This window comes from Petaurus breviceps, unplaced genomic scaffold, assembly GCF_028583685.1.
Source record: "Petaurus breviceps papuanus isolate PSGF00001 unplaced genomic scaffold, PetGlider_PUasm1.0 90444, whole genome shotgun sequence".
NCBI classification, from domain to species: domain Eukaryota; kingdom Metazoa; phylum Chordata; class Mammalia; order Diprotodontia; family Petauridae; genus Petaurus; species Petaurus breviceps.
In genome coordinates, this window is record NW_027187256.1 from 3,837,008 (window position 1) to 3,961,650 (window position 124,643).

Here is a 124,643-nt window from a genome sequence, read left to right on the forward strand (position 1 = left end):
GGCCTTTTGTTAAGTACTGAAACATAAGTTGGAGACTTTTGCACATGTGAGATGGATCAGCAGGAACCTGTTTTCATGCTAGAATAAACCTTTATATTGTGTCATCTTGCAGATGCATTTGAAGCTATATTTTTTGGGGGGGAAAGGTTATAACTATCTTTTTTTTGGGGGGGAAGTAACCACTGCCTGGCAGCTTTATCACAAGCAACTAGGTGGCACAGTGGACAGACTTGTAATAAATGAAATTTTTGTGAGACAAATTTTCTGGGTAATTAATAATCAATTTATTAATTATGGCTAGCATATAATTGATAGGTTGAGGTCAGTGACTGTCCTGGAAGCCAAAAGCCTCCCCACCCCTTTAACCCCGCCATGAACATCTAATATTTAAATAACCTTGGGAGACTGGGTGTTCCCGAACAGGTAGAAATCAACTCTGATTGGTTAATAATTAGGGAGAGAATCAATATTATAATGAGTGGTGAGCTTATTCTAATGAGGGGCTGGTGGACATGAATCTGATCTTTCAGTCTTGGATAAAGTGATTCATCTATATCCAGACCACACCCACTTCTGGGAATCTAGAAAAAGAGATCTACCTCTACCCAGAATACTTATGGAGTTGAACAGGGGGCCAGAATTTACCTTTATTAGATTCCCTTTACCCTTTAATCAGAACAAAGTTTCCTAGTTGTGTGGGTTCTTGGCCAAGATTGAGGAGAATGTTAACCCAATTTCAACACCCTTCATAAGCACTGAATTTTGAATAAGTAAATAGAAAGGAAAAAAAAAACCTGCATTCCCCCCATTTCCATATTATTTGGTTATTAATAATCATTTCTCTCTGTTGAGCCAGGGGTCAGGAAGACATGCGTCCAATGGCCTTGTGACCCTGTGGACAAGTCACTTAATACATACCTACAACAGTTTCCTTATCTGTAAAACGAGGATAAAAGCACCTACCTTACACTTTGTAAAGTTCTTTGTGAACCCTAAAGCGCTATATAAATGCTATCTATTTATATTATTATTGTTGTTTGTCCTTCCCTCTGGAAGAGGATCATGATATCAGGAAGATGATGTCATGACTTGCAAATGAATTGGACTGAAGTGAGGAAGGGCTTGTAGAGTCACCAACCTCAGTTTCAGATCTGGAATCATCTGGGTCCAATGGCAAGATATAGATCAGGACAACTGGAGATGGCCCAGATGGGGGACCTTGACCTTTTTAAGCTAAGGTCTTTCCCAGGTCTCACTTTAACTGAAGCAATGACCTTTAGTGATTAAGGCTAGTTAAGAAATGAGGATAAGTAGGCCCTAATAGATATTTTGTCAGTTTCCCAGATAGAGAGGAGAGAGTTGGGGTCGTGAAAGAGGTGAAAACCCAAGAAAGAGATAGTGAGAGATAAATATGACTGTTGGTTCATGTGTGTCTGAGATTTCCACTTCTTCTTTCCCCCAGAGACTGGGCTGGTGGAGCTACCTCCAAAATTAATGAATGAGAGAATCCCACTAGAATCAGAACAGGGAGAATATGATTTCTTTCCTATTTACACAGTCTCCATATAGATGAATCAAGGAAAGTCATGAAACAAGAACTTGAAACCCTGCTGAAGAGAAAGCATCCCAAGTAAGTTCCTTTTGTGTGATATTTGTGTCAGATGGTCATCCCCTAGTAAATACTAATACCTAGTTATTTAGGGTAACACAAGCAAATTTAAATGTATTGACATACATCATATTGAAATACATTCACGGGGTGAACTGCAGTCATAAAGAAGCATTTCCCAGATCCTCAACAGGACCCCCTTTGCTGATCAGTTTAGGGTCACCCTCCAGTCTTACAGCCCAGGGATGCCTGACATTAGTCTCTTAGTGGTGATCCTCCTTGGGGAAGACAGAGCAAGGAATTGGTCAAAAAAAAAGGTAGATTTACAAGCCACCATTGAAGAAATGTAAAAGACAGACTGGGTCACTTGTAAAAACCAGAAAGGGCTAAAGCCCTGAGTGAAGCCTTAATTTAAGCTATCCCAGCAGTCTTTCCCTGACTTGTAGACCTTTCTAAACCTAAGAGTGTCACCCAGGGACCTGAGGAGACTGTGTTCCAGTTTTACAATAGCTTAGCAGAGCTCTTTGATGCTAATTCTGGCCTCATCTAGGATAGGGAAGGATGGGGCCAGACCCAGTTTCTCTTACTTTTGTTAATAATCTCCAGACTTCCCTGTCACAAAATATCAAAGTCAGCCAACCAGAGTGACAGTCTAAACACCCACAGTTTATAGCTGAGCTTGCCTCCCAGTTTGCCCCGATCCTAGCAGCATAGACTGAGGAGGACCTTGAAGCCAGAAGGGAGCTTCAAACTAAAAAAAGATTGCGTTTGTATCATGCAGCTTCAACAACTAACTACATGGGAAATCTGGGAATCAAAAGGTGCTGCTTAAATGAATATTGAGAATGCATTACTGGGATACAAGGAGACTTTATGTTAGTTAAGATTGATGGTAATGATTATATTGCTTTGCATGGTTCATGTTTAATTTTTCTTGGTTACTTTGGTGACATGTAAATCTCCCTTCTCAAAACTAGTCCACTGTGAGTCCTCTACATAGTTTAATCTATACCTGACTCAATGTAATTGTGCAATTGTGGGAATTGTGAGGAAAACTTTGTTGTATTGTTAGAACCTAGCCCTGTGTGGCTGGGAACGGAACCATCTCTCTGTTTCTTTAACCAAGGACCTATGTTATACTGTTTTCTCTCAATTATCAATTCATATGTCTTCTATTAGCCCCTATCAAGTCTTTCTGACTACTCCTACAGATGCCAACTTGTGGATGTGGAGTCCTGGGTCATCTGACAATGCCCGCTCCAAGTGGACCTCTCTTCTTACTCCCTGAGGAAGAGTGAAGCTTTCCAGTCTTTCTTTTTTTCTGCAAGTGGTACCGTTTGGTGCACCCTTCACTAAAAGGAGGAGAATGTGGACCCCTTTCAGAACCATTTTGAACCCCCAAGACCAAAGAAAGGCCTAAAACCTTGAATCAAGGAAAGACATTTTGGCCCACTATGATTTTAATCTACCATAATGCTTTGCATGTTCTGGTATAACAAATGTGCTTTGCTTTGTTCTCTGAGTGAACTCAAAATGCCCCTTCCTGTGTCAGCAACTACAATGCCAGATGAAGCTGACCAGGAGAATTCTTCTGTTTGTGACTACCAAGGACAAGGTACTTTGATCCAGACACTATCTTGAATAATGGAACTTTTCTTATCTCAGTATTTTATGAAAATGTGCTATACCCTGTTATATCATGTCATGTTAATGATAGAAGATACACAGATATCCTCGATCTATTATTTCAGTTCACACTTTAACACTTCTCCTCTCCTATTGTATTTACAACCTGTCCAATTAAGAAAATTCCTTTCTTTTGTAATGGTTAAACATATATGGAGACTATAATTTTAAGTGACATAGAAATCTGAATTTGGGATTGCTCTAAGTGTATAAAAGCTCTTTTTCAACTTGCTTATCTCTGAGTAACAATTATTTTCTGTCTCCTATGTATACATATATTCTGCTAATTTAAGGGAATAAATAATATAAACTTATATATCACCTAGCTTGTTTGCCTCTTTTAACCAAACTTCCAGGTGGACAAAATCAATAAACATCAGAATCACCATTTCTCTGTAAAGCAGTGAAAAATTCACGAAGATATTAAGTAAAAAGTTGTCCCCTGATTTCTTTAGGGTGTCATGTTATAAGGGGGAGGTAGAAACTATAGCAAAGCCTTGTTTCATGATAATAGGAGGATTCTTTATCTCCTGGTTTTTGCAAGAGAGGGTAACATAGGAACTTGATCCTATGATCTCCCCTTTCGCCTACTACACGTCTCAACGTTCTGCCTTTTCAATATTTCAATATAAAATCCTTCCCAGTGGCCTCAGCAATAATAAGCAATCTTCCTAAGTGATTTCCCTCTTAGCACTGTTATTCCATAGTCTCAATTCATCTATTTCAATTCTCTAGGATATCCAGGAAAATTTGACAATTCTAGAAAAAAAAAATACAAAACAGGGAATGATTCCAGGCTTAGAATCCTATACATGAATAAGCCTTTCAAAGATTATGGTCCCTACTTCATCCCACTCAAAGGGATTTTGGATTTAGATTAAACTACTTAGGACAGAAGGCTTGTACTATATCGAATTTTAAATAATCTCTATAACCAAAGATCCTTTGTCTCTGAACCAGTATTTTAAAAAGGAAAATATTCAACAAAAGTTGTTCTTTGTTTAGGGGTAGCTAGGTGACACAGTGGAGAGTGTGCTGGGCCTGAAATCAGGAACACTCATATTGCTGAGTTCAAATCTGGCCTCAGACACTTAGTAACTATGTGACCCTGGGAAAATTACTTAGTCCTGTTTGCCTCAGTTTCCTCATCTGTAAAATGATCTGGAGAAGGAAATGTCAAAATAATCTAGTATCTATGGCCAAAAATAACAAACAAAAAAAAAACCCCAAAAAAATTGCGTCACCAAGAGCTATATAGCACTGAAAGAAACAAGTCCTTGGTTTCTTGGATTTTTTTTTATTATTTTACTTGTTTTTTTGTATTCATCTCTGAATGGATAGAGTGTTCCAAATGCATTGTTTGGTATAATCCTCCTTGTCTCTGCATTTTCTGGGCTACTTGAGAATTATTCTAATGACAAAGACAATATAACAGAAAGGATTTTGACTTGTCATGTCACCCACAGTGACCCAAATTCCTTAGGAATTTGCCAGCAATCAAAAGGACCAGATGAAATTTTGTCAATGTGGCCAAATCACAGTTTTTTTTTTCTCCTCCCTAAGTCTGTGTAGGGGCAAGGTAAGCCCCTCTGTGAGGAATAAGATCATACAAACCAAGACCCCAACTCAATATGACCTTTCTATTACCCTGAGCTGTTTGGGAACAGGGATCCTGAGAACTTGAGGGCTGCTCCTCTCCTGGGAGCCTGGCCAGGTCCTTGAGAAGAGAAGATGACCCTATGGTGTGGGTGTTTGTAATGTAATACCAAGCAAAGGCAACTTCCCAGGTTCAAAATACCAGCATAGGTGCTCTCTATTTTATTCAGTAACAAACCCAGAACAGAGAAGATCAAAACATGACATCATTCAAAATACAGCATTTACTAAGTGTGATTAAATCATCTCCAAGGCCTACCCCACCCCAGGACTTTCCAATCATTCAATCAATTACAAAGTCTCTGTTCCAAATACTTCTCTACCCCTAGGCTATACCTTAATTAAGTCCACCACAAAGCCCCTCTTCTCAAATGGAGATTAGTTTCCAAACATAAGTAAAATACATTCATTTGCTCAACCATAGAACACAAAAAGGTCAAAAGTTCCCCACCCCTGGATCACAATTGAATCTACCCCAGAGTTACATCAAGTTTAAACACAGCACTTAATACCCAAATGGAGGTCTTTTCTTCATCTTGACACGAGGCAAGTTCTCAGCAATCTTAGTTCCTGGAGAGACAAGGCTTAGCAAGGCCATAAGATACATTGCCAGTCCCTTCATGAATTTATCCTCTGTCTGTAGAACAGTCCTAGAACCCCTGAACACATTAGCAAAGCCCTCTCCCAGGATTTCTGTAAACATACAACAAGAAAATCCTTCTTCAGGGCTTCTGAACCAACAGAAAGGCTCCCAGACCCCTGCAACAACAGCACTGTCCTTCACCAGTGGACAGTATTCATTCTGTCTGCCGGACAGTCTCCAGACCCCTGCAACAACAGTACTGTCCCTCACCAGTGGACAGTATTCACTCTCAGTACTGTCCTTCACCAGTGGACAGTATTCACTCTCTGTCTGCAGGACAGTCTCAGGCCTTCTTAACCAAATGCCAGGTTCCAGGACTTCTTCAACAGGACAGTCTTTCACCAGTGGACAAATCTGGCAAAATAACATCAAAACAGACAGACAAAGTACCAGCAAAACAGCCATGTCTCCTCAGTCCTTGGCAGCTCAGGGGGCAGGTCTCAAAAGTCCAGGGCAATTCAAAGCGGCCACCAGCAATCTCTTAGTCTCTCTCCACGAGGTGCTGCTTCCAAAAAGAACTTCCGCCTCTCTCTTGTCTCTCCAAATCTACGTCACCAGCTCCTCCCAGTCAGGACTTTCTTTTCACATCAAAAAGTCCATCCCACAGGTGGGATTAACAAGCTCTGGGTTTTAATACAATCAATTTGAAAACCAAGCCCAATACAGGGGAATCTTTAATTGCCATTACTATCACAGTGTTCAGGGTTGTTACTGAAGCTTCCAGTGTATCTACACCTGCTGCTTCATCACTTGTTCATTGCCACAGGACTTTGAGTAGGAGTAGCAAATTAAAAAATGATAAAATTGTATGTGTGATATCTTTTGACTCACACGTACAATGGATTTAAGTGAAGCAGAGTTGAGTGAAGCTGTTGGCTTCATTCTCTCACCCAAAGTCACTGAATCTTAGTGACAAGAAAAAAATCAAGACAACTGGCCATGGCTCAGGATGCAATGATGGCCCTGGTGTCTTCCATGTCTAACCAAAGTCTAAGCACTCCACAGTGCCTTCTTCAGTCACCTTCCTGGCTCATTGAAACATTGTTCACATCTATCCATTCCATCATAAAAGTCCTCATATGCTTGTGGCCAGCACCTTTCTAACCTATCTATGACTTTGAAGCCTGTCAGTTACCTTCAACTTGATTCAGGCAATGTGAGAATATAGATTACTAAGATTTGGCTGCTGCACATGCTATAGCTTTTTAATGCCACAGCCTTGGATAGCAGTTGGACACCAAAGATGGAAAACAACCCCCAGATTAGGGGTCCTAGTCTTCTTTGATTACCAGGTACATCCCAAGGCATTAAGGTCAGCTACTGCAGTGATGGTAAATTATTTAAATTGAAATGTGTACAGACCAAGAATAAAGTGGAGGAAGAGTTGGTGCTCAATTTTTTGTTTGCAGATAATTGTGTAAACATTGCAATCTCTGAGACTGAAATGCAACAGAATATAGATTGATTCTCTACTGCTTGTGCTACTTTTGGACTTACAATTAGCATAAATAAAATAGAGGTTCTCCACTAGCCAGTACCACACCATCCATATTTGAGGCATTGGTTACATCAAATGGAAAAAAAGTTAAATGCTATGGATAAGTTCATTTATCTTGGTAGTATGCTTTTCAGGGACATAGACATAGATTATGAGGTTGATGCACACATGGCCAGAGCTAGGTCAGTGTTTGGGAGGCTCTGAAGGAAAGTGTGTGAGAGACAAGGTATTAGATTACCTACCAAACTGAATCTGTACAGAGCCACGATGCTGGCCTTACTGTTGTACCATGCACCATGTCAAGAAGCTGAATTGCTTCCATTTGAAGTGTCTTGGGAAGATTCTGAAGATCACCTGGAAGTGTAAGGTGATCAACATTGAGGTTTTTTCTTGAGCTGAACTGCCAGGCATACAAACTCTACTGTAGAGAATGTAACTCCAAATCACATTTTTCAAATACCAAATCAAATTTTGACTAAAAGATTAAAATTTTATGGAGAACTAGCACAAGGTAAGCACTCACATGGAGGTCAGAAGGAGAGACACAAGGAAACTCTCAAGGTCTATCCAAAGAATTTTGGTATCAATTGTGAAACATGGGAGACACAGGCATGTGTGATCAGGATCATCCAGCCTGCATCAAAGAAGGTGCTGTGCTCTATGAGCAAAGCAGAATGGCAGTAGCTCAAAAGAAACTTGAGATATGCAAATTTGTAGAGACATCTCCATCCCAAATGTTCTTATGGACTATCTGTGCCTGGTCTGTGGTGGAATCTTCCAACCTTATATTAGTTTGATCAGTCACAATTGGGATCTCTGTGCTTCAACCCCAACATAGTTATGTAATTTTGTAATCACAGGTTCCCATGAGTTTAACTTTCCTATGCCAATAACTCATAAAGAGAGAGAGACAGAGACAGAGACAGACAGACAGACAGACAGACAGAGACAGAGACACAGAGACAGAGACAGCCAGAGACAGAGAGAGACAGAGAGACAGAAAGAGAGACACACAGAGACAAAGAGACAGAGACAGAGAGACACACACACAGAGACGCACTAATCTATCCTGAATTCTTTTTATGGATCTCCAATTACCAACTGGATATTTCAACATGGATGTCAAACATTTATGTCAAATTTGACATGTTTAAATTTGAACTAATTTATTTTACCACCAAAATTCACCCCCTTCTGAATTTTTCCATTTTTGCCAAGGGAACCACCAGCCTTCCGGTCACTCATATCCATAGCTTTGATGTTACACTCTTCTCCTTATTCTCCATCTCCTCATATATAATCAGTTTCTAAATCTTTCCTTATTTTATTATTTTTTTATTGTTTCAAAAGCTTTCTCATCTATTAACTCCTCTGTACTCACAAGGAAAGTATCCTGGTTCAACCTTTTATCACTCATTGCCTTAAATATTGCAATGACTTCCAAACTGATCAGCCTTCATCAATTTTCTGCTCACTCGATTGCATCCTTTGCACAGCTACTAAAGTGATTTTCCTAAATTACAAGTTGACAATGCCACTACCTTATTCAGTGAATTCCAATGGCTCCCAATTGCTGCTATCATCAGTCAGTCAATAACCATTATGATATAAATTCTTCCATTTAGTTTTTTAAAATATTTCTCAACCTGGTCTGAGTCTACCTTATTATATATGAAACCCCTCCCTACATTTTGCAAAGCAGGCAAAGCAGACTTCTTTCTGTTCATCATGAGGTACTTCCTATCCTGCCTCCATGCCCATAGATTGTTCCCCATGCCTGGATTGCATTTCTACCTCACCTCTGTTTCTTAAAATCCATTCTTTCTTCAAAACTCTACTCAAGCAATACCTATAAAAATCCTTTCATGATCTCTTCAGGTTTCATCACCTCCCTAACCAAAATTTAGCCGTTAGTTTTTTATTCTTTGTACATACATATACATGTACAATATCTTCCTGATGGCATGTAAGTTCCTTGAGGGCAAAAAAATGTCCCCAAATAAATCCATGTGTTACAGAAAGAGTGATAGAGGTAGATAATAATTCAAAGAATTGTGGTTCTTATAAAAATGAAAGTATGTGTTGCTATCCCACCCCAACCACCATAGGATTAAAGAAGCCAACAAAGTATAGTTCTATTACAGGAGAATATCATTCCAAATAAGCAGGATTAATCCCAGAGGCAAAAAAGTTGCACCATTAAGTTCCAAATCTAGGGATAAAATAGAGTGCATCTTGGGGTGGCCACATGGCTCAGTAAGAGCACCAGAACTCCAATACTTAACACCCACATAAAATAACTGGCCATGTAACCTGGGGCAAGTTACTTAACCCCAATTGCTTTAAAAAAAAAATTAGAGTGCATCTGAGGGTTGTATGATAGCCAGCCTGTGCCATCTGCAAACTCAGAGTTACTGTCATATCATATTCACAATCAACTATTTGAAATTTAGAAAATTAGTGTAAGAGTATCAGAACAGCAAAGGATTTGACTTAGATAAGATGATGAATCAGGAAAAATAGGAGAGGTGATCACTCATCTAATCAATGAAAATCCCTTAACACAAAATACTGTATGTAATATGTACCTATATGCAACTATCTTTTGCTCTCTAGTATATACCATTCATTTCTGTTACTTGAAATGGGACTTTTTACTGCTTATAAATTTTAAAAGAGTTGCTGTTTAGTATTTATCATATACTATTGTTATTTGTATAATATATATCATTGCTGTATGTACATATGTAAGATTTCTATATATGCTATATATATATATATACTTTTTGATTGGCCAGTGGGTCCAAAAGGTTGTTACATTCTCTGAGCCAGGAGAAGGCTATATAAGCCCTGATGTGTAGCTTTGTTTTGGGACTCACTTTGAGAAGTGTTCTGTGATTTGATCTGAATTCTGGGAAGCCGTTGTTGAGAGTCCCCGGGCTTTGAAAAAACTCAGATGTTGAAACCCAGATGTTGACTGGGTATGGATGTAATGGTTGGACAGTTTGGAAATCTGTCTGCTTGATCTGTCTCTGTCTTGATAATTCTGCCTGTTTATTTTGAAGTTCGGGATGCTGACCTTTTTCCCCTGAACAAGGTAAATGATATATGGTCTGACTGATTAAAGTAAGCTTGTTAACCCATTTTGAGTTGCTTTCCTTTAACAAAGCAGATCCAAGAACCTGTGGTAGCAGCAAACCCTGAGGACGACGGGGTGCTTGCTGCTACAATAGTTCTGTGTATTCTAGACTTGGCTAAACTGTTTTGCAAATGAAACTAATGCTTCCTCATAACCCACTCAAGAGAATAGTCTTAAATCCTTAATGTTACAGTCTCTGCTTTTGAGAAAACCATTTAACACTTTTTCAATTCTCCTCAGTGGCCACAACGTGGCTCTTCCCTGCAGGAGAGTGAAGGAATCCAAATTCAGAGTAGCTCCATTCAACATGTGGTGTGTGATATATTTCGTTCTTGCAGGGCACTAAGGACTTCAATCCAGAATTGTGAATTACTCCAGGCATGAGGATTTCCCTACTCATGTGCCTCATTGCTAGGCATTTATAATTTTGTAGGCATACACTCTTCTATAAAGAGTTTGTATGGTGCAGAGAATGTGACTCAGGATTATGGAGGAACTGCTATAATTATTCTTGCTTTTGCCTTGTTTAACAAATGTTTCATGATTAAGCATAAATGGTGTTGATTGATTTGTTGAAATGGCAAGGACATCAATAAGGACTTTGGAGCTACAGTACCAAGTAGTGGGTGTATAGTACTCTATAAGAACCTCACCAAGCTAATGAACAAAATCCCTAAGGGGGCTCTAAAACCCTTAGTCACCCTGTCAGAGAAAGACCAGCAGTAATGGTCCAAAGTCTCTTTCCCACCTTTGGGAAATTTGAATATCAACTAGCACTCTGTTTCCCAGGAGTCTTCCACTATCACCACACACACACACACACACACACACACACACACACACACACACACACACACACACAGAGAAAATTGTTAATTCTAAAGTGCTATAGAAATGCTGTTATAATTTTTGTTCTTTTTCGTAAAACCCTCAGATAATCAAGAAACCATATGAATCTTGCCATATGACATTATGTATCACTAAGGCAATATTTATAAGACCTATGGTGACTGAATATGCTGACGTGGTCCTGAATTACAAAATATAACAGGCTCTCCATATAGAAGACAGAAGTGGGGGCAGCTAGGTGGTGTACTGAATAGAGCACCAGCCCTGGTATCAGGAAGACAGAAGGAAAACATTTATTCAGACAACAGAAAACCAAATCCCCAAACCAGAAAGCAAAATCCCAACACCAGAAAACTGAATCCATCATAGCAACAAAGAACTTATAGCACCTTATTACTGCAGGAAGCAACACCATCCTTCTCCTTGATTGGACTTTCCCACAAACACTCACAAGCCTGTCTCCTTACCTGAATCCTCTCTTTCCCTTCACACTAATTGCTCTGACTCCTAGTTTCTTCTCAGCTCTGTGCCACCCTTCCTATTCTACCTGTTCATCAAACTCCTCCTACCACAGGCTCCATGTGACTATATTTGATCTTTTAACAGGCAGAGAACATCTTCAAATTCCCATCACCATTTCGCCTTCCAACAAAGATGATGTGAAAGATTGTAGAGTTGGGTAGGTGGGGAAAACAATGGAATAGGTTACAGGCTAGACAGCATCATAAGGGTGGAGACAACCTGATTAATTACGTAAAGAAAACTGACTAGCACTCACATGGGGCTAGTAATAACCCCTCTCTCCTTTCAACTACCACATTTCTGTCATTAACGAATCCTGATTTATAAGACCCATCTGCATCGTCAGGGTATAGATAGTAGACCAGGAATAGCAGAGTCCCTGGCTTATAGGAGGGAGATAAGATCCTCCTTAATTCTGTAAGGACAAGCAAAGATGGACAGTATTTCTTGTGGAAATTTACCAATCCAGTTTGAAAGCCTTCAAAGATACCAAATAGATATCATGGAATTTCCCAGGAGTTGAAGGTATGAGGTATAACAAGTTTTCTTTTAGCTAACTCAGAGAGGAAACTGAACTCCTGTGACTAAAAAATGTTCATTGTTTGGGGTCCATCTATAAAGTTAGAGATAGTGGACCAGAGTCCCTAATGTTCACCCACATCCCCCAAGGATAAAAGAAATCATTGAGGACAGAACAATATTAGCTGGTGAAGTGAGCTTCTCAACTTAGCCCATGTTCAAAGAGAGAATTATGGTTTCAACAATTGCATAAAATGAGGTGATATGACAGTATAGGGTCAATTGCAGAATAGAATCAGCATAAATACAGCATTTATATCACATTTTGTAGTTTATGAAATGCTTAGCATGACATCTCATTTGTCCTAAGAGCAATGCTATTAGCAAGGTGTTATTATTATTCTCATTTTACAGATGAAGAAACTGAGTCTTAGAGAAGGTGAGTGACTAGCCCAGAATCCCACAGCTACTAAATATTTGAGGCAGGATTTGAACCCAGGTCTTCCTGACTCCATGTTCAGTACTGTATGCATTGAACCTCCTAGCTGTAGTGCTCCTGGAATAATACCAATTATTTAGTTTGAAATAGAAAGTTAGTGGGTTTTCTGATTTTCCAACCATCAAGTAGCAATGAGCCCTAGATTTTGAGATAGAATGAAACTGTAGAACACAGGATTGGTTCAATGAAACACATCTTATTTTGTTTTATTTTGCAAGTAATTCTCTAGGGGAGAGCACAAGCCATAATACCAAAATCATTGTAAAGAATCAGAAAATCAATTCTGCGATAGCTCTACTGGACCACTGATTGAAAGGATAATGTTACTTTTAAGTTGCATTTCCATGAAATTAAATGGACTTGATGCCTGATAGCTCTGTTAGTGCATATGGCCTTGTGGTTACTTTTAGAGGGTTAAGGACTTGTTGGGTTCCCGGTCCCAACTCCGGCTGTGTCTTACCTTATACCCAGTCTTCGGACGTCTCCGACTTCTTGTCTCCAAGAAGAACTTACCCCCACAGAACACCCAGGACACGGAAAGTATGATGCGAAGCTGTTTATTTGATTACATCTTAACTGCACAGCAAGCAAGCAGGAACAGGCACAGGAACTAAGCAGGAACTAACTTCCAGCTGTAACTGGAACTAACTAACTTCCTCTATCTCCCCTATTTATAAACCTTGTGGGGGCACACCTTGCGGGCCAATCATGTTCTTTCCCGAGTACATCATATGAGACAAAGGAGCAAAGTCCTTCCCGAAAGTCCTTTAGGCACTGCCACGCAGAGTATCACTCTCATGTCACTGCACCTGAAACTCCCTTGTCCCTGCTTTGTTAACCCCCAGGCAAAGCTGTCCCAACAACGTCCTTCAGAAAGCTATGTGCACCCCCTCTGGCCGCCACCCTGCCACACGACATGTGGGAGCCAATCACACACTCTCCCAAGTGCAGGGCAAAGAAGTATGGGTTAAGAGGAGTCCATGTTTATGGGGCATGCTCAATGCCACGTCGGCCTTTTCCAACCCAGCAGAGTCGGCCCCCACAGCCCTGCACTCAATGCCATGTTGGCCTTTACGGCCCGGCAGAGTCGGCCTCCACATCTCCAAGCTCCTGCTCCTCAGAGGTCACGTGCACCCCCTCCAACATCTTTTGACTGCCGCAGTGTCTCTCACACTCGCAGCTCTATCAAGGACTGACCAGAGACTCATATATTTTGACCCCTGAATCTTGTCTCTGCTGCATTTTTCTCCATATTAAGGCAGTGTATGAACTCAATTAAGCAACTTGGAATATTGTTATAACAAGTTCTTGAGTTCTTACCATTTTGCTGAATTTGGTGTATTAAAGCCAAACACAGAGAACTTTATATATTGGACCAACTAGAGTAAGGTGTCTTGCTACTTGTATGCAGATAAAAAATTGAGATCCTGGAATATAGATTATAATTCAAATAATGGTGTAAGAAGCACAAATTGAGGGAGCTGTGGAAGCATACTAAAGCCTTTTAGTTCAAATGAAAATATTCAGAAATGATGTTTTCTCTGGCCTAAAATTGTTTCCAGACCTTTCCCATTAGAAAAGCAGATAAGATAAAGCTAATACTTCTTCAGGTTGGTAACCAAACTATCTAAGATCATTGCCTCCTCACCCACCTGAAGTGATTGGCATCATGGCCCACCCATGGGTAGTACCCTCTTTTGTATTCAAGATTAAGATATTGAGGGGTGGTGGAACCAAGGTGACAGAGTAAAAGCAGGAACTTATTAAGCTCCCACAGCATCCACCTCCAATACCTGTAAAATATGACTCTAAACAAATTTTAGAGCTACAGAACCCACAAAGTGACAGAAAGAAACAAATCTCCCTCTGAAGGCAGCCTGGCAGGCCAACAGGAAGGTTCTATTGCACAGGGCTAGGAACCAAGCACAGTCCCACATGAGGCACGCAGGCCCAGACCCAGGGTGACCCCAGACCCAGGATGGCTCCAAGCAGTGGCACAAACCAGCCAGAGTAGACTTTAGGGAAGTGAATCACCAGCATCTGTGGTGGTTTTCAGACTTCTTAACACAAACACCAAAGAGAAAATAAAAGGCCAGTAGGGAACTCTGTTGGAACTGTGTGACATATTAGCATGGTCTGGACCCAGCCCCAGGGGCAAGAGGTGGTGGTAGTAAGGCGGCTGCAGCTGTTGCCACGTGGCTGCCTCTGGAAATCGTGGCTTACATATTGTAGGGGGACAAAGCAACCATTCAGAAGATAATCACTCTTACATAGACCTGCTTGGATGTAGGTCAAAGTTTTGGGTGTTGGTCCTGGAGTGAGGAATGTCAGTGTGCCAGAGTTTGTGGTGGCTGTAGAGAGGGAACCTTCCTCATAGTACTGACAACAGCTCTGGCAGCAGCTTGCAAACCCCAGCAATTTAGGACACAGCTCTCTCAAGTCTTGGAGCAGAGTTCTAATGTGCAAAGAGCTCAAAAGTCAAGTAATTGACAAGATGAACAAACAGAGGAAGTGCAATCAGATTATATAATCCTTTTAGGGGGACAAAGAGTATCAAAATATGAAACTAGAAGAAGAAAACAAAGTCAAAGCTCAAGCATCAAAAACTTCCAAGAAAAATATAAATTGTTTACAGGCCATGGAGGAGTTCAAGAAGGAGTTTCAAAATCAACTAAGAGAAGTAGAGGAAAAATTCAGAATAGAAATGAGAATGATGAAAGAAAAACATGAAAAGAGAGTCAAGAGCAGTACTGAAGAAAACAACACCAAAAAATAGACTAACTTAAATGACAAAAGAGGCTTAAAAAGCAAATGAGGAGAATGCCTTAAAAAACAGAATTTTCCAGATGTAAAAGGAATTTCAAAAACTCACTGAAGAGAATAATTCCTTCAAAATTAAATTGGAGCAAATGGAAGCTAATGACTTTATGAGAAATCAAGATACTATAAAACAGATCCAAACAAATGAAAAAATGGAAGGCAATGTAATATAACTCATTGGAAAAACAACTGACCTGGAAAATAGATTCAATAGAGATCATTTGAAAATTATTGGAGTAACTGAAAATCATAATAAAAAAGAGCATAGAAATTATCCTACGAGAAATTCTTAAGCAAAATTGCCCTGATATTCTAGAACCAGAGGGCAAAATAGAAATGGAAAAAATTCACCAATTGCTTCTTGAAAAACATCCTAAAAGAAAACTCCTAGGAATATTATAACCAAATTCCAGAGTTCCCAGGTCAAGGAGAAAATATTACAAGCATCTAGGAAGAAAAATTTGAGTATTCTGGATACACAATCAGGATAACACAAGACCTAGAAGCTTCTACCTTAAAGGATAGAAGGGCTTGGAATATGATATTCCAGAGGTTAAAGGACTTAAGATTAAAACCAACAATCACCTACCCAGCAAAACTGAGTATAATGCTTCGGGGGGAAATATGGTCATTCAGTGAAATAGAGGCAAGAGAAGCAAGAGAAGCTTGAGAAGGTAAACAGAAAAAAAGAAATAAGGAGCTTATTAAAATTGAACTATTTACATTTCTACATGGAAAAATGGTAATCGTAGCTCATGAGACTTTTCTCAGTATGAAGATAGTTGAAGGGAATGTATATGTAGATATAGATGTATACATATACGTATGTATAGGAGGCTATATGTGTACATAAATACATATATAAGTATTTGTATATGTGTGTACATGTATACATAGACAGAAGGCATAGGATCAGTTGAATATGAAGGGAGGATATCTAAAAAATAAAATTAAGATGTGAGAGGGGAATACACTGGGAGGAGAGAGGGAGAGATAGAATAGGGTAAATTATCTCATGTAGAAGAGGCAAGAGAAAACTGTTACAATGGAGGGGAAGAGCAGGAAGGTGAAAGGGAATGGGAAAACCTTACTCTCATTGAATTTGGCTTAAGGAGGGAATAATACACACACTCAATTGGGTATCTTACCCTACAGGAAAGTAGGGGAAAAGGGGATAAGAGGTGTATGATACAAGGGACAGCAGATTGGGGGAGAGGGTAATTAGAAGCAAACACTTTTGAAAAGGGATAGGGTCAAAGTGGAAAATACAATAAGTAGGGGGTGGGATAGGATAGAGGGAAACATAGTCTTTCACAATATAACTACTGTGGAAACATTTTTCATAACTACACATGTACAACCTATATTGAATTGCTTGTCTTCTCATTGGGGGTGGGTAACAAAGGAAAAAGGGAAAGAATCTGGAAATCAAAATTTTAAAAACAAATGTTAAAAAAATTGTTTTTTACATGCAACTTGGAAAGAAGATATGCAGGCACTGGAGTATAGAAATCTATCTTGCCCTACTAAAAAGTTGGGGGAAATGGGTGAAGATATAAGAGAGAGCAAATTGGGGGAAGGGGTATTCAATAGGCTTGTTACCTTGGGGTCAGGGGTAGGAGAAAGACAGGGAGAAACTTTGTATCTCAAAATCTTGTGTAAATGAATGTTTAAAACTAAAATAATTTAAAAAATAATATATAAAAAGATTAAGATATTAATCACCTTTGTAACACCATTCAAGGCAGTACACCTGAAGCTGCTTTTGTGAATAATTTTAAGGGTCTAATCCTAAAGTATAATGGACATTCTATTCAGAACTAAACCTTATTCAAGAAACTAAAGCATTCACAATTCATAACAACATAACTTTTTACTAAGGTGACCACATGGGCTTAAACAAAACAGCTCATTAAGTATACAACACAACACTCAGTATGTAACATGGCACACAACATATAATATTGCATTCAGTATAACTTATACAACTAGGGAGTCTCAGGTCAGGCTGTTCCCTAGCACAACACATTCCACCCCTGGGACTCAGTAGGTTACAATCCTCTCAATGGAAATAGTGTGTCCAAATAAAGTCTTCTAGGGGGTGTGTCCTTTTCATGCTTCCATTCCAGGCTCCCACCTGGCACTCTCAGGTGCACATGTGGTCTAATGTGCCAAAAAAGTCCAAGTTCCAATATGGCTGCAGTACCTACTTCAAAGTCCTGAGGGATGCCTGGGTGACAAAGTTTTCATACTGACCAAAGGCTGAACTCCAATCCCTGTGGTTACTGGTGGGTGGGCCAACGTCTCTGGCTCCTGCCTGGATCCTGACACTGTCTGCTCTCAGCTCCTGCTACATGTCTGACCCCACAGACACAATTAGGGGCAAGGCTACTCCCTTTAAGCTCTGCCTTTTCCCATAGGCAAGGCTCTGAGAAATTCAAAAGAAACTTCTCCCCTGGATCCTTTGTATTCTTTGTGGGATCTTTAGTTACCAAAAGTAAGGCAATGACTGAAAACCACAGACAACCATTTCAGTGTCACCAAACTCCATTGCTATGCAAGCTCCTGCTTCTTAGCAAGTTCCTGCTGTTGCTGCCAGCTGTCCCAACACTCAATGTTCATTTTCTTCCACACACTCCTTTTTTTTCTTCACACTCCATTCAGTGCTCAAGACTCAATGCCATTTTCATTCACATTCATAGCCGGAGGTGGGGTTGGGGGGAAGTAAGGGCAGTCCTTAACCAAGAGTCTCACGTGTTCTCAGTAAAAATATTCTTCCCTTGAATCAACCCCAAGGCAATATCAATCTTCCAGTGTATGTACTGTTTCACTTGGTGTCTGAATGGCTCAGGGGAAATCCCATATACATAGCCCACTAGCATAACCCATGTGTATATTACCTGATTGGCTCAGCACAGAGTCTACAATCCTCATCACTTAATTGGCTTAGTGCCCAAAGGCATGAAAGCCATGCCTCACAACCTAATGACTTATAGCTATGGATTACCAGGTTTCAAAAGATATTAATTTTTCAGATGTTTACAATTTAGCATAAGCCTGGAAAACTTAAATCCCAAAGAAAAACAGTAAAAATCCCACTTTCAAGCTGCTGGGTGGCACAGTGAATAGAATAACAGGCCTGGAGTCCGGAGGACCTGAGCTCAAATTCGGCCTCAGACACTTAACACTTACTAGTCATGTGACCTTGAGCAAGTCATTTAACCCCAATTGCCCTGCATTACCTCCTCCAAAAAAATCCTACTTTGTACTCAAACCCTGTCAGTATTTCAGGGGAGTAATCCAAGGAGGAGAAGAAGAGTGAATATTTTGGAATGTTAACTCTAAACTGTATTTTAACATATTAAGGTCAGTTCTTTTATCAACATTCCTATAAATGTTGCCTTGAGCATATTATGGTGGAGAAGCATAACTGAAAGCATGGAAGGAGAAAGGAGGAGATTATTATACCAATTCTTCAAGGTTGAGATGACTTGAAAAAACTATTAATTGCTACTATGGGAAAAGAAGAAATAAATTAGGAGGCTATTGTCCATCCAGATGATGCAGAGGATACAAGAGACTTAGGGTGGGGGTTGTAGCATTACAGAGCAGGAGGTAGATGTGAGAACTGGTATGGGGCTAGAAACATCAAGATTTGGCAACTGATTGTGTAAGTGACCCGAGGTGAAAAGATAGTAAGAATTTACTAACTCTGCATCGTTGCTATTGTCAGTTATAATATTCCTAGCCTCCTAACTTTGATCTCATTTTCTTCCAATATAGCCATAACAAAACCAAAACCAAACCAAACAGAAACAAAAACCAGAAACTTTGTTGTCCTCAGGTACAATAAAACTGAGAACAATTACTGTCTTTTTAATTCTGGGTATGGGAAACAATAGGAGGAATTTTGTTTCCACAGGATTAACGTACTCCTATCTTTGTGTGATAGCAGAACGAAAGTCAGAGGTTACTGGTTCCAATCAGAGCTGTGATCTAGCAGAACCAGGATTCTGATCAGGTAGGGAGTTAGAGGCTTGTATGCAAGCTTGATGAGCTGTTTGAGGGTAGCATGACATGGGCAGTTCAGGAAGTTGTACCTAACCAATGGAAAACAAGGTGAGAAATTCAAGTGGAAGCAGCATAAAAGGTATTGCATTTGTCTGATTCCCTGTACTCCATTAAGGGAGTTACCCATTTATTCAGAAGGAATAAATGTAAAATAAATGTAATGAAATCCTCACTGACTTTCCAAGGAATATTGTTTATTCCCAGAATAAGGGTGTTTCTCACAATTTGGGGGCTCATCCAGTATTTCTATAGCATCAGAAAAAGGAAAGCTCACTATGGACAATGGAAGGCACCCCCATTGGTTTCCTGTGGGCCTGAGTGTCCACAAGCTGGAGTTTCCCTTCTTTAGACTGCTGAAGTTTAGGGACAATTTTTGTTATTGTTGTAAACTCAGACATGTAGGTAAATAGATTGAATGAAAACTGAATGACTAGAGACAGCACAAGTCAGGTTCCTGAGCAAAATGGGAAGAATAGGAATCTAAGTACTGTTTTGTCAAGTCTCAGATACTAGGTTGATGAGTAAAGTTTGCCTAGAATGACAAGGAGTGGGGTGGATAGGTGGCGCAGTGAATAGAGCACTGGCCCTGGAGTCAGGAGGACCTGAGTTCAAATCTGGCCTCAGACACTTAACACAAAACTAGCCATGTGACCTTGAGCAAGTGACAACCCCAATTGCAATAAATAAAAATGAAAAAATAGAATGGCAAGGAGCTCTTAAAAAATTTAAGGTACCTAAGGAGGACAGAATTCCTCCAGGCATTGTATCCAAAAAACACCATTGGAATAAGTACTGACTAGCTGAGAAAACAGAGGTTAACCCTGGATAAAGGTAAGAAACATTCCTACCCCCTTCATATTCCTCCCCTGTCTTGTCCCTAGAGAACAGTCTTAAAAGAAGGAAGGACCTTTGGAGGAAGGGAGAAGAGAGGAAGGAGGGTAAAAGGGGATGGGAGAAGAAAAAAAAATCTTAACTTTTTTATTTACTAAAAAGAGAAAACCTATATTGCTTTGTCTGTATTTGTTTTGTGTGTTTCTGTGTGGGGTGAGTGAGCATCTGTGTGTAACCTGACAAGTTGTAATGTCTGAAATGCTGTCAGCCAGCAAGAAGAGCAAGGGCTGGATGTTCCTTGGGATTCTGCTGTCTCTCTCTCCCTCCTCGCAGATTGTAGCAATAAGAATCTTAACCATTGGTGCGGCCAGGTGGCTCAGCGAGTAAGAGCACCGGCTCCAGTGTTGGGATGACCTGGATCAAATCTGGGCTCAGATACTCAGCACCACAACCAGAAATAACTGGCCGTGTAACCTTGAGCAAGTTACTTAACCCCGATTGCTTTAAAAAAAAAAAAAGAATCTTAACCATGCTAAGAATGGGAGGGAATGGGAAAGCTGAAAGTTTGAATTCTGACTTTGGCTGAAGTAAGGAATTGTAAAAAGTTCTCTGCAGAGGTTGGGATAGAGAAATTCATCTCTTTTAGTATGTAAATCATTAGACATTTTTATTTAAGATACAGTTTCTTAGATGTAGAATAGTGAACAGAATTAGGTTAAGGTAAGTGAAAATCTTGTTTTTTTAATTTGAAATGTCTGAGGTAGTTTGAGTAAATATTAGGAAGGAGAGAGACAGAAGCAAGAGTGAAAATCTTTGGAAGGTAGAATAGAAAAAAGAATGGTTTAGATGGAGTGAAGCGGTAGCAAGACATACGCCCTGAAGCCCATGTGCTCTTTAGCTACTTCCTTTGCCATTCTACTTCAGAAGATTTGGAGATGTTGAAAAGAGTACTAGATTGAGTGCTGGAAGTAAAAATCACATTCACCTAAACTGATAAAGGATGAGAAGAAAGTTTTAATATATAGTGATGTTTAGGGTTTTGTACATTTGTAAATTGTGTGATTTGGTAATCAACTATCAGTTCTGTTGTTAAAAGCAATTTTTCATATGTAAATGTTATTAAGAAGCTGTTAAGTAGGGGCGGCCAGGTAGCACAGCAAGTAAGAGCACCAGCTCTAGTGTTGGAATGACCTGGAGATGAATCCTGGGCTCAGACACTTAGCACCCACCCAGAAACTCCTGGCCGTGTAACCTAGAGCAAGTTACTTAACCCCAATTGCTTTAAAAAAAAAAAGAAGCTATTAAGTAACCTAAAAGTTCATATAAAACTCTGCACAAAAGTTTCTGTGTTGCAGAATTCCTATTGAGCAAATGAGAATCCTTGGGGAAAGATAGTGCTGTGATTTTTGTGGCCTGTTTCATCTAACATTATAGTATGGTAATTTGGAAGTATATGGAATCCTAGAATGTAATTAATTTCTAGTGATATATTTAAAGACGAAAGAAAGAGAAAACCTTGAGTAAATTCTTAAAGGTCTAGTAAACTTTGTTGTTGTGATAAGGCCCATTTAATTGGATATGTTCTTCTTGGCTTATAAAAACAGTTTCCTTTTTTGACTAAGGAATTTTTGATATCTCAGGATTCTGTAATAACTAGGAATTTACTTTGTTATAATATTTTGGGAGTTTATATTGCTTAAGGACATTTCATGCCAAATTAGTTTTAATGAATTCCATTATAAATTATGCTTTGTTATTTTTGAATTCCAAATTTTCTCCCCCAAACCCTTTGGCAGTGTCCAATTCAATATAGGTTCCACATATACCTTCATATTAAACATTAGTTGAGTTGTAAAGAAGAATTATAACCAATTGAATGAATAATGAGGAAGAAGAAACAAAACAAAACAAAACAAAAAAGAGAGAGAGCAAGTAGTTTGCTTCAATCTGCATTCAGACTCCATAATTCTTTTTCTGGATGTGGATAGCCTTTTCCATCATGAGTCTTTGCAGTTGTCTTATAAGCTTACATTGCTGAGAGAAACCCAGTCTGTCAAAGTCAGTCCTCACAGATACAATATGTCTGTAATTGTATAAAATATTCTCCTGGTTCTGCTCCCCTCACTCAGCATCAATTTATATAAGTCTCTCCAGGTTATTATAAAGTCCATCTGCTCCTCATTTCTTATAGCACAATAGTATTTCATTACATTCATATACCACAATTTGTTTAGCCATTCCCCAATTTTGGAGCATCCCCTTTATGTCCAATTCTTTGCCACCACAAAAAAAGCCACCATAAATATTTTTGTACATACAGGTCCTCCTCCCACTTGTATGATCTCTTTGGGATACAGTCCCAAAAGTGGTATTGCTGGATCAAAGGGTATGTACATTTTTATAGCACTTTGAGTATAGTTCCAAATTGCCACCCAGAAGGGTTACATCAGTTCACAACTCCACCAACAATGCATTAGTGTTCCAATTTTCCCACATCTCCATGTTAGCCAATCTGATGGGTTTGAAGTGGTACCTAAGAGTTATCTTGATTTGCATTTCTCTAATCAATAGATATTTATAGCATTTTTTCATATGATTATAGATATCTTTAATTTCTTTTCTTTTTTTCTTTTCTTTTTTTCTTTTCTTTTTTTGGAGGGGGAAATTGGGGTTGTGACTTGCACAAGGTCACAAGACTAGTTTTTGTGTTAAGTTTCTGAGGCCAGGTTTGAACTCAGGTCCTTCTGACTCTTAGTGCCAGTCCTCTATTCACTGCACCACCTAGCCACCCCAGATACCTTTAATTTCTTTCTGTGAAAACTGCCTGTCTATATCCTTTGACCATTTATCAATTGAGTAGTAATTTGTATTCTTGTAAATTTGACTCAGCTCTCTGTATATTTTAGAAATGAGGCCTTTATCAGAGTCACTGTTGGTAAAAATAATTTCCCAATTTCCCACATCCCTCCTAATCTTGATTACATTGGCTTTATCTGTACAAAAACATTTCAATTTAATGTAATCAAATTCAATTAATTTCACTTCAAATATTCAAAACAAAACCTGGGTTTGTTTTGGCAGGTCAACTCCCAAATATTTTATAATGTCTAGAGTAACTTTAAATGAAATTTCTCTATTTCTTGCTGTTAGGTTTCATTAGAAATGTATAGGAATGTTGAGGATTTCTGTGGGTTTATTTTATATCCTGCAACTTTGTGATGTCTTCTACTATTTCAAGTACACTTTTACTTGATTCTCTAGGATTCTCTAAGTATACCATTACATCATCTCCAAAGAGTGATAGCTTAGTTTATTCTTTAAATATTCTAATTTCTTCAATTTCTTTTTCTTTTCTTATTGCTACAGCTAACATTTCTAGTACCAAATTGAATAACAGGGCTGATAACAGACATCCTTGCTTCATCGCTGATCTTACTGGAAATGCATCTAACATCCCCATTACATATAATATTTGCTGATGGTTTTAGGTAAATGCTACTTATTATTTCCATTTATTCCTCTGTTTTCTAGTGTTTTTAATAGGAATGGGGGTTGTATTTTGTCAAACAACTTTTTCTGTATCTATTGAGATAATTATATAGTTTCTTCAAGTTTTGTTGTTGATATAATCTATTATACTTATAGTTTTCCTAATATTAAACTAGCCTTGCATTCCTGGAATAAATCCTACTTGTTCAAAGTGTATTATTCTCATGATAATTTTTATAATCTTTTTGTAATATTTTATTTAAAATTTTTGCATTTTATTCATTAGGGAAATTGGTCTATAATTTTCTGTCTCTGTTTGGACTCTTCCTGATTTGGGTATCAGTACTATACTTTTATAAAAAAAAAAAGGATTTCATAGGACTCCTCCCCCAATTTTCCCAAATAGAGTATAAAGCATTGGAATTAATTGTTCTTTAAATGTCTGATAGAATTCACTAGTAAATCCATCTGCCTCTGGAATTTTTTTTTTTCCTACAGAGTTCATTTCTGGTTTGTTCAATTTATTTTCCTGAGATGGGATTATTTAAATATTTTATTTCCTCTTCCATGAAAACTCAGCAATTTATATCTTTTGCAAATATTCATCCATTTCACTGTGTCAAATTTGGGGCATATAATTGGGCAAAATAATTCCCAATTATTGTTTTTATTTCCTCTTCATTGGGGATAAGTTAATCCTTTTTATTTTTGATACTGGTAATATTGTTTTCTTCTTTCTTTTAATGAAATTGATTAAAGGTTTATCAATTTTATTGTTTTTCCCTATTTTAAAACCAGCTGTTAATTTTATTTATTAGTTCAATAGTTTTGATTTCTCCTTTGGTTTTCAGTACTTCCAATTTAGTATTTAATTGGGGATTTTCAATTTGTTCATTTTCTATCTTTTTCAGTTGCATGCCCATTCTTATAAATTTTATAGAACTAAATAGATAAGTGATCAATGAGGGAAAATGCCTCCCATTGATCAAGGAGAAAATTGATAAAAAAAAAAACAAATAGATTCTATTAATTCTGTTTTATAATTAATTTCATTCCATATCTCCTTTTTTTTTGCAGAACTGCATAAGTCAAGTTGCTTTGTCTTTCAAGTTCAGAACTTCAGGCTTCCTTTCTGAGTTAAGTTTAAATATTAATTTTTTATTTAAACAACTATTAATTGAAAGAAACCCATTTTTCTCTGTACTACTAGCTGCCATTGACCAATTAAACTAAATCTCTTATCTCTATACTATTTCTTATATTGCTGGTGAACTATATCAATCATAATTTCCTGTTGACAAGGTGAGAGGAGGGATTGTTAACCCCACATTGCCAATTTCCAACTATATCATATCCCATATCTATGTTGATTCTGACTTTGTAACCAGCCTCATCTATGATGCTTTCTAATTTTTGGATGCTCCTTTTGAGTATAGAAATGATCTGTCAGCCCTCAACCAATGTTCTTTGCCTTGCTGAAGTGCCAAGGTCCCTTTTATTGGTAACTCCTGACCTTATCAATAAACTAAACATGTTCAGACATTTTGCTTCAGTTTACTTGAATTTCAATTGTGACAAATCCTGTCATATATAACATATAAAAAAAGACTATATGTAATGGAGAAAAATTAGAAGTCTTTGCATTAAAATCAGAGATAAAAAAGGAGAAAGGATGTATAGTATCAACACTGATTTCACATTGTTAGAAATACCTATATTCACAAAAGAAAAAAAATTAAAGGATTCAATTAGAACCAAAGAGAAAACAAATGTACTATTTTCTGTAGATGATATGAAAGTATACTTAGAGGACTTTGAAAATTGAAATAAAAATTAATTAATAATATCAGTAAAGTTGCTAGATATAAGATAGAGTCATATAAAATATAAGCATTCCTATTTACAAAAAAAAAACCTAGAAAAAAGAGTTAAACAAATAGAAATTGCATTTACAATAACTACAGAAGCTACAAAACACTTAGGTTTGTATCTTCTAAGATTCAATCAGGGACTATATGAATCAGCCTTTAAAACTCTCTTTGCTGAAATGTAGACAGATGTAATGGCAAGAAAAGAAGTAGTTAACACCTTATTTCAGCTATTTAATTAACACAAAAGTAGTTAAAAACTTGTTTCAGTTCATGATTGTATCAAGTATTAAGAAGCAGAACTTGTTTAGTCCACAACTTGCAAACCCTAGAACCTGTGAAGGGGAGGAGCTAATGATTATATATAAGGAAAGGCCCAGGCAGGAGAGAGCAAAAGTGAGAAGGGAGCTATTGGGGTGGAGGAGAAAAACTCTGATATCCCAGAACTCTATATTTATCTGTTCTGTCTGTGTTGATGTTTGTTTATGATACTATTTTTTTTTGCTTTTTTTTGGAGGGCAATTGGCGTTAAGTAACTTGCCCAAGGTCACAAGGCTAAGTTTGTGATACTTTCTACCAAAGCCCTGGGACCTTACTGGACTCCCTGAAAAAGGATTTTTGCTTATCAGTTTACAGACATCCTGGAGGAGGGTTTTGGAGGTCCTGGGACTGTACTGATGATTTTTGTTGACTTTTCAACACAAATACAAGTGAACTTTTAATAAATTTTATTTTTCGTTGGCTGAGAAGACTTGAGTCAAACTCATTTGGCAGGACCCAGGGTGTTAGTATTTTGGGGTCTCCAGAGCAAACCTAACCCTCCTAGTGTACCTAATTGGTACCCACTTGCATTAGACACAGAGTAAGTCTGTGCTAGAAAATTCTATGGCACTCTCACAGCGCTCTCACTATTCTATGGCATTCTATGGTGCTCTCACACTTCTATGGTGTGAGATGGGGTCTTATATACAGAAGGTTGTGGGCGAAATCTAGGGGTGTTCCAGAGGAGGAGTTTGGGGAGGGTCTTCAGGAGGAGTTAATGAGATCAATGAGTGATTAAGGGTGGGAAGTAGCTGGAGACTACATACAATGGTGGACTAGGCCAGTTCACCATAGGAAGTCTAGCAACAGACCTGCCTCATCAAATGGGAAGATTCAATCAAGAATCTAAGGGAGGTTCCCACAGCCTGTACTTCAAGGACTCAAGGAGAGCTTGAGGGGCCTCCCAGAGCCCATACCTCATCATCATGTGGTAATCATGGGCTCCCATGGGTTTAATTTTCATATCTATGCCACTGACTCATGAATCAATTCAGAAAGAGAAAGAGAGACAGAGATGGAGAGAGACACAGAGAGAGGGAGACAGAGAGAGAGAGAGAATATGTTAGTTCATCCTCAATTTATCATAGATCTCCCACAACTAATTGGATATTTCAAACTGGATTCAGATATTTATGTCAAATTCAACATGGCCAAATTTGAACTTATTTATTTTCTCCACCAAGATCACCTCCATTCTGAATTTTCCTATTTCTGCTAAGGGACCCACTAGCCTTCCAATCACTTTAGTCCATAGCTTCAATGTTATACTTCATTCCTTACTCTCCATCACCTCATATATATAATCAGTTGCTAAACCTTTCCTATTTCAATTATGATTTTTATTGTCACAAAAGTTTTCTCATCTATTCACTTCTCTGTACTCACAAAGACACTATCCTAATTTAGCTCTTTATCACTTGTTGCCTTAAATATTGCAATGGCTTCCAAAATGATCACCTTTCATCAATTCTCTAGTCATTCTAATCCATTTTCCACAGAACTACAAAAGTGATTTTGCTAAAATACAAGTTGACTATGCCTCTATCCTGCTCAGTAAATTCCAATGTCTCCCAATTGCCTCTAGAGTCAGTCAGTCAATAACCATTGTAATGTAAATTCCTACATTTCATTTTGTAAATCTTTCCCAACCTAGCCTGTCTATCTCATTATGCATTAACCCCCTTCCCACATTTTGCAAACCAAGCAAAACAGACATTTTGCTGTTCAGCACATGGCAGTTCCTCTCCTGTCACCATACCCATGGACTGTCCCCCATGCCTGGAATTCATTTCTACTTCACCTGTTTATTAGAATCCATTGTTTCCTTTAAAACTCTCTTCAAGCTATAGGTTTAAAAAAAAACCTCCCTGATCTCTCCAGGTGTCAGTGCTTTCCCCACCAAAATTTAACAATTTGTTTTGTACTTTGTGTACATACATATTTATGTGCACAATGTCCACCCAACAGAATATAAACTCTGTATTCTTAGTGATTAGCACAGTGCCTGGCACACAGTAAATACCCCATGACATCAAGATCCTACCCAAGGAATCAAATCCCTAAATGAAGAAGGACTATCTAAAGTGTTATGTGGATGGAGAATCTTAGCCATACACACATCCTCTGATTTAGTAACCTTTGGGGAATTGAGTAGCTACTTTTAACCCTATGCCATTAGAGATAATCCTGAGAGAATGTCAGGGCATGCAGGTCCTTGGGCTCTGAAAGAGTAATGAAGGTAATATGTGAGACCAGTGGGCCTATCTGATATCCCTCACATCTCACTGAGAAGGAGGCTACTCACACTCCCAATGGATCTTGTCTGAATTATATGTACCTCATAACATGGCTACCTAGGCCAAGCTTTTGTTATGTTATTCACTTTTTTATCGTTAATTTTGTGGGTTTGAGACCTATGATTTCAGTAATGCAGATATTTAATAAAAAGTAAAACCTCTCTGTCAATGAAAATGTGAAACTGTTCTGCTCCTTATGATCTTAGAAAGCTTTCTGGGATAGAGAAGTTGAATTTGCCCAGCTTCACCCAGCCAGCAATTGTCAGAGGCAGGACTGGAACCCAGGTTTTCCTGACTCTGAGGGTTGCCCTTTTCTACCATATCCAACTACCTCTTTCGTACAAATAACATTAATCATAATAATGAAGAGGTTACCCATAAAGAGTGTTACAGTTGCTCTGGAGACCCCAAAATACCAACACACCAGGTCCTGCCGAATGAATTCAACTTAAGTCTTCTCTCAGCCAAAGAAAAGTAAAGTTTATTAAAAGTTCGCTTGTATTAGACACAGAGTAAGTCTGTGCTAGGTCATTCTGTGGCATTTTCACTATTCTATGGCACTCTCTCTATTCTATGGAGCTCTCACAAACATGGAAATAAGATGGGGTCATATACAGAAGGTTGTGGGAAGAATCTAGGGGTGGTCTAGAGGAGAAGTTTAGGGAGGGTTTTCAGGAGGAGTTAATGAGGTCAATGAGTTATTAAGGGTGGGAAGTTGCTGGAGCTACCTGGAGACTACAGACAGTGGTGGGCTAGGCCAGTTCAAGAGTGGATTGATATTTTGATAGGCTCAAGGGTGGGAAGTCTAGTAACAGAGGCTTGGCCTCAGCCACAATGTAAGGCTTATTGCCTCATGCAAATGCCTCATCAAATGGGACAATTTAATCAGAGTTCAAGGGGGGTTCCCAGATCCTGTACCTCGAGGACTCAAGGAGAGGTCAAGGGGGATCCCCAAGCCCATACCTCATCAATAACTCATATGCTTTTGTGGTTTAAAAGTAATGAGGTCTAGGGTTTCTAGAAACCCCAAATGGCAAGGGTACAAGGCAGACCAGCCTCAAAAGAATTTAACTACTCAAGCCTTCTCTCAATTAGAGTAGAGAGGTTTTATTATAATACCAGGTAGGCATGTGAGAATCCTGATGAATCAGCACAATTTAATGGGAGCAAAATTGGTTCTTTTATACAGAAAAAGGGGGAAAAAAGGGTCAGTGAAAGAAGATCTGGATGGAATTAAGGAGTGTCAAGTAGCCTGGGGTGGGCCAGGTGCAGGCAAAGAAAGTATTTAAGCTGGGTCCAGGTCCTCAATGAAAGGACAATTAAAGGGATTTGAGGCATAGGCTGGTTGCATCAGGCAAATGCAGGGATCTGGGCTGCTGAAATGTATGGAAAAGTTCTGGGCTCCAGATCCCCCATCAATAGCACTTTATAAAGCAGGGAGATCCTAAATGAGTGTGGAGGGCAAGGAGAGGCTTTTCACAATTGTTGAGATCCAGAACCCTTTCCTTTATCAAAAGATAAAAACTACACATCCTGAACACCAGGCACTCATAGACAGGGTTTCTGCCTTCCAGGATAAAACACGCTTTATCCTGACAAATGAGTCATACTACTGTGGTCATGCAAAGGGTCTAAGAAGATCAACACAGAGATCCTCTTTATAATCAAAGCAAAATTCTCCTGGGACACTTTAACACAAATAAACACAGCACACAGGAGGGCTGCAAGCACAGGTTCACTCTTGATCTGGTCACACAGGAAAGACACTTAGAGGGGATTATTAACTTATCCTATTTTATTCTTACTTTATCTTACTTTACTTAATCATCTTAATTATTATTTTTATTTTATTATAATTTTTATCTCAATATCTCAGAAGAGGATTGTTGATAATGGGAGGACAAACTCCTACAGCATTCCCTAATCACCGTTCTCATAGGGGCCAGTGAAAGGGGTGGGGGACAACTACCCCATGTCTCATCTCAATTGGGCCAATTGAGAAAGGCACCACTTGTACGCACCCCTAAATCCCCTCAAGCCTCAGTGGGGACCAGTTGAGGCAAACACAGTTTCCCTCCAAGCCTTGATGGGGCTGATCAAGGCATACAGCATCCCAGTTTGTGCATTCAACCCTAAGTTTCCCTCCTAAGACTCAATGAGAGCCAGTTGAGGAAGACAGAGTCACTTGTGCGTTCAAACCTAAGGTTCCCTCTTCACTGACCAATGCCCACCCACTTTATAAGGGCAACAGACAAATAAGACATATTGCCAGCAATAGTCTGACAAGTTTACATCACTGTGATGGGATACAGGCATCGGAAAACTTTTGAACCCCTTGAATATTCCCACTAGATTTGGCATTCTCCAGAGGCCAAAAACCTTTCATTATTAATATGAATGAATCTCTGTTACCCTTAACCTAGACTAACCCTCAATTTTGTTATCTCCAGGTAGCCTTCAGCTACCTCCAACCCTTGATCCCATCAAAATCCCATTCCCTTGTTTCATGGAGTCTGACCCCAATCCCATGAAGATCCCCCTTAGAATCCTTCTCAAGAAGCTCCATAGATCCCTCCTCCAAGACTGCTAGACCACCCCTACATCCTTCAAACAATCTTTCTCTATATAAGATCCATCTTGCCTCCATGAAGGGGCTAAGATTCAATCTAGCTCAGACAAAGTCTGTGTCAGATTGTTCTGGTCCATTTGTTAATACAAGTGTCACAAATGCTTTAGCTCCTTAGGAGTCTACCCAATATAGTGAATCTTTAATAAACTTTGTTTTATTTTGGCTGAGAGAAAACTTGAGTCAAATTCATTTGGCAGGACCCATCCAGTCGGTATTTTGGGTTCTCAAGTACCCCTAAACCTCAAACCTCAACAACCCCATTCCTGCATCTCACTGCACAGCCACTGTGGATGTTTCTATTAATCATAATACGATGCTGCTCAATCATGGTGGAGATGTTTTGAATCATAATTGTAGGAACTCATATCTAATACCTGGGAACAAGAGTTTGTTATGGCTATGGATCATGTGAAACTGAACTCTAAGAAATAATAACAAAAATCCACTTTACACACACTAAAATCCACCTTACTTATAGACAGTAAAGAAAAGTATATTAGACCTGACTACTGGAGTAAATAACCTTTGGTAGATCAATGGGGTTTCAATGAGATGTTGTATTGCATCTCCTCTATCTTTGTAGTACCAAGTGACTGGTCTGATGAGTTAAGTGCTACCTTGTTCCCAATGCCATGCTGTTTCTGAACAAAAATAGTTTGGGGTGGGGTGGGGTTGGGGAGATCTCTTCTGTGGTACTGTCACCTTTACTGATTTCCCAAATTCTTAGCTCCTTCCTGCTCAAATCAGTTTGTCTTTACTCCTTTGTGCACCATTTTATCCCCATAGAGCAGAATGTAAATACTTTGAGGGCAGGGACTATTTCATTTATTCCCAGTGCTTGGTATAGTACTACCAATTTGTAGGCATTTAAGAAATGCTTGTTGAATTTCATTTAATAGAGTTGAGTTAACATTACCCAAAACCTTGCCCATGGCCATAATGCATCCCTCAAGGCTGAATTCCTTCACCACTCCTGTTGTATTTAGTCATTATGTAAGCCCTGTCCCCCAGAATCCATTTAGTGCAGTTTCTTGGATGGGATCCTAGGAGTTTCTCAAAGGATGCAAGAGATATGGTCCTCTCAGACATGGTATGATAATGGGACTAAAAGTAAAGATATGTTTTACACTGTAAAGCAATTTCACCTGAATATTGGTAAAAAATGGAAATACTGTCATCCCTCTTTAATAAGGAAGAAAACTGAATGGTAGAAAATGAGTCAGTTTCCCTGATTAGTTCCAGGACAACTTTTCAAAGAAATAAATATTTTTGATATCTTTTGCTTTATATAACTCACATTTATCAAGGTAATCCCCATGTCCCTTCCAAAGAGCCAACCTCCATGAAAAAGAAGGAAGAGGAAGAAACATTCAGCAAAACTAACAAATATTGAAAAAGTTTGCCATTATTTTCATTGTTCTACATCTGTAGTTCTACTGCAAAGGAGAAATGGAGGGGCAAGAGATGCCTTTCCATACCTCTCCTTTCAGACCCAACTTTGGTCATTATACTTTTGTAGCATTCAGTTGTGATTTTTTACTCTTATTTCCATTGATACAGTTGTGTCAGTATGTATCTTATTTTTCCATGCTCTGCTTACTTTATTTTTAATTTCTTCTTCCATTCCTTCCTACCATGCCTTCTTTCCTCTCTTCATTCCTTCCTCCTCTCCTTCTCCCTTCCCTCCTTCCTTTCTTTCCTTCCTTCTCTCCTCCTTTCTTCCTTTTTTTCTTCCCTTTCCTTCCTTTCTTCCTTCTTAAGGATCATCAAAAGGGAGTAAGATTTAAGAATAGAGAATATAGTTGTTCTACTTTTACCTAAATTATTAAAACTGAGTGAATTGAATTTGGGATCTAGCACAAGGGGGTTAAGACCACTGCTAGGCATGTGGAAAAGAGGAAAAAAAAGCTACCAGGAATATGGGAATTTCAAGCTAAGCATATTGAAGCAATATGTGAACAGAGAATGGAAAGATTTGGGACTATAGGGGGGATATATATATATTTACTAAACCTCCCTGAGACTCACTTTCATTGAGTATGTAGTACTTAAGTTGATATATTTATTGTCAAGATCAAATGAAAAAATGCATGTAAAGACCTTGATAAACCTCAATGCACTATGTATTCTGTGTGCTAGATTGCTGTGAAGATCATATAAAGAATTTATTTAAAGGACCTTGTCAACCTCAGTGCACTATATGAATTCACCAATTTTATATTGTATTTGAGGAAGTTGAGGTCCAAAATAATTATGTCATTGCCCAAGGTCACAAACCTGGTAATTTCCAGTAGAATTCAAACCCAGGCCTCTCGTAATTCCCAGCTCTTTCTTCTTTGAAAATACTCTCAAAACTGTCTCCCAGTTTCAAGCCTTCTTTACCTATCTAGCAGTCCCAAATGGCCCCAGTTCTGCAACCTCTCACTGAGTGGTTTGAAGGGCCCTTTAAGAACTAATGATGGGGAAGTGAAACTGTGTGTTAAGAAACACTGCCTGTCGTTACTGTCTTGATTAGGTAAGAGAGAAAAGGAAATCCGAATCATAGCCTGAACTCTTGCTCATTGGGACGGATCTCTTGGTCTGTAGGATACCTCCATTCTTGCTACTTTATATTTCTATCCTGCACTGAGACCTGCAGGATTGTGGGCATGTTTGAGATTGAGTGATTTAGGAAATTCCAGAAAGAGCGATGAGTAAATTGACAGAAATGAGTAAGGATTAGAATATGAAAAGGGGGTATTAGAGTAGAAGACCAGAGAGGAGGAGCCATGGGGTATGATTTCACTGAAGGAACACTAAAATTTGGGGCTTGCCTAGTAGGCTCCTTTCTTAATAAGCAGGTCCCTATCTGACCTAAAGCAGAAGATATTGAGTAAAGATTAACCAGAAAATAAAGAAGCAATTAAATAGTCAACAAAAAGACAATAAGGTGATCCTGTCTTGCTGACCCTGCTTTCCTTGCAAGATAAGAATTTTTTCTCCCATATAGAATTGAGTCCGGCCCTGTGCAGATATGACTGAGAGTCTCCGCTGTAGATTAGTGCGATACTTAGAAGAGTTGACAGATGAGGAGTTTAAGAAATTCAAGTTATATGTGGAGGATTTTTCCCCTAGAGAAGGATTTCTCAGGGTCCCCAGGGGTCAGATAAAAAAGGCTGATAACACTGACATGGCTGAACTCATGGTTCATCATTATGGGGAATGGGAGGCATGGGAAGTGGCCCTAATGATATGGGAGAAGATGGGCCTGAGAGAGCTGTGGGAACAAGCAAAGAGAGAGGCCCCACAAATAGGTAAGTGTGGCAAGTCTTTGCCTACTGGATATATTATATTTCAACCTTTCCTTCCTACTGTACTACCTCACCATGCTCTCTTATTTTCTCCATATGTTTTCTATAACCCAACTTCTCTCTCATCTCTTCTAACTAGCTTTTGCTGATCTTCTCCTCAGTCTTCTTCTCCCATCACATTTTTCTTACCTTCCTCCCTCCCCCTCCCTCTCTCCCATCTCCTTCCCTTTGATATCTCTGACTAATTCCCTCCATTTTTCCTTCATTCTCTGCCCTCTTGCCTTTTCCATTCCTACTTCCATTCCTGGAAGACTCACTAGAAAGAATACTAGGCCTGGAGAATGGATTACTGGGTAGAAACATTGGGATTGTTTTTGCTCTTAGGGTCATTGGCCTGTCAATGACCTCTTACTTTAGGAAATGATGAGACATTGCCTTGTATTGTCTCCACCATTGGACTAAAAGCCTCTTGAAGGCAAAGAATGCTTTTTATGCCTCTTTTTGCATCCCTAGTACTTAGCACAGTGCCTGATTCAAGTAAGCATTTAATAAATGCTTATTGACTGACTGATATATTGATGATCTCCAGAGATAAGAAGAGATCCCCTTCCCCAGGCTTGGTTGAAGCTTAAGTACAAGTTGAGACAAAAGATAGAGAGGAAAGGCTGAGCCATAGAGGAAATTAGTCAGTCTTATAGGGACTGAGAGAGGGGAAAGCATTAGAAAAATAGAGTGGAAATCAGTGGATAGGATGAGTTGAGCCCCACCTCTGAGCAGAGAAGGGACTTGGGCTCATGAAAACAGTCCCAGGAGTAGAGTAGTCAGAACAATGGCCTTGGAGTGAACTTATCAGATCCTATGTCTAATATCTGTCGTGATTAAAGTGTCATGCTTCCTTATACCCAATTTAATAAATAAAATCATGGTTAATTAGATATTGTGGTAAGGATTTCAGATGAATTGGGCTTGGTGTTTCTGCCACGTGCCATTGAATTAGGAAATGGAGTCAGTGGCAATAGTAAGAGGAATGACATTCTAATGGAACCCATGACAGTGGATGAGAAGTTGTGTCATTTAAAATCTTGGAGCAAAAGTGACAACTTTATTCATGTGCATTCAAATCCCATCTGACATTTGGACTTCTGGTCTGACTTAGACATAGCCATGTCCATTCTTGACAAAATAGGAAAAGTTTCTTTCACCTTTCCAAAGAGAGAAAGTATCCCTATCATTTAGAGAAACTGTAAATGAAACTGTATTTAGAAGGGGAAGAGAATATCTTTGTTCATATGAGTTAATAACATAATGTAAGTCTAAGGCTGATGCTAAAAATGAATGGGAAAATACTTCTCTGAAATCAGTGTGAGGGATATTTCCTGGAATCTTTCATTGACCATGAATGGTCACAGCTTAGGCTTCCTTTCTACATTCCACACAGATACTTTGCTGTTACAATGTGAGCTCTTTGAGGGCAGGGACTGTTTGAATTTTTGTTCTTTGTATCCTCAGCAATTAGCGAAGTGTCAGACACATAGTAATAGATAGCTGTTGATTAACTGATCATTGTCAATTCCCCAGGCAGAGCCCAAGCCCTGTTTAATATTTATGCTATTTACTTTACTTTATGTCCCAGCATATAGATTTGCTTCTATATGTCCATCTTCTAAGCCAAATAGGTAAGCTCATCCCTTTGAGGTCGGTGGGAGTTTGACATTAGGATGAGTCTTTTACAGGGCTCTTATGAGAATGATTCCCATGATCCTTTTGGAATAGTCTCTCTCTCTCTCTCCCCCCCTCCCATGTTTTTCAGATAAACTCAGCTGGAACAGCAGGATCCTGAGAGGGAAGAACAGGAAGTCAGAGGGAAGAAAGTCTATATTTTGGGGACATGTTGGCAGACTAAGGAAAATGTGGTCAGGCCTGGACCACATAGATCAATGGAATGAAGGTATGGGGCAGGATTTAAACATATATAAATACATACACGCATACATACATGAAGACATATATATTTATAGGTATATACACACATGTGTATATGTTATGTATATATACATGTATATTTGCATGTATATAAACACACCCGTATATATGTACACACGACACACATATACAAAATTTCCACAAGAACTTGAAATATGCCTTATTGATTAGCTTTAAAAATGACTCCTGTCAGGGAAATGTTAAATAGATTAATCTGGATAAAGAGGATTCAACTTAATTTTTAAAATGTTAGGTAGTCCTACGTTCGGGGTGTGATCCTAGGTTCTAGGATCTAGGGATTGAAAGATTGTTATATGATATAATTATATTTTATAATATAATTTCATAATAATAATTATTAACTAAAATATATAGGCAATCTGCTTTCAAAGAACCATAAAATGAGTAAATATATTTAAAGTTCTTTATGAACCTTAAAGCAATATGTGAATATTAACCATTGTTGCAGTTATGATTGTTATTGTTATAAGATTATAGTACAACATTTATAGTATTGAACATAGTAGACCTGTGTTCTCTTCATTACCCCCTCACAACCATAAAGGGGCAGTCAAAATTCTTGCAGTCTGAGCACTTACTGAGCCTGGATCTTATGGCAGAACTTTGCAAAACTTGTACTTTCAGGTTGCTGTCACCGGCAGACTTGTGTTCCTGAAAGGTTATAGCCAAGATAGTTAGTGATGGATGAGCAAACTTCTGAAGCCTAGAGCCAGGGTCTACACAGCACTGCAAAGATAGACAGGGAAACAGGGTGCAAAGGTGGGTTTTGATGTAAGCCTGGTTGTATCTTAGGATCTGCTAGTGCAACTGTGCTACCAGTAGTGTGGGAAATAAATGAGGGGTGCTGTGTGAACTCAGAATCAGTGAGTATCAGTTCCTGTTTTTTAAATTTATTTTGGATTCTTGGTGTCTTAGACAATGTAAACAGTTGAAATGCCTTTAACTTTGGCATATAATTTCTGTTTTGGAAAGGTCTGAGAGGGGTAGGGAACCTGTGGCCTCAAGAACACGCATGGCCTTCTAGGTCCTTGGATATAGTCTTTTGACTGAGTCCAAGCTTTACAGAAAAAAACCTTTTTTGAGGGGATTTGTTCTGTGAAGCTTGGATTAAGTCAAAGGGTTTCACTTGAGGACCTAGAGGGCCACATGTATCTTCAAGGCCTCAGTTTCCTCACCCCTGGCCATGAGTATCAGAGAAAATGTCTAGTTTGCCATCTTGTTGATCACATGGGCTGAATATTGATTCTCCCATTTCCATCTTAGAAGGTTTCCTCCTACTCTGCCTCTTTTGTTCTTATTCCTCATTCCCTTTCCTTCCCTCCCCCTTGCCTAGGAGGCAAATTTCCAAAAGTCATAAAAATTGAGACACTGGTCAGAGTCAGAATCAAATGTCAAAACAAGCACATTTTCCAATGACAGCCCAGAATTGAATGTTTCTGAGAAACACAGTTTTTCTATAGTGCCTCTGTTACCTTTCCTGGAAGATTACTAAACAGACTATACTATCAACATTCTCCTTTCAAATTCATGTACCTCTCTTGCCTGGGTAGAACAAATTAATTTCATCAGCTTAATCCAATGTATGTGGAGTCTATTGGGAATCAGGTTTGTGAATGAAGTTCAGAAATTGATTTACTAGTAACAGGTGATAAAATTATCCTGCAAGATTTTTTTTTAAATAAAAGTTTTAGAGGTGGTTTAGTTGGAAGGGGGGAGGAGAGACTCAGTGAAGAGAAAAGCAGAAGTCTAGGAGATGGAATGGATGAAGCAATACCAGGGGTCATGATCAGGTTGAGTGCTTTATATAAGAAAATGGATGAAAATAACAAGACAGTTTTTAAAGATATATGCTTGATGAAGGCAGTGGTCACTAAGGAGATTAACAGGATGAAAAGTACTGAAAGGGTCAGTTGGATATGATTTTCATGCTATATTTAATTACAGATTAACATTGTAGATGTTATTGTTAATTTTGTCATTGTAGCACCAATGTGACAAATCACCTACAGTGGCTCTGAATGTGCCAGTGTAATACTGAATCACAAAATACAGCAGACTCTTCACATGGAATACAGAAGCAAAACATATTTCAAACCCTAGAAAGCTGAATGTCAACACGAACAGGCCAAATCCATTACAGCAACAAAGAAATCCATGCACAATAACTGTGTGGCAGTTAGAAGCCCATGGGCCCCTTTTTAGAACAGTGGTTATAAAAGAATAAAATAAAATTAATTACAAAGGAATCCAATTATCCAGAAATAGTGTTTTTTTTTCAGATTTCAAAGAACCCAGGTTTAGAACTCTTGTTTCTTAAAGCACAAGTCTGACCATCTCCCCCTTTGGTCAATAAACTTTAGTGCTTCCCTGTTACCTCTAGAATCAAATATAAAACCCTCACATTTACTTTTTTTTTTTTTGCTTTTTGGAGGGCAATTGGGATTAAGTGACTTGCCCATGGTTACATAGCTAGTTTTTGTGTTAAGTTTCTGAGATTTGAACTCAGGTCCTCCTGATTCCAGGGCTGGTGCTCTACTCACTCTGCCACCTAGCTGCCCCTGTCACATTGGCTTTCAAAATCCTTTTTAACATGCCCCTAACCTTTCCAGTCCTCTTATATTTTATTCCCATCCTGACCCATATATCCTCTTCAATTCAGTGGCAGTGGCCTCCTTGCTATTCCTCAAACAAGATACTCTCTCTGTAGAATTTGAGCACTTTCACTGACTGTCCCTTGTGCCTGAAATGCTCCCCCTCCTCATTTCTCACTCTAGGTTTCCTTGGCTTCTTTAAAGTCCCATTAAAAATCTCACTTTCTAAAAGAAGTTTTTCCTCATCCTCCTTAATCCTCCTTACCTTCCCTTTGTTAACCATCTCCAATTTAGCCTGTATATATCTTGTACATAATTGTTTGCATGTTGTCTTCCTCATTAGACTGAAGGCTCTTTGAGACCAAGGCTGTCTTTTGCCTTTGTATCTCCAGTGCTTAGCACAGTGCCTGGCATATGCTAGGTGCTTAATAAATGTTTTTTAACTTGACTTTTTGATGAAATGAAAATTATACTTAGCATTTACTACTGAGGGGATTAAATTGGGGCAGTCTTAAAATCATAGTATCATGGTATCCTAGACTGGAAAGAACCTCAGAGGTCATTTAGTCAAGCTCCCTATCACAGCCAGTTGGGTAATGTAGTAAACCTCACAATAAGCTCTAACTATTCACTCAGAGCTAGTCAATGCCTAAATTGGAGTCAGTTGCGTGTAATAGTAATGGAATATATCCATTACTATTACATTGTGTAACAATTATAAGTGGGTCTAGTGGGAATATTCTGGGTAAGCTAGCTTCTAGCACTATACCTTTAAGAGAGGGGAATTTCCTCTCAAGATAACAATATAACTATTACCAGGACAGAACATCTTGAGGAAACTATTATCTAAAGAAGATAAAAGCTAACTACTAAGATTCTGTCTGGGACTTGTTCTGGGCCTTTGCCTGTGTGCCTGGAGAATACACGTCCAGCAATAAGGAGTAGAATCAATGCTGTGTGTCTTTCCTGGGAATGTGTGTGTGTGTGTGTGTGTGTGTGTGAGAGAGAGAGAGAGAGAGAGAGAGAGAGAGAGAGAGAGAGAGAGAGAGAGAGAGAGAGAGAGAGAGAGAGAGAGAGAGTGTGTGTGTGTTTGAATTTGAGCCATAATTCTAGCTCCTCTTTTCTCAAAGGATCATCATTACAAAGTTGGAAGAAAACTTTACATTTTGGTACAACCAGTGGAGAACTGATTGAGAACAGGTTTCAGGTTTGAAAGAAAGGGGGGGGGCACTTTATAACAATTAGAGTTATCTAAAATGGAATAGACTTCCTCATTTGATAGTAATATCCCCGTCAATGGAGGTCTCACATAGATCCTAGATGAGAATTAGTCAGATATGTGTACATGGGAATTGTGACTTTAGGTTGATATCTGATAATATGACTCTTAAGATTTGTTGAAACTCAATTCATTCTTGCTTTCTGATTCTGTTCTCCAGTTGTCTCTCTGAGGAACTTACCACAGAAAAGAAGTTGATCTGGGAACTTGCTAAAACATTCATCATGATCTCATGAACTGGTTGCAGAGAATTCACTGATCTCTAAAGTTTCTTCTTAACATCTGTTTTTTTTTTTAATCTTTCATCTCACTGAAATAGGTAACAGAAGAACATACAGAAAAAGAATTATTGAGAAATTCCGTGTCATGAGGGATAGGAACTCTTGTCCTGGGGAGTATGAAAATTTACACCACCGATTCACACAATTATTACTTCTGCAAGAATATCGTTATAGAGAGCAAAAAGAACATGAGCTCCTGGCCAGCGGAAGGGAACATGCTGAGATCCTGGAAAATCAAGGACAGCTTATAGAGGTAGCAGCTTTATTTGATCCTGATGAGAAGAGAGGAGCCTGTCCACGGATTGTTGTACTTCAGGGGGCTGCTGGAATTGGGAAAACAACACTGGCCAGAAAGATGATGTTGGACTGGGCAGAAGGAAATCTATATCAAGACAAGTTCTACTATGTTTTCTATCTCAATTGCCGAGAAATGAACCATCTGAGAGAGAAAAAAACAAGGTTTGCTGATTTGATTACTAATGATTGGCCTTCTCTGGAGGATCCTATGACAAAAATCCTATCCCAGCCAGAAAAACTCCTTTTTGTTATTGATGGCTTGGATGAACTGAAATTCCCATGTGATGAGCACAGCTTTGATCTGTGTAAAGACTGGAATCAACAGCAGCCAGTGCCCATCCTCCTGAGCAGTTTATTGAGGAAAACTATGTTGCCTGAGTCTTCTCTCTTGATCACTACAAGACTTACTGCTCTGGGGAAATGTGATTTTTTATTTGAAAACCCACGTCATGTAGAGATCCTAGGGTTCTCTGAAGAGGACAGATGGAAGTATTTCTGTAATTTTTTTGGAGATGAAAATCAAGCTCAACAAGCCTTCAGTTTGATAGTTAACAATGAAATTTTGTTCACCATGTGCTTTATCCCACTGATGTGTTGGATAATCTGCACTTGTCTGAAACAGCAAATGAGGAGAAAAAAAGATCTTAAACATGCCTCCAAAACCACCACAACCTTATACATGTGTTATCTTTCTAGTTTAGTCACCCCTGGTGGCAGGAGCTGCTCAGTTCAGCACTACAGGGGCCTCTGTCGCATGGCTGCTGAGGGAATCTGGGAGGGGAAAATTCTGTTTGATGGAGATGACCTGAGAAGGCATGGTTTAGAGGCATCTGATGTCTCTGCTTTCCTGGATATGCACATTTTTCAGAGAGATAGTGACTCAGAAAATTGCTATACCTTCATTCACTTGAGTTTCCAAGAATTTTTTGCTGCCATGTTCTATGCTCTTGGGGAAGAAGATATTAGTGACAGCCCAAATCCTCCTATCCCGGGGGTCAAAGACCTTCTATTAAAGTGCAGAGACTCTTCCACCAGCTTTATGGCTTTAACAGTGCATTTTTTGTTTGGTTTCCTAAATTCTGACAACAGAAAGAAACTGGAGATGATATTCAGCTGCAAAATATCACAAGAAATAAAGTTGGACTTATTGCAATGGATACAAGCAGGGATTGAACAGCAACATAAATATTCCTCTTTGAGGAATGTTCTACTGGAAATGTTTTCTCATTTATATGAAACTCAAAATGAGGAGTTTGTGACATCTGCAATAGCTCACTTCCCTGAAATCAGTTTGAAGATTTATTCCAAATTACATTTCTTGGTTTCTGTTTTCTGCATTGAATTCTGCCATAATTTGGAGAGAATTCACCTCAACATAGGGTAAGTACCCTTATGTTTCTTCTATGCCTCATCCAGTTCCTTGAGCTTCTGTTTTTCATTTGTCCCCAGGAAGAAGTGAATGTCAGTCTGAAGTTGGGGAGATGTTGCCAATATTCAACCTTAAATCTTAGAAAAATGTGCATCCTTAATACATTCCATCTTATCCTTTCTTTGACTAAGGGCAGAAGTTTCAGTGAACTAGAGATTTCTGACTATGTTACATTATGCAGCTATACTTTGGTGTTGCCATCCATTGTTGCCCTGGACTTCTTCAAGTATTTTTCAGGAAAGAGACAAGTTCTTGAGAGTAAGCTCCCACGTCCATAAAAACTAACCAAGTACCTTGGGTATAATTGTCTTCTGGATACTTGCTAATGCCCATTGAAATGACTGTTCTTCTGGTTTCCTTCTTCTACATTATTATAAATGTTTTGTTCTTAGAATCCTATTTCACCCCAGGACCTGTATGGAGTAAGAAGAAATGAAAGAAGTATGCATTTACTAAGTGACTGCTATGTGTCAGGAACTATGCTAAGCAGTTTATAAATATTATCTCATTTGATCCTCACAACAACCTTAGGAGGCAGGTGCTTGTCCAGGGTCATGCGACTAGTAAATATTTTAGCCTGGAATTGAACTCAGATTTTCTTGACTCCAGTTTGGAACTCTATCCATTGTGCCACCTAGCAATAGAAAGAATATTAAAATAGGAGAGGAGAGGGGTGGCCAGGTGGCACAGTGAGTAAGAGCACTGGCCCCAGTGTCAGGTTAACCTGGGATCGAATCCAGGCTCAGATACTTAGCACCCACCCAGAAATAACTGGTAGTGTAACCTTGAGCAAGTTACTTAACCCCAATTGCTTCGGGGCAGCCAGGTGGCTCAGCAAGTAAGAGCACTGGCCCCAGTGTTGGGATGACCTGGGGATCGAATCCAGGCTCAGATACTTAGCACCACACCCAAAAATAACTGGCCGTATAACCTTGAGCAAGTTACTTAACCCCAATTGCTTTAAAAAAAAAAATAGGAAGGGAGAAATGTGGCTTCTAATTCCGTGATCACCAACTATTTGATCTTGGGCAATTCACTTAACCACTTGATCTCATCTCTAAAATGAAAATACTAAACTAGATGGACTCTGAGGTATCTTCAAGATAGTCTAGTCTAGAATAGTCTAGAATTCTATGACCCAAGTAGTCAGGATGGGTTTCAGAAAGTCACCATTGTTTGGTGAGGGATATTAAGTATGCCATTACTCTGAGTAACTAGCTTCACAAGATGGGAAACTTAGAAGTCCTTGGAAAATTTAAAAATAAATCATGACAATGATGATATTAGAAAGCTTAATTCTATACCATTTTAATTTCTAGTTTCTAAAGGCCTTTACCTTTAATTCCTGCATTCTTGATGTTATCATGCAGGAACAAATTACATGTGTGTGTGTATACATATATATATAAAAAGATTTCTAAAACTTAAAATGCTACATAAATGTTAGCTTAATCTTAGTATTTTTGTCAGATTATCAGGCTTGGCATGATATTCTAACACTAAGAATATGTGCAAATTACCTTACTTTTTTCAGCATCAGTTTCCTGATCTGTAAATCTTAGAGTACCACAGAAACGATAACTGTCTATTACTATTATGGATATTATTATCGTGCCTTACACTTGCATTTAGTTTCAAAGTTTTTTGCATACTTGGTATTTGATCTACAAAACAATTATTTAATCCAGAAATGGGAGATAATATAATTTTACTAAAAAAATGAGAGTTGGAAAGCACTTCAGTGTCCATCTACTCCAAATCATATCTTAAAGGAGCCATCCTGTAACACATTAAGCAAGTGATCATACTATCACTGCCTGAAGAGCTCTAAGGAAGGGAAACACAAAACTGCTCAAAATAGCACTTTCTGATTTAGGAGAGGTTGAATTATTAGAAATTTTGTCCTGATATTTAGCCTAAATTTGCCTCTTCACATTTTCTCCCTGTCATTCCAGTTTTTGCCCTCAGAAGCAAGTCTTTTCACTCTTTCACTTAACATTCATTGAAATTCTTGAAGGTAGTTATCAGGTCCCCTGAATCTTCTCTTATCCAAAGTAAACATTCCTTTTTTCTTCAACCAACCCTCATATGTAATATACTCATTATAATATACACATAATATACATGATAAATATACTTGCATGATAATGGTTTTTACCCTTTCAATGTCCTCATCAATTACCTTATTAATCTGTTCAGCCCAGAACTTAATATAGTATTATAGAATACCAGCTAAGAATTATCACCCCTATTTTATAGCCAAAAATTAGTAAATGGAGTGACATGGAGAAAATGAAGGATCAGCAAAAGAAAGTGTGGCCATTATGTAATGAATATGAAGTGCAGTGGTGGTGATAGGGGAGACTCTTAAGTAATGATGAAATGTGAAAAGATCAAGAGGAAAGGTCTGAAAGAAGTTGGGAAACTCTTCTATGAAGGATATATGAAGAAAATATATAAGAATCATATACAACAAGAAGGCATGGATGGATTAAAATCTGCTTATTCAAACAAACTTAGCACTATGAATTTGTTTTCCTATTCTGCTTCATATTTCTATTATGTTTCTCAAAAACTGTGATACTTGTTCTTTTCTAACTTTGTCTCTTAATTTTTAATTTCTCTTTTGAATCATTCTGGATCATTGTGCTGTTGTACCACAATCTCTTGGGAATCCACATGGTTCTGTATTTCATTGGACATCAGTTACATTTCCTCTGTCTTGAAATGTTTAGTCCTTGAGAAATTCTAGCACTCATCCTCCCTTCTAATTTCAGTATACTCTTGGTTGATTTATCTTCATGGACTCTTCTTTGTTGTTCAGTTGTTTCAGTCTTGTCTGACTTTTTGTGACCTCTTTTGGAGTTTTCTTGGCAAAAATACTAGAATAGCTTCCCATTTCCCTCTTTAGCTCATTTTATAGATGAGGGAACCAAGGCAAACAGGGTTAAGTGACTTGCCCAGAGTCATATACAGCTAGTAAGTGAGGCCAGATTTGAACTCAGGAAGACGAGTCTTCATGGTTTCAAGCCCAGTGCTCTATCCACTGTACCATCTGGGTGCCCACTACTTCCCCATCATTTTTTATATCACAATCATATTCTATTTATTCATATATCATGATGTATTTAGTCATTCTTCAGGTCTTCAGTAAGAGAATTGTTACTTAATTTCCAGTTTTGAACTACTACAAAAAGAGCTACAATAAATATTTTTTGTACACATTAATTCTTTTCTTCTTTCTTTGATCCCTTTGGGCTATAGGCCTACCAGGCTCAAAGGGTATATATACAATTGAATAACTTTTGGCCTGTTGCAAATTAAATTATATAGTTATCCAACATATAGAAATATATGCATCTCAATGAGTCCTTGAAAAGGAATTATTAATAGTAATGTCATTAATAATATCACGGTTTGTGACACTTTAAATTAAAAAACAAAGCTACTTCCTCTATGAATATTATATTAATAATTTGACATTGTATATTGTATAATTTTATTATATTATAAATAACATTATTATGGTCTTATTTTATATTATAATATGAAAAATATTGAAATAAATTCTTCATTAAATGAGCATGTTATATTCTTTTTATTGCATTTTTAGATCTCTTTATTAGAAAATCATAATGGATTCTTGCTTTTATTTGAACAGAGTATAGCATAAGAGCATGAATTATATAAATTATCTTATGAAAAGAAAAGGCAAAGGGCCTAAGAGTATTTTGTAAAAATAAAAAGTGGCATTATTACTAGAGAAAAGTTTGAAAAACATCAAGCTGTCTGAAAGATCACCTCTGTCCCCTGAATCCTTTGGTGTGACTTAACTCCATGGGCCTCTGATTGCCCCTGGAAAAATAGGATTGCCACAGAGACTAAACATTGGACAGGCAGGAGATAAAATTAAGGACCTAGCAACTGATGGAAGGGACTAAAGAGGTCAAAGGTGTGGAGTTGGCAGGAAAGTAGAATCTCACATGATCAACTAGATGACACAGTGGATGGAGTACTGGGTCTAAAATCAGGACGATTCATCTTCCTGTTTTCAAATTTAGCCTAAGCCCTTTACCAGTCATAGGACCCTGGGCAAGTCATTTAAACTGTTTGCCTTAGTTTATTTATCTGTAAAAATGAGTGTGGGAAGGAAATGGCAAATCACTCCAGTATCTTTGCCAAGAAATTTCTTAATAGATGCTTTTGAATGAATTGGATAAAGAATTTTTTTTTCTTTTTGTCTCTCTCTCCAGTAGGTTCCAACTGAAGTCACTGCAATCCACAGATTCCCACCTTGCTGTAGTTGACTGGCAGCATCTATTTTCAGTGCTTGCCAAGAATCAAAACCTAAGGGACCTGGACCTAAGTGGCACTGAACTTGACAATTCAGCTATGAATGCCCTTTGTTCAGAAATAAGTCAATCTAGCTTTAAATTACAGAAATTGAGGTGAGTTTGAGATATTTCCCTGAAGGGGATATATATATATAAATGTGGGGGCAAGGAAGGTAACACAAAGGACAGAGATAGGGTAGAGAATAAGAGAGAAGAGGAGATACAGAAGAAATGTGGGAGACAGGAATGGAACTTTTTAAAGGAAAAAAAGGAAATGAGTGGCAAGGAAAAAGAATCATTTTATTTGGAAGGAACTTTAAGGGTTATCTAGTCTAATTCCCTCATTTTACAGATAAGGAAGCTGAGGCCTGAAGAATATGTAATTGCCTAAGATTACATAGGTAGCAAGTGACATATGTGGGATTTGGTCCAAGGCCCTCTGAGAAGACAGAGGGGAAGAAGACCATCAGAACAGTGACTCGTAAGAAAAAGGACACTGGGGGGTGCAGCCAAGATGGCAGAGTAAGAGCAGGGACTTGCTTGAACTCTTCCGCAAACCCCTCCAAATACCTGTAAAAATGACTCTAGACAAATTCTAGGGCTGCAAAACCCACAAAATGACAGAGTGAAGCAAATCTCCAGCCTAAGACAACCCAGAAGGATGACAGGAGGGGTATATCACACTGGACTAGCACAGTCCAGCATGGAACACACCAGCACAGATGGGACTAGAGCATATCTCAGGAGTGAATCACTGTAGCTGTGGTGGTTTCCAGGCTTCTCAACCCACAGATGCCAAAGACAACATAGAAGGTCAGTGGGAAAACTCTGTGGGACCTTGTTGAAAGAGGAGTGTGATCTGACCCCAGAACCAGGGTTATGGAAATGGTGGTGGTGGCAGCTGCAGCAGCAGCTGCAGCAGCAGCTTCCATAACTCTGGACACACAGATGATGGGGAAATGAGTAGCTGATACAAAATCCCTGAAGCCCAGGACAGTACACTCACTTCCCACTCCCACCCCCACTGGAAAGAGTCCTACCCTGTCAAAGAATGAGAACGTTAAGGATTTTACTGGGAAGATGATCAAATAGCATAAAAAAAGTCAGACTACAGAATCTTACTTTGGTGACAAAGAAGATCAAAACATACAACCAGAAGAAGACAACAAAGTCAAAGTTCCTGCATCAAAAGCCTCCAAGAAAAATATAATTTGGTTGCAGATCATGGAAGAATTCAAAAAGGATTTTGAAGATCAAATAAGAGAAGTAGAAGAAAAATTGGGAAGAGAAATTAGAGTGATACAAGAATATCACAGAAAATGAGTCAACAGTTTGCTAAAGGTAACCTGCCAAAAATATTGAAGAAAATAAGACCTTAAAATATATACTAACCCCAATGGAAAAAGATGTCCAGAAAACCAGTGAGGAGAAGAATGCTTTAAAAAGCAGAAGTGGCCAAATGTAAAAGTAGGTCCAAAAGCTCACTGAAGAAAATCATTCCTTCAAAATTAGAATGGAGCAAATGGAAGCTAATGACTTTTTGAGAAATCAAGAAATTATAAAACAGAACCAAAACAATGAAAAAATAGAAGACACTGTGAAATATCTCATTGGAAAAAAAAACCTGACCTTGAATATACATGGAGGGATAACTTAAAAATTATTGGACTACCTGAAAGCCATGATCAAAAAAAGAGCCTAAAAATGATCTTTCAAGACATTATCAAGGAATGCTACCCTGATAGTCTAGAACCAGAGGGTAAAATAGAAATTAAAAGAATGCACTGATCACTTCTTGTAAGGTATACCAAAAGGAAAACTCATAAGAATATTATAGTCAAATTCCAGAGTCCTCAGATTAAGGAGAAAATATTGCAAACAGTAGAAAGAAACAATTTGAATATTGTGGAAATACAATAAGGATAACATAAGGTCAAGCATCTACTACATTAAGGGACTGAAGGGCTTGGAATATGATATTATGGAGGTCAAAGGAGCTAGGATTAAAACCGAGAATCAGCTGCCTAGCAAAATTGAGTATAATACATCAGAGGAAATATGGACATTCAGTGAAGTAGAGGACTTTCAAGTATTCTTGCTAAAAAGACCAGAATTCAATAGAAAATTTGACTTTCAAATGCAAGACTCAAGAAAAGCATGAAAAGGTATACAGAAAGAGAAATCACAGGGGACTTATTGAAGTTGAACTGCTTACATTCCAACATAGAAAGATGACATTAGTAACTCATGAGACCTTTCTCAATATTAGACTAGTTGGCGGAAATATACATATATACACACATACAAATAGACATAAATATGCATATCTATGTACATAGATAGATCTAGATAGATAGATAGATAGATAGATAGATAGATAGATAGATAGATAGATAGATAGATAGATAGAAAGCACAGGGTGAGTTGAATATGAAGGGATGATATTTTAAAAAGTAAAATTAGGGGGTGAGAGAGGAATATATTGGGGAAAGCAGAAAGGGAGAGATAGAATGGGGTAAATTATCTCACATAAAAGAGGCAAGAAAAAGGTTTCACAATGGAGGAGAAGAGGGAAGATGTGATAAGGAATGAGGGAACCTTACTCTCATTGGATTTGGCTTAAGGAGGGAATAACATACACACTCAATTGGGTATCTTATCCTACAGGAAAGTAAGTGGGAAGGGCATAAAGGGGGAAGGAACGACAGAAGAGAGAACATTTTGAAGGAGGGTGTAGCCAGAAGCAAAAACTTTTGAAAAGGGAGAGGGTCAAAGAAGAAAATAGAATAAGTGGGAGGCTGGATAGGATGGAGGGAAATATAGTTAGTCTTTCACAGCATGACTATTATGAAAGTTTTGCATAACTACACATGATTAACTTATATTGAATTACTTGCCTTCTCAATGAGGATGAGTGGGGAGAGAAGGGAGAGAATTTGTAACTCAAAGTTTTAATGTCAAAAATTGTCTTTTACATGCAACTGGGAAATAAGATATATTTTATCAATAGGGTATAGAAATAGGGCAATAGGGTATAGAAATCTGTCTTGCATAACTGGCTGTGTAATCTTGAGCAAGTTACTTAACCCCAATTGCTTAAAAACAAAAAAAGAAAAGAAATCTATTTTGCCCTACAAGAAAATAAGGGGGAAATGAATAGGGGTGGGGGGTGATGGAAGGGAGGGAAGACAGGGTGAAGAGGTAATCAGAATAGATATATCATCTTGGGGTAGGGGGAGGAGAGAGATGGGGATAAAAGTTTGAACTAAAAATCTTGTGTAAATGAACATTGAAAACTTAAAATTAATTAATTAATTAAAAAAGGAAGAAAATATATAGGACAACTAGCATGTCCCAAAATGAGTTTTGTTATTGGATATTGTTGTGTAGATAACTGATGGCTGTTTATCAGGGATATTGTAAAGGAGATTATTGTTGCTTTCAGGTCTAGGTTACCTCTCAGGTAGATGCTTGAAATACTAAAATTCTGTGATCTCTGATGATAAAGCTCTTCACAAGTTAACCACTTTTTATCTTTCTATCCTTCCTATACTTTATTTTTCCTTTCTATGCTATATTATTCAGTTAAACTGGACTTCTTGTTATTTTCCTTTCACAAAACTCTATCTCCCAACCCTTGCCTTTTATTGGTTGTCTTTCAGGACCAGAATGTTCTCCCTCTTCATCGCTACTTTAAGGCTTCCTAGTTATCCTTCAAGATTCAGATCAAATTCTACCTTTTTTTTAGAAGGCCCTTTCCATTCCCAAGAGCTATTGGTGCTTTTCCTTTGTGATTACCTCTCATATATACTTGTATATACCATATATGAACATAGTTATTTACATATTGTCTCTCTTCTTAGAATGAGCAACCTGAGAGCAGAGACAATTTTTTTCCCTTTTGTATCTCTGGACCTTAGCATAACTCCTCACAAATAGCAAGCATTAATAAGTACTTGCTGACTGACTGATTATGCTATGTTTGAGGCCCAAGAATCATGATGGTAGGTCTTTTCTTTGGAAGAACTAGTGGTGGGGGTGTGGGGAGGGGAGTTGAACCGTAGGGAAAGGAATTCATTTCCACTCTTAACTTTGTCTTTTTTGTAGTTTGTCCAAATGCCAGCTCACTATGTCTTGTTGTCACCTCCTCTCATCACTCCTTATGAACAACAGAAGTCTGATATGTCTGGACCTGAGCATGAATTTCCTTGGGGATGAAGGAATGAAAATACTATGTGAAGTCTTAAGAAATAAGAACTGTAATATACAGGATCTAAGGTAAGTCCACATAGATTCTCTTTGGGAAGAATGCTCTGTGCATTTGGGAGTAGAATGAGAGAGCAGAACAAGGAATGGTAGAAGATTAGTGTCTCCACACTCATCTTAGTATTAGAAGGGACCTCAGAGATCCCTCTTACGGTAGGAGGGGTTGAACCCCTCAACCTCCAGGAATTTACATCATCCCAAGCAAGAGATCATATGACTTTTGCCTGACTACCTCATGTAAGGGAAAACCCAGTAAATGCCAAGGTAATTTTGGATTCTTTTAATTGTTAAGGTCCTTCTGTTGCCATTGAGTTCTATGGGTAGGAACAATGAGGATTTCTCCTTCTTCCAACCTCCATAATTTATGGGGTGATTGTTATGTCAGAGAACATGGACATTTTTGGGGGGAAGATCAATAGGCCTCTATAAACAATTATTCTAATCAGGTCTGGTTCTTAGTTCTCACTGACCAACATTCACTGTCCTGGAATAATGGCACCATTCTAGGAATTTATCCAAGGCGCTCCTTCATACTTCATATTTCTTTCTTTACTAAAACTTCATGAACAGACACTTACTAATGGCATCAAATCTTCTAACTTTGTTGGACTCCTAAATTGTCCTTGATTTTTAGGTTCAGTGATATTCCATACTTTCTCCAAATAACTACTTTCCCTCTGTTGTTATTCACTGCAAGCCTTTGAGTACCCATTCCCTGCATACCTCCCTCTTTCCATATTCCTTCCCTTTTGCACATACTTCAAATGACAACAGAATGTTTTCTATAATGTAGTATTTTTTTGGTTTTGCTTTGTTTTGTTTATACAAGCAAAAGGAAAATGTGGATTCAGAATAAATATGACAACATTGCATTGATGGGGCTTCAAAGTCAGTCAGGAGATGGGATTTTGGAGAGCAATCCTTTGAATAGATAGTCATCAATGAATTGAATCATTGAATGATAGTCATCATCACTCACACTCACCCACCCATCTAATCTATTGTCTAATCTTGTCCTTTTTACTGTCATATCACTTCTTGAATGTATCCTGTTCTCTCCATTGTATCCAATAATTGCATCAGCCTATTCCAGGTCTTCATCTCTTCTTACCTTCACTGTATTGCAATAACTGGTATTCCTGCCTCCAGTCTTTCCATACTCCAACCAATTCTGTACTTATCTACTGAAGTTATTTTCCCAAAGTAAATGTCTGACCATGTTATCCCACTATATAATAAACTCCAGTGACTCCTTATTACCTCCAAAGTTTAAATATAAAGTCTTCTATTTCATAATTAAAGTTATTCACAATCTGGCCCCTTCCTATATTTTCTTTTTTTTTCTTTTAATATTGTATTCTCCTCTGCACATCCTATGATATGGAGCCACTGGTCTACTTGGTATTTTTGGTATAGGACACTCTATATCCATAATACATGCCTTTCTACTGCTTTTCCCTCATGCCAGCTATGCTCCCCCTCATCTATTCCACCTCGTAACTTTATTTTTTTAGGTGCTCTGTTATGACTCAACCTAGATGCCACCTTCTAAAGGAGACCTTTATTGATCCCACTAAAACCTCCTTCCTTTCCCTCACCCCCCCAGTTCTTTCTCTCTAAGATTACCTTCCATCTATTCTGTGTATATCTAGTATGCAGGTAATTGATTATAAGCTATTTTTCCCATTAGTCTGTGAGCTCCTTAAGAGCAGGGAACAGTGTTTTTTTTTTCCTTGTTGGTTTTTTTTTTCCATTCTTTGTACCTCCAACACTTAGAATAGTACCCAGAAGCAAATTCTTCAGAAATGCTTATAGACTGTTTGACTACTTGACTAACTGATGACCATGGCAAGAGATAAATGTCACTAATGCTCTATGTATTTCTAAAGAAATCATGGGCACAAGCCCTTTCCAAAATAGAATAGACCCAGTGGGCTGATGGAACTATTTCTCACAGGGGCTATCTCTCCTGCAGGCTGTCCAGATGCCACTTTTCTAATGCCTGCTGCAAGAATCTTTCCTCTGCTCTCAAGGCCCATGGAAGAATTAAATATTTAGATCTAAGTGAAAATAACCTTCAGGATATTGGAATGAAACTGCTTTGTGAAGCCTTGGGGAACCCAGATTGTAACCTTCAGGAATTGAGGTAAGTCTTTCAGCAAAGAAGACTACTTTAGATTTTCCAGTGAGCAGGGAAGAAGGGTAGATACCAAAAGAGAATTAAGTCAATTTGCAAAGAATTTTTCAATCAATTCAGGATTTTTTTGTAAACAATTTGACATAGGTAATGCATGTGTAGTCAGGCAAAATATATTTCCATATTACTCATGTTGTGAATTAAACCATTGACAAAAAACACAAGAAAAATAAAGTAAAAAAAAGTATGTATATATATATATATGCATTCAGATTCTATCAGATCTTTCTCTAGATATGGATAGCATGTTTCTTCATAAATTCTTCCAAATCATCTTGGATAATTGTATTGCTAAGAATAGAAAAATCATAGCTGATCATCATACAATGTTGCTATAACTACATACAAAGTTCTCATGGTTTAGTTCATTTCACATTGCATCAGTTCATGTAAGTCTTTCCAGATTTTGGGGGGGAGCATCCTGCTCATCATTTCTTATAGTACAACAGTTTTCCATCACAATCATATACCACAACTTGTTCAGCCATTCAATTCTTTGCCCCCATAAAAAAGAGCTGCTAAAAATATTTTTTTGTAATATTTTTTCCTCTTTTTAAATCTCTTTGGAATACAAACCTTGTAGTAGTGTTATTTGTTTGTTTCTTTTTTACCAAAGGGCATGCTCAGTTTTATAGCCCTTTGGGCATAATTCCAAACTGCTCTCCTGTATTGTAGAATCAGTTCGCAATTTCACCAACAGTGCATGAGTGTTTCAATTTTCCCACATTCTCTTTGACATTTGTCCTTTTTGTTTTATGTCATATTAGTCAATTTGTTAGGTATGGGGTGGTACCTCAGAGTTCTTTTAATTTGAATAGCTCCTATCAATAGTGATTGAGAACATTTTTTTCATGCGTTTATAGATAGCTTTGAAAACTGCATGTTCATATCCTTTGACTATTTTTTCAATTGGAGAATGTTTATTATTTTTATGAATTTGACTCAGTTCTCTCTATATTTTTGAAATGAGGCCTTTAGCAAAGAAACTTGCTTTAAAATGTTTTTCAAAGTTGTGATTACTGCTCATTTCCCTCCATCTTTTTATCTGTTTATCCTGTCTTCTCTCTACTTTCAGTCTTCTCATTCTCAAGTGTTTTGCTTCTGACTACCTCCTCCCTTCATCTGCCCTCCCTTCTTACAGCCCCTTCCCCCTTTTTATCCTCTTTTCCTCCTACTTCCCTGTGTGGTGAGTTACATTTTTATGCTGAACTGAGTGTGAATATTATTTCCTCTTTGAGTCAGTTCTGATAAGAGTAAGGTTCAAGAGTTCCTCACTCCCAACTTCTTCCATCTTTCCTTTTCTCTTTCTTGCCTCTTTGATGCAAGATAATGTACACCATTCTACCTCTCCCTTTTCCCATCTTGCACTGCATTCCTTTTCTAATCCTTTAGTTTTTTTTTGTTTTTATATATCATTCCATCATATTCCCTCTGTCTGTATATGCCTCTTCTATCTGCCTTAATAATGAAAAAGTTCTTAAGCATTACAAATATTATCTTCTGATGTCAGAATATGAACAATTGAACCTTATTGAATTTCTTAAGATTTCTCTTTCCTGTTTATCTTTTTATGCTTCTCTCGAGTCTTATATTTAAAAGTCATATTTTCTATTCAGCTCTGGTTTTTTCTTGAAAAATACTTGAAATTATTTTATTTCATTAAATCTCCATTTTTTCCCTTTAAGAATTATGCTCTATTTTGCTGAGAAGGACCTTCTTGGTTGTAAACCTAGCTGTTTGCCTTCCAGAATATCACTTACAATTTCTCAGATCCTTTAAAGTTGAAGCTGTTGAATCTTGTATTATCCTGATTGTGGCTCCATATTTGAATTGTTTATTGCTGGCTCTTTGTGATATTTTCTCCTTGACCTAAGAACTCTAGAATTTGACTATTGTATTCCTAGGAATTTTCTTTTGTGGGATATTTTCCAGGAAGTGATCAGTGGATTCCTTCAATTTCTATTTTACCTTCTGTTTCTAGAATATCAGTGCTGTTTTCCTTGGTAATTTCTCAAAAAAGATGTCTAGTCTCTTTTTTTTAATCATGACTGTCATGAAGTCCAATAATTCTTAAATTATCTCTCCTAGATCTATTTTACAGATCAATTGCTTTTCCAATGAGGTATTTCACATTTTCTGATTGTTTTGATTTTGTTTCATTGTTTGTTGATGTTTCATGGAGTCATTAGCTAGCACTTTCCCAATTCAAAGTCTTAAACAACTATTTTCTTTAGTGAGCTTCTGTAGCTCCTTTTCCATTTGGCTAGTTCTACTTTTTAAGGAGTGATTTTTTTGGGGGGGGGAAATTTTGTAGCTTTTGTCATGTGGCCAAATTCTAATTTTTAAGGCATTCTTCTCTGCAGTGCATTTTTTTTGCTTCCTTTACCCTTTGACATCTGTTTTTTAAGCTGTCATTTTCTTCAGTAATTTTTTGCCTGCTAATAAAGGGACAGAGAATTGGCCTAATCTGAATGGAATTAGGATTCCATCCCACAGAGGTTAGGATAGATGGGGTTAAAATACATTAATAGCTGGTATTGGCAAGAAGGTTGTGAGAGAAGGGCATTCTGTTATATTTACTTCACCAAGCCCTCCATAGCTTGACTGCATTCTTTTCGACCTGAGTCACAGAATAAGAAAGGGACAGCTCACTGGAGGTCTGTTTCTGCCTGGCAGTCAAATGAATTGTGGGCAACCAGGGGCAAGGGAAAAAGAAGGAAGGGTACTTCTAGTAGGTTGCCCTCACCACCATAGATTTCTCTTATGAAAAGCACAAGGTAGAACCAATCAACTATTATTTTGCTTTGGTTTTCTCTAGCAAGATGGTAAAAAAAGAAGCTAATAGGGAGGTACAATCTAGGCTAATAAGTAACTGACATTTATATAATATTTTAAAGTTAATAAACTTTTCTTCATATTTTAACTTTTTTGAACCTTATAACACTCCTACAAGATAAGCTTTATGAATAATAATATCTCCATTTTACAGTTGAGGAGTTAAGTGACTAGACCATGATCACACAGATACTAAGTACCAGAAACAAGATTCCAAATCCAGGTATTTCCTTACTCTAGATCCAACACCTGGTTTGAAGGAGATTGGAGTCAACAACTCCATCCTTTCAGTGGAAATGAACACTGCTAGGCATTTTTATCTTCTTGCTACTGTAGTCTAAGACCTTCTAGGCTTTACCACATACCCTGCATCAGCTGGCTAGGTCATCTGATATATATATCCCAAGGATCTCTGGGTGGTGGAGGGTATGAAAAGGCCCAGGATCTGGAACTCTCCCTCTAGAGATGCATTTCCTCTATGACTCTGATTGATTTGTGAGTACCTGTCATTAATGCCCCTGGTCCACATCTTCACTGTTGCCTCTATAAGATTTTCACCTTCACCTCTACCTTTTTCTATACATTTAGAAAGAATTGGTCTCTCTGTTGATGTTGCCTTCCTTGGGCATTTATTCACTTCTCCTATATATCTGTTATTTAGAGTATTTGAAAAGGAAATAATCTCATCAGTTCTGGTTTTCTTTCTTTAAAAATGTTACAAATTCTTCTTTATTGTAGAACATTCATATTTTATCCTCTATGGTTAAGATAAGATTTGCAGGATAGGTCATGGTGGGCTGCATTTTGAATTTCAATGTTCTTCATAACACATTATTCAATTGTTTCCTCCTTTTTCTGGGGGGTGGAGAATAGTCTTGTGTTAGTTAATTGTCTTTTATTTGGTATTTGAAAGTCTTTCTCCTAATGGCTTTCAGAATTTGTCATTCCTTAATTTAACTGCTATATATGTATATTTCAGTTTGCAATCTTTTCCTCCCTTCAGGTTGTCTGTGTATTATTTCATTTGGAATTTAATTTTCTATGTTTAGAAGTTCTGAGTAATTCTTCCAATTATTATGATCATAAGATATTTTTTGTGTTCACATGTTCTTTTGGGAGACCTATGATTTTTAGGTTGTTTCTCTGCATACTTTCTTGGAGTTCGGTATGTATTATTTGTATGGTAAACTTATTTTCTGTTTTTTTCTTCTTCTTCTATATTGTCCTTCACTTCTTTGTATTTGCATTTCTAATCTATTGTTCCCTCCCTTGCTTCTTTGGTGAGGCTTGCCTTTGCAGATTCATTTTTTCTAATTTCTCTATTATTTTTGCTATCTAGGACATAAATTCTGCTCCCATAATTCTAATTTCTATTTTAAACCACTCAGGAATAGCATGCCATGGTTTCATAATCTCCCAAAATTTCACAGGGCTCTTTGTCTTGTCAAGATTTGGATAATTTTCCTTCATTTTGCAGTATTCATTCATAAATGCACAAACTCATTTACCAGATCTGGAGATAATATTTGTTTTTGTTGTTGCTGTTTTTCTGTTGAATTATCTATTCATGTTCTTTGTTTTTTTGAGTTTTGTTCCTACTGAAATTTTCTATACTTTCAGTCCTTTCCTACATAGTTTTTCCTTATTACTTATTTCTTGACTCCCTCCCCTCTGATTTTGTCTTCCTTAAGGAATGGAATTCAAAGTATGTCAACCTCCCCTCACACTGAGTGATCCATGGTTCACATTATAGCTTTTGAGTAGTAAGAATTGCCCCAACCTGATGCTGAGGTCTTTTCATCAGGTTTGGTGGAGTGCTACACAGTCTTCCACATACACAGTGTCCTTTTCTGATGACCTGTCCCACTTCCACATTTCATGAGCTTGGCTGGATGGGGAGAGGGCCATTTGGCTGTTGCCTCACATAGGGCCGAATGAGACAGGGCAGTGAGCTACTGCATGGATAAAGATAGCAATGTAAAGAGTATTAAAGAAACCATTTATCTTCTGGGGTTCTCTTCCCTGAAGGGTATCTCAGTGCCATCTTACTGCTGCCTGTTGTCAGGATCTCTCTACTTGCATCAAGAATCAAAGCCTGACGCATCTGGATGTGAGTGGCAATTTTCTTCGTGATAGTGGCATGAGACTGCTGTGTGAAGCCTTAATACATCCTGCCTGTAATCTACAGAAATTGATGTAAGATTTCTCAAATTTCCATTTTGTTTTATCCTTTGAAAGTTTGGAATCAAGAAGAGAGTGCTTGAGAAATTAGTGTGAATTCTATATTTTTAAAAATCAAGAATGGGAATTAAGGACAGATAATGTGTGCCTTTGCACAGAGTTGAAGGTCCTCCCCATCTCTGCAAGAGAAGTTGAGGGTGAGGCCGATCCTCACTTATAGTGTCCCATCTCCTGTCTCCACCTTTGAGGTAGGCTGTCCCACCTGCCTGAATCAATTCCCTTCTGACCTGAATCTGTTAAAATCCTAGCAACATTTAAGGTTCAATCTAAGCACCTATGTGAGGTCTTTCCTGAAACCCTCATGCAGTAGAGTTAGGCTGACCCCCCCACACCAAATTATCTCATGTTTACTTTGGATATATCTTATATCCTTTTATAAGACTACATGTCTCCACACCCTTGGATTATACAGTGTAAGATCCTTGTTTTGTTTTGTTTGGTTTGGTTTTGTTTTTGTTTTTCTCATCCTGGCTAGGATAGCACTGTGCCCAGTATATGACAGCAGCTTATTCAATCCATGTTTAATGATTTGACTGACTACCGGTCCTATCCCATTTCTTATATTTTTTACTATTAACAAAATTTTGGTGATTGGGTGGGAGGTATACCTTATTCTTCTGATGTCATTCCTGATCTTATCTAGAGTCATTTAAGTGGAATGAGAAATCTCTGCCTCTCCCACCATCCACCTATTGGAGGCAGTTTCCATTTGTTCAAGGTGAGCAGGAACAGAAAGAAGGCAGTGAAAGGATTCTGGGTAGTCATTCTACATATCATCAATAAATGTCACTGAAGAGAAGAAAGTCCTTGGTCCTGAAGCTAAGGCTAAGGGGAAAATCATTACCAAGAGTCATTGTTACCTTGTAAGGTTCATGGTAATCCCTATTTGCAATTAAACAATCAAACCCTGAATTCAGCCTAGTAATCAGTCAGTCAATATATCTTTATTAAATGCTTACTATTTGCCTAGTTCTATTTTAAGTGATGGAGATAGTAAAGAAAACAAAAATGCTCTTGATTTCAAGGATTGCATATATTATTTATTTGTTTGTTTGTTTGTTTGTTTGTTTGTTTTGCTTTTTGGAGGGCAATTGGGGTTAAGTGACTTGCCCAAGGTCATACTGTTAGTATTTGTTTTAAGTTTCTGAGGTCGGATTTGAACTCAGGTCCTCCTGAATCCAGGACCAGTGTTCTATTCACTGCACTACCTAGTTGCCCCTGGACTGCATATTCTAACAGAGTAGAGGGGAGCAACATATAAATAACTGGGTAATGCATAACATATACAGAGTATATGAGAAAGAAAGGCACTGGAATTTGGAAGGAATAGGAAAGGTCTCTTGTAACAGACAGGACTTTAGCTGAGTCTTGAAGGAAGCATGATAAATGAAGGTGGGATAAAGTGGGTCCAGTCCCTTAAGCCTTCAGGAACTATCTGTATTTTTTTTTAGTTTCAGATCTTTAACCTGATGCTCAGGGACATACCCACCATGTGCCTCTGATTTGAACTAGATCTGCTTCCTTCTCTTCAGTGGATACAATCCCTTGAAAATTCCTTGGTGTAATTTGTCATACTTGTTGCTTGTAAAGCAAAGCACAAGCAGTTATCCTGAGAACTTTAAGGTTCTGATTGCAATAGTATTGTGACTTCTCTATTTACTCAGCAATAAATGAAAGCAAAATATTCATAGAAACCAAAGTACAACAGTATAACATAACAACTTATTACTAAAATAGCCACAAAGTCTTAAACAAAAGATATCATTCAGTAAGTCACAATCTCATTCAATCAATATAAAGTACCCATCTAAAGTCTTCTTTCTTCTTGATTGGAGACTGACTTCCAATCATCCTTAACTCAATCATCCTTAAGAAGCAATCATCCTTATGGAGTACAAAGTGCAAAGGCCTCCCACCCCTAGGTCACACAGTCTTAATCTTGTCAGTCAGCACTAAATGCCCAAGTAAAGGTACTTTCATATTGACCCCAGGCTAACTTCCAAACTCCATGGCTCCTCTTCCATGCTCCCAGCTCTTGCCTGAATTCACCCAACTCTCACCTGGATTGACAGGTAGGCAGCTCTCAGCTCCTGTTCCAGATCCTGTTCCAACTCCTGTTCCAGCTTCTGTTCCAGCTTTAAGCTCACAGTGACTAGTCCACTTCAAGCCCTTTGAAGTTTCTATTTCTGGGAAGACAAAGCTTAACAGAGCCACAACAATATTTACATTAAGCTTAGCAGAGTTACAACAATATTCACATACATTGCCAGGGCTATCATCTCGATTCACTTTCTGCCTGTGAAATCAACAGAAGTCAACATTCAGAGTGCTTCTGTCTGATAAAGTAACACAATTTAACACATAGAATTTTCTGTCTGACAATGTAACACAATCAACAGAGAGCATGCTTCTGTCTGACAAAGTAACATGAACACAAATCAATGCAGAAAGAATAGACAGAGTGACAACACCACATTTTTCTCACTCTCAGTTCTGCTTGGTTCCAGCTCATGCTTGTGCTTTTATATTCGCTTTTGATAAGTTCTTCCCACTGTAGGCTCCATGTGATGATGTCAGTTTGCAACAAAGACAACACAATAACAGGCTGAAAGACACTGGAATACCTTAAAGCAGGAGCTAAGTACTTGAGTAGCTGAAAAAAGGAGCAAAGTACCATTTTGCTTGCCATTACATTGTTCTACTTGGCCTCCCTGGGGTCATCTCTGCTCGGATAAGGCTGGATATACCCAACTCTTTTCTTTTTTAATGGCTGCTATCTAGATTACATTAGAATATTTTCCATCCTCATCTACCTCCTAGCTTGCTAGTTTTCTTCAAAACTCAGTCAAACTCCTGCTTCCTACAGGCAGGAAGTTTCCCCATTACTAGTGCTTTCTTTTTGTGCTTATCTTCCAATTACACTACCTTATATAAAAATAGTTGTTTTAACTCTGTCTCTTGTAATAGCCTGTGAGGGTCTTGAGGGAAGGGTCATTGTTTTTGCCTTTCTTTGTATTTCTAGTGCTTAGAACGATGCCTGGCACATAGCAAGCACTTAATAAATGTTCGTCAATTGCTTAGAAAACTAGAAGACCAATTCAAAGGCAACTTCTAAGCCTGAAGCTAGGAAAAAATTGATATTTGAGCTAAAAATTGAAGATCTCAAAGTGATAAGGGAAGGGAGAAGAGCTAAAAGGAATTACTATATCTTAGGAGGATGCAAGGGCAGGGCCAGGGGCATGTTTTGTATAGGGCTAATGACATGTGGAATGCCAGCTCCTTCCAAGATGAACATAAGGAAAAGATCATTTCCCTCATGAAAGCCTTTCTCTTGCAGATTATCTGTGTGCCATCTTACAGATTCCTGTTGTCAGGATATTTCCTCTGTTCTTAAGAGCAACCAGAGCCTTATTCATTTGGATCTGGGATGTAACAACCTGTTCAACCATGGGGTGAAGCTGTTGTGTGAAGCCTTAGAAAATAAGGACTGTAACTTACAGACCCTAGAGTAAGTTATATGTTTCCCTTTAACAGAGAATCCTATGTATGTGGTAGATAGAAGTTTGGGAGATGAAATGACAACATATGTTAGAGAAGTGAGGCTGGGAATTGAGTCTCTGTTGGAGCAAAGGGACAGGGTGTCATACATTTCTGGAGCAGGCTCACAGTAATAATCCTTGCTTGTGACAGACAATATGCTAACCTCTTTATAAACATTTCATTTGATCGTCATAACTGCTCTGTGATGTAGATGCTATTATTATCTCTATTTTAGAATTGAGGAAACTGAGGCAAATAGAGGTTAACTGACTTGCCTGGGAGGATGTAGCTGGTAAATATCTGAGGCTGAATTTAAATTTACATCTTGTGAATCCAGACCCAGTACTATACTTAGCTGCCTCTAATGAGAGATCTATGGACCTAACCAGACTGACAAAAGAGTCCATGAAATACTAAAAGGTCAAGATCTCTTGTTCTAGAGAGACTGGACAGAGAAGTATAAAAGAAAGGATCATTGTTCTAGGAGCAGGTATGGATAATGCCAAAGTAAGGCTGTGCATGGGGCCAAAGGGCCATGGATATAAGCCTATGCTGAAGGATAAATAGGATAATAATAAACATTAAAGACAGAAGAAGTCATTTTGTTCCCCCACCCTGCATCTCCTCCTTAACCATGAATGCTTCCAACAGGTTATGGAACTGCCAGCTCTCTGCTGATTGTTGTTTTGCTCTCTCCTCTGTTCTCAAGAAAAACCAAAGTCTGACACATCTGAATTTGGGTGCTAACCCCCTGCGAAATAATGGGGTGAAAGTGCTATGTGAGGTTCTGGGAAACCAGGATTGTAAATTACAAGAACTGAAGTAAGTTCTCTTAAACTTTCTTCATATAAGATCCAATATTCATTTGGGGTAAGAGACAAGAATGTCAGAGTGTGAGACTGGGATTAAGAAGAGGGTTTTACAGAAGAATGGGCAAGGAAGTCAATGTTGAAGGCAACAGATACTTTTATTAAGGGAAGACTCCAAAAGGAAGTTCAGATTGTTGCAGTAGGGGCACTGCCCACCAAAAAACTGTTGGGGTTTCATAATGTTTTGTGGTGGAACCATCTGAAAGAATTCAGAGTCAGACAACTTGTGATCCAAGTATAGGCATTTATTGAGATTGATGCCTCTCATGGAGTGGGCTAAGTTCTAAGAGGAACCAGCAACTTCAGAGAAAGTAAGATGGATTTTTATAGTGTAAAGAAGCAATTACATAACAGAAATCATGAATATTAAAAAGGCAAGAGGGGTTTGTTAAGGGATTAGCTAGTGGAGTAGGGGTCCCTTCTATGGTCCAGTGGTTAAATATTCTGATCATGCTGCCATAGATAGATAGATAGATAGATAGATAGATAGATAGATAGATAGATAGATTGATAGATTTATAGGTATTGTTGTCTTGTCTTGGGATGGATGATGTGATTGTGATTGAAGACAAGAACACACCTGTTCAAATATGTGGTATGGATCTGGGGGCAATTGCTAGGTAGAGGCAGCCATCACATGGACATGCCTGCTGTTTCTGTGGGAACTAAGAGATCAGGGACACACCTGCTGTTCTAGTGATCAATGAGGCATATGTGAAGAAGTTAGGACACTAGTGGGGGAGAGGGGTGACTAGGTAGGTACAGTGGATCTGCTGTTCATTGGGGCCTATAATGAAGTTATAATATTGGGACTGGGGGTAGTTTTATTAGGATTTCATCAACATGGCTTAATTGGAAATATACAAGGGACTATGGGACAGGGACAATAATCCATAGGCCCTAGGGGAATGCAATGGTTCTCTGAAAATAAAGTCAGATCTCTAGACTAAAGCAGCCTTCCTAAGCCTCTCACATTTAAGTTGGGACCAATATCTTCAAACTAGAGCATTTTCCATTCTTCTGTTCTAATAGAATTCTGACTGATACCTTCAAAGATTACTGGGAAAAGTCATGTATGTCACTAGAGTGGACATAATGATCTTCTGAGCTAGTTCTATTCTATTTCATAACCACTTGCTATTTCCCTTCCAGTGGCCTAAGTGGTAAAATCTAATAAAACTCACCTGAACTGTAGTCTGGCCCTCCCTAGAAAAATCTGAGTGACTGTTTTCTGCAGCTTTCATGACTCCCAGACTGAGGAAACAACCAAGATCGATAATTTAAATTAGCTGCCCTGAATCAAAGAACCGGGAATCTTAGAAAGTGCTTGCTGTGGCCATGGATGCGTCCATAGGGTAGACTCTTGCTAGACTACTTGGAGACTTTCTTCCTCATACCATACCCTGAAGATTTAGCATGCCCATTCTGGGAATATCCCTGGTTGTGTTCCTTATCTGACTTATACATTCAGGAGAGGTTACATGTAATTTATTTTGGTCATGCAGTAAACATTTATGAAACACCTCATATGTGCCATGCACTGTGTCAAATTCTAGGGGTACAAAAAGTTCCTGCCCTCAAGGAGCTTATAGTTTAATGAGAGACAACATGCGAACAAAGGCATATAAAGCCATCTACATACAAGATAAATAGGAAATAATTAACAAAGAGAAAGCACTAGAATTAAGAGGGATTGGAAAAAGCTTCCAATAAATTATGGAATTTTAGTTAGGAATTAAAAGAAGTCAAGGAGGAAAGTAGGTAGGGCTGAGTAGGAAGAGTATTCCAGGCATAGGGGACAGCCTGAGAAAATGTCTGGAGCCAATTGATTCACGTTTAGTTTGTGGAATAGCCAGGAGGCCAATGCCAGCAGATCAAAGAGTATGTGCACAGAGAATAAGGTAAAGGAGGATGAAAAAGCAAGAGTGGGCTAAATCACCAGATTCTAGAAAAAGGTAGCACTGCTCAGAGAAAGTTTTCCTGTCTCTGATATACCCATATAACACATCCCTGACACATTCTATGGCTGTTCTCATGGAATAATAAATTATTCACCCTCCTAATCTGGTCATTAAGTGAGACAACACCTTAGAAAAAGAAGAAAAGACTTAATTGTTTGGGAGTATCATGAAGTCTAGAAGAGAGAAAAAATTTAGGCAAAATGAACAAACTTTCATATCAGTTATTAAGTAACTTGAAGATAGTATAGGGACCCTCTTATGTTTTCTCAGTAATTTTGTCCCACTCTAACATGTTTTTTTTCTCAAAGATAGTCTCTGCTTGCAGGTAAAACAGCTTCTGACATCAGTACTGGCACAGGTGGAAGAATTTGATGGGGCACTTGCATGATAATAGATCAATATGAGAAACAAATATTGAGATTGGAAAATAGTCAAGGGTTATGCCATTGGTTAGGATATAAACATTTTATCAAAAGAAGAAGAAGATAATGTTAATGATGGAGCCTTGGCTCTTGGGTTGGTAGGGAAAAAGGAAAATCAAAATAGGAGAATTATTAGACTGAAACTGTATATATATTCAAAGGGACTGTAAAAATGCATATCTTCCCAGGGGAAAGCACAAAATGAATAAATTCTTGGCAAGAAAGTTGTCCTTTGACATCTGTGCTGTCTCTTCTATAGGTTGTCTAAGTGTCTACTCTCTGCGGCAGGATGTCGGTATCTCTCCTCTGCACTCAAGAGAAATCAAAGTCTGATAGACCTAAAACTTACAGGCAATGGCCTGGGTGATGATGGAGTGAAACTTCTGTTTGAGACCTTGCGAAACCAGAATTGTAAGCTGCAAAAACTAACGTGAGTCCCAAGTATTATTTATGGAAAGTTTGTGGGTTTGAGAGAACAGAGGAGTCCAGGTGAGAAGCATGAATAGTGGAAAACTGACTTGATACAAAGCATTTGAACAAGGATTAGAAATCAGTCTGGGGGGCAGCTAGGTGGCACAGTGAATAGAGCACTGGCCCTGGAGTCAGGAGGACCTGAGTTCAAATTTGACCTTGGACATTATTTAACACTTACTGACTGTGTGACCTTGGACAAGTCATTTAATCCCAATTGCTCTGCCTTCCCCCCTCCAAAAAGAAAAGTAAAAAAGAAATCAATCTGATTCCTGATGAGTGAGGGGAAAGGATTGGAGATTCTAGTCAGAATATTTTCTTGTGAAACTTTCATTCCTCTCTCTATGATACTGTCTGTAGAGCATGCCTCCACTAGGTAGAAAGTATTACTCTTTGTGATTAAGGATTAGATTTAAAAAATTTTAATAATAGTGATACCCTTTCCAAGAATTTGATTTTTCTTCTTCTAGAACAGTTTTCAGCTTCTTACTATGGGAAATGTAAATAAATGCATATTTTTTCTCTATTTTGTATATAAGAATCTATATAGATATGCCATTGCACATATCTGATTTAATATAACACAGATTTTCAATACATAAGGCAATGGGAAGGCAATTACAAAGCACAGAAAAAAATGATAGCCTTTGACTTCAAAAAACTTATGAGTTAATAGTTGTAAAACTTTTTGCAAACCTTTAATCATTTGTAAATTTGTAAAGGAGGAAACATTCTTAGATCTCTTCTTCAGGGTAAAATTTGCTGAATATCATTACATAGCTATGTTGTCAACACAGAGAGACACACACTTTCTGACAAAGGGGAAAAAATCATTAACATGTATATACCACATGTAATATCCCTGACCCATAGTTTTCCAAGATCTGAAACAAAGTAAGGATGAAGAATGTTTTTTTTAGTCCTTTTCCAGGGACAAGCATGGTGATTATAATTAATAAGTCAAAAAGCATTTACAAACCACTTACAAAGCATTGATTAACCAGTCAATAAGCACGTACAAAGCATTTGTCAGGTACTTTGCTATGTGCTGCAGATACAAAGACAAGAACCAAAAATAGCCCTACCCTTAAGAAACTTACATTCTATTGGAGGAAAAAAAACAGGTACATGTAGAAGTGTTCAAAAATACACAAAAGAGAAACACAAGATGATGAGGGCATGTTAGAAACTGGGGCAATTAGAAAGGAGTTGGGAGTACTAGGGTTGAACTTTGAAGGAAATTAGGTTTCTGAGAAGTGGAAAAGAGTAGACATAGTTTTAGAGCCAAAGGGATCTTAGAGTCCAACTGGTCTAACTTTCTCATTTTACAGATGAGGAAACTGAGGCCTAGCTAGACAGCTGAGGTGACTTGCCCATGACTACCTCAAAATGAATGGATTTGAACCCAATTCCTTTGACATCTGACTCAGTTGTTGTTTCAACTATACCACCAGTAAAGAAAGCATTCTAGGCATGATTGACATTCTTCACAAAAACAAAGAAAGAAGATATGGAGAATTCTGTGTAAAACAGTCAGAAGGCCAGGTAGACTTAAATGAAGATCATGTGAAGAGTAATAGTGTATAATAAGGCTGGAAAGGTAGGTTGCAGCTAGGTTATGAAGGACTTTAAATGTCCAACAGAGGAATGCACATTCGGTTGCAAGTGTGTGAGAAATCCATTAGAGTTTACATAGTTAGCAGTGATGTGGTCAAACCTATACTTTAAAAAAAGTCACTTTGGCATCTGTGTGTAGGATGAATTTGGATGGGATAGATGAAGAACAAAACCAATCAGGGGGCTATTGTAAAAAATTATGTTACAATAACATAGCAATTATAAAATAATCATTATGCTTTATTATAAAATAATCATTATCATTGTTATAAATAATTATAAAACTATTATATTAGGTAATAATAGCAAAAGCGAGAATCAGGCACCTGAACCAGTGTGGTGTTTATTTCAGCAGACAGAAGGGGACCCATGTGAGAGATAAGGAGACAGAGGAAGGGTGCTACTACAGTCCTGAAGCTGGAATCAAGAAGAACTTAAGTCAAATATGGCCACAGACACTAGCCATGTGATGTAGGATAAATCATTTCACTTTCTTCAGCCTCAACCTCCGTTTACCCATTTGTAAAATTAGGATAATAATAGTGCCTACTCCCTAGGGTGGTTATGAGGATCAAATGAGATAACATGTAAAGTGTTTTGCAAACATTAAAGTGATATATGAATGCTAGCTACTACTTCTTGGTATTGAGATAAAATCCACAGGACATCATTTATTTGGATCTGTGGGTAAGAGAGAGTGAGTAATAATTGAGTATGACAGCAGGTCTGTAAACCTGAATAACTAGGTAGATGGTAGTACTCTGAAAAGAAATAGGAAAGTTGGAAAGAGGGAGGGTTTAGGGGAAAAGATAAGAAGCTCTGTTTTGAACGTGTTGAGTTTAAAATTTTTAGGGGCTATCCTGTTTAAAATGTCCAAGAAACATATGTGGGACTGGTACACAGCAAAGAGACAAAGGCTAAGTATGTGGATTTGGGAGTCATTTGCAGAAAGATGATGGAGTCATTGAGAGAGCAGACAAAGAGACAAGAGAAAAGGTGCAGTGCAGAGGCTTGGGGAACAGCCATGGTAAGAGGGGCACTATTCAGCAAACTAGAATGAGAAGAGGTAGATATTTGGGAAGAGAACCAAGAAAGAGCAATGTCAAAGGGTTCGGTTTGACTTAGTGATTCTTCCTCTTTGTACCAGCAAACAGCCATTTATGTACATACTTACATATGCACACATACATATATACGCTTGTGCAAACAAAGTATAGAGGAAGTGAAAGAAATCTGAGCTGCTTGTGCAATGTCTAATTTCCCTTTTCCTTCCTACATTGTGCTTATTTGATCCTTGATCGAAAGGGGGAAAAGTACTCTCAGTTCCCAACCCTCCCTTTAGGTGTTCATATGAATCTTCTTTTAACTGAGTTAGATGGAATAATAGAGCATTGGGGATGGGAATATGAATGATAATTACATATTGTGTTTTCACAGGCTGGATAAATGGAAATTAAGTGCAGACACTCAAAGAATCCAGGATGAACTGAGGCAGAATAAACCTCATCTGATCATTGAGAATTCAAGTCTGTGTTGATTGTCTCTGAGATTTGGTAGAGATATAAAGTGTTGATGGGGTGGCACAGAAGTGTTTTTGTTGAATTAACTGAAAATATTTTTCTTTTATGATAATCTAGAGATAGTTTGAATGATTGAAAATCCTGTATGATGAACACAATGTTCGAAATAAGTTATTCATATGGTTTTGTCCTAGGTTTACTTTTGAATGTGATTTCAAGTGATTTCAACTGTGCAAAAGTTAGATTTGCAAAGTTTAGATGGCATCAGACTGTGTGAGACCTGAGGAAAGAAATCCAGTTTCCTTCTGGGCTCAAAAACTACAAGAACTAGATATAGTCCTGACTCTAGAAGGAAGGCTCACACTTCTTTGAGTTTAATAGGAATCTTGGTTGATGTGCTCTCAGTCTATTGATCAGTACCCATAGAATTACAACCAGCTTTTGACACTTTCAATTGTCCTCTTCTCCCTGAAACTCTCTACTCTCAGTTTTTGTGGCACTGCTTTCTCTTGGTTCTCCTATTTGTCTGATCATTCCTTCTTAGTTGCTTTTGTTGGATCTTCATTCATGTCACACCTACTAACCGTGGTTGTCTCCCAAGGCATTTCTTAGGACCAATTCAATTTTGTGTTTCCCTCAGTGATCTCATCATTTCCCATGAAGTCAATTATCATCCTTATGCAGATGATTCTGTTTTATCCAGTCCAAGATCTCTTCTAACTTCTAGTTTTGCATCTGCAACTGTTTATTGGACACCTTTAACTGGATATTCCATAGACATCCTAAACTCAACAAAATTGAACTCATTATCTTTTCCCCAAAACCTTTTCTACTTCTTAATTTCCTTATTACTCTGGAAGATACCACCATTGTTTCAGTCATGAAGGGTTTAAATGTGAGTGTTATCCTTAACTCCTCACTCTCATCCCCTCATATGAATCTGTTGTCAACTCCTATAAATTTTACCTTCATAGTATCTCTCATAAATATACCTTCTCTCCTTCTCCACCCTGAAGTAAGGCCCCTTCCCTTCAAACCTGGATTATTATAATAGCCTTCTGATGGAACTCCCTGCTTCAAATCTCTTCTCACAGCAATCCATCCTCTCCACTCAGCTCCCAAAGTGACATTCTTAACTGTAGGTGTAACCAGGTCACTTTCCTACTCATTAAACTCTTAGTGGCTACATATTACTTCTAGAATCAATTATAAAATCCTCTGTTTGGATTTTAAAGAACTTCTCAAACTGAATCTTACCTACTGTTTTATTATTCTTAACAATTTTACTCCTCTCCACATTCTCTACAGTTCAGTGACAACCACTTTTCTTCTCCTTGCAAAAGACCCTCTCTATCTACCGTGATTTTGACTGTCTATTAACCCAGGTTTTGAATGCTTCTCCTCTTTGTTTCCACCTTCTGGTTTTCCTGGCCTATTTATTATAATCTAAAATCCCGTCTTTTTAAAGAAACCTCCTGTTCCCTTTCATGGGAGGATCTTTCCTCTGAAATTGTCTCTAATTTATCTTTTTCATATCTTGAATGTACATGGTTGTTTGCATATTATGCACCCCATTAAATTCAGGTCCTTGAGAGCAATGATTGTTTTTTGCCTTTGTTTGTATCCTTAGGGTTTAACATAATGCCTGGTACATACTAAGTGAGAAATAAATGCTTGTTTACTTGAACACTAAATTGAGGCTTATTGAATTAATTTGCTACATAATACCTTCATGATTCCATAGATTTTACAAGTCATTTTATGACCCCACTTATAATCATCAATGACTTCATTTCTTTTCATGTATTATTCTTACTTATCACCCAGTTAGATTTGAAAAGACATTTTCTCCTTTTTTCTTCAAGAGTCAAATTGGGGAAGAGAAGGCCTGTGAAAACAAGTGTGAAGGCTCTTTGAAGAGAAAAGGGGTTTCAGTCACTTCATTGTCTGTGGTATATGCTATATGTATACTTCACTTGCATTGTATTCTAATTTTGGGCATACTCTTTAAATGAATTTTGTGTGGTTGTGAGTCCCATCCAGCTCTCAATCAATTATACTATTAGACAACCTCCAAGGAAAGCTATTCTATGTTTTTGATAGTTCTAGTTTTTAGATGCAAGTTCTATATTAGGAAACACTTCCTGTTTTAAAATTGCTTCACACTGGTTCCCATTTTGTCTTCTGGGGCCAAACTAAAGAGACAAATGCCTCTTCTACATAATAGACATAAAATGTTTAAAGATAATAGATGTCCTTTCTTCTCCAGAAGTTTGCTGGAATCAGCCCTGATCTTGTGAGAGCTGGGTATTAAATTTTTACTGTGAACATTTACCACTTCAGAAACTGACAGACTAAAATATGGGCTTGACTTATTCTTTGTTGATTGTCTATACTTAAGAAAGTGAGGGAAGGAGAAATTTGTAGTAATATACATTGAACTGAACGGTATCATACATTTTGTTTTCAAAGAGCTATTATTAAACATTTCCCAGAACACTCCTGTATCCCCCCACCCCCACCAAGGCTTTTTTCCCCTTATCCGTGTTAAACATTCCCTAGTTTCTTCACTTGATGCTCCAGTGCCATGTCATCACCTCTCCTCGCCATCCTAATTGTCTTCCCCTGCATACTGACTGTCAGTTCCCATTCTAAAACCTTAGCACATAGAACCGGACACATATCCATGATACTCTACTCTTGTCAAAGACAGTCATATTTATCACAACCTTTGCTCTGGGCATTATATTTTTATGAATCTTGGGTAAGATTATGTTAAATCTTTTGCCCACCATATCACACTAAATAATATGGAAGAAGAAATTCATTAGAACCTCAACATCTTTTTTTCCACAAATGCTTATCTAAATATACCTTTCCTAACTTATGTGTTTACTGATTTTTTTGTAAACCAAGTGCAGGACCTGAAATTTCACAGAGGTAAATGTAACCTTGGTAATTAGAATTCACTCTTCTAGCCTTTTGAGATCTATTTGGATCCTGATTCGTGATCTAATATTTTGCATTTCCTCCCAGTTCAGGGGATCATTTGAGAGCTGAGTCTTTAAACAAGGAAGGCATTTCAATAGATGGAGATATAGAGGAGTTCATCAAACTTTCATTAAGGACATGGATTGGTGGGTTTTGAGTTTAGTACAAAGAAGGGGAACTTTTCATGAAGAAAACAACATGCCCAAAGTCACAGGCATAAAAACAATCATACCTCTGCTAGTCTAATGAAGGCACTGGACCATGAGCTACTTTCTCTATTGAATTATATGCTGCTGATGTCCTTAGGTTTGTTACCTCTGTTGCCTTGCCCAGTGCTCCAATCTCCACTAAGCCCCTTTACTGGTTCTCTACTATTGCTCTACTACTACCATCTGCTGGATAAGAGTTGTCAAACATTTTTTTCCATAAAAGGAAAATAATTTTAAAAGCATATAGTCTCAAGAGCTATCTCACCTCCATTGTGTTAAACTCCAAACTCACTTGACCAGTTAGCCAGTCAGTAAGGGAAAAGGGTCTTAGGGTTCTGTGTTCAGTCATAGTTTAGTTATGTCTGACTTTTTGTGACCACATTTAGGGTTTTATTGGCAAAGATACTGAAATGGTTTACCATTTCCCTCTCCAGCTCATTTTACAGATGAGAAAACTGTGGCAACAGGGTTAAGTAATTTTCCCAGGGTCACAAAGCTAGTAAGTTTCTGAGGCCAGATTTAAATGCAGGAAGAAGAGTCTTCTTGACCCCAGGCCAGCAAAATATTCACTGCAAAACTGGTTAGGTCCATCCATTCAAGCATTTTGCTTCTACGGCAACTGTCCCTCCTTGAAAGCAACCTGCTATTTGAGATAGTATGGCAAAATTGCATTCAGTTCCCACGATATCCATGGTTGCAACCTTGGGGCCATGAAAATCATCCTCAGGAATTTATCAAGGCTAGAGGGATTGGAAGAAGCTCATCAATTTTGTCTTGCTTTCCTGATTGCAAAGAAATCTCTATTCTCTCTACAAAGACATATTTTGGTATATAATTTAAAAAACACATATTTATATGAATACACCTATGAAATATGAAATGCATGATTATTCACTTGTCAGGTTAAGGAACATTTCTTAAACAACAAATTGTCAAAATAAATGAACAGGCAATTTTCTAGAGAAGATGTGAATTGTCAACAATACTCTGAAAAAAACGTTCAAGATCATTAATTGTAGTACAAACAGATTAAAACAACTCTAATTTATCACTCTTTGAGATGAGGTTGAGACCCCTGATTTTAATGGTGAAAGAGATTCTCAGTAAGGGATCAATGGATATAAAAATGCACATCAGCAACTTTTCTATAAGTATTCTACAGTTGTCTTGGGCACTGAAAGATTATGTGATTTGTAAAGGATCACAAAGCCATATATCAGGGATAGAACTTGAATTCATATCTTTCTGACACCAAGGCCAAGTTTATTATCCAAATATAAAAATTCAATATTGATGGGACTGTGAAGGAACAGGAATAATAATTCATTGTTGAGGCTATGAATTGGTTTGATCATTCTAAAAGGCAAAGTAGAATTATATATATTACAAAATTATTCATATTCAACAGTCCTACTACATCAAAGAGGTCATTTGATTGAGGAAGAGGAGAAGGACCATGTGTACAAAAATCATTATTTGTAATAGAAAAAGTTAGAAGTAAACCATATGCCCATAGAAAAAGTAAGAAGCAAACCATAGTGAAATGGCTGAAGAAGTTGTGGCAGAACCATTGATCAACAAATACAAAACACCTACTAGCTTCATGACTTTGCACTAGTATGTACAAGAGAATAAGGAAACATTTATTAAATACCTACTCTATGCTGAGCACTATGCTAAGTGCTTTACAAATATTATCTTATTTGATCCCCATAACAACCCTGTGAGGTGGCTATTATTATCTCCATTTTACAGTTGAAGAAACTGAGGCAAACAGAGGTTAATTGACTTGCCTAAGATTGTACAACTAGTAAGTGTCTGAGGCTGGATTTGAACTCAGGTCTTTCTGGTTCCAAATCCAACACTCTTAGCCACCTAGCTGTCTTTATGTAAGTGTATACAAATGGATATCATTGTATCGTAAGAATAACCCCAAAAGGAAGAATTAAAAAAAATATGGAAAGATGCATGAACAACACAAAATAAAGGAGAGATTCAAAGAAAATATATGCTAACTATACTCTTAAATAGCAATGAAACTAAATTTATATAAAAGAACCATCATCAATATTACCTTGTCAAAGTTAAAGCATATAGCTTTTTTTCAATAGGCAATAAGGTGCAAGAGTGTATGTTTGCATATACCATAATTAGTCACAATCACATTTTTAAACATTTTGCTTAAATGTTTGCATAAGGATATTTGATTTCTATGTGTTATGTTTCATCAATTATTTTAAAACAATTTATCAGTAAAATTTCGAAGAGGATGCTAGGTACTATCCCACCTCTATGTCCTTTGTTAACACTGTTGTCTATTCCTAGGATGCCATACTCTTCCTCTTCATTTCCTGTACATCCTTCAAATATTAATTCAAATACCACCTACTCCATGAAGCTTTCTCTAATCCTCTCCCACTCAGAGTATGAATAGCACTTTGTAAGATGGCGAGAACTACATTTCAACTTATTTATGTATTTAAAAGGAAACTTTTTCAGTGTCTTGGGTGAGAGACAGAGAACAGTCCAAGACAAAATGGAGTTCATTAGTATTGGTTAATAGAAGTATTCTAGTGCATTCAAAAGAATAAGGAAGTTAGAGAGGGGAAGAGGTTTTGAGGGGAAATTGAGGACTCCTATTAAGAACATCTTGAGTTTGGGGAAATTCAGAAGTTTGTGTATGGTCTATATTTTGTATTATGCTGCTAGAAATAGAGGATGGAGTCCTAGGGAGAGGTTTGGGGGTAAAGATATGGTTATGGGAGACATTTGTGTGAGAGTGATAACTGAAGTTATGGGAGTAGATGGGATAATGAATAGAGAGAGAAGAGAACCAGGAAGAACACTTTAGAGGATACCTACATTTAATAGTACATAGTATAGGCACCTAACAAATATTTGTCAAATAAAAGAATGTTTTGTAGCGCCTTAAATTCAACATTTTGGAAAGTGAGTATCTTCCCCCCCCCCCTCCCCCAAGCATACCCTTCCTCCTAACTTCCTCTTTTCTTTTGTACCATTTTCCTTCCAGTTAACTCTACTTGAAACCTTAAGCATTGTTTGATGTGGGAGATGAAAAAAAGAAGACTCAATTAATTGCAAGTTCCATTGATAACTAACTCTTAAATATTTCTATCATCAGTCTATTCTTTCTACCAAAATAGAAACTGCCTATCATCACCTTGGGCCTTCATCACCTCTCATCTACTCTCTCATAATGGAATGCTGGCTGCTTTTGCCACATCTAGTCTCTCCCCTCTCCAATTTATACTCCATCCAGTAGCCATATAACATTCCCCAAACACAAGTCTGAAAAGCATTCTTTTTCTCAAGAACAAAATAATTTTTAACATGGTATTAACATTAATTTACACAGTCTTTGAAATAACTGCGTTTAATAGTGAGGTATATATAATAATGGCACTGCCTGGCTCACTCTCATGCTTTCTGAAGTTATGATGGAGCCAGTCAATTATAGTGACCAAGAGATGGTGCCACAACTACCAAGGAAGAGCCTATTCCCTTTCATCAGTGTACGTGATCTCTCCTAAGCCAAGGAAGAAAATAAGTTGGCACCTAGGTACAATAGAGCATTAGATCTATGATCTGGAATATACTCTCAATTAACAAAATTACAAAGTCTGTCTCATTTGTACTCAGTTTCAACCTTAGTACCAGGATGATTCTCTTGTTGGTTCTGACCTTCCTCACAGAATACCTCTTTGTTTATAGCCATGTGATTCATTAGTATAATCAGTCAGGATAACTTAAAAATCAACTTCACTAGTATGGGATATCTCAACATGAGTCAACAGAATAAGAGCAGATAAAAAAAGTAAACAACCTAAGACCACACTGAGAGACACATAGTGTCTGCAAGGAAGGAGGTGAGAGTCTTGGTATTTTGCCCTGATCATACCATAGCCAAGAGAATTGTTTTCAGCTATCCATAGTTCCTGAAGCAAAATTAAGTTCTCCTCTCCCTTCACCATTCTGGACAAATTTTCTGGAAGGACTTGAGCTTATCAAATCAGGAATGCTTCACAAATCAAATGATGATTACCAAAGAGAAAAAAAAACATTGAGAAGGTAGGGTGCAAATCTCTCTTCAGTCATCTAAAGGGGCTGCCATGTGGAAAAAGGTTTCAATTTTTTCTCCTTTTGTCTCAAAGGATTAAACTAGGAGTGATGATAGGGTGATATAGAAAGATATATACATATATACATACACATATGCATACACACACTCACTTTGATGTAAGGAGAAACTTCCTAAAAATTACAGTTGGCTTCAAAGTGAAATAGCCCTGAGAGATGGAGCGCTCCCCTCCCCTCACCAGAGGTTTTCAAGGAAAGGGTGGATAACTATGTACAGTTGATGGCATAGAATATGGGGTTTCAAAATAGGTTCCATAAACTTAGATGGGGAAAAATTCTATCTTTATTTTACTCACTCCTGACTGAAATTTGGCAATTCCTTCAATAATAACTTTAAAAAATAATGAGGCGATCCATAGGCCCATCAGACTGCCAATAGCCCCATCACACATACACATCCACACTTATAATTCTTGTTGCAGAAATTGTAATTGGTTAGGAATAAATCAAGACTGGGAATTGCTAAGATTCCTTCCAGCTCAAATATATTATGTTTTGATGATTCTGTTTTTGCTGAGGATATCTAGAGGCCCTCTATAGTTTTATAGTCTTGATTTTTAATGTATTGTAAATGTATTATGACTCAAAAGCTATCCCACATGTATTCAAACAGAGGTACTTTATCATCAGTACTCAATGAAGCTTGATGCATGACTTCGAGGAAGATGTCTTAATCCTGGTGAACACTTTTGTTCCTTGGCAAATTGCAAAATGATTGTCTTCCATTTCCACCTACGATCTCCCTTTAGGGACCCTATCTGTCCGTGGTGTAACATATAAGATGTAAAGCCCAATATAATTGAGAAAATGGACAGTGATTAGCTAAAACAAACCCCTCTCGGGCAGATTGGTATTTTAATGTTTTATATCAGTGGGTATGGGAAAACTGAAAAGCCTTCAAGACCTGGCTTCCTTTAAATCTAAGCTCAAATTCTGCCATCTGTAGGAGGCTTCTTCAAATACCCTGTTACTAGTATTTTCCCCTATGAGTCTTGTTAGGATCTATTCTGTATATAATTTTTGCGTGCCTATATATTTACATATTGGCTCAGCTATTAGAACATAAGCTTTCAAAGGTCTCAGTTTTAAGTTTTGTCCTTTTTTTTGTATCCTTAAAGCCATAGCATAGTGTCTGCCATATAGAAATTGCAATGTTTCTTGACTCATTCATCAGCAGACATAAATAATAAATATGTTTTGATTACTAAAGTCTCAAGAAAAGAAACATAAATACCGTAGTGTCTGAGATGTCATTATTAATATGGAAGCAATTTGACTAAGATAACCAATAGTATCATTTGAGAAGTGTTACAAACTCCCCAGTACATAAGATAAACCTTGCAAGGAATGAATGATAGATCTTAAGAAAACATTTCAATATGCCCACTTACTTCTGGTCCTGTGCCCCCCATCTGGATTCACTGTGTTCCATTACAAACACTTGAGTAAGTCTTTTCTCTTTTGTTGAGTTTTGGCAGATGTGGCAAGGGAGGCTGGTAGTTACTGCATTCCATACTCACTCCAGGATACACTTTGTTTTCAGACCATAAATAAGAGGGTTCAGCATAGGAGGGGTGACTAGGTAGAAATCAGCAAGCAACACCTGGGCATGCAAGGGCACCATCTCCTGACCCAGCCATGCCATATAGATAGACACCATGGCTGGCAAGTAGTAGAGGATCATGACCCTCACATGTGAGCCACACATACTGAGTGCCTTGACACGTGCATCTCGAGACGGGAGACTGAACACAGCCTGGAGGATCAGGCTCTAGGAGGTAGCAATAAAGGTTACATCAATCCCCACTATTATGAAGGAAACAATCAAGCTATAAAGACTGCTGGGCATGTGATCAGCACATGCCAACTTGGCCACAGCCATGTGTTCACAGTAGGAATGGGGGACAACATGGGAGGTACAGTATGGCAGATGGACAACCATCCAGGTCATTGGAGTCATAGCTGCGATAGCTCTTGCTATGATGGCCATGCCCATCCCTACCATGGTTCGTGGTGTGAGGATGGTTTGGTAGTGCAGAGGTTTACAGATGGCTATATAGCGGTCAAAGGCCATGGCCACAAGCAACCCTGTTTCTATGGCTGTGGTAGCATGGACTATGTACATCTGGGTGAAACAGGCAGCAAAGCCAACGATACCATTACCTGACCAGAAGATGTGCAACATTTTGGGGGTCACAGAGGTTGACATTACAATGTCCACTGCAGCCAGGACACATAGGAAGTGATACATGGACTCATGCAGGGCACTGTCTGTCCAGATTACAATCACAATGATAACGTTTCCTAATAGAGCTACAGAGTACATGGCACTTAGTGGGACTGCTAGCCAAAGGTGGGCTGCTTCTAGCCCTGGGACACCCAGAAGGATGAAAGTAGCTCTGTTCACTAATGTGTGGCTGGAGGGAGAGCCCAGCATCACAGAGGAGACTTCTTCCCTGAAGACAAAGCCAAAAAAAGTAATCAGAGACTAGAGACTAGACAACCTAGAATTTTTTTTTATCTTTATAGGTGGCCAAACATATTTCTCTTACATATCCAGGAGACAGTGACCTATTTCTGTTTGGTTGTTCTGGTTTCTCATCTTCAAGCTGGGAAAGTAGATGACCATTAACTCATAGCAACAATATAGAAACATCATCCCCTACATGGTGGACCTGAAGACTATAAACTGGACATATATATTTGAGCAGGGTTCATTCAGTTGTGTTCTCTGTCACAGTCTTTGTGTCTCTGTCTTTTTATGTGTCTCTGTCTCCCTCCAATTTTCTGTCTCTGTCTTTGTGTCTTTTTGCCTCCCTGTCTTGACTTCTTTTTTCTCTGCATGTCTATCTATATTACTATTTAGCAAGTTGAGCTGAAATCTATTATCTTGTGAAAGTGGTCCACACTATATAATTGTTAGTTTTTATTATTTCATAAATTATTTTAGTTATTACAAACTCAAGAATTTGAATTTCATAACAGAATCTCAAAACAAGCATCTTGTTAGGACCCACAAAACCAGAATCTTGGCAGATGGAAACATGAACCTGTTGGAGATATGTTTCTAGTTTTAAGAGAAGGTACTGACTCCAAAAATAGAGAACTTCCTACATAAAATTAAGTGTAAATGATTCACATTAACTGAGTGTTTACTGTATATCAGGCAGGCAAAATGGGAAATAGTAGGGATACAAAAACCCAAACAAGACAAGTCCCTCCCCTGTAGACGTGTACATGGTGGCAGGAACATTTCAATGGATGGTTTTTTCTGACTTAACTATGTCCTAATGCTCCCCCTCAGGGTCCTGTCTGCCATTAGTATGCCTAGTTCAGGAAGCTGCAAACAGTATGGAATTGGGCCTCAGAGCAGGACAGAATGCTTCTGTGAGAGGGCTTTCTAAATTTGAAGAGAAGATGCATGGAAGAAAGGGAGAGTGGCACATAGCATGGACTAGTATATAGAACCCGAGGCCAGAAAAGCAGGAGGCAGCAAGCTTTTAATCTTGATTCTGCTACTTGGAAAGAAACTGAGTGACCCTGGGCAAGTCACTTCACTTGTCTAGGTTTTCTGTTTCTTCATATGCAGCATGAAGAAGTTAGAGCTGCAATAACTCTTTGATATCACCCATTCCAACATTTTATGCTATGATTTTCTCCTCAGTCACTTTTCTAAGTCCTTATTGCACCATGAATGAGTTCAGAAGCAGTTATTTCAATAAATTTCACTCACTCCATCCCAAGCTTATCTTCTATCTTCTTGCAAGTATTAATTTGAACAAAAAGTCCATTTATGTGAGTACAGTAGCTAATATGTAGAAAGAAAGAATGAAGAGAAAGAGAGAGTTTGGAAAGGGGGAAGGGAAACAGAGAAAGAAGGGAGGAAGAAAGAGAGAGAAATAAGAAAGGAAGAAACCTTTATTAAGCACCTAGTATGTACCAGAAAATGTACTAAGTGCTTTATAAATATAATTTCATCGATCCTCACAATAGCACTATGAAATTGGTGCTATTCTTATATACATTTTACAATTGAGGAAACTCAAGGAAACAGAAGTTAAAAAATTCAACCAGGGGAGACAGGCTAGTAAGTTTCTGAGACTTGACTGAAAACCTTGGTCTTTCTGACTTCAGGCCCAGTGCTCTATCCACTGTGCCACCTAACTGCCATTATAATGGCATTATTATGTTAGAGCTGTGAAGACAGACCCAAGGCATGAAGGGATGGAATATGAACTGAGTCTCTCCTTCTTAAAGGAAATTCAGGTTTAAAAGGACAATAATTGTCCGCTCAAAGTCAATTCCTCAATCCATATGACATGTTTCGACTTCTATAAAGTTTTATAACCAAAACCCCTATACTAACATAGTGGCCATTAACAGATCCAGGGGTCTCAATCTAGTCTCTCCATGCTATGGCATCAAGGAGAAGAGATAAACTGATAAGAGAAAAAGCTGTTATGCCCCCTGCCCCATGTATCTCCAGAGACAAAAGCTAGGTTATCAGTGGTTTGAACCTATTTGAAGGCAATTTAAATTCAAGAATAGAAATAATTTTAAAGTAGCTGCATTTTCCAACACTGAAACTGTATGTCATTATCAAGAGTAAGCTCCCAGTTTGTGGAAGTGTTTGAGAAATTCAGGCTGTCAGGTGTCACCTAGTCTAAAACAGCAGACTTGGAATGAGAAAAGTTGAACTCTTGTCTCCAAAACTTAAAAATCCTGTGATTCTGTGAAAAATCACTTAACTTCTTTCAGCCTCAGTTTCCTCATCTGTAAAATAGAAGTAATAATAGCACCCATTTTACAAAGTTGTTGTGAGGCTCAAATGAGATGAAATATATAAAGTGCTTTGCCAATCTTAAAGTTTGCCAGTCATATTTCTACCTATTACATCATATTATTAGTCTGAGACCCTGGGAAGCCATTTAACCTCTTTTTGTCTCAGTTTCCTCATCTGTAAAAGAGATAATAGAATGTACCTCACAGGGAAGTTGTGAGGGTCAAATAACAGAATAAATTTTGAGCACCTTAAAGTACTACATAAATGTGAGTTAATGTCATCATTGCCTTAATCAGGGTGTTAGTCCTCCCCATGGTACCACAAAGGCTCCTTCCAAAACTAAAATCCTATAATTCTTTACCTACTATGAATATGTCATGGTTTACCTATTTCCTCTTTACATAAAGTCAGTTGTAAGAAATCACTGCTGAGAGCTCCTTGAGTCCAGAGAATCTATGATTTAATGACCAAAATCAATTTTACCTTTTTTTCCCCTCTATCATGGCATGGTACCATTAATGTAGAGTTACATCTGTGGAAGGATCCTTGTAGGGCTTCTAACCAGAGCTCTAGACAGGTAAAGGGAATTGCACATGGTCACATAGGTAATAAGTCAATAAGCAAAGGTGGGACTTGAAGTCAGGCCCCTTTATTCCAGATGCAGAACTCTATCTTTCCACTGCATTCCCACTGACTCTTCCTTCACCTTGACCTTTAGCCTCCCTGTGGGAGAATCAATGAGAGACCTCATCTTCTTCTCTGAGGAGATACAACACCATGTCTCCATTAGCCCCATCCACCAAATCAATGACCCTCTTCCCTGACTGACCTTTGCCAGTTTTCTTAGAAGTGGCACTCACTACCACTCCATGATGCAAGGGGACAAGAACTTCAATGAAGCACATTAAGGCTAAAGTTTGTGGTGACAAAAGGAGCAGCAAATGGATAAGAGATAGAATAGACCTTTATATGGAAAAGGCAACTTCTAGATTTGATCCACTTTCCATCCTGTCCTCCTCCTCCTCCTGAGACATCCAGAACACCCACCCATCCCCAATTAAGCCCCAATATCACCCTCACTTCCAAATACAGGGATCCCTCAGAGGTCTGGTTACACTTTTTTCCATAATGACCAAAAAAAAATGAATGACAATATGAAGGATGGGTAAACCTCACCTTATTTCTTAATCCAGCTCTTTTAATGACTCAGTGAGTGATACTTTGTAAGTACCTTCGCCTACCTGGGCCTAGTTCATCATCTGTAAATGACAAGCCTTGGACTAGGTTCTCTCTAAAGTCCTTTCCTCTTCCAAGTTACTATGATATTCTGAACTTTAGCCATATGTATGTACATGTGTACATAGACAGAGGGCAAAGGATGAGTTGAATAGGAAAGGGTGATATTTAAAAAATAAAATTAAGATGTGAGAGAAAAATTTATTGAGAGAAGGGGAAAGGGAGAGATAGATTAGGCTAAACTATCTCATATAAAAGAGGCAAGAGAAAACTATTACAATGGAGGGGAAGAGCATGAAATTGAAAGGGAATGGGACAACCTCACTCTCATTGAATTTATCTTAAGGAGGAAGTAACATACACACTCAATTGGGTATCTTACCCTATAGGAAAATAGGGGGGAAGTGGATAAGTGGGGGGAGGGTGATAGAAGAGAGGGCAGATTGGGGGAGAGGGTAGTTTAGAAGCAAACACTTTTGAAAAGAACAATTGGGGGTCAGGATAGGATGGAGAGAAATATAGTTAGTCTTTCACAATATAACTACTATGGAAATGTTATATAGTCAAATCAAAACTTGCTCTAAATCATTATTGATTGGAGAAATGCAAATTGAAATAGCCCTGAGCTATCATTTTACACTTATCAGAATGGCTAAAATGGTAGAAGGGCAAAGGGAAAAAATGTTATGGAGGATGTGGAAAAATTGAGACACATTCATTGTTGGTAGAATTGTAAACTGATCCAACTATTTTGGATAGCAATCTGAAATTATGCCCCAAAAGTCATTAAACTGTCTCTTTTTGACCTAGCAATATCGCTATAAAGTATATTTCCAAAGATCAGTAGTGATAAAGGGAAAAAACCTATATGTTCTAAATTATATGTAGCAACTCTCTTTGCAGTGGCAACGAACTAGAAATTGCTAGGATGCCCATATGTATTTGAGCAAGATTTGTTCAATTGTGTTCTTAGTCCCTGTCTTCATGTCTGTCTCTCTATGTCTCTCTCTGTGTCTGTCTGTATCTCCCTCTTTGTCATCTCTCCTTCTTTACCTCTTTTTCATCTTCCTCTCACATAATCAAGATAGAAAAGAAAAATTCTGTATTTTCAAGAAGTTAGTGGGAAGAAACAATGTCAATCTAACCTGAACTGGCTCATGAGAAGAAAGGACAGACACACACACACACATAAAGTTGAGTAAAAAATACATTTTCTTCAATAGGAAGATAGAAGGAAAAGGGGGTAAAAGGGAAAATTGGAAAAAATTTACAGTAAAGGAGGAAATTCTCCTAAGCAAAACAAGCTGAGAATACACAAATAGTGTTTTAGGATTTTTGAGGTCTCATAGGCTATTACTTTTAGGGTGTACTTAACAACTGGAGAATAGCTGAACAAATTATAATACATTAATGTGAAGGACTACATTGTAATTTAAAAAATGGCAAATATAGTGTTTTAGGGTAAACTTGGGGAGACTTATATGAATTGATGCACAGTGAAGTAAACAAAACCAGGAGAATAGGGGGAGGCTAGGTGGTGCAGTGAGTAAAGCGCTGGCCCCAGAGTCAGGAGGACCCAAGTTCGTTTCTGGCCTCAGACACTTAACACCCACACATTAAAAAAAAAAAACTAGCTGTGTAATCTTGGGCAAATTACTTAACTCCAATTGCCCTCCAAAAGGCAAAAAAAAAAAAACAAACCAGGAGAGTAATTGATACAATGACAATATATTAGGTACAAACAACTTTCAAAGGAGCAGGATGATAACCAATCACAATTCCAGATGAATTTCATCCATGGTGAAATCAGCTACCCACCTCCTGATAGAAATGTGAAGGGCTCAACGTGTACAAAAGTGATTACTTTTAAACAGACAAAAGTAAATTATCTTTTTCTAGATTATACATGTTTTAGCAGGTGTTTTGTTTTTCCTTCACTCTCAATTGACACTAGTGGATGTAGGATTGGGAAGGAGAGAAAATGGATTTTTTCTGATTAAAATATAAATTAAAACTAAATAGAATAGAGCACAGATTTTTCTGCATTTACTGAAGGAAATAATTATGATAAAAAATTAAATTATAGTGAAACCAGTTTATCAAAATAAAAGGAATTTGGATTAGTTCCTAACAATGGCATTTACACATGATTGAAAAAGGCTGCCTCAGGACAGAGTTGATTTCCAGGAATTCAAAGCTCCTATGCACAGACTAAATAATATTTGCAAAGATTGTTATAGAGAAAATTTCCCTTTAGGTAAAGCTCTGAAAAGATTCAGTGATTATGTTGATCCCAACTTGAACCAGAACCAAATAGGAAAACACACACACACACACACACACACACACACACACACACACAACTTGTGATTCAATAAGACCAAACTGTTTACACCCCTATATGAGAAGCGGATACCTGTTAATATTGAAATTCATATAATTATTGTGACATTAAAAAAGGGATGTACATAGATAGAGGATGTGGGTATAAATGAACTAATCTGATGATAAAAAACTTTATTATGGGGTACAAAGGGACTATAATGAGAGAAAGAGAAAGGATGAGGCAGAAAAGGATAAGTTATGCCACACAAAGAGTCACAAAAACATACTGTAATAGAGGGAAAGAAGGGAGGGAGATGAACATCATATGAACTTTATTCTCATTGGCTCTGGTTCAAGGAGGGATCAACATAATCAGGTAAGTTTAGGTTTGTAACATGAAAAGACACAAAGACTCATTATAATAAAGGGAAAGGAGTGAGGGAGAGGAACAAGGTATGAAATCTATTCTCATCAATTCCGGTTCAGAGAGGAAATAACTTACTCCATTAAGTATAAATGTCTATTGGGCCCTACAGACAGTAGGAGGGCTGAGGGGGAAAAAGAGGGGGTTGCTTAGAAGGGAGGGAAATAGCAGTAAGGGGAAAGGGTATGTAAGAGAGATGGGGAACAGGGAGGGAATACTGAGGGAGGTGGTGGTCAAAAGGAAAACTCTTAAGGAGGGGAAGTGATAAGGAAGAAGATATTTTAACAATGCAGGGAATAGAATGGAGGGAAAGACACAGATAGTAATCATAACTGTGAAGGTGAATGGGATGAACTCTCCCATAAAATGGAGGTGGATAGCAGAAGGGATTAAAAACCACAATCCTACAATATGCTGTCTACAAGAAACACATTTGAATTATGGGGATACTCACAGGGTAAAGGTAAAATGCTGGAGGTGAATACATTATGCTTCAGCTAAAATAAAAAACAAACAGCAGGGGTAGCAATCCTTATTTCACTTAAAGCAAAAGCAAAAATTGATCTAATTAAAAGAGATAAGAAAGGAAACTATGTTCTGTTAAAAGGCACCATTGAGAATGAAACAATATCATTACTTCACATATATGCATCAAGTGGTATAGCATCCAAATGCCTAGGGGAGATGTTAAGGGAATTAGAGGAAGAAATAGATAGGAAAACTACACTAGTAGGGGATCTTAATCTCCCCCTCTCTGATATTGATAAATCTAAACTAAAAATAAACAAGAAAGAAGTTAAGGAGGTGAATAGAATTTTAGAGAGACTAGATATGGTAGATCTCTGGAGAAAATTGAATGGGGATAAAAAGGAATATACCTTCTTCTCAGCAGTACATGGCACATACACAAAAACTAACCATGCACTAAAAAACCTCACAACTGAGTGGAGAAAGGCACAAATATTAAATGGATCCTTCTCAAATCATGATGCAATAAAAATCACATTCAATAAAGGGCCATGGAAAGAAAAACTAAAAACTAATTGGAAGCTAAATAATTTAATCCTCAAGAATGAGAGGGTTAAACAAGAAATTACAGAAACAAACAGTAACTTCATTCAAGAGAATTATGATAATGTGACACCATACCAAAACTTGTGGGATGCAGCAAAAACAGTTATTAGGGGAAGTTTTATATCTCTGAATGCATACATGAATAAAATAGAGAAAATAGAGGTCAATTAATTGTACATGCAATTGTAAAAGCTAGAAAAAGAACAAATTGAAAATCTCCATTTAAATACTAAATTAGAAATATTGAAAACCAAAGGAGAGATTAATAAAATTGAAATTGAGGAAACTATTGAATTAAAAAATGAAACTAAGAGCTAGTTTTATGAAAAAAACAATAAAATTGATAGACTTTTACTCAATATTATAAAGAAAGCAAATTATGAATATCAAAAATGAAAAGGATGAATTTATCTCCAATGAAGAGGAAATTAAAACAATAATTAGGAATTATTTTGCCCAGTTGTATGTATATAAATTTAACAATCTTAATGAAATGGATGAAATTTACTAAAAATGTGAGTTGCCCAGATTAACTGAAGAGGAAGTAAATTAGTTAAATAGCACCATCTCAGAAAAAGAAATTGAACAAGCCATTGATGAAATCCCTAGGAAAAAATCTCCCAGCCAGATGTATTTAATAGTGAATTCTATCAAATATTTAAAGAACAATTGATTCCAATACTTTACAAACTATGTGGGAAAATTGGTGAAGAAGGAGTCCTACCAAATTCTTTTTATGACACAAATATGGTACTGGTACCCATATCGGGAAGAGAAAAAATGGAGAAAGAAAATCATAGACTAATTTCCCTTATGAATATAGATGCCAAAATTTCAATAAAATGTTAACAAAAAGACTACAGCAACTTACCACAAGAATAATACACTTTGATCAGTAGGATATATTCAAGAAATACAAGGATGGCTCAATATTAGGAAAATTATCAGTATTTTTGATCATGTCAACAACAAAACTATCAGAAACCATATGATTGTCTCAATAGAGGCAGAAAAGATTTATGGCAAAATAAAACACCCATTCCTATTTAAAAAAAACAAACTAGAAAGTACAGGAATAAATGGTGTCTTCCTTAAAATGATAAGTAGCATCTATCTAAAACCATCAGCAATATTACATGTAATGTGGATAAGGTAGAAGAGCTTCCAATAAGATCAGGGGTTTAACAAGGGTGTCCACTGTCACTCCTCTTATTCAATCTGGTGCTAGAAATGTTAGCACTAGCAATAAGAGAAGAAAAGGAAAGTGAAGGAACCGAATTCGGCAAAGAAGAGACTAAGCTATCACTCTTTGCAAATGATATGATGATAAATACTTAGAGAATCAAGTAAAAAGCTACTTGAGAGGATAAGTAAATTTAGCAAAGTTGCTGGATATAAAGTAAACCCACATAAATCCTCAGCATTCTTATATATTTCTAACAAAATACAACACCAAGAGATAGAAAGAGAAATCCCATTTAAAGTTACTGTAGACATTATAAAATATTTGGGAATTTACCTGCCAAAACAAACCCAGGACCTATACGAACACAACAATAAAACACTTTTCACACAAAAAAAGTCAGGTCTAACTAAATGGAAAAAACACCAGTTGCTTGTGGCTGGGTCAAGCTAATATAACAAAAAATGACAATTTTGCTTAAATTAAATTACATATTTAGTGCCATACCAATCAATCTACCAAAAAATTACTTTATAGAGCTAGAAAAAAAATAGTAACAAAATTCATTTGGAAGAAAAAAAGGTCCAGAATATCAAGGGAATTAATGAAAAGAAATGCTAGGGAAGGTGACCTTGCCATACCAGATTTTGATCTGTATTATAAAGCAGCAGTCATCAAAGCTAGTTGGTCCTGGATGAGGAATAGATTAATGGATCAATGGAATAGATTGGGTACCAGAGACTCAGCAGCCAGTGACTATAGTAATCTACTCTTTGATAAACACAAAACCCCAGTTTTGAGGATAACAACTCACTAGTTGACAAAAACTGCTTGGAAAACTAGAATACAGTATGGCAGAAACTGGGCATAGACCAATATATAACACTGTATACCAAAATCAATTCTAAATGGGTGCATGATGGGTATAAAGACTGATACTGTAAGCAATCTGGGAATAGTTTACCTATCAGATTTATGGAGAAAGGAAGATTTTATGACTAAAAAAGAGTTAGAGAGCATGATGAATTACAAAATGGATAATTTTGATTACATTAAATTGAAAAGCTTCTGTATGAATAAAACCTATGTAATCAAGATTAAGAGGGAAGTGGAAAATTTGGAAAGGATTTTTACAACCATTGTCTCTGATAAAGGTCTCGTTTCTAAAATACATAGAGAACTGAGCCAAGACTATAAGAATGCATTATAGTATTCTTATTCCCCAATTGATAAATGGTCAAAGGATATGATCAGGCAGTTTTCAGAGGAATAAATAAAAGATATCTATAAGGATTTGAAAAATGTTCTAAATCACTACTGATTAGAAAAATGAAAATCAAAACAACTCTGAGGTCCCACATCTCACCAGTCAGATTGATTAAGATGACAAATCAGGAAAGTGATAATGGAGAGGATGTGGAAAAATTGGAACACTAATGCATTGTTGGTGGAGTTGTGAATTGATTCAAGAATTCTGGAGAGGAATTTGGAACTATGCTCAAAGGGCTATAAATATTTGCATACCCTTTGACCCACTAGTGCCAGTTCTAGGGCTGTGTCCCAAAGATATAATAGAAGTGGGAAGAGGTACCATATGTACAAAAAAATATTTATAGCACCTCTTTTTGTGTAGGCAAAGAACTGAAAATTAAGGGGATGCCTATCAATTGGAGAATGGCTAAACAAGTTGTGGTATATGAATGTAATGGAATACTATTGTGCTATCAGAAATGAGGAGCAGATGAACTTCATAATAACCTGGAAAGGCGTATATAAATTAATGCTGAGTGAGGAGAACAAAACCAGGAGAACTTTGTACATAATTACAGACACATCTTATGTGTGATGGATAATTTTGATAGACTGAACTATTCTCAGCAATTTAAGGTTATAAGACAACTCAAAAAGACTCATGATGGAAAGGGATAGCCACATCCAGAGAAAGAACTACAGAGTCTGAATGCAGATTGAAGCAAACTACTTTCTCTCTCTCTCTTTTTTTTTGTTTCTTCTTTCTCATTGTTCACTCCATTCATTATAATCCTTCTCTACACCTTGACTAATGTTTTATGTGAAGGTATTTGTAGTTCCTATATTTGATTACTTGGTCCCATGGCAGGGAGGGGGAAAAATTGAAAATTTAAGGGATTATGAAACTTAATGTTGCAAGCTAAAAGTAAATAAATAAAAATTTAAAAAGTATTATTAAGAGCAATATACACAGTTAGTTTGTTTTGCTTAGGACGAATCCCTTCCTTATTCCCTCTTCCTAATATATCTTCTTCTTCTTTCTCTCCTTTACTTCTTATTTCTTATGAACAACTTGCTATTCCTTTTAAATATACAATAACACCATATTGTAATGTTTTTTTTTCCACTGTTTCTTCTTTCCCCAAAACTGTGGTAGAGATGGTTACCATTATGTATCTATATGTATATCAATATCTATATCAATATTGATATTGATATATATACACAAACACGTGTGTGTGTATAAAACCATTCTATACATACTTCTATTCATCTGTTCTTTCTCTGGATGAAGATGGTGTCTTCCTTTATATGTCCTTTTTAGTTAATTTGAGTATTTATAATAGTCAAAATGACTTATTCACTAAAAGTTGCTCTTAAAAATATTGCTGTTATCATACACAATATTCCTTTGGTTCTATTCCTTTCACTTTTCATTATTTCTTGCATGTCAATCCATGTTTTTCTAATTTCATCGAGGTCATCATTTCTTAAAGCAAGGAGTATTCCATAACAATCATGTATCACACTTTGTTCAGCCATTTGCAAATTGATGGGCATCCTTTCTTTTTGACTTTGTTCTTTGCCTGCCCCCCCAAAATGCTAAAAATATTGAATAACATATAGGATCTTTCCCTTTTCCCTAATAATTTTTGGAAATTAATCATGTACTTATACTGCTAGGTCAAAAGATAAAGACAGTTTAATACCTCTTTGAGAAAAATTTCATATTGCTCTCCAGAATTGTTACATTAGTTTACAATGCCAGCAACAGTGAATGTGTCCCAAGATTTCTCTATCTCCTTTGACATTTGTCACTTTTCCTATTAGTTTAGTCACTCTCATAGGTGTAAAATAATAGTTCAAGGTTGTTTCAATTTGCATTTCTCTAATCAATAATGATAGAGCATTTTTTACATATTTATAAATTATTTTTCTTTAATCTTTTCATTGGAAAGCTGTTGATTCATATCTTCGACCAGTTATCAGTTGGGGAGTGACATATTCTTGTAGGTTTTACAAAGTTCTTATTTGAGATATGAGATTCTTTCCTGGAAAATTTTCTATAACCTCCCCCCCCCCCCAATTTCCTACTTTCCTTCTTATCTTGGCTACATTTTTTTTATTTGTACAAAAACTTCTTAAATTAATGTAATCTAAATTATCCTTTTTACATTTCACTCTGTTCTCTATATCTTGTTTATTCACAAATTCTTCACCCACCATTAGCCTGATAAGTAGCAAGTTCCATGTTCTTCAACTTTTCTTTCAATGTTTTTCTTTATATCTGGGCCATGAATCTATTGTGACCTTATCTTGCTAAATGGTGTAAGATATTAGTAAAATATCAGAATGTTGATGATTTATGTGGATTTGTTCTTTCAACTAACTTTTTAGTTGGACTCTTTGGGATTTTCTAAGAATATCATCACATGATCCCCCGAAAGCAATAGCTTTATCACCTCACTCCCTCTTTCAATTCCTTTTAATTATTTTCTTCCTGTTATTACTATTTCTAAGATTTTCAATACAATACGGAATAATATTGGTGACAGTGGGTGTAATGGCAAGCAAAGAAGTAGTTAACACCTTGTTCTGGCTACTTAATTATTTAGCACTTTGTTTCAAGTTTAGGCTTGTCTTTGATTATATCAAGCCTTCATTAAAGAATAGAACTTGTGAATCCCACAGTGGGAGGAATTTGCTGATGCAACAGGAAGAAATGGAACAGGGAGGAGTTAATGATCATATATAAGAAGAGTCTCAGGCTGGAGAGGGCAAAATTGAGAACAGAACTTTTGGTGGCAGAACTGAGAATGGAGAACTGGGAACTAAGAACTGGGAACTGAGAACTGAACTGAGAACTGAGAATAAATGAGAAGAGAATTGAGAAGAACTGAGAAAAGAGAAGAGATGAGAACTGGGAGGAAGCATTGCTGTGGTGCTGGTACTTTGCTGTTTTTATGTTGTTTTTTCAGATTCATCTGCTGATGCACCTTACTGCTGGTTCAGAAGCCCTGAAAGAGTATTTTCGTGTTGTATGTTTATAGAAATTCTGGAGGAGGGCCTTACTGATGTTTTCAGAGGTCCCGAGACTAAAATGATAATTTGTGTTGATTTCTCAGACCTTGTTGTTGGGTCTTTTTGATTTCACAGGCAGAAAGTGAATTGATGATGGTGCTGATCAAATGTTATTGTGACTTTGACAAGTTTTGCCTTCCCAGGAAAAGAAACTGTGAAGGACTTGAGGTGGACTAGACACTCTGACCTTCAATATGGAACAGGAACTGCACAAGGAGTTGGACAAGGAACTGAGAGCTTCCTGCCCTTTAATCCAGGTGACAGTTGGATAGATTTGGGCAGGAGCTGGAACCATGGAAAAGTAACCATGGAAGCTGAGAGCCTGTCTTGAGTCAGGATGAAAAGACCTCTCCTTGGGTCTTTAATGCAAACTGAGAAAATTATGATTTACTGTGGCCTAGGGGTGGAGAATTTTCTACTTTGTATCCTGTACCTTTTCAGGATGATTGAATTAAGGATGATTGGAAACTAATTTCCAATTAAGAAGAAAGAAGACTTTTTGATTGAGGGATTAAGACAATGTGACCTAAGGTTGGAGAACTTTGTTGTACTTTGTGTCTATTAAGGGGGCTTGCCTCCTTAAGGATGATTAAGTTAAGTTCTTACTGAATGATATCTTTTGCTTAAAATTATGTGACCACTTTGGTAAAAACTATGCGACAATTTTAGTGACAAGTTGTTATGCCATAACATTGTGAATGCTGTACTTTGATTTCTGTCAATGTTTTGTCTTAGTTTGTTACTGAATAAATGGGTCACTATACTGTGTAATCAGAACCTTGAAGCTGTTCACAGCATCAGTCCTCTGGTAAGCTGCTCTTGCTTGGCTTTACAGTGGGCACCTGATCTTACTGGGAAAGCCTCTAGTTTATCACCATTGCAAATAATGCTTATTGATGATTTTAAAAGATTTGTTTTCATAAATTTGAAGTAAAAATATACCTGTACTTTTTATTGTTGTTGTTAGGGTTTTTTTGCAGGGCAATTGGGGTTAAGTGACTTGCCCAAGGTCACATAGCTTGATTTTTTTGTCAAGTATCTGAGGTCAGATTTGAACTCAGGTCCTTCTGACATCAGGGCCAGTGTGCCACCTAACTGCCCTTTCAATAGTTTTCATTAGAAATGAGAGTTGTTCTTTTTCAAAAGCTTTCTCTGCATCTATTGAAATGATCATATTTTTAAACTTTTTTAATCATATGATCAATTAAATTAATAGTTTTCCTTATGCTAAACCAACCCTGCCTTTCTGTTATAAAACCCACTTTTTTATAATTTGCAAACATTGTTATATATGGTTGAAATCTTTTAGCTAGTATTTTTTAAAATGAATTTTACATCCCTTTTCATTGATGAAATTGATTTGTAATTTTCATTCTCTGTTTTTTGCTCTTCCTGGTTTAGGAATCAGCATCATATTAGTTTTATAAAAGGAGTTTTATGACATTTCTTCTTTGCCTATTATTCCAAATAATTTATTTAATATTGGAAATAGTTTATCTTAAAATGTTTTCTAGAATTTACTTGTAAATCTTTGTGGTCTTGGTGCTCTTTTCTTGGCATGATACTTGATGTCTTGTTCAAATTATTTATTTATTTTTGGAGGGCAATTGGGCTTAAGTGACTTGCCCAAGATCACACAGCTCGTTTTTGTGTTAAGTGTCTGAGGTCAGATTTGAACTCAGGTCCTCCTGAATCCAGGGCCAGTGCTCTATTCACTGCATCACCTAGCCACCCCTCAATTTATTTTTGAAACTAGGTCTTTTTAGGTATTCTATTTCCTCTTCTGCTAATCTAAGCAATTTATGTTTTTGTAAATACTCTCCCATTTCACTTAAATTGTTAAATTTATTTGCATATAATTAGGTAAAATAACTCCTTATAATTGCTTTAATTAACTTCATTAGTGGTATATTCACACTTCATTTTTTGACACTAATGATGTGGTTTTCTTTCTTTTGTTTAATCAAAATAACCAATGTTTTCTCTATTTTATTGTTTTGTTAATAAAAAGCAACTCTTAATTTTATTTATTAAGTCGATGTCTTTTTTTAAAAGATTTTTCTTTTTGCTTTTTGAAGGTAGGAATGTAGGGCAATTGGGGATAAGTGATTTGCCCAAGGTCACATGGTTAGTTTTGTGTTAAGTTTCTGAGGCCAGATTTGAACTCAGGTGCTCCTGACTCCAGGGCCAGTGCACTATTCACTGTGCCACCTAGCTGCCCCAATTCAATGCCTTTTTACACTCAATTTTACAAACCTTACCTTACTTTTTTAGGATTTCTTATGTAGGTTTTAATGGGACATTTTTAGTTAATTCTTTTTTTCTAAATTTAAAAAATTATATACGCAATTAATTGGTCTGCTCTTTCTGTTTTACTAATGTATGCATTTAAAGCTATATTTTTTTTTATGAAATCACATTCTAGACATAGTCACATAATAGATTTGATCTGGTTCTCTTCTATTTTTTATGATATGGTTTTATAAAACCAATCAAGAGCATCTCTCCTGAGGACTGCTACTGTGAATAACTTTAAATATCTAATCACATAGTAAATGAACTCTTTATATATTTAGTAATAAAGTAAAACATAACATTCAAGAAATTCAGGCACAAGATTCACAACAACATAATGAAATAACTTATTACTAAGGTGGCCACATAGTCTGAAAGAAAACATATCAGTCAGTAAGTTACAATCTCATCAGTCAATACAGAATACCCAAGTAAAGTTCTCTTTCATCTTGTCTAGAGGCTGGCTTCCAAACCCCAGGGCTCCTCTTCCATGGGTTGACTGCTCCAACCTCTTCCCTGGATTCGCCCAATTCTTGCTTGGATGCACACATAAACAGCTCTTTCAGCTCTTGCCTTGATTCACATGGAGGCAGCTCTATATCAGGTTCTATATCAGCCCAAGGGGACTACTCCACTCCAAGCCCTTGCCATTTCTGTTTCTAGGAAGACAAAGCTTAACAGAGCTACAACAAAATTTACACACATTAAACTTAACAGAGCTACAGCAATATTTACACACATCAAGCTTAACCAAGTTACAAGAATATTTGCACACATTGCCAGCACTATCATTTCAATTTCCTTTCTGTCTGACAAAGTAGCACAAATCTACAGACAAGACTTCTGTCTGAGAAATCAAACACAAATCAACTGTAAAACCCTAGGACTTCCATATAGCAGTAAAGTCCTCTTTTAGGACTTCTGTCCCAAAACAGGGTCCTTTTGTCTGAGAGAACAACAGAGTGACAACATCACGAACATTCTCTCTCTCTTCCCAGAAAGAAAGATTAAGAGTGTTGAAATCACAACGCTTTCAGTTCTGTTTGGTCCCAGTTCTGCTGGAGCTTTTTTCTGCTCTACTCCTTCCTGTTCCACTCTTCCTGTTCTCCTCATTTGGGAAGCTCCTCCCACCATGGGTTACAGGTGTCGACATTAGGTCTGTTAAGGGCAGGGAAGGTCTCCAAACTCCCTTGGGCCTATTAAGTGCTGCATGATGTACATTGTTTACAAAAAAGACTTTTGATACCATCAAAGGCAAATGCCCAAGGCACCTGAATAGCTGAAATAAGCAGCAAAGTACTACTTTTCTTGTCATTATGTGTCTTTAACTTTTGTCTATCTTGAGTTTATTGTGTTATATAATATAATGTGGTAGTTTCAATTCCATTTCTGTTATACAGCTTTCTAGTTTTCTTACTTATTGTGAAAAAAGGAGTTATTTCCCCTTTATTTTCAAGTTTATTGTGCATTGGTTTATCAATTCGATCATTTTTCAAAATTCTTCCTTAACTAGTTTGTCCCACTGATGTTATTTTCAATTTTTCAAAATCCAGATCAAACCAGTTTTAATAATATTTTCTAACATAGTTTGAGGGTGAGAACTATTACCCCTTTGTTTTTTTTTTCTGAATTGTTTTCCTTTCTGTTCCAGAGCTTTTATTCCTCCAGATAAATGTTGCTATAATTTCATCTAAATATGTAAAATATCTTCCTGGGAGTTTGGTTGGGATCTTAACAAATTTGTAAGTTATTTTTGGTAGAAATGTCATTTTCGTCATCAATGTATCCATTGGTATGGATAAAATATGAGTATTAAGTGTCTCTCCATTAGTTTGATTTTCTTTAATTCTGTAATAATTTGCAATTTTATCTCTTCAACTATTGGATATGCCTTATTTGAATAACTTAGATATTATCTGTGTTTCATTTCATAATGCTCAATATAGATTTTTAACACTTTAAATTCCATGTCATATAATACTGGAAAAATGGAGCATTCTTGTTTTATTCCTGTTTTTATGAGGAAAGCATCACATATTTTTCTACTGCATATAATTTTAGCTTTTGGTTTTCAATAGATGCTTTTATTGTAGTACAATCCCTGTATGTTTAAATTTTGTAGACTTTTAAAAATATAAGTTAGTGTTAAACTTTTGTTTGAATCTACTTACATGACAATGTGATTTTAAATTCTTTGAATTTTTCATGTTTGGTTAAACTAATTGTTTTCCTCATGTTGAAACCATCTTTGCATTTCACATATAAATCCAACTTAATCATAGTGCATGGTTTAGGAGCAGATAGATTACTATATTTTGTGTAGAATTACATTTATATTTAAATATCCATTAGTGACATTTTTCTATATTTTAATTTGTTTGCTTCATCCTTCCCTGGTTTAGGTATTGGAATTATGCATCTCCACATCTTCATGTTCTAACTCTGTTCTTTGTACAAAGCAAACTTTTGGGCTTTAATTGTTCAAATACTTTGCAAATACTTAATATAGTTGTCATTACAGTAAACGGCACTTCACTTTTCATCAACTTCAACTTTTTGCTTTTTTAATGGTAAAAAACCCACAAAATCATCAGAATTTTAATTTGCCTTTCATAATACTCGTTTACTAACAATGCTATGTTATCTAATAGCTTCTATGTTGTGAATATAGTGCTGTCATTTGTAGTAAGTCAGATTTGTTAGTCTTACTGATCATGCCATCGTGGAATCACTTTGGCACTTTCAGAGCTAATATTAAGGAACATTGTGGTTACCAAGAATTCTGCACAATGATGACTCACTCAGTAGCTCCCCCTTGAATCTCTCTTGGTTGACAGGATCCAAGTGAGTAATGGACAATCCTTCTGATTCATTATAAATGTACTTCCACCCAAGAAAAACCATATAACTTCACCCATTAGGAATGCTACATTTGGTCACTTTCCAAATTTGGGGACCATGCTGCTCTCTAATATGGGTGTGATTTCTCTCTGTAATGAACACACATATACAGACACAGATATGCACACATATACACACTTCCATCAAATAACAAGAATAGCATTGATGTCCTTCCAGGAATCCCTCTAGACATGAGTGTTAACCAGGTCTATGACTAAGCTCCTAGAGAAGATGCTTCTGAGGTTACTGGGCCAAATCAGGACTCAAAGCAAAACTATGATTTCCATATCAGACTTCTTTGGAGAGCAAAGTGCAAGTTTCTTTATGTCTGAAAGTTCTAGACCCAAATCACCATCTTACACTGAATCACTGAGTGGTCATAAAAAAATCACAACTTTTCAGAACCTCAGGAAATTCTCTAAGACAATCTCCTAATAATTTATGGATAACTTTTGATTTTCTTAGGAGGAAGCTCCCAACTAATAGAATAATGATTTGATTCACCAGAACTGTATTCAGAGATATGGCCCTGAAGTTCTGAAAGCTATTTTGCTGGAGCTCAAGGACTAACTTGTTTTTCCAAGCTGAAAAAGTTTCAAGTATAGACCTAGTAATGAATTGTGTACTTGATATTGAAAGACTGGACTGGGTACCTTAAGGGAAAATCATCAATCACATGATAGATTATGAATAATTTTTTCTTTACTCATAGCAACAACTCCTAGTAATTAAAATATCAGGGTATAACCTGCTTTGACAGAGCCAAAATTTACACCCATCTAATTATAGATCTTTAAAGTATTGACATAATAAGATCTTGATAGATTTTTAGTGAGTCTTTTGGATTTTCTAAAAAACATCTTCAAATAAAGCTTTTATTCACCCCTCTGCCTATATTACAGAATTTACAAATTTAAAGCTATTAAATTTGAGCTAAACAATTTCTGATCATAAAGCCTGAAAAAGGTAAGGAATATGTTTGCCTTTGTGTGACTTGCTATCTAACAGAAAGTAGTTTTAAGTTGCTTCTCCACAGCTTCTATGATTCTCCTTTCTGAGCATCCTGAAGGAAATAAAACTGAGGCTTCAGGAAGCCTGAATGAAGGTGCCAAACGCTGCTATTATTCATTGACTATTGTCACCTGGATGTCAGCCATGATTCAGTCCTCACTTCCCAATGAGACACAGGCAATGGAAGTGCTAATGACATCTCTGTGAGGAAAATCTCCTCACTGGTGCCTAGGGAGACTCTGGGGGCCAAGGACAGTCAACCTCATTAGCGCTGACATTCCATTATAGAATCCAAGTACCCCTTTACTCTCCTTGGAATGCTCAAGGATCATTTTTCTCTGCTTAATCAGTCCCAAGGAGCTCAGTTAAGGCTCATGACATCATAGGACTTGGAATGGAAAAGGACCATAGAGAAAGCCTAGTCCAAGGCCTTTCATTCACAGAGAATAAAAACTGGGTTCAAAGAAGAAAGGAGATTTGAAGCATATTATTCATTGAGTCAGTGAAGCAGCTGGGAGGAGAAAATAAGACATTCTTCATATTTGTTTTCCTATCATTAGGGAGAAAATCAGGCTTCTGAGGAATCATTGTATTTGGAAACAAGGGAGATATTGGGGTTTAATTGGGTGATTGGTGGGGGTAGGTTTTCTGGATGCCTCAGGGGCAGAAGCTAAAGTTGGGTCAATTCTAGAGGCTGTTTTTTTCCATATAAATGTCCAATTTCATCCCTCATCCATTTAATGCCCCTTCTGTCACCATACATTTTACCCCTAAGGCACTTCAGTGAGGTTCTTGTTCGCTTGGAACAGACCAAGCATGGAGTGGAAATAGGAGAAGCCACTTCTTTTTTTTTTTTTTGGAGGGCAGTTAGGGTTAAGTAACTTGCCCAAGGTTACACGGCTAGTTTTGTGTGTGTGTGTGTGTGTGTGTGTGTGTGTGTGTGTGTGTGTTAAGTGTCTGAGGCCAGATCTGAACTCAGGTCCTACTGACTACAGGGCCGGTGCTCTACTCACTGCACCACCTAGCCACCCCGAGAGGCCACTTCTGAGGAAGCTGGCAAATGTAAGCCAGGGAAGTGGGTCATTGAATTGGTGGATGGGCTAATGGAGACATGGGGTTGGGTTCTCCTCAGAGAGGAGCATCAGGTTTCTCATTAATTCTTTCAGAGGGAGGTCAAGAGTCAAGGTGAAGGAACAGGCAATGGGGATGCAGTGGAAAGAAAGAGTTTTGCATCTTGAGTAAAGAAACCTGACTTCAAGTCCCACCACCTTTTGTTATTGACTTAATACTTTTGTGACCATGTGCAAGTCCCTTTACCTTTCTAAATCTCAGGTTAGAAACCCTGCAAGGGTCCTTCCAGGTGAGTCTCTACTTCAATGGCAACATATCATGATGGAAGGAGAGAAGTGTCAAAAGGGATTTTGGTCATTAAATGATTTAATCTCTGAATTGGCAGAGCTTTTGGGAGTGCTTTCATCCACCTGACACAATGTAAATAGGAAATGGGTTTATTTTGCAGTGTGACATATTCACAATAGAAAGGAATTACAGGATTTTAGTTTTGGAAGAGATTTTTATGGCACTGTTCTGATAAAGACAATGATGACATTAACTCACATTTATGTAGGATTTTAAGGTGTTCAAAATTATACCCATTTCTTTTGCCATTTGATCCTCACAACTTCTCTGTGAGGTAAGTTTTATTTCCTCTTTTACATATGAGGAAATTGAGACTAGGAGAGGTTAAATGATTTTCCAGGGTCTCAGACTAAAAACAATGTAAGAAATGGAAATGTAAGATTGGCAAACTTTAAGATTGGCAAAGCACTTTATATGTTTCATCTCATTTGAACCTCACAGCAATTTTGTGAAGTGGGTGCTATCATTATTCCCTTTTTACAGATGAGGAAACTGAGACTTAGAGAAGTTAAGTGAGTTTTCCCAGAATCACAGAGCTAGTATGTCTTTGAAGCTGGAGTTAAGGCTTTTTTCATTCCAAGTCTTGTGGTCCAGACTAGGTGACACAAGACAGGTATCCTGTTATTTCTTGAATACTATCAAGGATTGGGAACTCCTTCCCTCTAACACCATCCAGTTCTATAGTTGGAAAATGTAGCTCTTTCAAAATTATTTCTCTTATTGAATTTAAATTGTCCCTCAAATAAATTCAAACCATTGATGATTTCCCTCTTTTCTCAGGAACTACATGGGCAAGGGGCATAACATCTTAATCATAGCATAGCATAGAAAAATTATATTGAATCCCTTCTGTCCTACTAAGAGGCTCTATGTTAGGATAGGGGTTTGTTTTAGCTATAAAGCTTTATAGACCTTGAACATGTTGTATGAGGGAATGAGGGAGTTGACTGTGAAGGAACAATTACTATGCCTGAAAGTCTAAATTTCCTTTAAGAGGGAGGGGGCCAAAAAAAGAAGAAGAGGAAAGGGGTCAGTTCATATTCCATCCTTACATGACTTAATGGTAGTTTGGTGGCACAGCAAATAGCACTCTGGACCTCAAGCAAGGGAGAATCAAGTTCTAATCTAACTTCAGTCACTTACTAGCATGTGACCTTGGACAGGTCACTTTATGTCTGTTTGCCTCGATTTCCTCAATTATAAAATGCTCATATAAACACCTATTTCAAAATGCTATTGTGAGGATTAATGAGACAATATTTATAAAGCACTCACCACAGTTCCTGGTATATAGTAGGTGTTTACTAATGCTTCTTCCTTTCTCCCTTCTTCCCTTCCCCTCTTTCTCTTTACCTCCCTCCTTCCATTTCTTCTTTCCTTTCTTCCTTCTTTCATCCTTTCCTCCCTTGTTTCCTTTCTTCTTTTTATCTACATATTGACTACTGTATTTATCTAAATGGATGTTTTTGAAGTAATCCTTCCAGGAGAAGTCAAGGTCAGGATGCGGTGAGTAAAATTTATTGAAACAACTACTTTTGAATTCATTCATGGAGAAACAAGGGCTCAGAAAAGTTACTGGGGAATATATAGCCTAAAATGTTAGACTGGATGATTTCTAATAGCCATTCCAGTTCTAATTTGCTCATGCTGTATATGAAAAAAGAGAAAATTTATATAATAAAATGGCTTGCCCAGGGTCACTCATTTTCTCTCTAAAGTGGCAGAGCCAAGATTATAAACTGGGTTCCTCCTGCTCTTCTGACCTTGGGTTCTACCTACTGGCCCATGCTTTCTGCCACCCTCCCCTTCCACAATGCCTCCCCTCTTCAAGTTTAGAAAGCGCTCCCACAGAAGCATTCTGTCCTATTCTGAGACCCAGTTGTGCACTATCTTTCTGCAGCTTGCTAAGCCAGGTTCACACTCACACTCACAACAGGCAGGGAGGGCCCAAGTGAGAGCATTAGATTACTATTAAATCAAAGAAAGCCCCCCAGTTGAAATTTTTCTTACTTCTCAAATACTTCTCCAGAGCTGAGCTTCATGGTCTTTGTGTTTTTGTGTCCCTACTACATCACACTTTCCCTGCCTGACTTTTAGTAAGTCCTAAGTTAATATTTGTTAAATTATTTACACTATATATTGTGGGCTGGTTCTCTATTTTTGGATTCAGCACCTTCTCTTATGACTAGAAACATATGTCTCTAAAAGGTCATGTTTCCATCAGCCCAGGTTCTGATCTTGTGGGTCCTAAGGAGATTCTTGTTTTGAGATTCTTTAATGAATTATTAATAAAGTGATATTGATTATTATTATATTCATATATATTGATGGTAATGACATATATTGATATGATTATATATCATTATAAAATGACACATATAATCACATTAAAAATTCAAATTTTATAAGTGTGAGGCTTCCAAAGGATCATATACTTCATAGTATCATATACTTAGAGCTAAAGTGTTCTTAGAAGTCATTGAGTCCAGTTCCTTCATTTTACAGATGAAGAAACAGAGACCAGGCAGGTGGAGTGATTTGCCCAAAGTCACACAGGAAATAAGTAGCGAAATTAGCATTTAAACCTTGGTCCTCTGTGACTACAAATTCTTTGCCTTTTCTGCCTTATCACACTCCATCTTATAACTTTTGCATGTTAAAAATCAAATTGGAAGGACCCTGTCCAGATCTATACCTAAAGGGAAATTTTCTCTATAACAATCTTTGCAAAAATTATTCAATCTGTGCATAAGAGCCTTGAATTCTGGGAAATCAACTCTGTCCTGAGGCAGCCTTTTTCAATCTTTTTCAAATAATTGCTTTTGTTGGGAACTGAATAATCCTCTTTATATTTTGATAAACTTGCTTAACAATAACTCAATTTTTATCTTAGTTCTGCCCTTCAGTAAATGCAGAAAAATCTGTGTTCTACTCTATTTTTAATTTATATTTTAATCAGAAACAATCCATTTTCTCTTCTTTCCAATCCTAAATCCACTAGTCTCAATTGAGAATGAAGGAAAAATGAAACTCCTGATAAAATATGTATAATCAAGAAAAAGAAATTTTACTTTTGTCCATTTAAATTCACTTTTCTACACTTTTAGCCCTTCACATTTCTATCAGGAGGTGCTTAGCTGATTTCATCATGAATCCTCTGGAACTGTGGTTGGTTAGAGTTCTTACTTCTTTCAAAGTTGTTTGTCCTTAATATATTGTCATTGTATCAATTATTCTCCTGGTTTTGTTTAATTCACTATGCATCAATTCATACTAATACTCCCAAGTTTACCTTAAAACCCTCTCTTTGCCATTTCTTATATTAATTACATTGTAGACTTTCACATTAATGTATTATAATTTATTCAGCTATTCTACAATTGTTAAGTACACCCCAAAATTAATACCCTTTGAGACCTCAAAAACCCTAAAACTCTTTTTGTATATTCTCAGAGTTGGTTTTTCTTAGGACAATTCCTTTCTTTACTGTACATTCTTTCCACTTCCCCTTTCCCACTCTTTTTCCTTCTATCTTCCTGTTGAATGAAATGCATTTCTTTACTCAATTTTGTGAGTGTGTGTGTGTGTATCCTTTCTTTCCATGAGCCAGTTCAGGTTAGAATGAGGTTGTCTCTTCCCACTGACTTCTCCTTGATTGTATAAAGGTCTTCTTTCCTTACTTGATTATGTGAGAGGAAGATGACAAAGAGGTAAAGAGATAGACAGACAGAGACAGTGAGACAGAGATAGACAGAAAGACAGGGATAGAGACAGAGACAGAAAGAGACAAAGAGACAGAGAAACAAAGACAGAGACTAAGAACACAAGTGAATAAAACCTGGCCAAATACATATGTCCATAAAAAGCTGAGGATTAATTGATTCTACCTGTGGGGTGGTGTTCCTCTATTGCCTTTATTAATGGTCATTTATATCTCCTACTTGAATAAGAGAGGTGAGAACAATCAAATAGAAATAGGTGAGTGTCACCTGGATATGTAAGAATGTATATTCCTTGTGAAAAAACTACATTTAGACTACAGTCACTCATTAAAATTAGTAGTCTAGGGCCCCTGACTTCTGGTCTCTAATTATTTTTGTGGCTTTATCTCCAGGAAAGAAGTTTCCCCTTTTATGCTGGGCTACCCATCCAACCACACGTTACTGAACACAGCTACTTTCATCCTTCTGGGTGTCCCAGGGCTGGAGGTAGCCCACCTTTGGCTGGCAGTCCCACTGAGTGCCATGTACTCTGTAGCTCTCTTAGGAAATATGATCATCGTGACTGTGATCTGGACAGATAGTGCCCTGCATGAGCCCATGTATCACTTCCTATGTGTCCTGGCTGCTGTAGACATTGTCATGTCAACTTCTGTCACCCCCAAGATGTTGCACATCTTCTGGTCAGGCAATGGCATCATTGGCTTTGCTGCCTGTTTCACCCAGATGTTCATTGTTCATGCCACCACAGCAGTAGAAACAGGATTGCTTGTGGCTATGGCCTTTGACCGCTATATAGCCATTTGTAAACCTCTGCACTACCAAACCATCCTCACACCACGGATTATGATAGGGATGGGCATGGCCATCATAGCAAGAGCCGTCGCATCTATGACTCCAATTACCTGGATGGTGGTCCATCTGCCATACTGTGGCTCCCATGTGATCCCCCATTCCTACTGTGAACACATGGCTGTGGCCAAGTTGGCATGTGCTGATCACATGCCAAGCAGTCTTTTTAGCTTGATTATGTCCTTCATCAATGTAGGGACTGATGTGATCTTCATTGCTACCTCCTACAGTTTAATCCTCCAGGCTGTGTTCAGTCTTCCATCTCGAGAGGCACGGGTCAAGGCACTCAGCACCTGTGGTTCACATGTGAGTGTTATGGTCCTCTTTTACTTGCCAGGTATATTGTCCATCTATGTAGCCTTGTTAGGACAGCATGTAGTGCCCTTGCACACCCAGGTGCTGTTGGCGGATTTCTATCTTGTCATCCCTCCTTTGCTGAACCCTCTTACTTATGGCCTGAAGACGAAGCGCATCCGGGAGCGAGTGTGGAATGTAATGACTGCCACACTCCCTGGCTATGTCTGCCTAGACTTAGCAAAAGAGAAAAGACCTACTCAAGTGTTTGTAATGGAACACAGTGAATCCAGATGAGGGGCACAGGCTCAGAAGTAAGTGGACATATTGAAATTCTGTCTTTATGTGTATCATTCACTTCTGGCAGGGTCTGTCTCACATTGGGGATTTTGTAGAAGTCCTCAAGCGATAGTGAGAGTCAATCTACCTAAATTCTTTCCAAACTAAAGATGACATTTCAGACACGTTAGTATTTATATTTCTTATCTTGGGTCTTCAATCAAAATGTATTTATTGAGTTTGATGGCCAGTCAATAAGTTGGAAAGTAATTATTTCAACTTCCTTGTGCCAGGCTGCTTGGTTGGTTGTTGTTCTTTCTCAAAGAAGACCAAAATGACATCATTATGTTAGAATCACGTTACAGCATGTCTGACTGTAGTTGATTAGACCAGTACAAGCTTAGAATGTTCTACCATTGCTTGGGCACAAATAATCCATGAAGACATTTTGGGTGAGTTCTGTAATCCTTTATATTTCATTTTTTTCCCATTATTTCAATTCTGCTTTGTTCATAGAGCACAGCAACTTCCTCTGCCAGTGTCTCCCACATCACACAATCAATTTCAAAGTTCTTAAGAGAGACCTTGAGAGTGTTTATGTAATGCTCCTTCTGAGCACCAAATGAGTGCTTGCCCTGTGAGATTTATCCATAAAATAGCCATTTTGGCAAGCATATGTTTTGCACTCAAACCACATGACTAGCCCTTAAGAGTTGTGCTCTCTGAAGAAGAATTTGAATGCTTGACAGTTTAGTTCAAGAAGGGACCTCAGTGTCTGGTAACTTATCCTACCAGGTGCTCTTCAGAATCTACCTATGGCAATTCAAATGGAAGTGATTCAGTTTTTTGGTATAGCATTGGCATACACTGCAGTATATCATAGGCATGAAACAATGAGTTCAGCACAACTCTGTAGACCTTCAGTTTGGTAGGTAGTCTAATTATTCTTCTCTCCCACACTTTCTTTCAGAGCCTTCCAAACACTGAGCTAAATCTGGCAGTGTATGTTTCAACCTCATTATCAATGTTTATATGTCTAGAAAGTATACTGCCAAGGAAAGTGAACTTGTCCACAGCATGGAAAATGTCTTAATTTGTTGTAACCAATGATTCCACATATGAATGATGTAGTGATGGCTGATGGAGCACCTTTATTTTCTTGGTGTTAATAGTTAGGTCAAAATTAGCAAAAGTAGCAGAGAATCAATCTCTACTTTGTTGCATGTCAGCTTCAGAGCCTGCATTGAGTTCACAAGCATCTGCAGACAAAAATTATGTACCAAAACTCCTTCCACTTTAGTCTAGACTCTTCAAGTTGAAGAATTCACCATCAGTGTGATAGCTGACCTTGAAGCTGTGATTGTTCTCACTGAAGGTGTTTGATAACATGGTTGAAAACATCAAGCCAAAAAGCATGGGGGCAAGCACTCAGCCTCCATTGGTGTCTGGGAAAACACACTATCAAGAAACTGGGCAAGCATGCTGTCATTAAATTGGCCTAAAATGATAATGAACTTCTGAAAGCAACCAAATTTTGACACAATTTTCCATAAGCCTTCATGACTGACAGTATCAAAGGCCTTGGTCAGATCTATAGGTGCTATATACAGACCTCTGTTCTACTCTTGGCATTTCTTCTGGAGTTATCAGGCAGCAAACACCATATTAACTCCTCCTAAGTCCTTTTGAAATCCACACCAACTCTCACGTAGATGACCATCTGCTAGATGAAGGATTAGTCTATTAAGGAAAATACTTGCAAGAATCTTGTCAGCAATGAAAGATTTAGAGAGAGACACCCCCAACCCTGATGGAGCACTTGGTTTCCTGTGCTTGAACCCCAGTTCCAAAATGACATTCAGTTCCATAATCACATTTCTCCCTATCCTCAAATCTCCCTTGCCTCAAAACACTGTCTCAGGCACTTTCTCTTCAGCTCAAGGGCAGCATGCCCTAGAAAAATACTTATCTTTCTTTATGATACAGTAGTCAGTTGCACCTACAGAAGTTAGTAGTTTGACCCAGCTGTGTAGTGGCTGAACTGACTGCGTACTAGGTCATAAAGATATTTACTGCTCACTGACCTATCATATTTATCCTAGACCTCATCATATGCATACTCCCTTAAGTTGTCTTGTCTAACAAGACATTGATGGGGGCAGCCTGGGTATTTCTCAGTCAGCCCTGACCATAAGTCCACTGAGTGACTTTTCATCTAAAATCACACCTCCCTGTAGACCCTTTGGACCATTTCTCAGTGAACTCTGGCTAAAATACCTGCACAGTAAATATTGAATGTGCATGTTCCTTTAAGAATTGTCTCCTCCTTAACCACTCCCTAATCCCTCCCTGATTCACCTAGTTAGCATATTTGGCACATGTTTTACCATTATTTATCCTATATAAAATTTAACTGTAACCCTCTAAGTTTGCAGGTTGCCCAAGAACTCTTGCCAGCTATATAGAGTAGCAATAAATCTTTGCCACCTTGACTTAAAGAATGCATGAGTTTGTGAATTCATTCCGGGCAACCTTGCCTTGGAAACTCTGGTCTCAGGATCCCTGTATCCTTGGGGGTTTCTCCTAAAAATTTCTGACCCCTCATCATTTCTGGCATCCAGCATGGGGCAACAGTCTGAGGTCTGAAGACTCAAGGTAAGCCTCCTCTCTTCTCACCTTGTAGTCAGGTTTCTCTGCTAAAGCACTCTAGGTAATGCTTGCAGGGATGTTGGACTGAGCCTTCCACAAGGGATGCCTTGTTTTGGAGAACACTTGCTGGTCTCTCACTCTGTTTTCCAGGATGCTGATTGGTGTGAGTTAGACTACAGGAGCTCTATAAGCTTACAGGAAAAAAGGATGGGCCAGTTTCCCCCTACACCTGGGGACCTGCCCCTATGTTATTTTAAAGTAAGTCTTACCTGGCCTCAGTTAATATTTGGAAGGCTAAGCAAATATCTGATTTTCACAGAGGATTTCTGAAAATTCTCTGTGAGCTTTTGAATCCTTCCTCTCATATTCTGTATCTGTCTGTTCTGTGTTCATGTCTCTGTGTGAAGTAAGTTAGTTTGACTGTGTAATCCTACACCCTATAAGGTTTAAAATGCAGCCAAACTTTCCTTGGAATGCAGCTATCTCTTTTTCTCCCTCTCTCCCTCCCTCCTTCAGAGGAGTGACTGCAGAAGAAGGAGAAAAATACTTTATTGTTTAGGTTATATGATGGTGTAGTAACCCCCCATTTTGTGAACATCCCCCATCTCTCCCCATCATAGGATAGCTGCCTAGGAAACCTTCCAACAAAGTCCAGGCAGCAAACCTGACAAGTAAAAACCTGCCCAAGCCTGCTACCTAAAGCCCATAGCTCACCCCGCTTCTGTTCAGTTCTTGAAATAGATTTGGGAACAATCCAGTTGGCAACAAACCGATCCCTAGATAACAATCATTAAGCAATTCAATCCTTTGGCTTCTGTATTTTCCCTGCTTGCTCCCCTTGGTGACATTTATGTTATGGGTTTTGTCTATATAAACCCCAAGATGTATATGTTCAGGGCTTCCTGATTTGGGTATATGACCCCTGGAAGGCCCCAGGGTTAATTATGCTCCACAAATAAATTCCATTTAAATGATTAATGGTCTCTCTCGAAGTCATTCATGTTACAACATTTGGAGGCCCCAGCAAGAGAGCAGTGTTCTGTGTTGCTGCAGAGACCTTGGAACTTCAGACTCGGAAGGGGAAAGAGCTGGACCTGCCCTAACCCTGAAGGGATCCAGTGCCTGAGGAAAAAGATATTTTCCCAGGGTCCCCAGGCTTAGGCAGAGTTAGCCAAGTCCCTTCTTGACTCTGATTTGTTCCTACATTTAGCCATATGGAGCTACATATGTGTCATGTTCTCTAGATGTGAGTGTCCTGTCTCTAGAGGTGAGTGTCCTGTCTCTAGAGGTGAGTGTCTGTTTTTGAGAGTATTCATATAGGCAGGGATTGAGTAGCACATGGACACAGCAAAATTCCCTCATCCCTCCTACTCTCTTGAGATGTCAAAGAGAGAGCCCATGGGGTAAAACCATCCTGTCTGGACTAACGTACAGGTCTGTTGTGGTTTGCCCCCTGGGATAAGTCATACTGCTTGGACCCAAGTTGGTTTGTTTTGGCTTGTCATCAGGGTAAAGCCACCCTGCTTAGACCTGTATCAGTCTGTTTTAGTTTACCATTAGGTTATGTGTCCATCTGTCTTTCTGTGTGTTGTTTTGTGTCATCTAGGTACCTTGAGCATTCTGTGTCTGCCTGTCATATCATGCCTGTGTGATTGTGTAAAGAAATCCTTGATGTCTTCCACCTTGTAAGATTCAAAAGCAGCCAGGAAGTAGGAAACACTGTACCTGGGCTAGGAAGATTGATATTCTTTTAAAGAAAGGTTGTTGACAAAAAAACAAAAATATCTTTCTACCTCTTTGGACTCTGGCCAAAGCTCAGAGAGGTAGAAAGACAAATGGACAAAGGGAGAAAAGGTAAATTTCTCCCCTAAGATCTATTTAAGAGAAAAGGGGTCACTTCACTGATCAAAGAGAAGTAGATTTCAAAGCTGCATTTTAGAATAGGACTAGCACTTAGCCCTTTCCTGGAACACAGAAAGAGAACTGTGCAATACCATTGGGAATAAAAGGAAAAAATCAACTAAGATTTTCTTCCCTGTAGTCCTACCTCTGACAAGGCTATAGTTATGGTGTCTTCTCACTATGATGCCAGCTAGGGCTACTGTACCCTCCTCCTGTCATCTTGGCTCAGACTGAGCTAGAGGATACAGTGAGAGGTTACAACCATTAAGATCCTTCACCCTGTTGTCCTGGCTCTTACGAAGCTATGGTCGCAGTGAAAAGTTAGAAGAATAATAGGGGATTTGAGTTAACTTCCCCCACCTGGTAAAAAGCTACATTGGAGCCACACTAGCAACATCCCTAGATCCCCAGGTACCCTGAAGCCCACCCTTCTAGGTAAGCAAATGAACCTCTCCTCTAACCTGGAGTTTCTGCTTCAAGTTCTCCAAAACCCCTCTTCAATGCCCCCGGCTACAACCTCCCAGCACACCCCAGTTCTTAGTCCCTCCCACACAAGGAGCAGTGCCCTCTTTCTCCTTCCTTCCCAAATCAACCACCCCCACAACCAGAGTCTACTACTGTGGGGAGATGAGAAAAAGAGAGGATAAAATGGGGTCAGAAGTCAACCAACTTCTACAATTGGTAAGATCAATAATTTTTATATGTAATATGGAAATGCAATTAATGTCATCTATCAATATTTTATATGTGATTTGGAAATGCAATTAATGTCATATCACTGTATTATTGTTGTATTTCTACACTGCATACTGCAAAACCTGAGTGATCATTGTGAGTCAGAAATGGTGTTAGATAAAGCAATTTTTAATCTCGATTTTGCTGAAACTAAAAGATGGAGAAAAATTATGTAAATCTGTAATGTTTCTTTATCGATTCTGCTAACCCTGTCTTATAAAATGTATATCTGCTATTTAGAAAACCAGGTATTTACACCTTTACCTGTAATTACAGAGAAGGTTGCAGCAAGTTTTAGTCTGGATTTTGTTGCATGTGAATTGGATTTTTATGCTATAAAATCTGATAATTTAAAGCTGTTATATTTAGGTTACAAACAGTTAGTAATAATACCGCTGTATTTAACATTTTGGCCACTATCAAAATATATAGTGATTTAAAGTTATAGTTTCCACCTTTTTAATGATGAGATGAATGATTATCTACAAGGTGAATTGGAAATGACAAAGCAACTTTTGGTCTGTATTTATTTGAAACTAAGACAGTGGAAAAATTTGTTTAAAGCTAGTTATGTTATTTTGTTAAATCTTGCTAATCCTGTCTTAAAACTAAAACAAGGTCTCTCTCACTTATAAATTTATAAGATTGTTAAATAAGTTATTTGGGATTGTTGCAATGTTAAAACCTAAAGCTGATTCCCCCAGTAGCTCACACATAAAGTATGTGGTTTTCATCAGCCAGAAGAAGAATATAATATGGTGGACAAGCAGATCAGGCCCCTTTTTAGGGTCCCTATTGATTTCTCCTTATTTGTAAACTTGCCAAATCCCCTAGAAACCATCTGGTGGGTAAGGTCATCAGCCCCAGGAAACAAAAAGAAAACTAAAAGCTTGTTTGAGTTATAGAGTTCCTAAGCAACGAACTTGGCTTACTGAAAACTGAAATCTCTTATGTGTACAAGTCATGGTAAAAATAAAAGCAATTGTATCAAGCCCCATGCTGTGATTGGTGAGACTTCCCATTTGAGGTAAAAGCTATTGGGACTGCAACTAGTTTTATTTTGAGTTTGAATAAAGATATGGTTGTCTGCATTAAATCTGTATAAATGCCACAAGCTACTCAGAGGGAATCCCGCTAAAGGTGAAGGTTTGCTTTTGGGAAAACCAAGAAGAAAATTTTAGCCTCCACCTAAAATGAGAATCTCCTGACTCAGTTTCCCCATTGTCTTCCTTTGATAAGGAATGTTTTCTATTCCTGGCTATTCCTGAGTCTGACTATGAGATGAATTCAAACAGAGCTAATGATGTTTTAACCTGTCATATCTAGCATATTCCTGCTTTTTCCTTTCGTGACAGATTTCTCTAATTAGAGCATGTGGTCAGTGAAACAGAGTAGTAATACAATGCAGGTATGTGAAATTTGCTGTTCTCAGTCTGAATGTGTAGCTATTCCATATCCCAAACAACTGGCTAAATTAATATACAGGCTTGTCGATAGTCAAGTAAAAGTTTAAATTTCTGGAATAGAACACTTTTTTCTGAATGACATGGGAACAGTTAGTCAAAGGGAAAAGAAGTTTGTGAGACAAAGGTACAAACACAAGTTAATCATTATCCCATATACTAAGGCTGGGATACATCTGAGCTACTAAAGCATGTGTTAGATATGAGCTACTCAGCCTAAAATTATATTCCTTTCTGAATAGTTTAGTAAAAAGGTATTTGGGCTAGTCAACTGCCTGTCACTAGATATAGCTGTCTTTCTCCTTATATCCTGAACCCTGCACATTGAACTTCCCTGTTAGATTTGTGTCTCTCATATTGCAGGCCAATTCACCTACAGTTAGCAGCAAACAGTGGATACCAGTCTATACTCACCCATCATCTCCTGAATGTGATCCCTCAGGACCCACTGAAACTGAGACAGCTCTACTTTCCCTTTCAGCCTGAAGAGACTACAGAAGCTGAGACCTCCATCCCTTCTCCCAAATGACCCCAGCCCCAATATTTAAACATCCATTTAGCCAAGCAGCCTCATTCCCCTGTCTGGACCTTTTCCTAGCACCTCCTTCCACCCAACCCATTCACACTCAGATGATTCCTTTATTAAACAAATTATAAAAAGAAGTAGGGAGGGAGTGGGTTAAGCATCTCCATTAAATCATCTTGGAGCAAGAAATATTTACCTACACCTCAGAGACAGGTAATTCTCTCCCCCAATATTCTGTTAAGTACTGTCACAAGGTGCTAGTGGTAGTTAAGAGAATTCTGAACAAACTCCTTCTCCAGTTTGGTCTTCTGATTGGCTTGGGCTCTGATAATGGGCCAGCTTCTGTACTTAACCAAATGCAGAGCTCAGGCCAAGTAGAGTGGCTCAATTGGACCCTGAAGGAGTTCCTCGCCAAATTAGTCCTAGAACTGTGTCACACTTTTTCGTTGGTCCTAATCAGGTGCACCCCAACTGAAATGGGCATTTCACAGTGATTAGAGAAGAGTTCTGAGCTGAGGCTACTAGCTCTTCCTTAATTAAGTTCCTACAGGGATTGCAGGCAATTTGAGTCACCTTGCCCACATCAGATCCTGTATCCTTCTCTTCAACTCCCACTACAGTCAAAGTGAACTCTATCCCTACCTGGCTCCACCACTCTTGCATGAAATTATCTGCCCTTGACAAATGGAAGGTGGATCCAAGACCAGATTTTCTCAAGAAAAGATTTTCTCTCATTTCCTCATAATATTATCATGCCCTCTCTCCATGTCAAAACCCCATGCTGCTAAGGGTAAACACCTGGATTTTATTTTATTTTTTAAATGCTTTATTAACTTCTGATTTACATCATTCATTTCCGCCACATTTTGAGTTAGAAATTTTCTCCCCGTTTTTCCCCTACCCACTGCCCCAAAATAGCAGTCCCACAGGATATCCCCTCCAATCTGCTCTCTCCCATATTTTCTCCCATACCACTTTCGACTTGTCCAGTGGATCTCTATGCCTCAGTGCCTGTATATCTTATTTCCCAATTACATGTAAAATAGTATTAATAATAGTATATACATATATACACACATATATATATACATATATATTTGAATATTTGATTTTAAAACTTTGAATTCCAGATTCATTCCCTTCCTTCCTTGTCACCCACCCTTACTGGGAAGATAAGCAGTTCAGTATAGGTTGTACATGTGTGGCTAATGCAAAACAATAATGTAGTAGATATATTGTACAAGACTGACTATATTCCCCTCCCTCCTATCCCACCTCCCACTTGTTATATTCTCTACTTTGATCCTGTCCCTTTTCAAAAGTGGGTGCTTCCAACTTCCCTCCCCCCCCCAGCCTGCCCTCCCTTCCATCATCCCCCTCTCATCCCCTTCCTCCTCTACTCTCCTGGAGGGTGAGATACCCTATTTAGTGTGTATTTAATTCCCTCCTCAAGCCAAATTCAATGGGAATAAGGTTGATCTATTCCCTTTTGCCTTCCTATTCTTCACCTCCATTGTAACCATTTTCTCTTGCCTCTTCTGTATGAGACAGTTTACCCCAATCTGTCTCTCCCCATCTCCTCTCATTATATTCTTCCCTCATCTCTTAATTGCACTTTTTCAGTATCATCCCTTCCTGTTAAATTGGTCCTGTGCCCTCTATGTATACCTGTAAACATATATACACACATTCACATATGTATTCATATGCCCATATACCCTCATATATAGCCATATATATAAGTATATGTATATATGTATATATTCCCTTCAACTACTGAGAAAAGTTTCATCAGTTACAATTATTGTTTTTCCATGTAGGAATGTTAATAGGTCAACTTTGATAAGTTCCTTATTATTTCTTTTCCCTGTTTACCTTCTCATGCTTCTCTTGCTTCTTGTATCTGAATGTCAAATTTTCTATTCAACTCTGTTTTTTTTCATCAAGAATGCTTGAAAGTCCTCTATTTCACTGAATAACCATATTTTCCCCTGAAACATGATACTCAGTTTTGCTGGATAGGTGAATCTTGGTTTTAATCCCAGCTCCTTTGACATCCGGAATATCATATTCCAAACCCTTTGATCCCTAAGTGTAGAAGCTGCCAGATCCTGGGTTATCCTGATTGTGTTTCCACAATATTCAAATTGTTTCTTCCTGGCTGCTTGTAATATTCTCTCCTTAATCTGGGAATTCCGGAAGCTGGCTATAATATTCCTAGGAGTTTTCTTTTTGGAATCTTTTTCAGGAGGTGATCGGTGGATTCTTTCAACCTCTATTTTGCCCTCTGGTACTAAAACATCAGGGCAGCTTTCTTTGAGAACTTCCTGGAGGATGATTTCTAGGTTCTTACTTTGATCATGGCTTTCAGGTAGTCCAATAATTTTTAAATTATCTCTCCTGGATCTATTTTCCAAGTCAGTGGTTTTTCTCATGAGATATTTCACATTGCCTTCTATTCTTTCATTTGTTTGGATCTGTTTAACAGCATCTTGATTTCTCATAAAGTCATTAACTTCCATTTGCTCCAATCTAATTCTGAAGCAATAATTCTCCTCAGTGAGATTTTGAGATTGTTTTTCCATCAGGCAAATTCTACTTTTTAAGGCATTCTTCTCCTCATTGCCTTTTTGAGCCCCTTTTGCCAGTTGAGTTAGTCTATTTTTTAAGGTGTGATCATCCTCAGTCAGGCTGTTGACTCTCATTTCATAATCTTCTTGCATTGTTCTCATTTCTCTTCCCAATTTTTCCTCCACTTCTCTTATCTGCTTCTTAAGGTCCTCTATGGCCTATAACCAGCTTGTATTTTCCTTAGAAGCTTTTGGCGCAGGAGTTCTGACTTCACTGTCTTCCTCCTGTTCCGTTTTGTCCCCTAAATAGGAGTCTAATGTTGGAATCTTCTGTCTGCTTTGTTTCCTTTGCCTGGTCATGTTGCCCCTCAGTCACTTGACCCCTGGGCTTTTTGCCACAGTAGGAGTCTGCCACCAGACAGGGAGCTTTCGTCCCAAATGCTGGGGTTTTCTCATCTGCCAGAGGTATTAGTTGGGTGACCTCTCTGAAGTCTCCACACACTCTGGGAAGCTGGACACTCACCCCAAGACCTCAACCCTAGACTGCAATCCAGATCCAAGCAGGTTAATATAAGTGCCATTATCCCTCAGACTGGTGCTTGGTCCCCCTACACTCTGAAGGCCAGGAGCTGAAGCTACCACGTCGTGCTGGCTGGCTGTGCCAGGTGTCTCAGCAGCTTCTTGCCTCAGGGGCAAAAGCCACGCACTCCCACTTACTGGGTCCCAAAGTCCAGACTGCACTGACCTCTCACTTTGTCTCTTGCATCTATGTGTTGATAAATCTGGAAACGGCCACAGCTGCTGCTGATCTGGGTTCCCTCAGCCATTGGGGGCCGGCAGCTGGTCAGGCCTACCCTGGGGCTAAAGCCTGGAGTGGGGCTGGGCTCGGCTCTCAGAGCGCTGTGCTGGCCTATTCCTGCCAGCCTGCCAGGCTGTCCTCAGCAGGAGGTTAGCTTCTCTGTGTCATTTTGTGGGTTCTGTAGCTCCGAAGTTTGTTTAGAGTCCCCCTTTATTTGGATTGGGGAAGGTGGAAGCCAGAGCCCAGGGGAGGTCCTGCTTCTACTCCACCATAGACTCCACCTCCAATACCTCCTTTTTCACATCATCATTATTATTTTTGATTTTTAGAGGGGAGAGGGAATGGCAATTTGTGTTAAGTGACTTGCCCAATGTCACACATCTAGTACATGCTAAGTGTCTGAGGCCGAATTTGAATTCAGGTCCTCTTGACTCCAGGGCTGGTATTCTATTCACTGTGCCACCATCTATACCTCCTTTTGAAGAAAGTGAAATGCAGCTGAGTGAAACAAAGAGACTCTCTCTGTCTCTCTCTCTGTCTCTCTGTCTCTCTGTCTCTCTCTCTCTCTCTCTCTGTCTCTCTCTCTCTCTCTCTCTCTCTCTCCTGTATATGTTATATTTATTTCAACATTGTTGTTAATTTTCTTCTGTCTTTGATAAATTAGATTGACCCAGAGAAAGAATAGTAGCATTTGGTGCCATGCCCTAAGTTCAACTCCAAGCAAATTATGACCAAGATCTAGCATCCATAGGAGGGCAGGAATTGTCTTGCTATAGTCAGGACCTAGGAGTATTTGAACAATGAAAAGTACACAGGTGTCAAAGGCACTTATTCCTTTTCTATTATCCAAGCATACTAACTCAAGATTTCATTTCCTAATGCCCAAAAATCCTGAAATTTGCTTTTTATCCTAAGAGCAAAGTTCATGAAGCCTGATTCACACATACTCTCTTTCCCATTAATCCCCAACCCACTTTTCTCTCACTCATTCATTCAACATTTGTCCCAAGACGAATCAGAAGGGTTGGAATGCTGATAAGATGCCTCCAGATCCAGGTATCCAAATGCTAAATATGACATCTCTTTTCAATTATCTTGATCTCCAATTCCTCTCCTTGAATCCAAGCATTCTGCTCTCTCAATTTCTTTCCATGAATTTGGCACCATGAACTTTGATCTTAAGAGAAGAAGCAAATTTCAGGATCTTTGAGTTTCAAGAAAAGAAATCTTGGATGATAGAAGAGGAACATAGTGCCTTCAACACCTCCCTGCTTCTTCTTGATCTTATACACCTAGGTCCAGACAGGGGCAAGAAAATCCCTGCCTTCCCCTAGATATTGCATCTTGGTTAAAATTTTCTTGGTGATGAACTTACATCATGGCATCAAATACTGCTATTCTTCCTCTGGGTCAACCTCATCTGTCAAAGACATAAGAAATCTACCAATAATGATGCAATAAATATAGTAGATATTGGACTCTCCTAAATATGTAAAAGTAGGAGGTACCAATGCTTTCAAATGTGTGAAAGACAGATATAAGACAGAAGTTCTCAAAGAAATTCACTTTATCAACATGCACTGAAGGTAATGAAATTCAATGTCATATCAATTTGTGCATGTATGTGGGTGTGTTTGTGTGTGAGAACAGTAACAAGAGAACAAAATAAGGACTCCATATCTAGTAAATAAGTTCATAATTGCATTATAGCAGCAAGCACCCTAGCATACTGAGGATGGCTACTAGCACAGGTTCCTTGAACTGCTTTTCTTCTTTTTTTTAAAAGCAATTGGGGTTAAGTAACTTGCTCAAGGTTACACAGCCAGTTATTTCTGGGTGTGGTACTAAGTATCAGAGCCCAGATTTGATCCCAGGTCATCCCAACTCTGGGGCCAGTGCTCTTACTCACTGTGCTACCTGGCTGCCCCTTGAACTGCTCTTCTAAAGGAAAGCAACTCAAAAGTAGTTAACAACTTTATGTTAATCAAACATAGATATCATTCACTTAGTTTAACTGAAAAAGACAGCACCTTTAATTTCAGAATATACAAAGAGAAATTATAAGCAGACAAAAGATACAGTTGGAGAAAATAACACATTTCAACAGACCAGGGCTTCTAGCTGTCTGACCATTACATATATACAGTGTTAGAGAAGCACCGACATCTGGGTTTTCAAAGATGGGGTCTCAATGGCTCTTCCCATAAGTGAGTCCCAAGGCAAAACCTCACCTCAGGGATTATATATATATAGCCTTCTCCAGGATCACAGAACATCACAACCTTCATGATCCATTGCCCAATTAAAAAGTAACATAAAGTGTCACCTTCCTGAAAAACAAGCCTCCCCTAAGAAAGCTTCTCTTCTTTGGCTCCAAGTGAGGCCAATGCAGGGGCAGGGGAGATCTTCAAATTCCCTTACCAGGCATCTATGAATGAATAATACAAAACAAAGGATGATGATCCAATGTTTAATGAGAGAGAGGACCTTCTGAAATTTAAGAAGAACATGGCACCAAACACACTTCCTAAGTGATTCAAAAGAGAACTTAGAATTATGAGAGAAGACTATATGGCCTGTTTGGCAAAAGTTATGGGCAGAATAGAAAAATTGGAATCTTCAATGACAAACCTTACCAAAAAAAACCAACAAAATTGAGAACAATCTAGAAGGAGGGATAAAAAAATAATATTCAGTAGAAATTTGTTAATTAAGCAACAAAATATACTGAACTCAAAGCAGGATGTATAGGGACAACCTAGCATCTTTTACAAGAACAGGATGTGATAAAATTTTAATAACATAATGAGAGAAATAATAGAAGAAAATGGCCTAGAATTTCTAAGCAAAGAATCTGGAATAACAATTGAAAGAATTCACAGATAACCTTCAAGAAAAGAGAAAAAAATCAAGGCTCCAAATTTGAAGACATATTGGTTAAATCTCAGAATTCAATTTAGGTACAACACATTCTGCAAGTGATCTAGATAATGAACTTCATATACAAAAGAAAGTACATTTTAATAATGAAAGTCTATTTTGCTTCCACTAGAAAATTTATGGAATTGAACACATTTCTGGAGAAAGCATAATTAAAATATGCATGATGTCTTCTAAATGAGGCAACAAAAGACTTTAAATATTTCCCTGCATGGTTTGAAAAAAGAGAATATTGATAAACTGAGTATACATTTTAGAAAATTAGGAAAGCAACAAATCACCAAACTTAAAATAAGCACTCACCAATTTTATACACATATACACACATATAAATGTGCGTATGTGTGTGTGTGTATGACGTTAGGGGTGGAGTAGGAAAAATACAAAGATAAATCATCTAAAGGACTAATGAAATCAAGATGGTAGTATAAAAGGTACCAAATTTCCCTCCAAACCTCTCAGGCAACATGAACACAGAAAATGCCAAACATCATTCTGATTAGGAAAGTAAAAATAATAATAATAATAATAAGTCACTGTGAATCATTTTATCCAGCTTTGGGTATCTTATGAAAATAGAAAGATCTATAAACATCGGGTTGGGAGCTCTCTGAGAGAGGTGACAACAGGTAGCAGCAGTGGGGAGAAGCCATGGCAACTGCAGTAGCATCAGTACTCAGGGATTGTATAGGGACTGAACATCTAATCAGAAGAAAATTCCAGGGAAGCTTTTTCTGGTGTTGGGCACAGGATCATGGGACATTTGGTAGTTCTTTGGCCTGTTACAGATCAGAGTTTGAGGATGGAGAGAAGAAATTGTAAATACATGAGAGCAGGGGCCTACCTAGTTAAGGAAATGAACAATGACCAAGAGGGCAGTGAAACAGGCTTCTCTCTGGATCACACAAACTTGGAAGCACCAAAGACCTACAGGTCCCCAGATCAATCTGTGAAAGCAGAAAGATAGAAATATACAAACTCTCCAGCCAGTTATCCCCCTCCCCAGAAGTGATCAGAGTCCAACTCTAACATATACTCCAAAGTCAAGAAGTAGATTGGAAAAATGAGCAAAAAAATTAAAAAAGAATCTGACCATAAAACATTGATGTGATGATAGGGAAACTCAAGACACAAACTCAGAAGAAGACAAGAACTTGAAAATAAGTTCAAGCAAAGCCTCAAAGGAAAAAAAGTGAATTGGACCAAAAACCAGTGATAATTCTCAGAACAGTTAAAGGAAGATTTTTTTTAAAGATTAAAAATTATTTTAAAAATCGAAAGGAGCTGCAGAATAAAAATTGGGCAAAATTTGAGATGTAAAAAGATTATGAAAAAAAGAATTCCCTTATACCAAAGGGGAAAAAGGAAAATTATTAAAGAGGAATTAACAGCTTAATAGAAGAGGCAGAAAGAATACTGAAAAAATAACTCCTTAAAAAATCAGAAATGGTAAAAGAGTTACCAAACTTCACTGAAGAAAATAACTCTTTAAAAATTAGAAGTGATTGAGTGGGAGCTAATGACTCTATGAGACATCAAGCAAAAATCAAAGCCAAAAGACTGGGGGAAAAAAGTGTAAGAAAATGTGAACTATCTCATTGGAAAAACAATTGACCTAGAAAATAAAGTGAAGAAAGAAAATTTAAGAATTGCTGGACTATGGGTAGAACAAAGATGGCAGAGTAGAAGCACAAACTTGGCAAGGGCTCCCACTCCAATCACTTCCAATAGATATAAAAAATGACTATAAACAAACTTTAGAGCTAAAGAGCCCACAAAGTGACAGAGAGAAACAAATTTTCCACTGAAGGAAGCCTGGCAGTTGGACAGGAAGGGTCTGTCACACCAGGCTGGGAGCCAAGCAAAGTCCAGCATGAGCCCTGCAATTTTAGCCGCAGGGCATCCCTGAATAGTGGCCACCAGAGCAAACTACAGGAGGGTTAATCATCAGTAGCTGTGGCAAGTTTCACACTTCTCAACCAATAAACAGCAAAGAAAAAGTAAAAGGTCAGTGTGGAACTCTGTTGGAACAGGAGGTAAACTGAAGAGGGCAGTCTGGCCCATGCCCCTGGGGAGAGAAGCAGCCAGAGGCACAGCTGCTCTAGAGGTTACAGCCTGGCTGCCTCAGGAGCTCCTGGCCTACAGATCACAGAGGGAACAAGTGAACCATTCAGAGAGTAATTGCTCTTGCTTTAACCTGCTTGGATCTGGATCACTGTCTTGGGTTGTCATCCTGGGTTGTGACCAGTGAGCCAGAGCTTGGAGGGGCTGTAGAGAGGTTGCCCAACTAATAGCTTCTGCAGCTACAAAACCCCCAACGATTTGGGACATATCTCTCTCTTTTCTGGAAGCAGTGTTCTACCATGGCAAAGAGCTCAAAAGTCAAGTCATCAGCTGGCAATATGAGAAAGCAAAGAAAGCACAAACAGACCATAGAATTCTTTGTGGGGGACAAAAACAACCAAGGCATAGAGCAGGAGGAAGACAGAAAAGCCAGAACTCCTGCACCAAAAGCCTATGAGAAAAATATGAACCAGTTACAGGCTATGGTGAAGCTCAGGGAGGATTTAGAAAATCAAGTAAGAGAAGTGGAAGAAAAATTGGGGAAAGAAATAAGCATAATGCAAGAAAATCATGAAAAGCAAGTCAACTTCCTGACTGAGAAAATAACACCTTAAAAATGGACTAACTCAAATGGCAAAAGAGGCCTTTAAAAAGCTGAATTTGCCAGATGTAAAAAAAAAAAATTTCAAATGCTCACTGAAGAGAATAATTCTTTCAGAATTAGACTGGAACAAATAGAAGATGAAAACTTTGTGAGAAATCAAGATACTATTAAAAAGATCCAAAGGAATGAGAAAATATATATATATATATATATATATATATATATATATATATATATATATATATATATATATATATATATAAGGTAATGTGAAATGTGTCATTGGAAAAACCACTGACGTGGAAAATAGATCCGGGAGACTTAATTTAAATATTATTGGACTACCTGAAAAACATGATGAAAAAAAGAACCTAGAAATCATCCTTCAAGAAATTCTCAAGGAAAATTGCCCTGATATTTTAGAACCCAGGGCAAAATAAGAAATTGAAAGAATTCACTGATCATCTCTTGAAAAGGATCCCAAAAAGAAAACTCCTGGAAAAATTATAGCTAGGCTCCAGAGTTCCCAGATCTTGGAAAAAAATATTACAAGCAGCCAAGAAGAAACAATTTGAATATTGTGGAAACACAATCAGGATAACCCAGGATCTGGCAGTTTCTACACTGAGATATCGAAGGGCTTGGGATATGATATTCCAGAGGTCAAAGGAGTTGGGATTAAAACCAAGAATCACCTACCCAGCAAAACTTAGTGTCATGTTTCAAGGGAATATATAGTCATTCAATAGAATAGAGGACTTTCAAACATTCTTGATGAAAAAAACAGAGTTGAATAGAAAATTTGACATTCAGATAAAAGAAGCAAGAGAAGCATGAAAAAGAAATCATAAGGAACTTATCAAAGTTGAACTATTTACATGCCTACATGGAAAAACGATAATTGTAATTTATGAAACTTTTTTCAGTATGAGAATAGTTGAAGGGAATAGAAACATACACACACACATACACACATATATAAACTGTGAAAATCTTTGCTAGTCTGAATAATACAGTGATTTACAATATTCTCAAGGGGCTCATGATGAAAAATGCCATCCATGTCCAGAACAAGAATTAATTAATTATGAGTGCACATTGAAGCACACTTTTAAAAATTCTATTTTCTTTTCTTGCCTATATATCTTATTTCTCAGTTGCCTGTACAAAACAAATTTTTAAAAGTATTTTTTTTGAAATTTGATTTCCAGATTCTTTGCTTTCTTCTCTCCTCACACACCCCACTGGAAGGACATGAAAATCAATATAGGTTGTACATGTGTAGTTATGCAAAATGATTCCGTAGTAGTTACATTGTGAATAACTATCTATATTTCCCTCCATTCTATCCCACTTCCCATTTATTGTATTTTCTAATTTGACCGTGTCCCTTTTCATAAGGCTGAAACTGTGTGGTGCATGTGGAACTGCTCTTGGCTCCTAGCCTGGTGCAATAGACCCGTCCTGTTGGCCTGCTTGGCTGCCTTCAGTAGATTTGTTTCTCTCTGTCACTTTGTGGGTTCTGTAGCTCTAAAATTTGTTTAGAGTCATATTTTACAGGTATTGGAAGTGGTTGGAGTGGAAGCTGAAGCAAGTTCCTGCTTTTACTCTGCCATTTTAGTTCCACTCCCTGTTGTCTTTATCTTTAATGAAGTATTGGATTGCTTCTCTGATTTGTTCTTTAATTCACTCATTATTTTATTGTGGTTTGGTCATTTAGTCATGTCCAACTCTTTATCAACCCATAGACCAGACCATGTGTAGGGTTTTCTTGGCAAAGTTACAATAATGGTTTGTCATTTCCTTCTCCAGTGGAATAAGGGAAACAGGTTAAGTGAATTGCTGAGGCTCAGAGAGCTAGTAAGTTTCTGAAGCTAGATTTGAAGTCTTTCTGACTTCAGACCCAGAACTCCATCTACTACTGAGCCACCTAGTTCTTTCCACTCATTCTTTAGGATTACTTTAGTTTCCCATTAATTTTTAATCTATGCTTCAAAGGTCCTTTATCGAATGTTATTTTTATTGCATTATGGTCCCCCAAAGGTGTATTTAATTTTTTTTCTTTTCTAAATTTGTTTGTAAGCTTTTTATGCTTTAATGTATGGTCAAATTTTGTGAAAGTGCCATGTACAGCTCAGATAAAGATATGCTTCTTTCTGTTCAGATTTAATATTCTTCAGAGGTCTACTGTATCTAGCTTTTCTGAAATCCTCAACCTCTTTCTTATTTACTTTATGGTTAGAAGTATCTATTTCTTAGTGAGCTAAACTGAGATCCCCTCTTAGGAGAGTTTTATTATCTATTTCTTCCTGTAGCATTTAACTTTACATTCAAGAGTTTAGATGCTATGCCATTTGGTGCACAGTACTGATATAACTCCATTGTCTTTGATAATCAGTATTTTCAGTTGTGTCCAACTCTTCATGATGCTGTTTGGGGTTTTCTAGGCAGAGCAATTAGTGTGGTATGGCATTTCCTTCTCCAGTTCATTATACAGATGAAGAAACTGAGGCAACCAAGGTAAAATCACTTGCCTAGGGTCACAGAGCTAGTGTCTGAAGCCAGATTTGACCTCAGGTACATTAACCTCCCTGACTCCAGACCTAACACTCTGCTCTGAATTACCGTTGTCCATATTGCCTTTTACCATAATGTGGTTTCCCTGAATATACCTTTTAATTAGTTCCATTTTCCCTTTTGCTTTAAGGTCATGATTGCTTTCCCTACCTTTTTTTTACTTTATTTGAAGAAAAATAGATTCTGTTCTTGTACCCTATGTTAACTCTCTGTGTCTTTTTGCTTCAAGTCAGTCTCTTCTGACAACATATTGTTGGATTCTGGTTTCTAATCCATTCTGATATCCTCTTCTGCTATATGGGTGAGTTCACCCTATTAACATCCACACTTTGAATGGCTGTCTATTTTCCTGTGTTCTATTCTTTACTTTTGTCTTTCTCCTTAAAAAACAAACAAACATGTTGTCTCCTCAAGTCTGTTCTGCTTCTAACTAGATTTCTTGGTACCTTTTATTCCACCATCTTGATTTTATTAGATTTTTAATGAACATCCTTTTAGTTTTATTATTCATTTCTATGTATTATTTTTCTATTTAGTGTACTGCACCCCTAATTTCATACACAAATATATACATATATGAATGTATGTATACAGATACACACATACACATATATACATGTGTGTATAATATTTGTGAATTCTTATTTTATGTTTGTTGATTTGTTGCTTTTCTAATTTTCTAAAATACATACTCAGTTCATCAATATTCTCTTTTTCTTTATAGTGCAGGGAAATATTTGGTTTTTTGTTGCCTCATTTAGAAGACATCATGAATATTTTAATTATGATTTCTCTGGAAATATGTTCAGTTCCATACTTTCTAATGGAAGTAAAATAGTTTTTAATAATAATAATAATTTTATTATTAAAATTTACTTTCTTTTGTATATGAAGTTCTTTATCTTGATCATGTGTAGAACATTGTATTTCTAAGTTGAATTCTCAAATTTTACCACTGTGTCTTAAAATTTGGAGCCCTGGTTTTTTCTCTTGTCCTAAAGGCTATCTATGAAATTTTGAATTGTTATTTCAGATTTCATGCTCAGAAAATCTAGTTCATTTTCTTCTATTTCCCCCATTATGACATTAAATTTTTTTGTCATGTCATGTTCTTGTATAAGATGTTATGTTGTCCCCACACATCCTGCTCTGAGTTCAGTACATTTTGTTCCATAATGAACATATTTCCTCTTAATGTTATTGGTTTTTCTCTCCTTCTAAATGCTCTTTCATTTCTGCTCTTTATTTTGGGGGGTGAGGTTTGACATTGCAGATTCCAATTTTTCTTTTTTTACTCATAACTTTTGCCAAGCAGGTCATAATTTCTACTCTCATAATTCTAAGTTCTCTTTTGAGTCACTTAGGACCAGGGTGTTGTGGTGCTATGTAATCCTCAAATTTCAGAAGTACCTCTGTCTTATCAAACATTGGATCATCTTACTTTGTTTTGTATCATTTATTCATAGATGCCTGAACTAATTTACTAGATATATAGACCATATTTTTTCTCATGTTATTGTTATCACACTCAGAAACACCCACATATACACATATTCCATATGACATTGAATTTCATTACCTTCAGTAAATGTTGATAAAGAAAATTTCTTTGAGAAATTATTTCTTATACCTTTCCTCCACACATTTGAATTCATTAGTATCCCCCCTTCTACATTGTAAGGACAGTCCTATATTTACTGTATTTATGTTATAATTATTGGTAGATTTCTGATATCTTTGATATATGAGGTTGGCCCAGAGAAAGTAGAGCAGCATTTGATATCCTGATCTAAGTTCAGCACTAAGAATATTTTGACCAAGGTGGAATATCTGAGGTGGGGAGGGGGGGTGGAAGAATTTTCTTGCCCCAGTCAGGACCTAGGTGTACCAGATCAATGAGAAGAAGAGTGGGTTAGAAGGCCCTATGTTCCTCTTCTAT

General features: G+C 37.7%; 2 protein-coding genes and 1 pseudogene across 2 annotated transcripts; 2 read left to right on the forward strand and 1 right to left on the reverse strand.

Annotated features, from left to right (window-relative positions):
- The first annotated feature begins 33,490 nt into the window (after positions 1-33,490).
- Positions 33,491-70,084, forward strand: LOC138177727 (NACHT, LRR and PYD domains-containing protein 3-like). Its single transcript, XM_069108937.1, has 11 exons — positions 33,491-34,239; positions 36,047-36,184; positions 40,430-42,068; positions 46,371-46,565; positions 50,559-50,729; positions 52,693-52,863; positions 57,778-57,945; positions 61,328-61,498; positions 62,182-62,352; positions 65,042-65,212; positions 68,308-70,084. The coding sequence occupies exons 1-11, from the start codon at positions 33,960-33,962 to the stop codon at positions 68,405-68,407; spliced, it is 3,375 nt and encodes a 1,124-aa protein (XP_068965038.1). The 5' UTR covers positions 33,491-33,959; the 3' UTR covers positions 68,408-70,084.
- Positions 70,085-77,264: 7,180 nt separating this feature from the next.
- LOC138177705 (olfactory receptor 52I2-like) lies at positions 77,265-78,185 on the reverse strand (annotated as a pseudogene).
- A 23,923-nt stretch (positions 78,186-102,108) lies between these two features.
- On the forward strand, positions 102,109-103,893 carry LOC138177794 (olfactory receptor 52I1-like). The gene has a single exon (XM_069108994.1). It carries the CDS (start codon positions 102,865-102,867, stop codon positions 103,891-103,893), a length of 1,029 nt encoding a protein of 342 aa, XP_068965095.1. The 5' UTR covers positions 102,109-102,864.
- Positions 103,894-124,643: the final 20,750 nt, after the last annotated feature.

Excerpts from the sequence above, each read along its gene's own strand:
- LOC138177727 (XM_069108937.1), top strand. The coding sequence starts at position 33,960 with ATGACTGAGAGTCTCCGCTGTAGATTAGTGCGATACTTAGAAGAGTTG. Across the intron at positions 42,069-46,370 it reads AGAATTCACCTCAACATAGG|TAGGTTCCAACTGAAGTCAC; the intron begins GTAAGTACCCTT and ends CTCTCTCTCCAG. Across the intron at positions 57,946-61,327 it reads TGTAATCTACAGAAATTGAT|ATTATCTGTGTGCCATCTTA; the intron begins GTAAGATTTCTC and ends TTTCTCTTGCAG.
- LOC138177794 (XM_069108994.1), top strand. The coding sequence starts at position 102,865 with ATGCTGGGCTACCCATCCAACCACACGTTACTGAACACAGCTACTTTC.